This window comes from Xenopus laevis, chromosome 8L (genome assembly GCF_017654675.1).
Source record: "Xenopus laevis strain J_2021 chromosome 8L, Xenopus_laevis_v10.1, whole genome shotgun sequence".
NCBI lineage: Eukaryota > Metazoa > Chordata > Amphibia > Anura > Pipidae > Xenopus > Xenopus laevis.
Genome location: NC_054385.1, coordinates 27,877,115 through 28,021,293, shown reverse-complemented (window position 1 = coordinate 28,021,293; position 144,179 = coordinate 27,877,115). Strand labels below are relative to the sequence as shown.

At 40.9% G+C, this 144,179-nt stretch overlaps 4 protein-coding genes and 1 long non-coding RNA gene across 20 annotated transcripts; 1 reads left to right on the top strand and 4 right to left on the bottom strand.

Annotated features, from left to right (window-relative positions):
• Window positions 1–30,178: 30,178 nt before the first annotated feature.
• On the bottom strand, window positions 30,179–73,664 carry clcn5.L (chloride channel, voltage-sensitive 5 L homeolog). 8 transcript variants are annotated; one of them, XM_041571927.1, is made up of 15 exons: window positions 73,623–73,664; window positions 67,894–68,039; window positions 66,994–67,102; window positions 60,232–60,388; window positions 48,506–48,651; window positions 44,763–44,862; window positions 44,134–44,321; window positions 39,278–39,400; window positions 38,699–38,905; window positions 37,894–37,974; window positions 36,216–36,758; window positions 34,845–35,031; window positions 33,641–34,039; window positions 31,496–31,712; window positions 30,179–30,753 (listed from the first exon to the last, which is right to left on the bottom strand). In XM_041571927.1, exons 4-15 carry the CDS (start codon window positions 60,374–60,376, stop codon window positions 30,663–30,665), a joined length of 2,427 nt encoding a protein of 808 aa, XP_041427861.1. In that variant the 5' UTR covers window positions 60,377–60,388; window positions 66,994–67,102; window positions 67,894–68,039; window positions 73,623–73,664; the 3' UTR covers window positions 30,179–30,662.
• Window positions 73,665–78,499: 4,835 nt separating this feature from the next.
• LOC108698254 (zinc finger protein 239) lies at window positions 78,500–83,059 on the bottom strand. 7 transcript variants are annotated; one of them, XM_041572586.1, is made up of 4 exons: window positions 82,561–83,058; window positions 81,557–81,713; window positions 80,888–81,202; window positions 78,500–79,854 (listed from the first exon to the last, which is right to left on the bottom strand). In XM_041572586.1, the coding sequence occupies exon 4, from the start codon at window positions 79,694–79,696 to the stop codon at window positions 78,602–78,604; it is 1,095 nt and encodes a 364-aa protein (XP_041428520.1). In that variant the 5' UTR covers window positions 79,697–79,854; window positions 80,888–81,202; window positions 81,557–81,713; window positions 82,561–83,058; the 3' UTR covers window positions 78,500–78,601. The 7 variants fall into 7 exon arrangements, with proteins under 7 accessions (XP_041428520.1, XP_041428519.1, XP_041428522.1 ...); XM_041572585.1 differs by having other exon boundaries at window positions 82,568–83,058; XM_041572588.1 differs by having other exon boundaries at window positions 78,500–79,711; window positions 81,557–83,059.
• A 2,145-nt stretch (window positions 83,060–85,204) lies between these two features.
• On the bottom strand, window positions 85,205–94,488 carry LOC108698255 (serine/threonine-protein kinase Nek6). Its single transcript, XM_018229605.2, has 4 exons — window positions 94,233–94,488; window positions 90,000–91,142; window positions 88,372–88,572; window positions 85,205–86,190 (listed from the first exon to the last, which is right to left on the bottom strand). Exons 2-4 carry the CDS (start codon window positions 91,126–91,128, stop codon window positions 86,036–86,038), a joined length of 1,485 nt encoding a protein of 494 aa, XP_018085094.1. The 5' UTR covers window positions 91,129–91,142; window positions 94,233–94,488; the 3' UTR covers window positions 85,205–86,035.
• Window positions 94,489–127,970: 33,482 nt separating this feature from the next.
• On the bottom strand, window positions 127,971–130,516 carry LOC121396924 (retinal rod rhodopsin-sensitive cGMP 3',5'-cyclic phosphodiesterase subunit delta). Its single transcript, XM_041572583.1, has one exon. The coding sequence runs from the start codon at window positions 128,418–128,420 to the stop codon at window positions 127,971–127,973; it is 450 nt and encodes a 149-aa protein (XP_041428517.1). The 5' UTR covers window positions 128,421–130,516.
• A 5-nt stretch (window positions 130,517–130,521) lies between these two features.
• LOC121396925 lies at window positions 130,522–133,446 on the top strand. Of its 3 annotated transcripts, none has more exons than XR_005963265.1 (2): window positions 130,522–130,795; window positions 132,905–133,446. It is a non-coding gene; the product is annotated as an uncharacterized LOC121396925 (long non-coding RNA). The 3 variants fall into 3 exon arrangements; XR_005963266.1 differs by lacking the exon at window positions 132,905–133,446 and adding an exon at window positions 131,887–132,542; XR_005963264.1 differs by lacking the exon at window positions 132,905–133,446 and adding an exon at window positions 131,883–132,542.
• Window positions 133,447–144,179: the final 10,733 nt, after the last annotated feature.

The window sequence follows — 144,179 nt, the reverse complement described above, 5'->3', positions numbered from 1 at the left end:
ATTTTAGGGGGGGCAGCATGGAGCCCAACCACAACCACTTTCGTTCAAAAACACTGGGGATGCGCTGGTGATATAATTATTTTTTAAATTTTGCCGTGCGCCAATCCCCATTGCTCCTGTCCCACTGGAGGGGACAGGGGCGACGAACGGCAGTGGGCCTAGGGTGCCCACTATGTAAATCCAGCCCGGAAGGTGTGTGTTACTTTGGCCTTTATGTCCTTAATTTTACAGGTTGGGCCATGGATTGGGAAGATTGCAGAGGTGGGTATGCTTTAAAAAGTGATTGAGGATGCTGGTGCTCGTGGTAGGTGTGCTGGGGAAATGTATACATTGGGTTAGTTGTGCAGAAGAGTATGCTTCTTTAATGTGTTTTATTTTACAAGTTATGCCTTGACTCCTTGACTTGGGATCAGGGCCGTTTTACATAGCGGGCGTCCCTAGGGCCGATGTCATTCGGCGCCCCATTTCCTCCCTTTTATTTGCTGAAATTTTCATCATCAGGACCGGAGCAATGGGGATTGGTGCACGGGAAATTTTAAAAACTATCAAATCTCATGCACATTCCCAGTGTTTCTGAACCAATGTGGGTGTGGTTGGGCAGCATGCAGCCCCCTAAAATCCTGCCACCCTAGACCCAGGCCTTGGTGGCCTCTCCACAAATCCGGGCCTGCTTGGGATAAGTCTTGCCATGACAAAGCAACAGTCTTGGAAGGCAGCTTGGGTTATTTGTGCTTGTGGTAGGCATAAATGTATGGATTGCTTTAGATGTGTAGAACAGTTTGCTTTTTTAAACTTGATTTGTCTGTTTTACAGTTTAGTCCTTAAATTTGGGAACTTTTTGCCATGAAGGAACTTCAGTCTTGGCAGCCAACTTGAGTTACATGAGGGAGGGGGTATGGGTGAAGTACTAACCTGTGCTTTATTTTACAGGAAGCTCTTTCTTTCCTTGGCAGGTAAGTTTGGATACTAGAGCTGGATTAATGTATAGATCATTATAGAAGAGTGCTTCTTTAACATTGATGTTTTAACGGATTATGCCTTGGACAGTCTTCAATCTTGGCAGGAGATCTGGATTGCTTGAGGTAGTACAAGACAGACCTGCTTCAGCCTAGGGGGTATATTTATCAAAGAGTGAAGTTTATAGTAAAGTTCCGCCACTTGAGTGAAATTCTGCCACTCTCCATTTCTCATTTCTATGGGATTTTTATAGGCGTATTTATCAAAGAGTGAACTTTCACTTCACCCATTGATAAATACGCCTTTCAAAATCCCATAGAAATGAATTGAGAGCTGCGGAATTTCACTCTAGTGGCGGAACTTCACTCTTTGATAAATTTACCCCTAGGAGTCTGTCACAGTGTCACCCCTAGAAGGTTGTGGGGGAAAGATTAGCAATTTAGTGACTGATGGAAACATATGTTGGTAAAGTTGGTTGCATCATTAACCTGTTTTCTGATTTTTTTTTACAGGTTTTGGCATGTTGTGGAAAAATTCCAAGTCAACTTTGGCAGATAAGACACTGGTGCTGTGGTAGGCATGTGGCATGTTGTGCTGCTTCATCCTGGTCCTCAGGGTTTTGTTTTTTCAGATCTTGTAAACAGAGGGGCTTTAGGCTTGGAAGTGAAGTGTGCATACTGGTACTTGTGGTAAGAATGTTACATAAGGAACAATGTGTTCAGTTTGCTGCTTTATTGTGGGTAAGTCTGGCACTTGGATTGGATTGTGAAGAGTCTGACTGCAGTGGCGAATTAAAAGGATTCAGAATGCTGGTACTTGTGGTACTGTAGGTGTGTTGCTGTGTTTTTCTTTAACCTTTATGTGTTTATTTTACAGGTTTGGCATTGGTTTATCAAGCCTTTTTACCCTTACTCCTATCACAAGCAACTGCCAAGACTGAAGTTCCTCTGTTTTGTAGGTTTCATAGGCATGTGTGTGCTGCTTTAACATCTGTATCTTTAATAGGTCATGTGCAGGGTCGGACTGGGCTCCAGGTCCCTGTTTGAAGTCTTTGCAGCGACTTTTGACCTCCCTCCCTGGCCCCAGGCACAGCCGCAAGTTTGTGGTAGGAAAGTATACTATTTACTGTATTTAGGCATCTGTTTTATAGGTTGGCCCTTCATCCTTGACAAGTAAGTGGATATGTTGGTGCTGTAGTAGGGATAGTGGTTGTGGGTCACATAGATTTGTGTATGAGTGTGTGAGTCTGCTTCTTTAGACTTGCACATCTTTGTTTATTATGTTGGGCCTTGGTTTAAGCAGAACTGGCCCAGGTAATGCTTTTTGGTAGGTGCTTGGGTGGAAGTATTGATTGGTTTTGGTGTTTTGAGTCTTTATCCTGTGCCTCTTTGTTTTACAGAATTTGATTGCAATAAATCCAGGTGTGGAGGCACTCCATTCTTGCAAGGAAAGTGGAGGATGATGGTGCTTGCAGGAAAAATATTCATTGTGATTCTTGATTTTGTATTCCTATTTGTTTTTACACACTGGGCTCTTGTTTTGGAAAAAATTACCCACAACTGTGCTCTATTCCCTGAAGTTGAGTAGGGATGCTGGTGCTTCTATCAGGGGAGTGGAAAGAAAAGACAAGTTGCTTTCACTTTAGAAGAATGTAGCCTACATTAGTTTGGGTCTCTGTTTTATAATTTGGTCCCTGGTTTTGAAAGTCTGGATACCCAAGTGCTTCAGCCTTGGCAGGTGAGTAGATAGTAGACTTGTGGTTGGGGTGCATGTGGAGTAATTGGTTATATAATATGATGGTCTGCTATTTCTTTTTTTAACCTGCACGTCCTTTATTTTACACCTTGAGAATTTGTTTGGGAAACGTCTGGATGCAGTAGCCATTCAGCCTTTTCAGGTAAGTGAGGATACTTATGTTTGTGGTAGCTGTGCCGCTAAACATATAATTGGTTTAAATCTTGATTTGTTAGTTTTACAGGTTGGTCCTTGGTCCTCGTATGTAAACCTGTATCTATTTACATCTGGAAAATTGAATCATTTTTCTTTACTTTTTGAGTTCAGGAAAAGCGGAAGATGTGCCTCAAAACTTGTTCTTCCTTCTTAGTTCAAATAGTAAGAAGTGACTTACCTTATCTCCTGACCTTTTTATAGTGGGTTTGGAAGCTAGAAGTTGTCTCCAGACAATTGTTGGAAGAAGGGAAAATTCTGGATCCCATAGACCTTGCTGTGAATTTTGACCAAATGAGCAGCCCAATCAGTTTAGATTGCATCAGTGGTAATAACTTGAAAGGACTTTATTTCATGTGTGCTTTTGTCCGGCAAATGTCTTCTAATGCTGCTGTAAACAGACCCGGTGTTTACGTAATTTGTTTTAGAGTTGATTTCCTCCGTTTTAATTCTAATTTCTAATTTTTTTCTACTTTGAGTCTGGGCCCTACAAGCCTGGAATGAAGATGAGAAAAAGGGTGTTGGTTGACACTTGCATGTGCTCTTCCTCTAGCGAGCCTGTCTAATTCCTCCTATGATGAAAGATCTTTATAAGAATTATCAGGTTTTCACTGTTGGGGAAATCTGTAGGCTGAAGAGGAAGAAGCTTGTATTGTTTATTCGTAATTATGGAAGGTACATCTGCCATCAGCTGTCCAAGGTTTTAACCAAGCTGCTCTAAGCGCTATGGTGGCAAGGTTAGGAAATCTGCTGCTATAGAAGATAGGAAGATCCAATAAGAGCTGGTTTCTATTGGTTACTTTTCTCAAAGCTTTTTGAAGCTGCATAACCAGGACCTAGCTACTGAGGCTGCCTAGTGCTGCAAAGACTTCTTAGTACTGCAAAGTATTCCTCAATACTGCATCTGCTTTCCAGTGCAGGGGATCTTTTAATAGGGATGAGGGAAGTTTTTGCCTGGTCCAGTTTTGCAGTGACTCACTTTTTCATTAGTGATGAAAATATTTGTCACTACATTAGAATATTGCTGTGTATTTTCTGTTTCCAAAATGTTGGGTGTTTTTTTTTTTTGTGTTCGCATGAACCAGGTTTTTTCCTGCTGCGTCTTTCTCATTTTTTTTGCAGCAAAAAATGTCTGTGCAAACTTGCAGTGGTTGCATGAATAAAATTGCATATGATGAAATGCGGAATCCATGCCTTGTGAAAAATTTGCTCATCACTAACAACGTGCTTTTTTAGTCTGCTATAGCTAATGGAAAAGAAAGCTACTTCTTTCTATGTATGTCTTTCTATGTCTGCAAAGGGTTTTCTACACTTAGGATGTTCCCCACTTTATCTCTTACAGCAGTGATCCCCAACCAGTTTCTCATGAGCAACATGTCACTCACCAACTGCTTGGATGTTGTTCCCAGTGGCCTCAAATGTGTAAATTGGGAGAAGCCTCTATAGAGTAGACTGGCGAGTACCTCTAGTGAGCCCAGCACATTGGCCTCATCGTTGCAGTGTTGTCTAACTGGGGCACTGAGTGTGGATTTTTTTTAAATACGTATGTGTATATATATATGTAGGTTTTTTGAGTGTGCTACTACTTAGTTATACTTCAATACTTCAAATAAAAGACATTGTAAATTTTACAAAGTAAATTTTATTTAGAATTATTGTGGATCTGGTTTTTTTAGTGAAGATGTTGAAACCATTATCTATACCAGAAGGTCATACCCAATTGTGAGAACGCACGCTTGCGTCCTGTCCGGCGCAGGCGCGGACACGCTAATGCGCGTCGGCGTCTGACGCGGGACGCTGGCGAAGGTCGCGGGCGCGGAGGCGCCGGCGACGGTCGCGGGCGCAAGGACGTAAGTGGAAACGCCTGTGACGGACGTGCTGGCGTCAGTTCCGCGACGTCAGCGCAATGACGCCAGTTTGGCGCCAAAGCTTCTGTATTTAAACCCAAACCAGATTAACATGCATTGCCTGGTTATTAGGTTATTTTGACTGAAACCCTAGCAACTTTGAACTTTGGATTCCCGATTATTGACCCTTGCCTGAACCCGGACTTTGATTACCGCCGCCTGTCTCGACCTTCTTGCCTGTTTATCGTTTACGAATATTGCTGCCTGCCTTTTGACCTCGGATCTCCTGACTACGACTTTTGCCTAATCCCTTGTACTTCGCTGACCGTCTCACTGGCTACTCTCCACAACCCTGCTCCCTGTTCCACTCCAGGTGGGTTGCGGTTGTGTGAGGCGCTTGTGGGTTCATTAACTTCTGCTCCGGCTCCTTCTACGTCTGGATTATACTGGTAAGTCCTGACACCCAATACTTTACAACAAACATTTTTTGTAGGGTAAAGTTCTTTAATGACTCTACAGACATTTTAGCTAAATATGTTTCTATAAAGTATAAGAATTATTTATATACTATAAGTGACCAAAAATACAGTGTGCGCAAAGCTTTCCAGGGCACCTGCAATTAACCATTAAGCACTCCAGTATTGGTGTTATTTCGAAAAGTTGAGTAACTAGGTTTAATTTCTGTGTTTCCATCAGTGTTGGACTAAGAGCATCAGGGGCCCAGTGGGGCTGTCACACCAAGGGCCCTCCTGCAGCCACCAGGGGCTCCCTCCCCAGCATGCATGTGCGTACACCATTATGTCACATCAAATCATGCACCGATAATATCCTTTTCTTATTTTTCTGGGCTGGAACCCACCAGGTTTTTTCCCTGATGTCCCGCTTGCTCAGTCTGAACCTGGTTGCCATGTTTCCTAGGGAAAGTTGTCCTATCCCATTGTACCATTAAACCATTAATCACAGCAACCCTGCCACAATATTTCATGTGGCTCTGCACACCTGCTTGGCCATGTCCCCAACTACTCTAAATCCCACACATTTCTTGGGAACCCCTGCCCTTTTTACAAGTATTGAGCCCCCATCTTCTGTGACTGGGTCATAACAGGGCTTCTGCTTGTTTCCTTGATGACAGCCCTATATTGGGGTAGTGTAATACTTGTTTAATAGCTGGTAAATATGCTTTTTTTCACTGTCCATTACATCCAATTACATTCTAATCTCTATGGCGCAAGGTCTTGTACTAGAAGGACACTTTCAGGAACACATCCCATGAAAGTGTCATGTGAGAATATGAATTATACTGTATAAAACATTTTACAGGCTACCTCCAAAATAATCTAGATCTGATCTTTTATTTGACAAAACAAAGCTGTTCAGTATTGTTATTAGCATATTGGAGGACGAGTTTTTGAGAACCCTATGTACAAAGAAATGTATCTGTCTTGATGGACATAGTTAGAAATATGAAGACTGGGATCATTCCGCCATGTGTATTTTTAACATTTCATCAAACGCAAGAGCCCACATCATGGATTGGACTTTGGGCTATAACAAATGTGTAACTGCAGAAGTGTTCACTTCTAACTGACTGGAAAATGTGTCGGGGCTTTTACTGGCTCAAAATGCCTGTGAGACATTTCCCATTCAAGAAAGTAAAAGGTGGAGGCAGCTATTTGTGGTGTTTCCTTGCCTCTTTATTAAACACGTTCCACCTACTGTATTTATATAGATGTACCTAGATAGCAAATCTCTGGGAACAACCTTCAACACTTTAAAAATGAATATGGCCAAAATTCAATATTTTATATACTGAGCTTAGTGCACCAGCATAAAGGTTTAGCAAGTCTAACAGTAATGATCTAGGCCTTCAATGTTGTCTCAGGCACTCCCCACCTAGGATTTTGTTTGAGCATGTGCAGTTCTGTGATACACTGGGCAGCTATTGATAAGTTAAGCTTAGCAGTTGTGGCAAACCATTAACAAGTATATGAGGTTTGCCTGTAAGCTGATGCTACATGGTTGACTATTACTTTCTGATACTATTATGTGAAGGTTCGGGACACACTGGAGAAAGGGCCAATGTGCCAGAAACATGTCGTGTAGTAACACAATAAAAAACTGAATTGCAGTTAAGCTGCCGTTGTGAGTGATTCCCAACCTTCAAATTATATTGAACTTATACAGGATGTCAGAGACGGATCATCCAGGGAACCACCACAAGAACTAAGATTTAAAACAAACGCTAATCAGTGTAAACTTCCATATTGATACTTTCTGATACTAATTGTGCTGGTTTCAGAGGTGCCAGCATTGGTGGATTTTCATTAAGACTTGGGGAGGCTAAGCCTCTCCAAACTTGCCTGGAATCTCTGGTTCCAGATGTGACTGCTCTTATACAAACCTTCCTGACTTGCAAAAAAAAAAAATGCACAGATAATTTCACAAAAGAAGCTCTAAGCACCCCATTGGCTGATGTCTTGATGTCATATATACCTTGACATGATTGGCTCCAAGTACAGGGCCTGTACCATGATTAACTGGTGAAGCTATGACTTACCATACCCGGACCCTTCACTAAATACCAGCAATTTGAAGAAGGAACAGAGAGACCCAGCAGCTAATGAACACAGTCAATGCTTTTTGTATGGTATGTGAAATGTTTTCCAAACCTATCTCAATTATATAAAAATCTATCACATGAAGGCTCCATTTACGTTTCTAGGAATTGCGGTCTGTTATATGGTGACGTCTTCCTTTTTACAAAGCACTTGGTCGGCTGGTGTAACAGACAGTAAACTAGAGTCCTTGATCTCAAAGGTTTATAGGAAATACAAGGGGCACTGACTCTGAAAAATAAATTTCAGCCTATCTTTGTGCAGCCATTGCAATGAAGCTATGGACAGTGTTATTCAATACAGAGTTATGCATAGGCAGTGAAGGAGTTTAGGCTTATGCATGTGAAGAAAGTCTATAAATTTCAGCAAAATCCATTTTTCTTCAACAGCATATGTTGCTAGTTGCACAATATTCCATTTCAAGACTCGGGGTAATATATGAGCCTCTGTTCTGCATTACCAAGTTAATGAAGCAATTTATTTACACAGGAGCAGATTTACTAAAGGGTGACGTGGCCGTCATTAGCGAAAATTCACCAGAAATCCCATCCACAGGGACATCGCCAATTTACTTCCAGGTGTAGAGAAGTTTGTACACAAGTTTAAAAAAAAATGTTATGTTAACTAAAGTAGTTTGAAAAAAACCTTGAAATGTAAAGAATTACACAATAAAAAAAACAAATGTACATACACCAGAATTTAAATCACCTAGTGTACGGCTGCCTTTAGCTACCCAAACAAAAAGAAATCACCCTCCGCCTATGGGTGCCAGTAATGAGAATCTGAATTAATTACTAAATCTGCCTTGTATTGTGAATGATATTGAGTATATTTTGAGCCCAGGTCTCCGAGGAAGTATGTAAATACGAAATGCATCAGACCTTGAGCTGATGTTGTCCATTCTTTTATAGGGATGTAGCGAACGTCGGAAAAAAAGTTCGCGAACATATTCGCGAACTTGCGTCAAAAATGCGAACGGTTCGCGAACGTCGCGAACCCCATAGACTTCAATGGGAAGGCGAATTTTAAAAGCTAGAAAAGACATTTCTGGCCAGAAAAATGATTTTAAAGTTGTTTAAAGGGTGCAACGACCTGGACAGTGCCATGCCAGAGGGGGATCAAGGGCAAAAATGTTTCTAAAAAATCCATTGTTGACACAGCGCTGCGTTTTGTGCTGTAAAGGGCAGAAATCACACTACATTTCTAAACCTGTGTAATAAAATGCTTTAAAACGTCTGGCGTCTACATGCCAATCAAGTCGTGTAAAAGTTACAGCCTGTTCACACGCAAAGACGAAACGCGGTGCTTACTGCAACGCAAAAAGACGCAAAGAGCTTTAATGAATGATACCGTCAAGTGAGCAAATAATAGTTTTTAATTACTAGTTGCTTGTCACCTCCAGGATGTTCGTCCTGTTGGTGGCAATATTTCTGTAGTGGTGTGTTTAGCAGTCACCATGCTTGTGCGCACGTGCACGGTCAGGCAGAGGTAATTCAATGTACAGTGAAGCGAACCAAAAACACTGATTCTGCAGTGTGGGCCCAGTTTTGGTCTACTTTATTGATCACCTGCGGTGACCATAAAAGATGCGATTTTGCCACTGTTGCAGAACCCTGAAAAATTAGGCATGTGTACTTTCCTGAAAAATTATGTTTTTTTTGTCGGCAGCCACTGAACCAGAAGTCCAGAAACAATATGCCATATAAATGCTGAAAATATTATTTTTTTTTTGTGGCAGCCACTGCAGCACAGAGGCCAGAAAAAATATGCCATATAAATGCAAACAATATTAATTTTTTTTTTGTCGCAGCCACTGCAGCACAGAGGCCAGGAAAAATATGCCATATAAATGCTAACAATATAAATTTTTTTGGTCGCAGCCACTGAAGCACAGAGGCCAGGAAAAATATGCCATATAAATGCTGAAAATATTCTGTTTTTTTGGTCGCAGCCACTGAAGCACAGAGGCCAGGAAAATATGCCATATAAATGCTGAAAATATTCTGTTTTTTTTAGTCGCAGCCACTGAAGCACAGAGGCCAGAAAAATATGCCATATAAATGCTGAAAATATTAATTTTTTTGTCACAGCCACTGAAGCACAGAGGCCAGAAAAAATATGCCATATAAATGCTGAAAATATTCATTTATTTTTGTCGCAGCCACTGAAGCACAGAGGCCAGAAAAAATATGCCATATAAATGCTGAAAATATTCAATTTTTTTGGTCGCAGCCACTGAAGCACAGAGGCCAGGAAAAATATGCCATATAAATGCTGAAAATATTCTGTTTTTTTTAGTCGCAGCCACTGAAGCACAGAGGCCAGAAAAAATATGCCATATAAATGCTGAAAATATTCATTTTTTTGTCACAGCCACTGAAGCACAGAGGCCAGAAAAAATATGCCATATAAATGCTGAAAATATTCATTTATTTTTGTCGCAGCCACTGAAGCACAGAGGCCAGAAAAAATATGCCATATAAATGCTGAAAATATTAAATTTTTTTGGTCGCAGCCACTGAAGCACAGAGGCCAGGAAAAATATGCCATATAAATGCTGAAAATATTCTGTTTTTTTTAGTCGCAGCCACTGAAGAACAGAGGCCAGAAAAAATATGCCATTTAAATGCTGAAAATATTCAATTTTTTTGGTCGCAGCCACTGAAGCACAGAGGCCAGGAAAAATATGCCATATAAATGCTGAAAATATTAAATTTTTTTGGTCGCAGCCACTGAAGCACAGAGGCCAGGAAAAATATGCCATATAAATGCTGAAAATATTCTGTTTTTTTTAGTCGCAGCCACTGAAGCACAGAGGCCAGAAAAAATATGCCATATAAATGCTGAAAATATTCATTTTTTTGTCACAGCCACTGAAGCACAGAGGCCAGGAAAAATATGCCATATAAATGCTGAAAATATTCTGTTTTTTTTGGTCGCAGCCACTGAAGCACAGAGGCCAGAAAAAATATGCCATATAAATGCTGAAAATATTCTGTTTTTTTTGGTCGCAGCCACTGAAGCACAGAGGCCAGAAAAACTCAGGATTTACCTGGATTCAAATTAAACCAGTAGGGTTTGCACCCTAGTTTGTAACGGTGGTGGAGGGAGGAGGACGCTAAAGGACAGCTGTATGTGGAGTCATGAGGCGTGCAGAGAAGGACAGCTGCATGGGGAGTCAGAATCAGAAACTCAGAACAAGTCTTCCGGCGTGCAGTAACCCTCCGAGATCCACCCCTCATTCATTTTAATAAAGGTCAGGTAATCCACACTTTTGTGACCTAGGCGAGTTCTCTTCTCAGTTACAATCCTCCTGCTGCACTGAAGGTCCTTTCTGAGAGGACACTTGAGGCGGGGCAAGACAAGAGGTTCATGGCAAATTGTGACAGCTCTGGCCACAGATCAAGCCTGCGCACCCAGTAGTCCAGGGGTTCATCGCTCCTCAGAGTGTCGATATCTGCAGTTAATGCCAGGTAGTCCGCTACCTGCCGGTCGAGGCGTTCTTTGAGGGTGGATCCCGAAGGGTTTTGCCGCTGCCTTGGGCTGAAAAACATTTGCATGTCTGACGTTACAGAGTGGCCAAAGTGCTTTGTCCTTGCAGGTGCGCTCGTGGCAGGATTACTGGCACCTCTGCCCCTGGAATGTTGATGAGTTCCTGAAGTGACATCACCCTTAAAAGCATTGTACAACATGTTTTGCAGGCTGGTTTGTAAATGCAGCATCCTTTCAGACTTGTGGTATGTTGGTAACATTTCTGCCACTTTATGCTTGTACCGAGGGTCTAGTAGAGTCGCGACCCAGTACAGGTCCTTCTCCTTAAGCCTCTTGATACGGGGGTCCTTCAACAGGCATGACAGCATGAAAGACCCCATTCTCACAAGGTTGGATGCAGAGGTATCCATCTCCGCTTCCTCGTTATCAAGGACTGCATCATCCACGGTCTCCTCCCCCCAGCCACGTACAAGACCAGGGGTCCCCAAAAGGTCACCACCAGCCCCCTGGGAAGCCTGCTCCTGTTGGTCCTCCTCCTCCACAAAGCCACCTTCCTCCTCTGACTCCACTTCTGACACCTCTCCCTGCGTTGCAGCAGGTGCCTGGGTTCGTTCTGGTGATTCCGACCAGAAATCGTGCGCTTCCTGCTCCTCGTCACGCTGGTCTACAGCCTCATCTGTCACTCGTCGCACGGCACGCTCCAGGAAGAAAGCAAAGGGTATTAGGTCGCTGATGGTGCCTTCGGTGCGACTGACCATATTTGTAACCTCTTCAAAAGGGCGCATGAGCCTGCAGGCATCGCGCATAAGCACCCAGTAACGGGGGAAAAAATCCCCAGCTCTGCAGATCCAGTCCTACCACCCAGTTCAAACAGGTATTCGTTGACGGCTCTTTGTTGTTGCAGCAGACGTTCCAACATGAGGAGCGTTGAATTCCAGCGAGTCTGGCTGTCGCAAATCAAACGCCTGACTGGCATGTTGTACCGCTGCTGAATGTCAGCAAGGCGTGCCATGGCTGTATAGGAACGTCTGAAATGGGCCGACACCTTCCTGGACTGCCTGAGAACGTCCTGGAATCCTGGGTACTTTGAGACAAAACGTTGTACTATTAAATTCAGAACATGTGCCATGCAGGGCACATGTGTTAAATTGCCCAGTCTCAGTGCTGCCAACAGATTGCTTCCATTGTCACACACCACTTTTCCGATCTTCAGTTGGTGTGGGGTCAGCCACCGATCGGCCTGTGACTGCAGAGATGACAGGAGTACAGATCCGGTATGGTTTTTGCTTTCCAGGCACGTCATCCCCAAGACAGCATGACAACGGCGTACCTGGCACGTCGAATAGCCTAGTGGGAGCTGGGGGTGCACAGGTGTGGAGGAGGAGGAGGACCCAGCAGCAGAGGACGAAGAAGAGGAAGAAGACGAGGTAGAGAGCGAAGGAGGAGTAGAGGTGGTGGCAGAACCGCGTGCAATCCGTGGCGGTGACACCAACTCCACTGTCGTTGTTGAGCCACACATTTCCTGCTTCCCAGCCATGACCAAGTTCACCCAGTGGGCAGTGTAGGTGACATACCTGCCCTGACCATGCTTGGAGGACCATGCGTCAGTAGTCATATGGACCTTTGGCCCAACACTAAGTGACAGAGATGCGGTGACTTGGCTCTGCACATGGTGGTACAGGTGTGGTATTCCCTTCTTGGAGAAAAAATTGCGGCTGGGTACCTTCCACTGCGGTGTCCCAATTGCTACAAATTTGCGGAAGGCCTCAGAGTCCACCAGCTGGTATGGTAAAAGCTGGCGGGCTAAGAGTGCAGACAAGCCAGCTGTTAGACGCCGGGCAAGGGGGTGACTCGCAGACATTGGCTTCTTACGCTCAAACATGGCCCTCACAGAAACTTGGCTGGGGGCAGATGACTGGGAATGGGAACTGGTGGTCAAGGTGGAAGGCGGAGTGGAGGGTGGTTCAGACGGGTCAAGGACAGCAGAGGTAGAGCAGTAAGATGCTGGACCAGAAGGAGGGTGGCTTTTAGTTTGCCTGTTGCCTTTGAGGTGTTGCTCCCAAAGTGCTTTGTGCTTGCCGTTCATGTGCCTTCGCATAGAAGTTGTACCTATGTGGCTGTTGGGCTTCCCAAGACTCAGTTTCTGACTGCACTCATTGCAAATTACAACGCTTTTGTCAGAGGCACACACATTAAAAAAATCCCACACTGCTGACCTTTTTGAGGCTGGCAATCTGGGGGTAAAAGTAGAAGTCGGCGGCGTTGGCGGGTGCGTTGGCCGGCTGACCACAGGTGCCGATACATGTTGTTGCCCTACTGTTCCCTGCGAGCTGTCCTCCCTGCTTCTTCTAAGTCTTATTCTCCTCCTGCCTCTCTGACTCTCCGTCTCTCCATCTGAACTATCCTCCTCTTGCTCTCTTCTACTGGGCACCCACAAAACATCAATCTCCTCATCATCATTCTCCTCAGATGCATCAATTTCTTCTAACAGCTCACAGAAGGAAGCAGCAGCGGGGACCTCCTCGTCATCACTCATTATGTCCATCTCTGTTGTGTTCTCTGCCAGAATTAAATCTGGTGTAAACGTCCTCATCTCCTTCATCTTCTTCTGCCAATAATGGTTGCGCATCACTCAGTTCAAGAAACTCATGTGAAAATAACTCCTCTGACTCCAGTGAAGAAGGGGCGCCGGTGGTGGAGGAAGTGTTACGTGGGGTGCCCATAGCAGTGGAGGATGAGGATGTTGTGGTAAAGTTAGAAACGGTAGAGGATGGGGTGTGCTGTGTAAGCCAGTCAACTACCTCTTCAGCATTTTGGGAGTTCAGGGTCATTGCCTTTTTAAAACTGGGCAATTTCCTAGGGCCACAGGATAGCATAGCAGCACGGCCCCTAGTGCCTCTGCGTGGCGGCCTGCCTTGCCTGGCATTATTTTAAAACAAAAACAACAACAACTCAGGTGGTGTTTCTGGAGACGGTATTATTATTGATATTTAGACAGAATGTGAACAAGCTCACACAGCTAGATGGGAGTTGTTTGAAAATGAAGAAGAAGAAGAACACACTGGGCAAACAAGGCCTACAAGGTCAACGTATACACTACTACAGCAGTGGATACGGAATATATTATTGCTGCCTGAAAAACGTCACTCAGGTGGTGTTTCTGGAGACGGTATTATTATTGATATTTAGACAGAATGTGAAAAAGCTCACACAGCTAAGTGGCAGTGGTTTGAAAATGAAGAACACACTGGGCAAATAATGCCTACAAGGTCAACGTATACACTACAGCAGTGGTGGATACGGAATATATTATTGCTGCTTGAAAAACGTCACTCAGGTGGTGTTTCTGGAGACGGTATTATTATTGATATTTAGACAGAATGTGAACAAGCTCACACAGCTAAGTGGCAGTGGTTTGAAAATGAAGAACACACTGGGCAAATAATGCCTACAAGGTCAATGTATACACTACAGCAGTGGTGGATACGGAATATATTATTGCTGCTTGAAAAACGTCACTCAGGTGGTGTTTCTGGAGACGGTATTATTATTGATATTTAGACAGAATGTGAAAAAGCTCACACAGCTAAGTGGCAGTGGTTTGAAAATGAAGAACACACTGGGCAAATAATGCCTACAAGGTCAACGTATACACTACAGCAGTGGTGGATACGGAATATATTATTGCTGCTTGAAAAACGTCACTCAGGTGGTGTTTCTGGAGACGGTATTATTATTGATATTTAGACAGAATGTGAACAAGCTCACACAGCTAGATGGGAGTTGTTTGAAAATGAAGAAGAAGAAGAACACACTGGGCAAACAAGGCCTACAAGGTCAACGTATACACTACAGCAGTGGTGGATACGGAATATATTATTGCTGCTTGAAAAACGTCACTCGGGTGGTGTTTCTAGAGACGGTATTATTATTGATATTTAGACAGAATGTGAAAAAGCTCACACAGCTAAGTGGCAGTGGTTTGAAAATGAAGAACACACTGGGCAAATAATGCCTACAAGGTCAACGTATACACTACAGCAGTGGTGGATACGGAATATATTATTGCTGCTTGAAAAACGTCACTCAGGTGGTGTTTCTGGAGACGGTATTATTATTGATATTTAGACAGAATGTGAAAAAGCTCACACAGCTAAGTGGCAGTGGTTTGAAAATGAAGAACACACTGGGCAAATAATGCCTACAAGGTCAACGTATACACTACAGCAGTGGTGGATACGGAATATATTATTGCTGCTTGAAAAACGTCACTCAGGTGGTGTTTCTGGAGACGGTATTATTATTGATATTTAGACAGAATGTGAACAAGCTCACACAGCTAAGTGGCAGTGGTTTGAAAATGAAGAACACACTGGGCAAATAATGCCTACAAGGTCAACGTATACACTACAGCAGTGGTGGATACGGAATATATTATTGCTGCTTGAAAAACGTCACTCAGGTGGTGTTTCTGGAGACGGTATTATTATTGATATTTAGACAGAATGTGAACAAGCTCACACAGCTAAGTGGCAGTGGTTTGAAAATGAAGAACACACTGGGCAAATAATGCCTACAAGGTCAACGTATACACTACAGCAGTGGTGGATACGGAATATATTATTGCTGCTTGAAAAACGTCACTCAGGTGGTGTTTCTGGAGACGGTATTATTATTGATATTTAGACAGAATGTGAACAAGCTCACACAGCTAAGTGGCAGTGGTTTGAAAATGAAGAACACACTGGGCAAATAATGCCTACAAGGTCAACGTATACACTACAGCAGTGGTGGATACGGAATATATTATTGCTGCTTGAAAAACGTCACTCAGGTGGTGTTTCTGGAGACGGTATTATTATTGATATTTAGACAGAATGTGAAAAAGCTCACACAGCTAAGTGGCAGTGGTTTGAAAATGAAGAACACACTGGGCAAATAATGCCTACAAGGTCAACGTATACACTACAGCAGTGGTGGATACGGAATATATTATTGCTGCTTGAAAAACGTCACTCAGGTGGTGTTTCTGGAGACGGTATTATTATTGATATTTAGACAGAATGTGAACAAGCTCACACAGCTAAGTGGCAGTGGTTTGAAAAATGAAGAACACACTGGGCAAATAATGCCTACAAGGTCAACGTATACACTACAGCAGTGGTGGATACGGAATATATTATTGCTGCTTGAAAAACGTCACTCAGGTGGTGTTTCTGGAGACGGTATTATTATTGATATTTAGACAGAATGTGAACAAGCTCACACAGCTAAGTGGCAGTGGTTTGAAAATGAAGAACACACTGGGCAAATAATGCCTACAAGGTCAACGTATACACTACAGCAGTGGTGGATACGGAATATATTATTGCTGCTTGAAAAACGTCACTCAGGTGGTGTTTCTGGAGACGGTATTATTATTGATATTTAGACAGAATGTGAACAAGCTCACACAGCTAAGTGGCAGTGGTTTGAAAATGAAGAACACACTGGGCAAATAATGCCTACAAGGTCAACGTATACACTACAGCAGTGGTGGATACGGTATTTATTATTGCTGCTTGAAAAACGTCACTCAGGTGGTGTTTCTGGAGACGGTATTATTATTGATATTTAGACAGAATGTGAACAAGCTCACACAGCTAAGTGGCAGTGGTTTGAAAATGAAGAACACACTGGGCAAATAATGCCTACAAGGTCAACGTATACACTACAGCAGTGGTGGATACGGAATATATTATTGCTGCTTGAAAAACGTCACTCAGGTGGTGTTTCTGGAGACGGTATTATTATTGATATTTAGACAGAATGTGAAAAAGCTCACACAGCTAAGTGGCAGTGGTTTGAAAATGAAGAACACACTGGGCAAATAATGCCTACAAGGTCAACGTATACACTACAGCAGTGGTGGATACGGAATATATTATTGCTGCTTGAAAATGTCACTCAGGTGGTGTTTCTGGAGACGGTATTATTATTGATATTTAGACAGAATGTGAACAAGCTCACACAGCTAGATGGCCACTGGGCAAATAATGCCTGCAAGTGCACTACTATTGGTGCACTACTATGAAGAACAGCAAACAGCACTGGACACCTTAAAGAACAGTAAGATAAGTAAATAAAAAAAAAATTATATGTATATTAAAAAAAAAAAATATTCTCGGGTTGGTGCTGCTGAACTACTAGGAGCAGCACAGTAGCACACCAGTCCCACTCCCCAACACTGCTAGACTAATAGCACTTGGCTGTTAAAGTAGCAAAGTAAAACAACAAAAAAGAAAATAAAAGCAGTCCTTACAAGGACTATTGGGTTATTACAGCAGTCAGCAGATGAGATCAGAAGAGATCAGTGCCCACAGCAGGCAGCTTACATACAGAGCACTGCAGTAGAAGGTAGATTACTAGCCAGCAAAGCTACCCTAAAATGTCCCTCCAAATCCCTGCAGACTTCTGTCCCTCCAATACAGAGCAGTATCAAGTAGATTACTAGCCAGCAAACTTACTATCAACTGTCCCTCAAATCAGTGAAATCACTAGCAGCTCTCTCCCTACACTAGCTCTTCCAAGCACACACAGGCAGAATGAAAAAACGCTGCAGGGCTTCAGTTTATATATGGAAGGGGAGTGGTCCAGGGGGTGTGGGGGTGGTCCAGGAGGGAGAGCTTCCTGATTGGCTGCCATGTATCTGCTGGTCTGGGGTGAGAGGTCAAAAAAAAGCGCCAGGTAAGGCGAACCCAAAATGGCGAACGTCGCGCGACGTTCGCGAACTTGCGGCGGACGCGAACAGCCGATGTTTGCGCGAACAAGTTCGCCGGCGAACAGTCCGCGACATCCCTATTCTTTTATTGGTGTATCGAATAAAGGTGATTTTTTAACTGAAAAACGGTGTGCCACAACATTTTGATTTATATTTTGAGCCTGTCCCTAAGCTCAGGTAAGTGACAGCAGACCAGAACATGTGCAGTAAACCAGCAGAAAAGAAGATGGGGAGCTACAAGGGCATCTTTGGAGGTGCAGATCCAAGAATAATTTCTAATTTCAGAGTAAGGCAACTTAAATAAAGATATAAAACTTTGAATCGTTGCACAGATTAAAAATAGAATAGAAAGAAGTTACTGCATTTCAGAATATCTATGTAATGTTAGTGGAAAAGAACAGGAAAAAGGTATAAAAGCAGACGCTGGAAATACAAAGTAAATATGCAGCTATAAAGTGAAATCATCCAGAGAGGAAATATATCATGGTCCTACTACAATAAAAATAGGTTTTAAGTATGCAATTCATTTTCCCAAATCCCCCATAAAATGGTAAGAAAATAATAAAACCGAAATGCAACTATGCATTATTTAGTATGATGTATTAAATTGAAGTGCTTCGGTTGCTAGGGTAACACACCTAGCATTAAGATTAGCCATCAACATTAAAGGGATACTGTCATGGGAAAAAAAAATTTTTTCAAAATGAATCAGTTAATAGTGCTGCTCCAGCAGAATTCTGCACTGAAATCCATTTCTCAAAATAGCAAACTGATTTTTTTTTATATTCAATTTTGAAATTTGACATGGGGCTAGACATATTGTCAATTTCCCAGCTGCCCCAAGTCACCAATGCTATCGAATTTACACCAGAGCCCATTAGTAAATCAGCGAAGTCCTGAAATGACGTCACGCCAGCGTTAGTCACTTAGCCCTTTAGTAAATTTGCCCCCAGGATGGAAGCTGGAGGATTGTCCCCTTTAGTCAATTAGGAGATCATGAGATTGTTGCTACACTAGTAACCATATAGGTGTGCCTTTGGAGCAAGTTGCGGAGTAGAAAAGGTACATGATAGGGTTAAGATCCAATCCTGCCTCTGGGTGCAGGAGGGTAACGTGTGCCAGTAAAGGAAGTGGGTACAATATGGTTTCTGGTGGTGAGGAAAGGTGATAAGGGGTGAAGGTTTCTTAGACTTAGCAGAGGGTGTGCTTCTCCTTCTGGGTTAGCCAGTAGGGATCTAGATGGTGTAATGGTGTTAGATGGGAAGTAAGCCCAAAAGGCATTCACCAAGGGTTAAACTGTCTGTAAAAGTTGCAAGTCAGGAAATGGGTGGAATTTCTGCCCAAACACTGCTTACTGATGATAATTCTGTCGATGCTTTGTTGCCTCTGGCGTACCTTACCTCTGAAGTCTCCTGAAGATGTCCTCTAAGCGTATCTGTTACAAGCACTGATATGACAGGAGCTGCTGGCTGAGTTCATGGGGCTGATGCAAAATTGGGAGTGTTTGTGAGCCTGGTTTGGGTAATAGTTGGAGTTTTGGGTTTGTAGTCAATTTGATTAATGTTTATCCCTGCCTCTGCAGCAGGTTTTTTTTTTTTGTCGCTTCAAGTGGTATTTTGGGAGCTGTTCTTTCCCCTGTGTGATGGAGCTGTGGGCTAATGTGGCCTCTTCGAATCTCACTAATGGGTTTTTTGATGGATATGCAAAGCTGAAAGGGAAACTACCACGTTCAAGTAGTTTTTTCCACCAAATTTATAACAGATCCCACCCTGTGGGTGGTAAAAAAAAGTACTACTTTTCTATGAAAACCCCCCTATTGAGTGCTCTGGTCACAGCGCCACAACACCAAGAGGGAGCTCCTCATGTGGGTGGCTTTGTTAGGGCACATGCATGCACATAATGAGTCAGTAACCTCTCATTAATGCCTATGGTACATCTGATTATATGGCACAAACATGCACACATGGAGGCACTTGCTTATTATGCACAATATGTGCCTTAAAACATGTGCCCATTACCAGTACAGGGGACAGAGCCCACAATAGGGGCTTTTTATTCTCATGGGGGAAACAATTATTAGGCAATAGGACAGGTGCCCTTTAAATCCCACTGCCCATGGCAATTTCCAGGAAGATATAGGGCCAGCAGTGGTATTGAATATATTAATAGGACCATGGGCTTAAGGCTTTGGAGTTTTCTCCAGTCCTTTTGAGTCTGGACATATTCTATTATCTTTTCACAGTATGCCCCTACATTTTTGTGCTTACGATATATAGAAATGAAATATTCTTTTAGTCTTCAAATGCACTGACTGAAAATATGGAATTCATTCTGCCAAAAGAGAATGGTGCCTTTAGGAGCAAAGGGAACAGGCCATGGTATAAATGTTAATGAGTCTATGTGCTGCTGGATGCTGGGCAGTTGCTAATGAAGAAGAGAGCTAGGGATGAAGGAAGAGTTCCAAGTGACTGAGAATACATAGAGATAATATTGCACCAGGGGACAGAGACTACAATTATTATGCTGGGGGTTAAAGAAGGCCATTTCTGCAGAATTGCTGTGTATGTGCAAGCCTTTGATCTTTTAGCTAACACAATTAAAAGGGGAAGATTGCTAGAAAAAATTTTTTTTTATCATATTCATCAAAAAGTTGCTTCAATTACATAGAATTTTCCAGTGATTTTATTCATTGCATCTCTTAAAGTAATATTTAGTTTAAGTGGGAGCCCAATGGGTTAAGTCAGTCAACCCAGTATGTTCAGGACAATAGGCAAGTTTTTATGTGCCAATCACTGACCACAGGCCATAGAAAATGCATAAGGTATACTATTACTCCACGCTGCAGAACTATAAAGCAATGATACCTAGTGATTTTCATGAGTATCACTATTTATGAAAACATGCATGAGCAAACTATAATATAAGCTATAAAATGTCCTATACTGCCAACATTTTAGCCACATTTTTAACCATATACTCCACCACTAGATGCACCTTTCTTTTGTAAGCAACCAGAGCCGGATGAAGACCAGATGGGGCCCTGTGCAGGGTAATGCATTTGGGGTCCCCCGCCTTTACAAGTACTGTGCAGCATGGGGGACAGCAATCACCCACCTCCTGTTCCTGGCAGATTAAGGTTACCAGATTTTCAGAGTGAAATCTGGGGCTAGGGGCAAAAGGTGGTGTTCTGCTGCAAATTTTTGACCATGCCTACTTTTGGAGATGCATCTTGATAAACCACTCCCCACTGAACAGTGACGGACTGGCCCACTGGGATACCAGGAAAACTCCCGGTGGACCCAGATGTCAGGGGGCTCTTGTGCTGCTAAACATTTGGTCTATTTCATGGTCATTTCCTATTTCTTTGAGAACAAAGAGGCTAAATAGAAGGAATAATAGATTATAGTATGTAAAGAATAGAGACTAGGAGAATAGCGGTTGAGTGAGGGGAGGAAGAATAATAGTATAGAGTGGGCCCCTAGTCTATGGTTCTTTGGTGGGCCCCTGGTCTAAGGATTTTGGGTGGGCCCCTGGTGTCCCAGTCCAACACTGCCACTGAATATATAGATAGCTAAGCATCTGTCAGCTTTTCCTAAAGCACAAATCAGATCATTCTCAGACAAAGTGACTGATGCATGAATGGTTATTTTATTTGGAATACCCATAAAACACTTGTACATGGAATTGCCACTGCATTCATTCAGCTAATACCCCCAGATCTCATAGCAAGATGGCACAGTGACAATTTCATGTATCATACCCCAGAACTCACAGCAGAATGGCACAGAGATTATTTCATGTATAATAACCACCAGAACTAATAGCAGGATGACAAAGACTATTTCATGTATAATAACCACCAGAACTCATAGCAGGAAGGCACAGAGATTATTTCATGTATAAATACCCCAAAACTCACAGCAGGATGGCAGGTACAGTGCCAGATTCACAAATGATACCCACTGTGCACAGTTATTTTTATGTAAAACAACCTCAGCACATATATAAAAATAAATAAAGGTGGCCATAGACTTAAAGATCCGCTAAACTGCGTGGCTATATCGGGGGGTAATTCGAGCGTTCGGCTGTATGGCCGAACGATCGAATTACGATGCGCCAAGCGGCTCCGACAGGTCGGTCGGGTAAAAATCCAACCTTCCCGATCGATATCGTGGCCAGATATCGATCGGGATGACCCGTCGGAAGCCCCCATACATGGGCAGATAAGCTGTCAAATCAGTCCAAACGACCGATATCGGCAGCTTTATCTGCCCGTGTATGGCCACCTTAAATGTCACATTGTTAGATATAATGACAGATGACAAGGAAAGAGATATGGCTTATGGCTTCTTACCAGTATTCTTCTTGGGGCCCTGGGGTTTTTTTTGGCGGGGGGGGGGGAGAATATGGAAAGTAGCCAGCCACCAACTTGCCTTCAGCCAAGATGTCCAGAGCCAAACAGGAAAACTCTTTCCCCGCAGCTCAGGAGTCAGGATCCGATTTGTGGGCGGGAAATTCAAAAGAGCGAATCAGTAATATGACCTGCATTTGTTTAGCTGTTCTTTCTGCTGCCTACTTGCTCTCTTGCTGGATGCACACAGCCTGGAGACGAAGAGGATTTAATCTCAGGCAGCGGAGCTGGGCCTCAGATGTAAGTGATGAGATCAAATCACAAATCCGATTGCATTTCACCATTTTTAAACTTTAATGATTTCTGGGCTGCCGGACCCCTAACACTAGGCTGGCCCTAGGTAGGTGCCTAGGGCGGCTAGCAGGTAATCTGGCATTGCAAGCAACTGCTAAACATTCATGCATGCCAAATCCTATCCAACATTGATTGCAGGGTAGAGTCTGGAGCTTTGAAGACTGGTAATATTAAATATTAAAGTTGGCTGCAAGAATCTTTCTGTTTTCTCCTTTCTTCACTTGGTTTCCTATATGTCCCTGGATGCCTCTTTCGCTCCTCTCAGTCACTGTCTTTTCACACCATCCACAACCTCTGCCAACTCTTGTCTTAAAGGCAGGGTCGAACTGTGGGACCCGGAGCCCACCGGGACTGCTGTCCAGTCCGCTTTCAGGGCCCCCCTCCAGACCCCCTGGCCCCTCTACCACAACACCACACACGCGCCTGCGCGCATGGAGCCACAAAGCGATGTGCAGCACCAAAATTTTTTTTAGGACCAGATCATCGGAAGAGGGGGTCGGGCCTGGCGGGGGCCCATGAGGGCAGGGGCCCACCGGGTTTTTTCCTGTTGTCCCGCCGGGCCAGTCCGACCCTGCTTAAAGGGGTTGTTCACCTTTAAATAGAAGTATGATGTAGAGCAGTGCTGTCTAACTTCTGTGGTACAGAGGGCTGGAATTTTTCAAGCCTACATGGGGGAGGGCCAATAATGGAAGCCAGTGTTAGCCATGCCCTGTTTTAAACCACACCTATGTTACCACAAAACCATTGTCCACAGTAGCACACCAAAAAAAAATATGGTTGGTGCTCACTACAGGGATATAGCTCATCACTCATATGTGAAAATTGTTAAGTCATATTAAATCCATATTCCTTATCCTCCCATGTGAATAACACAGCACCCCCCCCCCCAGCCTGGGCCTTCCCATAAATCTGGGCCTGAATGGACTAATCCAGTGCAAATAAGACAAACATATAGAAGCTCATTTATCAACACTAGGCAAATTTGCCCTTGGGCAGTTACCTATAGCAACCAATCCGTGATTAGCTTTTTAAAGCCAGCTGCAAGTAGAACAATGAATGCAGCAATTTGATTGGTTGCTATTGGTTACAGCCCATGGGCAAATTTGCCCAGTGTTGATAAAAGACCCCCATAGTGTTTTTGCAATTATTTATGGTTCAGATTCACCTCGGTCAGGCTCTTGGATGCAGCCAAATTTGAATCCTGCTGAAAAATGCTTGGCTGAATCCTGACCTGAATCCCAGATTCAATGCAACCATGTTTACTATTGATTAAGATTGTAGTAGTGTCCAGCTCGCCTGTCAGGGATACTGAGATTTTTCCCAGTGGACCCTTTGCCCTTTCTGGAGCACCTTCATTTCCTTGCCCCATCACCGACTCCCTAACTGAGGCTGAATCCAGGGAGGCTTTTAATAAAATAGAGTCGACAGGGGATTTTCTCAGAAAGAATTTTCAGTATCATTGGAAGGGCATGGGGAGGGGATGAGGGATGTACGGCCTTGCACCCTGTCTGTCTGTATTGCCTTGTACTCTTACACTGCTTATACCAGCAATAATGCAACCAACAGAATACACAGGGGGCACAGCTGCCCACATAGAATTACAAAGCGCCATCAACATGGGCCCTTGATATTACGTTTTTTGGTGGGTGTTTTGGTGCCCTAGTCTTCAACCAGCTAGGTTTAATGAGTGACACCGTATACAGGAGATGCTGTTATCAGACGACTCCATCTGAATCCTTTATATTGCTGCAGCGCTGGGTAGAGCTGTAATATTATTTTGATTCTTCATGATTATAGAATTTAAAAACGTGTTTTTTTCTTTCAGTTCCTCATCAATATGACTAGCCTGCTGGTTTCCTTAGGGGGTCAGCTCTAGAAATAGTAAATTAGCGCAGGTAGCCTTTCTCTAGCAGTGTCCAGGCAATTCTACAGCCTGGCTGTAATTGTTTTGCCGGCTCTTTTATTCACACAATGTTCTGCCGAGACATAGAATTGGCCTGTGACTCACGGCACTCTCTGCCCATGTCACTGGGCACAGCTTTCAATTAATCTCAGTGATTCCTCTTGTGCATAAAGTAACCTTTTAGTCATTCTCCTTGGAGCCAAGGCTGGGTAAATGCAAATTTCTCTTGAGCTCTGCTACATTTTCAAATAATTGCAAGTTTAAGTGTTTAACTATTTTTGCGCCTGCTCACTTTCAGTGCCGTTTCCTTGCATTGGAGAGAGAAAAAAATGATTGTATTTATAGAGGAGGTTTATTTGCCCTTAATAATAAAATATGTTCTGTGCAGCAGCAAGCTTTACTGTCATTTCTCCCCCGCTAATTTGCAGGTATACATGTGAGTGGGAGCTGCTGCAATTTTTGACTCAAGGGAGAACGCTTCCTTAATACGAAGAGAAAAGCAGGATCAGATGGGCCTATCAGAGGATTTCTTAATGGGCCCTAGTGTGAGAGAATGTCTATGGGGGAGATGTATCAAGGGTCGAATATCGAGGGTTAATTAACCCTCGATATTCGACTGGCGAATTAAAATCCTTCGACTTCGATGTCGAAGGATTTTGCGCAATTCCTTCGATCAAACTGATTTGTTCGAATCTAACGACTCTAAGGATTTTAATCCATCGATCGAAGGATTATCCTTCGATCAAAAAAGTGTTAGCAAGCCTATGGGGACCTTCCCCATAGGCTAACATTGGCCTCGGTAGGTTTTAGGTGGTGAACTAGGGGGTCGAAGAAATTTTTAAAGAGACAGTACTTTGATTATCGAATAGTCGAACGATTTTTAGTTTGAATCATTCGATTCGAAGTCGAAGGTTGTAGTCGAAGGTCCAAGTAGCCATATTTGACCATTCGAAATTCAAACTTTTTTTCCTCTGTTCCTTCACTCGAACTTAGTGAATGGGCCCCTATGTGTCCATTCGTATTTCCACAGTGGGTCTATATAAGAATCTGTCTCTGTTGGCACTTTCTATATTTAATTGCCCAGGCATAAAGTTCTAGGATACCCAGTCCAACGCTGTAAAGAAGCATCACCCTGTGAACAAATATATGTGGGTCTGTTTTATTTGTAGCTCTGCAGAACCCATCGTTAGACTGGGGCATCAGGGGACCACCAGGGTTATGATTTTAAAGACCTGCCTCTTCCAACGTACACCCACACCCCACGAAAGTGCATTGATGGGGCAGATGGTCAGGGGGAGCAGGCCTGTGTCAGCTTGGCCTATAGGGTTTTCTCATGATGGCCCAGTAGCCCAGTATGACCCTGAATAGGGTCAGTCCAGACACAAACTTAATCTTCCAGATTGTTTTCCTAATCATACCAGACCCAAAAGCTCATGTGTAGGGAACTAATTGCAAGTGGCAAGATCACCATCTAGGGGGCACTGTTACAAGGGCTCCCAAGCTAGGGGCTTTTGAAAAGGGCTTGATGCATTGGGCAACCATCAATGACTGGTTACTATGGGTGGCAAAATGCTGCTCCTGGTAACTTTTTGCTTTTCAAACTTCTAGCGCATCTTGGACCACATCCAGGGTCAAAAAGGTGAGTGTGGGTGGGAGGGGGTGGCAAAGGAGCCAGAATTGCCTCATGCAATCATTTCATTTTATGGGACCACAGGGTCTTTAATGGCGGCACTGTTAAGTGATGATAGGAAGAGGTAGCTCCATCCCTAACAGATTTTAGACAAGATGCTGCAAATTCATGTTATTCTTTTTAAACATTATTTATCCAGTTTCTGCCAATCCCTAACAGATTTTAGACAAGATGCTGCAAATTCATGTTATTCTTTTTAAACATTATTTATCCAGTTTCTGCCATTACCTTGCTCAAAGTGTACCAAACAGGTGCAGTTCTGTTTCTTACGCTATTCTGAGCTGCACAATTAGATTTTTCTAGTATTTCTTTTCTCGTAAATTGAGCTTTAACGTAAAACAGTATATAAAAATAATGGGAATCCACTGGGCAAAAATATGTTTTTATCATAATTAAAACATCACTGCATCATCATCTTGTGGCTAGTTTTGGTACTGCGCCATTACAATAGCACTGTTTCACAAGCCCAGTCTACCCAAGTCAGTATTAAAACATTTAGTTTTTCAAGCGATATAATAGGTTTTAGCATAAAAATGACAATAACTAAAAAAGATGTGGGGGAGGGGCTGCAAAATAAAGTAAGACATTACATGGAGGTTTGTTCCTTCCCAAAGAGGAGTCCGTATTAATTTACCATTTTGTCACCCAGTCTGTGTATATGTGGCCCATATACATATTAGTAAATATTGCCTGCCCACAGTGGGCAATAAGATGAAGAGCGGCTGCCTGTAACAAACTACTTATAATGTGAGAGCAGGTGAGGGTAATGGCTTCCTATTTGTTTGCCCTACAAAAATCTTAATTGACCTCTGAGGAAATCAGAATATTCCGAGTGCACCCCCTCCTCCATTTTGTCTTTTACACATTTACATACCTACCTAAAGTTTGGATTTTGTCGGAGAAGAAAAAAATGTATTAATAGGTTATCAATAACAACATATCTAGGCCCCTTTAAGTACTTAGAAAAATACACTTTTTAATTTGAAGTACCAAAATGATTATATAAATAATATGTGTGTATATTATATATAAATAAAGACAGGCATACATAGGCCATAACCATATTTCCCCCCTTTGGAATTTTACATGGATTTATGTATTTTTCGCTCACCATGCAATTAAAATGGTTATTGGTAAGAATGGCAGAATATATCACACACAACTCTCTTTCCAACAATTTTCCCTTCTTGTGAAGATGCTTTAGTAGTATCGGATATTAGCAATTTTGCTTAGCTAGAGGAGGCCAATCTGTATCTGATGCATTTCTCTTCTTAGCTTTGGTTCTTTCAGTCAAGGATTGCATTTGATCGGGGTTCTGTCTGGAGTAAAGCTCCTCTAGGGTTCTAGACAATGACATTTTTTTTTTAATGGATGCAAATTGCCATTAAGTTAATGTAATGAATCCGTCGCACTCCTGCAATTAACTTGTACTGCACTGGTGGTGCAAGCCCTTCGTTGACCTGGCAACAGCAAAATATTCACGGATCTGCACACATTTCTGCAGTCGGGGAGCTTACCCCTTTTATTGTGTCACCAACAGTATCATTGTTGGTGATACAATAAAAGGGGTAAGCTCCCCAACTGCAGAAATTGAGTGTATGTGGATCCGTGATAATTTTGCTGTTGCAAATTGGCATTAGCCATGAACCCTAAAGTGCTGCATTTAATAATAATAAAAAAAATTACATATATATATAAATATATATACACACACCCTGACAACGGCTCGAGTCTAGGAGCCGAAACGTTGAAATAAAGCCAAGAATATTGCTTTTCACTAAAGCGTGTGTGTGTGTGTGTGTGTCTATCTATCTATCTATCTATCTATCTATATATACACATACATACATACATACATACATACATACACACACAACTGCTGCAAAAAGGTCCGCACTCACAGGATTTATAAAAAGTAAATATGTTTTATTTCATAGGACTAACGTTTCGGCCTCCCCAAGGCCTTTCTCAAAGTGAGAAAGGCCTTGGGGAGGCCGAAATGTTAGTCCTATGCAATAAAACATATTTACTTTTTATAAATCCTGTGAGTGCGGACCTTTTTGCAGCAGTTGTAGATAATTTATTTGCACTGCACCCAGGCATATTTAACAACTTTATCGAGAATGCTGGCATGCTTTGGATTTATATATATATATATATATATATATATATATATATATATATATATATATATATATATATATATATATATATATATCTCTGTACTCTCAGGTCTTAAATAAAAATCAAATATGGTTTATTATCTTAAGGACTTGGCCTCGGAGAGGCCGAAACATAGTCCTTAAGTTAATAAACCATATTTGATTTTTATTTAAGACCTGAGAATGCGGACCTTCTTTGTTGGATAGAACAAAGACACTGCACCCAGGCAAGTTTGCACCAAGTTACGCGAGGGCTGACTCCTCCACAGATCGCTATATATATATATTAGTATAAAGTATTGTCATAAGCCTACAGTCTGCATGTGATTTTTATGTAATTTTGTCTCAAAATCCACACAAGCACATTGTTTTGGCCCATGTTTTGAGTAAATAACAAAATGGTCCAAAAGCACCATATGACTTACAAACAGTGACCTACCTAATTAGCTTATGGGTACGCTGTTTGCAATATTGTTATACACACAAAATACCCCCTACTGGTGGCCATGGCAATAGCTTGAGACCACTGAAATGAAAATAATCTTTTGGTTGGTGTATTTGAATGGTAGTAACTTTCTTTAGGTTTCTTTCTTTATGTTATTCTGCATCCTTCATATCGGTATTGCTTATTAGTATTCTGTAAGTGTAAGGTCATTATGGGCTTTGCCCTGCACCCCCATGTACTGATGGCTAGTTTCTTTCTAATAAACTCTTCTTTCTAATGAGCAGCCCCATTACACAGTCTGTCAGCACTGCTACAAGCATAATAACCACTGTGCACCACATCAGTCCATCAAATGGGGGGTAAACCCTTCTCTACAGAACCAGGTTCCTTACATGGCTCCACAAATAGCCCTTGTCCTCTGCACTGGACACTCAGCATGCAGAATAAGTACCGTAGTCTAGGTCAGAATGATGTTTCGCTTCCAACCTGCCCACACTCAGGCCCCATCTCCAGTCACTGTCCTTAACTAGTTTTTCCATCTCTTAATATAAACAAGTGATCTTTCCTATCAGTGACTGTAGATGAAAAATTGACCCCAGTTTAGCTCGACTGTCTTAATAGGGATGTCAAGGCGAGGTTTCCTAAGCCTGGGCCTGATAAGGGGGTTACAATTGAATCCAGACAGACATATATGGTCATGGAACCCCTTGGTGACTAATAGCTTTATAAATTACAGTAGGGGGACATTATCCTCTATATAACCAATTATTAGGGTGCACCGAAAACACTACTTTGGATTCGGCCAAACCTCTGAACTGAACTTGACCGCTTAATTTGCATATGCAAAAAAGTGAGGGGGAGGGAAAGAGAGCCGTGCTCTCTTTTTTTGATGAAAAGTCACATGATTTTACGGATTCGGTTCGCCCAGGCACAAGGATTCCGCCGAATCCTTCTGAAAAGGGCGGATTCCTGGCCAAATACCGAACCAAATCTTGGATTCGGTGCATCCCTACCAATTACTATTACAGGTATGGGACCTACGTGGGGCCTGTTTCCAGAATGCGTGGTGCCTGTTATCCAGAATGTGTGGGGCCTGGGATCTTTTCATAACTTTGATCTTCATACCTTCAGTCTACTAGAAAATCATTTAAACATCAAATATTCCCAATATCTTAGTAAGGTACGGTTTTATTATTACAGAGAAAAAGGAAAATTAATTATTTCATGATAATAGTGGCTATGGGAGATGGCCTTCCGGTAATTCAGAGCTTTCTGGATAATGGGGCTCCAGATAATGGATCCCATACCTGTATGATTATTTTGTAAATAAGAACAATTATTGTATTGTATAGGTCAGTGGTAGGGATTCCTAAATGAATCTTTGTGGAAATAAATCATAAAAAATTGCCAAAGGGATATGTTCTATAGCCACGATATGTATACACACGCATGCACATACATAATCATGCATCTTAAATGCAATAAATATAATATTCACAATACAAGATAGGCACAATGTTTGATATTGGAGTCTGTGCCAGTTTTTCTGTACTTAGTAATCCCATCCCGTCTGCCTATATGCCGTAATGGAAAGTGTCAGATTTCATTCTGTTCTCACAATAACTGTTTTTTGCCAGTTAAAATGAATGCTTGTATTCTGAAACATGTGTTGTTTATTTCTCAGAACAAGATAATTTGTGTAAAGGCCTACGCTTATGCATATACCATACACCACCGATCTCTGACCTTTGACGACAGGACGTGTGTTTACTTAAATATATATATATATCATTTATTCTTCTCTTTAATTAAAGGTGCAATTTCTTCCAGAAATTCTGTTTGCGGCTATACGTATATTTCACTCCACAGGCGTGTCCACTAAACCACAGTTAAGAGGACATAGAAATGTGCCCAAATGGCTGCAGAAAAAAGGATCAATGGCCATCTTTGAAGTGACCTGCAAGGAGAGCTTTTTTTTTTTTTTAACTTCATTTTCGTGAATCAGCCACCAAAGCTTCAGTCACTCCACTTCATGATGCAAGGCACCTCTTCACAGTCTGGAGGTGCAAAACACACCCTACAATGATACTGAATATGGCTTCAGCAGAGTCCATAGCTCCTGTTATTTTAGGCATAGATTCAGTTAAATAATATAGAGTCCGGATCTTGATTGGCCATCTGTGCTATATGCTTTAGGACATCTTTCTTTGTTATTATGCCAAGCAATCTCCTGTGGGGAAGAGAAGGGAAAACTTTTAGTGCCCAGAACAGAGGAGTAAAAAAACCCACTGTATTATACAGTCTTATTGAAAAAACACGGATATAATCATCATTAAATACAGGAAAACTTCTCTTTCCTCCTTGCGTTTTTTTTTGTCCCTCTGTGATTAAAAAATCCTCTTTAATCACAGAGGACAAACAATACTGAAGGTTCAATTCATACTGATTTTCTGTAGAGGTGCCAGCTGTTTAATTTTTTACTTGTCACCTAATTAAAATGTTCTTACAAGGCTCGATTCCTGCTCTGTGATCTGCATCAGAATCTTCGCTCCGGTCTAATGATCATGCAGCTCATACTATGTATACAGCTCCTATGATGCAGGCTTTTCACCTATAGCCAGGGCTTGGCCGAAGTATAAAATATAGCACAGGTATGGGATCTGTTATACAGAAACCCATTATTCAGGAAGCTCTGAATTTCAGAAATGCCATCTCCCATAGAAATGATTTCCTTTATCACTGTAGTAATAAAACAGTAGCTTGTACTTGAACCCAACTAAGATATAATTAATCCTTATTGGAAGCAAAACCATCCTATTGGGATTATTTAATGTTTACATGAATTTGTAGTAGACCTAAGGTATGATCCAAATGACGTAAAAATCTGTTATCCAGAAAACTCAAGGTCCTGGGCATTCTGGGTAACAGGTCTCATACCTGTATTTCGAAAGTATCTTTTAGCTTTCTCTTACCCATTGTGTGTCACAAGGCACTGGCGCAGACCAAGCTTACGGAAGATATCCACCACAATCTCCATAGGTGTCTGGTCTGTTATTGTGAAGGGGCTTAAGTCCATAATTGCACGAAGCTTTAGGCTGGGTGGAGCAGTCGTGGGTTGTGTTGGCGTGTGCTCTGTAAAGTAAATCCGCGATGTGCTCACTATCCCTTCTTGCTTTTTTCGGGCGCTTTCTGAATAGGAACAAAACAAAGATTTGACTGGCTGAAGAATGATGACAAGTGGCAGGTTCTTCCTCTCTAAACATCTCTTAATCCAATAATATGCGTATTAAGCTTTCCAACTGATATAATGAAATCTTTTAAATATTCTAGAACAAAAGAAAAACTAAATCTGGTTAAATTCTTCTAAATACTATTTGCACCTGTGAGAAGGTCAATATACAAATATTGGATTAATCTTAATCCAAGCTTAATCCATTAACATGCTTATTGAGCCTTCCAACTGATATCATGAAATCTTTTTAAATATTCTAGAACAAAAGAAAAACAGAATCCGGTTAAATTCCTCCAAATACTCTTTGCAGCTGTGAGAAGGTCAATATACAAATATTGGATTATTCCTCTTCCACCCAAGAAATCAGACATTCTTATGTACCTTTATGAACTCTGTTCTTTTGAGAGTATCAAATTTAGATTAAGTAAAAAATAAAGCGATTGTATGAGAAAGTGGTTACCATACTTTGATTTAGTGAACAAAAGCGAATATCTTTCATTTTGAGATTTAACTACTACTAGCGTTTAGATTTATTTTGGAAGTCTTGTGATTTCTTTGTTTGGTTTTATTTGTTTTCTTTTTGGTTTATATACTTTGAAAGTGTATTCATGTGACCTGATCAAAGCTTCATTGACTATTATTATATTCATAATGTTCTGCCATTGACTTATACTACATGAATTTAAGTTACACCCACTAACACGTGTGACATGTGTATTAAGATCGTGTTTGTTAACATAGTCTGATGTTCATCTGGTGGTTTAGTCTTATAAATACCAATACAAAACTATTGAAAAACTAAACAAATGGCAGGTGGAAGTACTTGTGATTTAGAGGATATGTTTAAAGTTGTATAGGCAATACGGGACCAGCACTGGGAAGAACATTCATATAGCAGGCCCTTCTAGTTCTGCAACTCTGTGGAGTTTTCTCTGTAGCTGCTGCAGAATAATAACAACACCTGAGTTCTCATCTGTGGCCCAGATGGTCAGATTAACAGCAAAGCCTCCCTGTGTATTTTTCTCAATCCAACCTGAGATTGCTGTGGGTGATGGTAATTGTCTGACAGAGAGAGTTGGACATTTCTGCCCTAAGGATTCTTCACTGTAACAATAAATGATTAGCCCTTGTTTGTGAAGATTCTCATCCATCCAGGTCATGCAATGTACATTATTTATTTTGTTTTTATTCCAAGATATTCAGAGAAACATGTTCTGTTAACATGAATACATTTCGATACAACTGCACCACCTGCTGGTCAGTTTCCGACGAGTCTGACCACTAAGTAGTCAAGGAAGATGTCAGGATAAAGAAAGAGGCTGTTCTGATGTTCTTCTGCTTAGGAAAGATGAGAGAAAGGTTTCTAACTACTCAGAAGAACTTCAGAGCAGCCTCTTTCTCTCTCCTGACAACTTCCTTGACTACTTGGTGGTCAGAAAATGACCAGCAGGTGGTGCTGTTGTAACAAAATTCTTTATGTATCTTGGACTTAATAGAAAATTAATAATGAATGTAAATTACTAAAGTACTTAGAATAGCACCCTCATAAATTTTACGTTCACTTATTTTAAAGGTTTACTTATCCTTTAAATGGCAGAACAAAGAAAACCAATCAAACAAACCCTTCTGTATTCAGGCTATTCCAACCATTTGGCCCTCAGGCCAATGACTGGATCATAATGCAGAACTATGTAGACTTGTGGGAAATGGTGGTGTCCATAGGCCAATACAGTCCTTGTCTGATGGGATTATCTACCTCCCATTTCTTAGAATAGCATCTAGACTGCTATAAGTACTGTTCAGCCTGTAAAAATTCATTTTCATTTCCACACACTGCAGCAAAGAACAGAAAGTTTATTTACAGTGCTGAAGCCATGACACTTACCGATAGAGATAATTAAGTCTCTTCTCAGTACAAAGCCCATTAGTCTTTGGGATTCTCTAGAAACTACAATTGGGAAGCCACTGTAGGTCGTTTCACTTATAATGGCCTCAATGTCCTCCACCGTCATGCTGTCTTGAGTAATGGCCGTTAATATAGGGTCGTTGCGCCGGGGACGCATGACATCCATAGCCAGTGTTTTATGGCTGAACTCTTCCTTCGCCTCCAGGAAGGGGTAACCATTTAAATGGATGTGGGCATCATAAATACTCCCCCGTCCCAAAGCGTCTGCCACCCACTTGCTGGTCATGGCGGCGGCCATCAGAGGAACAATGTATTCCAATCCACCAGTTAACTCAAACATAATAACCACAAGTGAGACAGTCATACGTGTGGCGCCACCTAGAGAAAGAAATGCCATCAATATGGATCCCCAGACTCTTACAGAAAGAAAAGAAAAATCACATGCCACATTTAGTACTATAAAAGAACACTACATTTTAATTATGCAGGTTTGCTAGCCTGATGCAACCAATCAGAATGTTGCTTTGATTAGACAAGTATCATTACAATATTGAAAGCAAATAACCGATTGGCTGTTGAATGTTACTTGACTGCTATCATTGTCCTCATTGAACAAGGGGCATTTAAAGCAAGGTTCTCCCATTAGTTCAGTTCAAAAGAGAAGGATTAAAGAAGGGAAGGCTAAAATTAAGTAAGCTTTATGAGAAAGGTCTATATAAACACAGCAGTAAACTCTCAAAATAATGTGAGTCCTCTGTCACAGCATTTCTTTCCTTCTATTGTGTATACATGGGCTTCTGTATCAGACTTCCTGTTTTCAGCATAAACCTCCAGGGCTAGGGCTTGAGCCTGCTCAGTTTGCTCCCCTCCCTCCTCCCCTCCCTGCTGCAATCTGAGCCCAGAGCTATGAGTGAGCAGTTGCTATTCTAAACAAACAGAAAGAGCTTCTAGAGCTGTTTACTCAGGTATGGTAAAGCATTCTGCAGACTAAATATAGTCTTATGGCTTGCACTATTGCTACTAATCTATTGGCAATAAACTGCTTTGGTAGCTTTCCTTCTCCTATAAGAACCAAATTATAAAGACAGACTGATAAAGCAAAGTCTTTGATCTGGCTACACAAGTGTGCAAGGAATAGGCATGACCAAAAGCTGTTACAGTAACCTGAGCCATTCCACTTTACCTAGGCAGGCCGCTGCTCCAACCATGGCATACAGACCAGGCGTGATACAGTCTGCTCCTTGGTTGCACCATCCTCTGAAGATCAGCCAGTCGTGATGGTAGAAGGAAAGCTGTTCCATGGCAACCCCCAAAAGCCTTCCCATTATAGCACCCACAGCCATGCTTGGGATGAAAAGGCCTGATGGCACCTATATTTAAATAATAAATATTAAATATACGCCACCCTTCTATATTTAACCCCATTTCACCCAGCCCAACCAATGATGTCAAAAACGCGGCGTGGCGAGTGCGAGAGTATAAGAAAGAATGTCAGAAATTGGAAGCCAGCAGTGTATTGTCACAACCTGCAAAGGGTGTGCTGAGGTCGGCCCGAATCGCACACCACTAGTAAGATCCCTATTATGCATGAACACACATACATGGGCTGATAAAATCTTCAACAGACAATGTTGGCAGCTTTTTGGCCCATGCATGGCTCCCTTGCCCTTTAAGTGTATGGCCAGCTTAAAGGAACAGTTCAATGCAAAAATAAAAACTGGATAGGCAGTGCAAAATGAAAAAAAAAAGTTTCTAATATAGTTAGTTAGGCAAAAATGTAATCTACAAAATGCTGGAGTGCGCAGATGTCTGACATAATAGTCAGAACACTACTTCCTGATTTGCAGCTCTCGAACTCTGAGTTAGTCAGTGACTTTAAGGGGGGCCACATGGGACATAACTGTTCAGTGAGTTTGCAATTGATCCATAGCATGCAGCTCAGATTAAAAAGCAAAAAGTTATGGCCCATGTGCCAATTTATGTCTCTGATTGGTTACTGCCTGGTAACCAATCAATGGAAACCAAGAGAGCTGCAAAACAGGAAGTAGTGTTCTGGCTATTATGTTAGACATCCAGTCACTCCAGCCTTTATATTTTAAATTTTTGACTAACTATATTAGAAATATTTTTCATTTTGCACAGCCTATTTACCTAGTTTTTATTTTTATACTGAACAATTCAGTATAAAACATCATCAGGAGCCAATTAACCTGCCTATCTCAGAATCAACTCATGGACCCTAGTACTAAAATTTGCTCTCTGTATGCATACACGGGGCAACAGCTTTATCTACCTACTGTGGTCTTTAATAAAAATAGGTCTATGGTTAAAATAACAACTACCACAAAGGGGAAATTGGTTAATATGATGCACTAATTAAAAAAAGTTATAATGAACGTAAAGTTTTATAAACGTATGAATAGGATTTATAATTAGCTCTTCGAATGAATACATAATGCAAACTTGAGTTCTGTTCTCTTTAACACCCTAAAGTGTAGTTCTAATAGATTAATTGTAATGTAGTGAAAACAGCATTGCAATCAGATGCCCTTACCTTTATGCCAAATGTGAATATGGTAATCACAGCTTTGAAGATCAACGCCAGGGACAGTTGCCACATGGCTGTGTAGACTCCATTTCCTGCTGCACGGTCAGGGAGGTTGCCCCCCTTTGTGTTGTTGTAATCATTAACATAATCACATAGCTTGGACGAGTCAAGAAGGCCGCAGTCATTGAAAAGCTCAGATATCATTTCACTAGAGCTCATTCTGGTGTAATCATTGGGAAATGCCAGTATGGCTGTAATAGCCGTCACCATTAGGACTTCCGCCACAGGATAGCGACCGAGTTTGGTGGTTTTCCGTCTGTGACACCAGGCAATGTTGGCACGGATAAAAAAGGCACCCCACAATCCCCCAAATATTCCTAATAAAATGAATGGAATGAGCTCCAATAAGTGCCATGGCGCGTGGAACTCAACGTAGAAGAGGACCAGGCGGCTGTTTCCAAAAGGGTTTATGGAACGAAGAGTAAAGGCTGCTACCAATGCAGCAAAGAATGACCTCCATAAAGTCTTTAATGGAAAATAATAGCTGACCTACAAGAGAATCAGAGATTTTGAAGGACATTCATTATTTTGTTTTCCTATACCTTTGCCCAGTGGTTTACTTAAATCAAATTGCACGAAGGTCAGAAGTGTGACCAGATCTGACTCCAAATTGATCATTCCTAACGAAACGCAAAAATAATCAACCAGCTCCTCTGGGTCTCTTGTATAAATGAAGCCTAAAACTTAAACCGCTTTCTGTTCCTTTCTTCAAATTTTAATTTGCGCAACAGAAACACACAGCTAAACTTATGAACATGTGATATTTTATAATCTGAATCTTTACCTTTATGAAGTTACAAAGTACACATTCAGTAAATTCTGACCGTAAATTCCAAAAAAAACATTTGATTTTCATTACACAAACAAGTAATTAGAAATTATTTAACTTTTTTTTACTCTCTTTACTCCTTGTTTCCCTGATTTACATATGCAAATTAGGGTTCGGATTTGGTTCTGTATTTGGTTGAATCTTAAAATAGTGGATTCGGTGCTTTCCTACTTAATGGTACAGTAACACCAAAACCTGAAAGGGTTTTAAAGTAATGAAAATATAATGTACTGTTGCCCTGCACTGGTGTGTTTGCTTCAGAAACTTTACTATAGTTTATAATACAGGCTGCTGTGTAGTCATGGGGGCTGCCAGTCAAAGCTGAAAAAGGAGTAAAGGCAAAGGACACACAGCAGATAACAGATTAAGTCTGCAGTATGCAATAGGATTCTTCAGAACTTATGTTATTTACAGAGTATCCTGTGCTAGAATGGCTGCCCCCATGGCTACACAGCAGCTTGTTTATATAAACTATAATAGTTTTTCTGAAGCAAACACATCAGTTTTACTGGCAGCAGTACATTATATTGTCATTCCTTTAAATTACTTTAATTTTTTGGTGTTACTGTTCCTTTAAAATGGAAACTATAGTGAAAGCTCAACCCTTTGGTAAACCCAACAAGAACAGAACTAGACAAAATTGGGTCTGATTGAGGTGATCATGCAAGAAGGAGCTGCCCATAAATGTGGTTGGAAAACTGTAGAGATGAAAGTCAAGCTTTTTCAAGAAAGAAGCCACTTTGTCAACAAAGACGCTTTGAAGCAATGATGTAAAATGTGTAAAGATGATATTACCTCTTCCAGACTGAAGAGAACTCCACCAATGGGAGCACCAAAGGCTACGGACACCCCGGCAGCGGCTGCAGCTGACAACACCTGGTTTGGAAGAGAACAGGGATTACCACCTTGTCTGAAGCACATGAGGTTCCCCAACAGAATACACAGTACATTTTTAATCTAATATGTTGACAAGAATGACATTTTATTGTTCTTGTGTATTTACTGTAACATTTTTTTCTACCAAAACATATCTTACATACAAGTTAGAATCCACATGATTTTGAGTTTACCACTTCAATAAAAAAATCTTTGGCAGATTGCCATCAGTTGTAATTGTGTATTAGGAATACTCAAGTTGCATACAATACAGTGTGGAAGTTGCAAGAGTACGACCTCACCTTTCTGAGCACAGATAATTCAGATGCTGTTAATAATAGGACAGTTTTTCAAGGCTGCTACTTGCAGCAGTAATCAATCTACCCCTACCCTCTCTTCCTATTTATGCCATAGGTAAGTGGGATGCACCACTGGTTGCCTAACGATGACGATTATTGCCCAGAAACAAGTGCGGATGCATTTTGTAGTGATAGTTAACCCCAGCCATCTGGAACCTGTACTTTGGCTGCTATTTAAAGTAACATGTGAAAACCACACCATGGATAAACAATAAGCTTTTTTCTTCAAAGCAAACATGTAATATGTAAAATGAATAATCAAGAAGCTAGGGCAGACTGCATTTGGTTAAAGTATGGTCAATGGCAACCATACAAACTATGGTATGATATCTTATACACCAATGATAGGCCCAAAAATGTCTCACCTCTCTCCTCTTGGCCTCATTCTTGCGGTACTTAGTGAAGAGATGGCACAAGATGTTACCACAACAACAGGCAACATGAATGAGGGGACCTTCCTTGCCCAAGCTGAGGCCAGAAGACACAGCCAGCACCAGTGTCATAGTCTTAATAATCAGCGTCCACTTGCCCAAATAGCCACGAATAATGAAACCACTCAATATGGTCTTTATCTGAAGAAAGAGATTCACAAAAACTGTAAGAATATGGAAACATTTGAAAGTTTTAAAAAAAGAAGAATAACGGGAAGATACTCATGGAAAAGGAATACTTTTCATTCCATGAACACACATGAACCTATGGAGACGGCACTATCCACTTGTTCAGATGCATTACAGGCTGGCAGAGATGGGAGATGTATTCAGAAAGAGAGGAAAGATTTGTCTCTGATTAGAGAGCAATGATTTTCTAGTTCTCCTTTTTGGAGCACAAAGCAAATAACCCCAAATCAGGACACAGTTGTACAAGCTAAAAGCCAACCGTTGGTACAGTTTATGCCATGATTGTGTTAATAAAACATAACATACTGATAAATTGTTACTCACCTCAGGAATCCCTGAACCACAGGCATATGGGGCAAAGTTACGGACCAGCAAAACAGCAAGCAGCGAGAAAAGGAGTGCCCACATCACATACATAAAGTAATTTAGAATGTATGGAAACGCTCCCTGTCAAAAAATAAAATAAAAAGGGATATGAAAACATGGCAGACTGAGAGCAAGGGCTATAGGGTTGTTTCACTCATAAGGTCAGGACTTAGGACTATACAAAGTATTTCAGATCAACACACTGTTCATATACAAAATCCATATACTTTATGAGTGAAGTTAAAAGGTAACTGATCTTGAGGCAAATTCAGTAAACATCCAGCTTTGCACTTAGAGATATATTCATTTCCAGATGCTGTTAATACAATACTGCGGTTAGTCTGCTCTGCAATAAAGGAAGCGTTCCAGAGAGATCCAGCATTAGCATGATTTGCCTTCAGTGCAATATGAATGTGGCAATGTACACAAAGTAGTGAGATGAACTTCCTCACAGGTTTCCATACTTATATGATTATATTTTTATGAAACGTTAGAGTCACCTTGTGCTGCCTTAAAGGGGTGGTTCGCCTTTAAGTTAACTTTTATTATGTTATAGAATGACCAATACTAAGCAACATTTCAACTGGTCTTCATTATTTATAGTTTTTGAATTATTTGCCTTTTTCTCCGGACTCTTTCCAGCTTTCAAATGAGGTCACTAACTACATTTAGAAAAAAAATGCTCTGTAAGGCTACAAATGTATTGATATTAGGGATGCACCGAATCCACTATTTTGGATTTCGGCCGAACCCCCGAATCCTTAGTGAAAGATTCAGCCGAATCCCGAACGGGAAATTTTTTTTACTTCCTTGTTTTGTGACAAAAATTCACATGATTTCCCTCCCCATCCCTAATTTGCATATGCAAATTAGGATTTGGATTCGGTTCGGCCAGGCAGAAGGATTCGGCTGAATCCGAATCCTGCTGAAAAAGGCCGAATCCTGGCCGAATCCCGAACCGAATCCTGGATTCGTGCATCCCTAATTGTTATTGCTACTTTTTATTACTTATCTTTCTACTCCGGTTATGTCCTATTTGTATTCCAGTCTCTTATTCAAATCAATGCATGGTTGCTTTAATATCTCTTTAATGTTCCAAATGGGGAGAGCCTCCTTCTCCAGACCAATAGTGTGGCTCACGGCACTGCAGTTTCCTAGGGTACAGACTCCTTGATGCTACAGGAGATCACACTAAAGTGGGGGACCCCAACCTTTTTTTTACTAATTTTTTAAACACATTCAAATGGAAAGAGATGGGGGGCAACAGAAACATGAAAAATGTTCCTGGGGGCTGCCAAATAAGGCCTCCGATTGGCTATTTGGTAGCCTCTATGTTGATTGGCAAACTACAGGAGGCTCTGTTTTGCAGAAAACCTGGTTTTATGCAACTAAAACTTGCCTTCAAGCCAGGAATTCAAAAATAAGCACCTGCTTTGAGGCCACTGGGAGCAACATTCAAAGGGCCACATTCAGACATTGGTTGGGGAATACTGCACTGGAGTAAGATGTTGACGGTGGTGGATGTGGTGTGTGTGTAGTAATATCCAATTATGCACATATAGCTTGTTACTTCCTCTGAAGCAATGGAACCACTTGTCTGAGCTTTTATTTCCTGCATGTTCCGGCATCCATTATAGTTACATAGTTACATAGTTAAATTGGGTTGAAAAAAGACAAAGTCCATATAGTTCAACCCCTCCAAATGAAAACCCAGCATCCATACACACACCCCTCCCTACTTTTAATTAAATTCTATATACCCATACCTATACTAACTATAGAGCTTAGTATCACAATAGCTTTTGATATTATGTCTGTCCAAAAAATCATCCAAGCCATTGTGTTATGTTATCCTTTAATATATTATAGGGGTTGCTTCTCCAGAATAGCCCAGACCCATGTGCCCACAGCATGGTGGAGGCAGTGAGACTCACCACACTCAGAAGTCTGCCTTCTGTTACCCCCTGGCTCAGACCAGAGCAGCACTTGCCTTCTACTTAAAAACAGCAGACTGATATAATGCAAAAAAAACATTCAAATATAAAATATATACACTTTTAGTATCAGTATGGGCCTTTAAGGTTCTAATGTGCCTTATTTCCAGAGGCAACCTTTCTGAGTGCTTATAGAAGGCTGGCTATGGGAAAAAAACATTTTACAATGTTTTTTTTAAGTCATGTATAATGATAATAGAAATAAAAGACTCAAAACCAAACTGATTGCTGGAACACCCGAGATATGTATTTTACAGTGTGTTATCCATATTAAAATCACAAAAAACAGCTATCTTTGCAATGTAAGATTTTCTGCAGAAAGACCAAACGGAAATGGAAGGCAGATTGCAGTATAATTTACTGGTAATGATGCAGCTTCCAGAGCAGCTTGTAAATGCCTGACAATATTACTCAGGTTTGGCTGCCAGATAAATAAGTCCTGCCATGAAACACAGAGTAAAAGGTTACTAAAAGCATTTTCCCTCACTCAACACGGAGCTACTCTGATTCAAATGTTTCAGCTACGACACTTCCACAGCTGGGAGGCAAAGCTCACAAGATAGAACTCGGCACTAGACTTACTGGAAGTTATAAGGACAGGTCTGAAAGGCTTAAAGAAGAACACTTAAAGGGGTTGTTCACCTTTGAGTTAACTTTTTAGTATAATGTAGAGAGTGATATTCTGAAACAATTTGCAATTGGTTTTCATGTTTCTATTATTTGCATTTTTGGGTTACTTAGCTTTTAATTCAGCAGCTCTTCAGTTTGGCATTTTAGCAATCTAATTGCTAGGGTTCAAATTAACCTAACAACCATGCATTCATTTAAATAAGAGACTGGAATATGAATAGGAGGGGCCTGAATAGAAAGATGAGTAATAAAAAGTAGACCTAAAAATAAATTTAGTAGTCTTACAGAGCATTTTTTTTAGATGGGGTCAGTGACCCCCATTTGAAAGCTGGAAAGAGTCAAAAGAAGAAGACAAATGAAAAAAAAGGAAAAAGGAAGGCCAATTGAAAAGTAAGAAATATTTTTTAATTTGCTGAGTACAGCTCTCATTCACTTTTACATCACCTAAGCAGCTTTTAGATTTTCGTTATAGTGATCATACCAATATCCATTAGCAAGCTGTTTGAGAAAGGGAACACTGTCAACAATGTTTGTCCATGTGGATATTTTACAGTATATCTTGTTGCAAAAGATTTATAGCACCTAGTTAAAAGCGGCTGCTTATAATGTGTGTCTGTGTGTAACTTCTGCACAGTGTTTCCTACACCTAAATAATGCCTTACTAGAGTCCATGAACAGATGGTTATGTTACAATGAAGCTTTTGTAGAAAGTCAAGAAAATAATATGGCAACTGACAGTCTCATGTATAAATGCACAAAAGGAATGTTCTCATATGTATGGTGTATTTAAAGGAGAGAAAAAAAGACTCGGTAAGTTCGGCTGAAAAAAGACTCACATTCATCAAGTCCATATATATATATATATATATATATATATATATATATATATATATATATATATATATATATATATATATATATATATATATATATATATATATATATATATATATATATATACATACACACATACACACACACATATATATATACACACAGAAGATCAGCACTCTCTGTAGTTTAGTGAAACTGTGTTGATTTATTAATCAAAAATCAAATCTTATGCGACGTTTCGGTCCCACATGGGGACATCCTTGAGAAAGGTCCCCATGTGGGACCGAAACGTCGGATAAGATGTGATTTTTGATTAATAAATCAACACAGTTTCACTAAATTACAGAGAGTGCTGATCTTCTGTTCATATATTATTCCTATTTGGATCGTGCACCTCTGCCTTCATCCTTTGGATTGAGTGCAGGCAATATATATATATATATATACATACATACATACATACATATACATACATACATATAACCTGCCTAACTGCTAGTTGATCCAAAGGAAGGCAAAAAAAACCCTCCTGAAGCCTCTCCCATTTGCCTCAAAGGGGGTCAAAAATAATTTTTCAGATAAGATTCCATTTCCCACAATGCCTTGCTTGCTTATCCAGTCTTTTAAACATGGGACATTCAAGGAATTGTATTATTGTATTATGCACTGTTCATCAATCGTTCCCCTAATGTCCTACATGAAGGCTATGATGATTTCCTTCTAAAACTATACCCACAACACAAGTTCCATCTTGGATCATTTCCCTCAACAAAAGAGTAAAACCAATATTCTATACTTTGGAAACATTCTGACTCCTAGGATGAGGTAAACTGAGCAGGCTCACAACCCTGGGGCCAGCAAAAACAAATACAGAAAAAGTTGTTAATGTCAACCATGTGTTTAAATATTGGAGTGTATATTTTGTAGATAAGGTATGTTCAATCTGCATTACTTATATTGGCATTTCACTAAAGAATTAGTTTTATGTTGTCTTGTCCTTTAAGGGATGTAAGGGAGCTGAGTCTCTCTAGATGTATAGTCTCTCTACTGTAATACAACTTCAACACACATGAGAGCAAAAGAAATTTTGTGAGTTGTAGTTGAGCAACAATCTGTAGGTGCAACAAATACTAACCCTTGGTCCATTTAGAAGTAAAAAAAATAAAATAAAAGAGCAGTAACATACATTAATTTTGAATGTAGCAGAAGGTATACTAGAGTAGGGGATTTAAAAAAATGATTTGTGTTCATAACAGTGCAATGCCTGCTTCTGTTTAGAGGGTCACAGAATCTTGACATTCATATAAAATACCTGTAGGTAATAAAAATCTACCTTTAGCACTTTATTGATCTTACCTCGGACCTGCCGAGAACAAGCTGGGACCAGCTTCGCCATTCTGGACAGTTATTTCGATCTTCAAAAGTCACATTATTAGACTGCCAACAGCACTGTTCATGGTTAAACCAGAACCAAGGCAGACAGATGCCCTCCTTTAGATCTGTCATCCAGTGTGATGAGATGTCAATCAAACCAGCTAATGAACCTACAGCAGAAGGAAGATTTCCAGTGATTAACAGGAATCAAAAAAGAGTTCAGATTTGTACAAATTTCTGGGTAGAGGAATTATGTCCACTAGATAAAATATGAGGTAATATGATAATCAACAGTCACTTCTGTGGTCTCTAAGGCTATGATGTCACATTTACAGTAGATGAGCAGTGTTTGGAGGGCATGCTCCTTCCCAGGGTCATAACTACAAAGGAAGCAGACCCTGCAGCTGCAGGGGGGCCCAGGAGGTATAGGGGCCCCATGAGGCCCTAATTTGTATAAAATTTCAATAATTATTGGTAAAACGGGTCAACTTCTAGACATTTTGAAAAATTATTTGTGGTGAGGCCCAGTAATATGTAGTTATGCCACTACTCCTTCCTCCTGTGCATCACTTTATTTGCTAAAGAGGCTGATATCATCAGAAATCCTTTACCTGCTGTTAGGCCGATGAGCAGCATAAGCATCCATCCAGAAAAGGCATCACTTACACTGTGCAGAAGGGCCCACGTGGACTCTTTACTCCTGCTGAGAATCTTACAAAGAAATGATTAGTCAGTAGGAGTCACAGTTTTAGGAAATATGTAAATAACAGTAGGGATCTATAACTTATCTATGACCCTTTTAGCTGTTGCTGTACTACAACTTTTTTACAGTCAGTCAGCATCAACTGGAACACTTCTAGGCAGCATGCCGGTCAATTTTAATCATGTGCCATTAAGGTGGTGGTTATATGTGCAAGTGCCTTTGCAAGGGTGCATGCTCTATGCCGAATGCATAGGGGGTAAAGGCAAGGCCAGATGGATTTTTTCCATTTTAATAATGTAAAATGGATTGCTGTATGGGGTTGCCAAAAAGAAAGGACAGTCTTGAATCTATGTGTGGTGTCATTTTCTACTACTGATAATCAGAATATTTATATGTGGATGCACAAAACTCCTGGGTTTGACAGTAAGCTTCAATTGTAATCTGTAATGCATAGGGCCCTGATTTTAAGTTGAAGAATCCTCTCCATAACAGGCAGATGGGCTCAGTAACCTAACTTCAAAGAACAGTATCATCAAAAAATGAAAGTGTTTTAAAGTAATAGAAATATAATGCAGTGTTGCCCTGCACTGGTAAAACTGCTGTGTTTGCTTCAGAAACTCTACTATTGTTTATATAAATAAGCTGCTGTGTAGCAATGGGGGCAGTTATTCAAATGATAAAAGGCTCAAGTTACACAGCAGATAGCAGTTAAGTTCTGTTATCCACTATTTAACCTGTGCCATGTAGCCTTTTTTCAATTTCCCCCATTGCTACACAACAGCTTGTTTATATGAACTATAGTAGTGTTTCTGAAGCAAACCGATCCGTTTTAGCAGTGCAGGGCAACACTACATGATGTTTTCATTTTTTGGTGTAAGTGTTCTTTTAAGAGAACAAACCCCTATATGCATAAAATCTTTGGGGCAGGGCAAACTAAACGTGGCCATACACATAACAATTATGATCTTTCCTGCAACCATTGGTCACAGGAAAGATGATTCATTTTCACTACCTGCAACCAAAGTTGATTAATTTTCACTACAAGTGTAAAGAGCTGAATCATCAGATATCTTAGCAAGCCAGTAACCCTGGCTGATGTTCGGGTTCTATCAAAGGCGACCAATAAAACTTTTCTACCTCGAACAACCGACTAGACAACTGATATCCAAGTCTTTTGCCGATATTGGTTGCCTCGTCTCCTACCATACGTGCGTCAAATATTATTTTGTACAATTGTGTTTATGGTAGTTAAGTCACAGGGAAGGCTCATTTCTCCTTAGCAAAATGGTCAGCAGGCAGAGCTCTACTGTCAGGCAAGAGGCACACTTTAGCTGCGCAGAATGGCTGTCCCTAAGTTTTTGTGGGTATCCTGAGACTACTCCTTCCACACTCCAAAAGCATAAGCTCCTGACAAATCTGACCATAATGTATTTATGATATGGACCTTAGACAGTAAGCTCCACTGAGCCAGTGACTAATGTGATATATAATTTTTGTAAAGGGCAGCAAAATATGCCAGTCCTGTATGAATAATGGGTATTCATAATAATGAACTAAAGAACACTGCAGTCTGACAATACACTTCCGTGTCCCATAGGGTAATGCAGAAAGAGGTGGTCTGGTCCCTTCTACTGAACAGCAGCAATCAGAACACAAGTGACTGCTTCTCATTAATAGTAATGGGAAGTGCCTGTAAATCTGCTAGAAAAAAGGAACTGAAACCTCACAGGGTTTGCTGTATTGGATAAAATGATATCGACTTTACTTCACCTTTATTTTGTCATTTTACGAGCATTACTACTTAATATTGTGACATAGAAAGTTAGGTTGAAAAAAGACACACATCCATCAAGTTCAGCCTTTTAACTGTCACTGCTCTTTCACTTGGATTACAATGTTAAAGATACAGTTGATGTGAACATCTATTTGCTGCCCTGACCCATCGGAGTGGGGGCTGTAATCATCTCATTTTATTGTAGGAACATTACTGGGTACAACAAATCTGAACATTTCATATACTAATTACACTAATATCAATTTCAGTGAAATTTATATTAGTGTCCCTGCAACAAACTCTCCTGTTCCTCTCTGCTAAGCCATAAGTGCTCAACATTCAACAGCAGAGAACCAGGAACATTATTATTTGCTCTCTGCTATATAAACACCATGATTTTAATGCGTAACGCAAAGGAATGCATGACTGATTGAGATTTTCAAATATACAGAGAAATACACTGTTTGCCACTGTTTGTTCTGGAACCCAACACCACCAGGATTTCAGTTAACAATGCACTTTGCAGCTGAATAACCAATTGTCCAAAACTGTACACAATTCAAATGGGAAATTGAAGTATTAGAATGTAACCTGCATGCACAGAGCAAGCCTTCTGGGTGTAATTGTATTAAAAGGTACATATGAACGGGGGCTGCCACACTGCACTCCTTGGCAAAGGCCCCCCATGTATTGGCAATTGCAAGCGGCAGGACATGTATAAATTTATGTGAGGTAAGAGATTTTTCTTTGTACACTTTATGTTATTATCTGTTATGAGTAAAAGGAATATAGGAGCGTATTATAAAACTTAAAGAACCGTAACACCAAAAAATGAAAGTGTTTCAAAGTAATTAAAATACTGTACTGTTCCCTGCATTGGTAAAACTGGTTAGTTTGCTTCAGAAAGACGGCTATAGTTTATATAAACAAGGTGCTGTGTAGCCATGGGGGCGGCCATTCAAGACTCAGGTTGCATAGCAGATAACAGATGCACACTGCAGAATACCTTGTATTCCATTACAGAATTTATCGGTTATCTGTAAAGTATCCTGTGCCTTTTCTCCTTTTTCAGCTTAAATGGCTGCCCCCATGGCTACACGTCAGCTTGTTATTATATAAATTATATTATATTATAAAACTATAGTAGTCTTTCTGAAACAAACACAGAACTTTTAGCAATGCAAGAGAACTGTACATTATATTCTATATATATTAAAATGCTTTAATTTTTTGGTGTTACTGTTCCTTTAAAGCAGCAAGCATGGACATAATAGGTATTTGTGTCTCGAGGAGTTTTAGTAACTTGCTCAGAGAGAAAGAGTTGCCACTGGGTATTGAAATCCAGTGTCACTTAATGTCTAGGCCAGTGATCCCCAAATAGTAGCTCATGAGCAACATGTTGCTCCCCAACCCCTTGGATGTTGCTCTCAGTGGCCTCAAAGCAGGTGCTTATTTTTCAATTCCTGGCTTGGAAGCAAGATTTGGTTGCATAAAAACAGATGTACTGCCAAACAGAGCCTCCTGTAGGCTGCCAGTCCACATAGGGGCTTCCAATAGCCAATCACATCCCTTATTTGGCACCACCCAGGAACATTTTTCATGCTTCTGTTGCTCCCCAACTCTTTTTACATCTGAATGTTGCTCACAGGTGAAAAAGGTTTGGGACCCCTGGTCCAACTCCCCCTTCACTAAACAATATCTCAATAAAAATTCATCAGCACAGACCAGAATGCTTAAACCAGTCTGTCAAAATGTGACTCTCGAGATTTGGACAAATCCTTGAACTGAATCCTGGATTTGGGGAGTCATGAACTTCCGTCTTTACAGCACATGGTCGATACACTGTATACAAAGAATGGGAAAAGATAATTTGATACCTCTCTGTGCCTGTCTCGATCTCTCGACTTCTCCCTCACCCAGTCGATGGTATTAAAGTCTTCATACGTCCCCACTCCCGGCACATCGAGGAAATCCATCACCTTAGCGCCGCCGTTCAAACCATTGCCGTTGTATGAAACGAAGCCTGCAAACAAGGTAGAGAAAGGAGTCAGCTATTTATCTGACAAGACAGTTTAGCAGGGTGAGTCTTACAATCAGATTTTACAGCTTCAGCACATCTTTCACACATCATTGAATGCATTCAGTTTACATTGTTTGCTCCAGCAGGGAAAAGTTGTTGGCTTTGAATACTGTTTACATTGCTTCCTATTAGCAGGCTGGTAATACTACATTCGGCTCTAGCTGCCTCCCCCCTTTCAGTAATGACCACAAATGTCTTTTACATCCCACCAGCATCAACACATAAGCAGAGTAAGCCAATAAACATCTAGTATTATGCCCACAGTGCAACACCAAAGCAATATGGACATGACTTTACTATATTATCAAATGATTTGCAGATCATCAAGCTAGAACTTCTTCAAAATGTCAAAAATCTCCACCCCATCCCCTTAGAAATTAAAAATATAACTGGTACCAAAAAAAATGAAACCCATCCTATAATGCATTTCACTTTGGTTTTAATATGTACCTTCTATTTTTCTAAAAGAAGTAATGTTAGTGTAGTATGTAGCCGCAGATATAGTATGTATTCAGTATTTGTTTGAGGGTGGGGAGGGCCTTATGCTCCAGTAAAACTTTAGCTTGTCAGCTCTTGTGCATAACTCCAGTAACAGCAAATAAACTTTACATACTCTGTCCATGTAACCACCAAAACATCTCATCTTTCCCTGGGCTGCATATTCATTACCTGCTTCTACACCCACCTTTACTTCCCGCAGTCATTTTCTTATCTCCAGATTACGTACTTCATTGTCTACTTTCTGTCTCGGAATGGAAGTCAGCTGATTCCTTTCATGACCAAAGGTCTCCTTCAGTCTCTCCTCCTCCTCCTCCTTTCTCACCTTACACAATCATTCCATTTAACCCACTCGCATAACAAGGACACTATCTTACTCCACTTACATCAACTCCTTCATGATGTAAGGCAGTGATCCCCAACCAGTAGCTCGTGAGCAACATGTTGCTCTCCAACCCCTTGGATGTTGCTCTCAGGGTCTTCAAAGCAGGTGCTTATTTTCGGATTCCAGGCTTGAAAGCAAGTTTTATTTGCATAAAAACTAAGTATAGTGCCAGGTAGAGCCTCTTCTAGGCTGTCAGTCCACATCAGGGCTACCAAATGGCCAATCACAGCCCTTATTTGGCACGCCAAGGGACTTTTTCATGCTTGTGTTGCTCCCCAACTGTTTTTACATTTGAATGTGGCTCACGGGTAAAAAAGGTTGGGGACCCCTGATGTAAGGCATCAGTTTACTAAAGCACATGGAATTGTCTATAAACTGTCTATACATTAAAACAGTCTGTTGTGGGATCTACTACTAAAGACTTATGGAACACTAAATAAATATCAAGCATAAATCATTGATTTTACACTGATTGTATTATTCTCACTTCATTAGAATCACCCACTGTTCCCGGCAATGTCATGACAATATGATATTGCATCCCATCCATTTTTTTTTTCTCTTTTTTTTTACAACTTAGCTCTACAGGTTGACATAAAATGTGGCAACTGTAAGTAGCATGGAGAGATGATCATTTTGGTGTTTCAGACTTTCATAATAATATACAGGTATGGGTGCAGTTATCCAGAATTCTCTGGACCTGGCTTTCCGGATATATTTTCCCATGCCTGTATATGAATTTATTGATTATTAATAATTTGCCTTGTTGCCCCAAAGCAGTGCACATTTTCAGACAAGAATCACCTAACAAACACTGGTGATACTGCTTTTCAGGTGATAACCTTAGGGGCCAATGGAGAGCAGTATTAGTTAATAAGGGGCCTGTTTGTTGGCTATAGGGTTGGAATGGGCCGGTGGGACACCAGGAAAAAAAACAGTGGCTACCTGAGACGCCGCTCACTTTCTGAACACCCCCCCCCCCGCATACATCCCAATCACAGCTGCATGACAAGAAAGTACCTCTGGTTGGGGGGGGGGATGTGGCTGGGGAATTATGGGGTAGTGGAGGGGTGTATACCCCCAGTCTGACACTGGCTGGCTAATAAAGGGCATGGCATACAAAATGCCCCAATGCTTTTTATCACTTTCCTACTGAGTTTATAATATAATGCCATAAGCCAGGGGGCATGGTACCACAAGATTGAGATGGGATCAGGTGAGCACTACAATTTTTTGGGGAATTTGGGGGTTATAGTGGTCCTTCAATAAATGAACAGCTTGTTCCTAAAATCCTGTATTTTTTCCCCATATAACTACTACTGTATGTTAACCTACTTGCTCCTCTCCTAATCCAGGCGCACATTAAAAGAATAAAGTTTATGAAAGCTAAAAGCAATATAATTAATGTTACGGCTGATAATTACTAGTCTTTTCCATAACTCTTATAGCTTGGTACAGTAGGACGTTGAAGACTTTTATATAATAATTGAGGTTGAAAAAAATGACATTCATCCATCAACCTTCAACCTCAAAGACTGCAACAGGACCAGTTCCTATATCATCTTTGCACCAAGAATTGTTACCCTGTATTTTCAAAGGTTGATAAGTTATTTACAGTGAAACCTCAATTTTACATCCCCTGATTTTAAGTTGTCCCTCCTTTTACATTTTGTATCCCACCTACATATTGTGCATAATACAGTTCCCTGATTTTAAATTTTCCTGGATTTTACAACATTTTTTTTCTGGTCCCTTGAAAATGTAAAATGGGGGTTCTATTGTATTTAAATTCCCATTGCACAGCAGCAGAGAAACTAGTGCATTCTGAGTGAAAATTGCTTAATAATCCATCAGCTCAGAAGTCCTTGCTTTGCTCTTACACATACTGAATCACCATCTGAATCACCATCTGAAATGGACAAAGTCCACACAAGTAACGAATAAGTAATAGATAATAATTTAATAGAGAATAAAGCTGGCCATAGATGCAAAGATCCGATCATTCGAATCCTCGAACAATCAGACTTCCCCATCTCCCGACCTGCCACTAACAATTCAGATCAAATAAAGTAGTTAAAGAACAGATCAGCCGATGTTCTGCCCCTGACACCAATCGTATGAAAGTTATGTTTGACAAAGCTAGTGACAGTCTCCCACTGAAAACCGTACGATTGGCAATACACGCAGAGTTATTATCGGCAGCCAACAGAAATCTTTTAACCTGTCCGATCCACCAAACGACCGATCTCCGCGGGATGAAAAATGTCAGGTCTCTCCACACACGGTCCGAAAATCGTACGAATCCCAGTGTTTTCCAGATAATGGATCTTTCTGTAATTTGGATAGTCATACCAAAAGTCTACTAGAAAATCATGTAAACATTAAGGGGCACATTTACTTAGCTCGAGTGAAGGAATAGAATAAAAAATACTAGTTGACCATCGACTACGACTTCGAATCGAACGATTCGAAGTAAAAATCGTTCGACTATTCGACCATTCGATAGTCGAAGTACTGTCTCTTTAAAAAAAACTTTGACGACCTACTTCGCCACCTAAAACCTACTGAGCACCAATGTTAGCCTATGGGGAAGGTCCCCATAGGCTTTCCTAGCTTTTTTCGAAAGATTTTTCCTTCGATCGTACAAACGAAGGAAATGTGGTAAATCCTTCAACTTCGATATTCGAAGTCGAAGGATTTTACTTCGACGGTCGAATATCGAGGGTTAATTAACCCTCGATATTCGACCCTAAGCACATGTGCCCCTAAATAAACCCAATAGGCTGGTTTTGCCTCCAATAAGCATTAATTATATATTTTTTGGGACATGGTTTTATTATTACAGAGAAAAAGGAAATCATTTTTAAAAGTGTGGATAAAATGGGGTCAATGGGAGACAGCCTTTCCATAATTCAGAGCTTTCTGGATAATGGTTAAGGATAGCGGATCCCATATCTGTATTCTTATTTTTCAACGTTACCCTTTTTTTCACATATGCATTTTCATGATCTTTACTAACTTTACATATAACCATATTTCCCATACTGGTACTTATATATTTGTCTCTAGGAAGACAAATGGTCTGGAAGTGAGAACTGGAGGTAATATTTTATTTGTACTCCACCCACATAAAGACCTATTTTTTTTAATAAAGATACAGTGTGTGTGTGTGTGTGTGTGTGTGTGTGTGTGTGTGTTACCCTCTCTCTGATCTATAAAATCTATCCTCCAGTATGTCTGCCTTTATACACATACATACAGGGTAAGCACAGCATATATTTTGTATATAGACTGGCCCTTTACTATGTTCCTGCTAAGGCACACAGTGTTCTGGGCACCTGGCTGACATATTATTAATTAACAAGTGATTGCTACCAGCAGATAGACAGAACAAAGAACAAGAATAGAGGAGATTGGGATTCTAGATTAATAATTTACTTACATGACTAATGGAAAATGACAGGGAAAATACCAACTGATTCTGAATGGGTGAAATACAGTATTTTTTAACAACTAGATATATTAGGGAGGGAGCATGTTTTTGACTCAGGACCTGAGGTTTTCCGTAATTTGGATCTTCATACTTTAAGTCTACTAAAGATTTAAACCTCCAATTTTGCTTCCTATAAAGATGAATTAGATCTTAGTTTGGATCAAGTACAAGGTGCCGTTTTATTATTACAGAGAAAAAGGAAATCATTTTTTAAAACTTGGATTATATGGATAAAATTCTATGGGAAACGACCTTTTTGTAATTTGGATAACGGGATTCCGGATAATAGATCCTATACCTGTCTTACCACAGACCATTTAGTAAACCTTTTTAATCATATAGATTCCCTTCTAGTTTTCCTGTACTCCTCATGGGTGGATCTCGGCGGGGGGGGTATACATCAGCCTTAAAGGAGAAGTCAACCCCTCGTGCAAAAATCCCTCCCCTGTGTAGGCTCCCCTGCCTCCAGCCCCTCGGCCTACCTGCCCCCCCCCCGGGCAAATACCCCTCCGAGTTCACAGCAGCCATCTTCTCCCGAGCGCTCTTCCTGGATACAGCAGCGTTTTCTGGCGCCTGCCCAGTAGAAGGCATTTGCCGGTGCGGATCTACTGTGCATGCATCGAAAATCATGAAGTTTCCGAAAAAAGAAATCAGAAACTTTGTGACTTTCGGGCACATGCGCAGTGCTGGCAAATGCCTCCTACTGCGCATGCGAAAATGCCGAAAATGCCGCTGAATCCAGGAAGAAGAGCTGCTGTGGCTGCTGTGAACTCAGCAGGAGAGGACCTGCACGGAGGGGTAAATAACAAGTTAGGGGCATTTGCCTGGGAGGGGGGCAGGTAGGCCAGGGGGAGGAGGGGGGGATTTTTGCACATAGGGGTTGACTTCTCCTTTAAGATGGTCACTGATATAAATGATGCTTCTTTCTGAGGGCACACGTGTGGCTGTGTTCAGGGGCGTAACTATAGAGGAAGCAGAGCCTGCAGTTGTTGGGGGGGGAACAGTAGGGCCCTAATTAATGAGCAATTTCAATTCATTTCGGTAGACTAGTTTAACATACAAAGGTTTTAGGTCCCTGGATTGAAGTTATGCCACTGGGTGTGTTACACATTATGGGGCCTGCACATCTGGATTCACATACTGAACTCTCTGCTGGGTGCATTTAACTTGACCGTATGTGGCTCCATTACATTTGTAGCATATACTAAAGTGCACCATTCTCGCAGCTTCAATCTTCCTTTCCTATGTAACACATCAGTAAACTCAATGCACCTTCCCCAGACAACAGAACTGTAGACTAAGTTACTTTGTATACCCTCTCACTGCAAGAGATTTCCCGTAAGGTATTGCCCTCTAGTGCCCACACCATTCCTACAAAGCCAAAGATTACTGCAGGCAAGTACTAAGGGGGTTATTTATCAAAGGTCTAATTTTAGAGTTATGTGAGCTTTTTAAAACCTCAAATTAACTCACAAATCCAATGGTTTCTTATTTAAGAAAAAACTCGAATGGAAAAAAACTCTATTCAGTAAGTTCGGGGTTAACAAGCCAGAAACTCAAATTTTTCAGCAGGAAAAAACTTGAATTGCTTTAATTAATAGATTTTTCAAATGAAACCCATCGAAAACAACTTGAACATCATGGAGGCGATTAACATCTTCAGATAGTTTGAAGGAGAACTAAACCCTAAAAATGAATATGGCTAAAAATGCCACATTTTATATTCTGAACTCATTGCACCAGCCTAAAGTTTCAGCTTGTCAATAGCAGCAATGATCCAGGACTTCAAACTTGTCACAGGAGGTCACCATCTTGGAAAGGGTCTGCGACACTCATGTGCTCAGTGGGCTCTGAGCAGCTGTTGAGAAGCTAAGCTTAGGGTTCGTCACTAATTATTCAGCAGAAAATGAGGTTTTTCTGTAATATAAGCTGATGCTACAGGGCTGATTATTAAATTCTGAAGCTAATTGCACTGGTTTCTGTACTACCATGTAGTAATTATCTGTATGAATTACTAATCAGCCTTATATTGTGACATTTCTATTCTAAGTGTACTGTATATTGTGAGTGGGTCCCTAAGCTCAGCAAGTGACAGCAGCACAGAGCATGTGCAGTGAATCAGCAGAAAGAAGATGGGGAGCTACTGGGGCATCTTTGGAGACACAGATCTTTACTGTTAAAGGGCTGAGGTTGTCTTGGGCTGGTACAGATCACAAAACAATGTACAACATCTGTACCTACTTCTTTCGCTAATCTTAAGTTCTCCTTTAAGGGACCTCTGCAGTTGACTCGACCTCGACAGGTTTTACATATGTGTGTATTTTCAGATTCAAGCTATTTCCAGAGTTGGGGTATAATAAATCTTAAAAAAAAATTCCTGAAACTTAAATTTTTGACCTTGAAAACTCAAATTTTTGTGGAAAACCAACTCGATCTTTAATAAATCTGCCCATAAGTGATAACAATGTTGCAGAAGAAATCTATCCTCCCTTATGGAAGACACAAGACTAATTGACGTCAGATTTTCACTCTCCCAAAATGTGCTGTCAGTGTATATTGTGCAAAAATGTTTTAAAAAAATTGTTGGTGAGGCTTGGTTCCCCATTAATTATCATTATCGCCATCTCTCAGTTTTGAAAGCCTCTGACCCAGCCCCTTGTGCACGGAATCCATCTCGTGCAGATTGTTATACCATATAATTCCATGCATTTTTATAATTCTTTCTAGTTAGTGTTTTGAGAAACCAAGGTACACAGGTACAAAGGGCATTAGTCTAACTTGCACTTGATTGGCTGCTGTGAGTCACTGTAGATGCAACATTCATATTAGTAAATACACCTATTATACTTGGATGCAGTAAAAGTATTAGCCACTAGATGTCACAATGGCATACAATGGCCAGAGGAGAATACATCAACAAGGAACTCAGTATGATTCACAGCACTCAAGTTTCCTCTCTGCACTGGAATAAAGATTACTAAATTTAAATCCTGATTCACTTGAAAGAAATTTGCTAATAGGGCAAATATCTTAAAAGCTAAGAGAACATAGCCACAGGCATTTACAGAACTTCTGAGTCTCTCTCTCCAAGATGGAAAATGTTATCCCACCAACAAAGGCATAAAAAAAGCAAAGGTAGATTATTTATATATAGTGAAATACAGGTACGGTTAACCAACATAGAATAGGATGGAGCACTCAGTAGGCAGACTGTGCTGTAATATTAACCTACTGCCTACTGAGTGCTCCATCCTATTCTATGTTGGTTAATTATATGCTGGTCTGCTGGTGTGGCCTGACTGGAAAGAGAGCAGGTGGAAGCGTTGAACTAAACCTTTGCATTATTCAGATACAGGTATGGGACCTGTTATCCAGAATGCTCGGGACCTGGGGTTTTCTGGATAAGGGATCTATCCGTAATTTTGATCTCCATACCTGGTCTACTTAAAAATAATTTAAATATTAAATAATAAATAAATAAAACCCAATAAGGATTAATATTACCTTAGTTGGGATAAAATATAAGGTACTGTTTCATTATTACAGAGAAAAGGAACTTTTAAAAAGTAGAATGATTTAGTTATAAGGGAGTCTATGGAAGACAGCCTTCCCATAATACTGAGCTTTCTGCATAATGGATTTCCAGATAACGGATCCCATACCTATCCAGAATGCTTGGGACCTGGAGTTATCTGGATAAGGGGTCTTTTTGTGATGTGAATCCCTATTCCCGGCTAAGCCTATTAAAAATCTTTTAAACATTAGATAATCCTTATTGGAGGCGAAACCTTCCTATTGGGTTTAATTATACCTTAGTTGGGATCAAGTACAATGTATTATATTATTACAGAAAAAAAGGGAATCATTTTTAAAAATTTGAGTTATTTTATTATTATAATGGGAGTCTATGGGATATGGCCTTCTTGTAATTCTGAGCTTTCTGGATAACGGGTCTCTGGACAACGGACCTCAGTGTCTGTATCTCTCCAAAACAAGACGGGCAACACTGTGAATATGCACAGGACAAACACTATATATTTTATTATTATTATATATATATATATATATATATATATATATATATATATATATATATATATATATATATATATATATATATATATATATATATATATATATATATATATATAATATATATATATATAGTATATGAACTCTGAGCATATATATATATATATATATATAAATATATATACATATATATATATATATACATATATATATATATATATATACACATATATACATATATACACATATATACATATATATATATATATATATATATATATATATATATATATATATATATATATATATATATATACACATACATATATATATATATATATATATACACATATACATATATATATATATATATATATATATATATATACACACATATACATATACATATATACATATATACACACACAGTATATTAATATAGTATGAACTCTGTGAGCCTTGATTACGGGCAGGTTCCTCCATTCACTGGCTAAAGTGCTTATATAGCACTAGAGTGGTGGTTTAACTTTAAATTAACGTTTAGTAAGTTATAGAATGGCTCATTCTCAGCAACTTTTCAACTTTTTATAGTTTTTGAATTATTTGCCTTCTTCTTCTGACCTTTTTTAGCTTTCAAATTGGGGTCACTGACTTACTATTGCCAATTTTTATTACACATCTTTCTCTTCATATTCTAGTCTCTTATTCAAATCAGTGCACGGTTGCTATGGTTATTTGGACCAAATAAACTGCAAACTGGAAAGCTGCGGAATAAAAAACTCAAAAATCACAAAAAAGAAAGAAAATCACTTGCAAAATGTCTCAGATAATTGCACTCTCTTCATCATACTAAAAGTTTATGTAAAGGTGAACTACCCCTTTAGAAAGGCAGCATTGTACAGCAGAAATGTTTAGTAAAACACAACAAGCAACGTCAAGCCAGATTCCTAGGCCCATGCAGGAATGGGTTGTCCGCTGGCAACATAAATGCATTGGGGCTCACTGGTTAGACAAGATTAATACTTTCACCTGTAGCACTAGGGTTTGGTATGCAAAACTACTTGTTAGGTGGGTAAGTAACAAGTGAACTTGTGATTATACAGTTGGAAATGAAAAAACTGCATGAAGCTTTGTCTTTGATGGTTTTTATGAGGATATACAGTAGAGAGTCTACAGCACGGATCCCCAACCTTTTGAACCCGTGAGCAACATTCAGAAGTAAAAGGAGTTGGGGAGCAGCACTAGCATGAAAAATGTTCTTGGGGTGCCAAATAAGTGCTGTGATTGGCCATTTGGTAGCCTGTATGTGGATTGTCAACCTACATTGAGGCTCTGTTTGGCAGTACACCTGGTTTTTATACAACCAAAACTTGCCTCCAAGCCTGGAATTCAAAAATAAGCTTCTGATTTGAGGCCACTGGGAGCAACATCCAAAAGGTTGGAGAGCAAACATTTTGCTCATGAGCTACTGGTTGGGGATCACTGGTCTACAGGAACCAGACTGAGTTTTCTTAAAAATGTTTAATTCCTAGCCACTACTCTTAAAGGGATTGTTCAGTATAAAAATAAAAACTAGGTAAATAGATAGGCTGTGTACAATAAAAAATGTTTTCAATATAGTTAGTAATTTTTGTTAAAGGCTGGAGTGACTGGATGTCTAACATAATAGCCAGAACACTACTTTCTGCTTTGCAGGCAGCTCTCTTGGTTTCCACTGACTAACTCAGAGTTAGAGAGCTGAAAAGCAGGAAGTTGTGTTCTGTTCTATAATGTTAGACATCCGCTCACTCCAGCCTTTATAGCCTTTACATTTTTGGCTGACTCACTATATTAGAAATTTTTTTATTTTTTTACCCAGTTTTTATTTTTACACTGAACTGTTCCTTTAAACAGAAAACCTGCTTGCCTTTGTTGAGGTACAATACATTTGCCTGTTTGAAAGCTGCAAAGAATCAGAAGAAAAGACTATAATAACTATAAAACAAAAAAATAATGAAAACCAATGAAAAAGTTGCTTAGAATTGGTCGTTCTATAACATACTAAAAGTTAATTTAAAGGTGAACCACCCCTGTGGTTCACCTTTAAATTAATGTCCCTGTCTCTGGTGTTTCAGTCTGGCAGCTCAGTATTTCAGGTGCAGACTCTAAACTGTTACAATTTTGCCACATTTAGTCGATACATTTGTCAGTAGCATCCCTAAAGTATTAGCAACTATTGTATCAATTCTAACAGCTTCCTTAAATGAAACCCAAGGACCCCCCCCCTTCCCAGAGCTGCTTTAGAAGGTAAAATATGACACTTTACACTCCAACATTAGAAAAATAGTCACAAATAAAAAATGGAAAGTAATTGGAAAAAAGTTTTTATCTTTGGTAAACTATCTGAAACCAAGTGAACTGAAAAAAGTGTCTCCTTTAATACAGATTTCACAACGGTGTTAGTATGTCACACCTTTATGGGTTCAGTTTAAAACAAGTAAACAAAACATCAGATACCCACACACTGGAAAACATAGAAAATGTTTTTTTTTGATTACATGTACAGGATGTACTATGGTGCACTATGGGCACAGATCTGCCAGTCCTGCAGTAAATAGGTGTGCATGGCTTTACTCTGTACTTGTGCCTCTTTTTTTTTTTAACCTTTCTCTATTCATAAAAAATAAAGGAGATAGAGCTGGTGGAAACGTGGGTGGGAAATGATATAGCAGCTTACGCAGGTGTTATGGTATTAGCAAGCCATTTGGCCTATAGGCCGCACAGCCCACAGTTGTAACAAAGCAGGAAACCACACCACTCCCTTTAGTTGCCTAACTGCCTGTTGCAATTACTGGATTAGGCAGATATAAACTGTAAATGAAAGCAGCAGAGGGAACTAGAAACAGGAATTTACTGTTTAGCTGTAGGAGGGAGAACTCATTTTAATATGAAAATATCAGGGGAAAATCAGTACTGTACTCTAGTTCATGGGTAGGCTGTAAGCAAGCACTGAGCCCTATATTCAGATGGATAGTACAGTGGTCAAGATGTCATCTTTTGAACCCTTACTTTAGAAGATTACCAACTATTTAAACAACACAGGGAGTTTCCAATCAACAAAACAAACGTATTTTACCTGCAGCCATGTCTCTGTCGATGGGGGGCACGTCATCTGTCATGGTAAAATCCAGGGTAGCCTCTGTGATCTCAACCATGTCCTCATCACTAGTGTTGCTGTGAAAACTCGCGAGGCTGGAACGGCGAAATCCTTTGTTGTCCATCCCGCAACTATGCTAAAAAGAGAAAAACAAAAATGAAGTATGGCATAGCCACAAACAACCACACAACGTGCCAGAGGCATAATTCAATAGATGGAATGAAATACAGGTATGGGACTGTTATTCAGAATGCTGGGACCAGGGGTTTTCTGGATAAGGGATCTTTCCATAATTTGGATCTTCATACCTTAAGTATACTAGAAAATCATGTAAACACCTAGGGGCCCATTTACTTAGTTCGAGTGAAGGAATAGAGGAAAAAAAGTTTGACTTTCGAATGGTCGAATATGGCTACTTCGACCATCGAATGGGCTACTTCGACCTTCGACTTCGAATCTAACGTTTCAAACTAAAAATCGTTTGACTATTCGATAGTCGAAGTACTGTCTCTTTAAAAAAAACTTCGACCCCCTAGTTCGCCATCTAAAACCTACCAAGGCCAATGTTAGTCCCCATAGGCTTTCCAAGGTTTTTCTGATCGAAGGATAATCCTTCGATCGATGGATTAAAATCCTTCGAATCGTTCGATTAGAAGGATTTAATCGTTCGATCGAACGATTATTACTTCGATCTAACCAATTGCGCTAAATCCTTCGACTTCGATATTCGAAGTCGAAGGATTTCAATTCGGCAGTCGAATATCGAGGGTCAATTAACCTTCGATATTCGACCCTAGGTAAATTTGCCCCCTAATAAACCCAATAACCTGGTTTTGCTTCCAATAAGGATTAATCATATCTCAGTTTAGATCAAGTACAAGATACTGTTTTATTATTACAGAGAAAGTTTTCAGAACTTTGTATTATTCGGATACAATGGAGTCAGCCTTTCCCTAATTCTGAGCTTTCTGGGTATGGGTTTCCAGATAACGGAACATGTCATATAACCTTTTTTCAGTTTCCGCAGTTGCTACTGAAGCAGCTTGTTTATATGAACTATAGAAGTGTTTCTGAAGCAAACAGATCAGATTTACCAGTTTAACATTACAAGATACAGGTATGGGACCTGTTATCCAGAATGCTCAGGACTTGGTTTTTTTTCTGGATAACGGATGTTTCCGTAATTTGGATGTTCATACCTTAAGTCTACTAGAAAATCATGTAAACATTAAATAAACCCAAGAGAAAAACAAAAATGACGCATGGCATAGCCACAAACAACCACACAACGTGCCAGGAATGAAATACAGGTATGGGACTGTTATTCAGAATGCTGGGGACCAGGGGTTTTCTGGATAAGGGATCTTTCCATAATTTGGATGTTCATACCTTAAGTCTACTAGAAAATCATGTAAACATTAAATAAACCCAACAGGCTGGTTTTGCTTCCAATAAGGATTAATTATATCTTAGTTGGGATCAAGTTAAAGCTACTGTTTTATTATTACAGAGAAAAAAAAGGAAATCATTTTTAAAGATTTGAATTATTTGATTATAATGGAGTCTATGGGAGACAGCCTTTCCGTAATTCGGAACTTTCTGGATCACGGGTTTATGGGTAACTGATCCCATACCTGTATTTTCATTACTTTAAAACACTTTAATTTTCAGAGTTACTGTTCCTTTAACACCAACTGCTTGTTTCCAAGTCTAGTCTAGTCATCCACAGCTTAGAAGAGGCCAATCTAATTCTTCCACTGTAGGCAATTATGCATGCGAGCCTGAAACCAAAATGTGTAATTAAATCACTATGTTCAGCTGATCTACAGACAGGATTTTACTGGCTGCTTCATTGTTGTGGGCTAAGTTTCCAAATGTATTCCTACCCCCTTTCCCTGGCATAAAACGTGTGGGACAATTCTTTGGAGAATCTCATCATGAACTAAAGCCAAGCCTTTGAACCTGAAAACAGTTATCCAGAAAGCTCCGAATTACGGAAAGGCCGTCTCCCAAAGACTTCATTTTATCCAAATATTCCACATTTTTAAAAATTATTTGTTTTTCTCTGTAATAATAAACCAGTACTTGATCCAAACTATAATTAATTCTTACTAGAAGCAAACCTGCCTATTTGGTTTATTTATTATTTACATGATTTTCTAGAAGACTTAAGGTATGAAGAAAATTACAGAAAATCCCAGGTCGCGAGTATTCTGGATAACAGGTCCCATACCTGTACTTTATGTTTCCAACAGGAGACTCTTTCTGTGCCTTAATTGATGTCTGTGACTCTATCGTTGGTCACACTGATCAGCTTGAATGGACAAGCATTGTTCAATATTACTGGTTAAACCTGCTGATGGTAGTAGTACAGAGACTGACACTTTCAGGTTTTCGAAAACCCCCAAAAACTTCAATAAAATGCTTTGACGGCTGAGGTCTTTTTTTTTTTTTATCCAAACAGACAATCTGATCACAGAACAGTTATTAGCTGGCTGCACATCTAACAATTGGTAGGGTAAAATGGCAGAATAAGAACCAACTGGCCCACTAAATCATTGATATGCACACAGTAATCTCACTCATTCTCTACCTGTCAGTTTATAGCTTTCACATTATCCTTGGAGGTAATTTACAAACTTAAAGGCCATTTGCACTTTGTACCCTGCCTTCCATCCTAAATGAATTGCCACAGATTTATAGCATTACAGGTATTTGTTTATTAGATGAGGTCAGTGACCCCCATTTGAAAGCTGGAAAGAGTAAAAAAAAGGCAAATAATTAAAAAACTACAAAAAAAAGAAAAAAATGAAGGCCAATTGAAAAGTTGCTTAGAATTAGCCATTCTATAACATACAAAACATTACATTTTTCAGTCTCTGTGCTATTCATTTTCCATTTTAAAAAAGGTTTCCTGGTTGCTAGGGCAAGTATCCCCTAAAAACTGATCCTTTAAAATTCCATGGTTGAGAGCTGCAGGAAACAAAAATGTCGAAACACCACAAACAAAAAATAAAAACCAGCTGCAAAATAAATATGCAAAGCCAATGTTCTAATAGATGTGCCAATGGGTTAAAGCACTTTCCTGACAGTCAGGAAAGGGTTAATAAATTTCTCCCTTGGTGCTTTCTAAGAAGACTAGCCAGTTTTGCCAGAAACTGCCCTCCAGCTATAAAGGAAGACAGAAGAACAACTTTGTACTACAGGTATGGGATCCATTATTCGGAAACCCGTTATCCAGGAAGCTCTGAATTACGGAAAGGCTGTCTCCCATAAACACCATTATAATCAAATAATCTAAATTTTTAAAACCGATTTCCTTTTTCTCTTTAATAATAAAACAGTACCTTGTACTTGATCCAAACTAAGATATAATATATCCTTATTGGAGGCAACCCCAGGTTATTGGGTTTATTTAATGTTTACATGATTTTCTAGTAGACTTAAGGTATAAAAATCCAAATTATGGAAAGATGCCTTATCTGGAAAACCTCAGATCCCAAGCATTCTAGATAACAGTCCCCATACCTGTACTACAGACACAGGTTTAGATCTTCCTTAAATAACAGAAAAAATACTGGAAAGAGGGTGATACCAGACTTCATATGCTATTATAAATACTAAGGAGTTTTTATGTTACTGTATGGCACCAATCTTTGCATTTTTTATTTTTGCAGGTTTCTGCTTTCATGAAACGCATTATTTTAGACTTTGGTTTCTCCATAGCAGCTTTGTCTTTCCCCACAGAGACCCATTGTCCCTCACTGTGAATAGATCTTTTATAAGGAAGGCAGGTTGAAAAGAGTCTAGTAAGGAGAAGTGTCTTATTGGATAGGATGCTGGCCTGTAACAGTAGAGCCAAACTTGGCAGACATTGCAAACATTGCAGTCTTCATTTCCATGGACTTCTAATAGTTAAAGGGAAGTGCCCATTCCCAGCATTCTCAAGACACTTTTTTTTTTTTTTTCCGGAATGTGCTCATTATGGGCCATAAGCTGGCCTTCAATGGTTGATCCAAAGAGCTTACATTAGAAGAAAAGTTACAATCACTGGGGGTTGACAAATGTTAGGCACCCCCAATGATCATAATAGCTTAAGGTGGCCATACACATTTATCAAGGGTCGAATTGAAAATTCTAATTCGAAATTCAGGTCAAAACTGTCAAATTCGACTAGTGAACTATTCAAATTGATTCGAGTTTTTTTTTAAAAATTTGAATTTATTTTTCGAGATTTATCATACTCTGGCCCTTTAAGAACTCGAATTCAACTATTTGCCACCTAAAACCTGCTGCTCAATGGGAGGCGTCCAGGGATCAATTGTGAGTTGTTTGCAGCCTTCCTGAAATTCAAGTGTTTTTCAGAGAAAAAATCTCGGATCAAGTTTTTTAAATTAGTTTCGAATTCAACGAGTTTTCGGGTCATCCACGTTTGAAAAATTCGATTTCCTTAATAAATTGGTCGAATTTCAAATTCATGGGAGTTTAGAGGAGTTTTTAAAGCTGACATTAATTCGAAATTCGACCTTTGATAAATGTGCCTCATAGAGATCCGCTCGTTTGGTGATTTTGCCAAACGAGCGGATCTGTCCCCAAAGGTGGGCAATATCGGGCTGATCGTATCGTAATTAAAGCAATATGTGCGGTCGGATCAGCGGACCGCATCAACCAACAGATGTGGTCCAGGATCTGATGGGATTTTTACCCCTTCCTGATCAACATCTGGCCGACTCTTCGGCAGATATTAATCAGGGAAACCCGTCGGAGAGTCCCACACACAGGCCAATAAGCTGCCGACTCGTTCTGACGGCAGCTTTTATCGGCCCGTGTATGGACACCTTTACTTTGTTAATGTTTCCCCACGCCAGTTCAGCATGTGTACCCGGCGAGAAGGAAAGGGCAAAGATTATTGTGACATGGTGCTTGCACAGAAGTACCCCAGTCTGGTGCAGTTTTCTGGTAAGAGGAGCACCGGCTTAGGGTATCGGATAAGCTAATGTAATCACTGGTGATTTCAACTTTCCTTCTCCTTTTAATAACACGGGAATAGCAGAAATGCAGCGATTCAATTAATCTCAGAAGAAACTAAAGAACAGGATTGAGCTGGTAAGAGTGGAACTACCTGTCAATCATGTTCCGCCAGTTAATTACTAGTCCTTTATCTACAATGAAGTGAGAGAACTTGGCACACAAAACATCTCCTTCCAGGTCATTACTTGCAGATATATGTATGACAGGGATCTTTCTAGGCTACAGTAAATCAAACAAAAACAATAGTAATGCCATCGATAAAAGGCCTCTGGAGGTCATGTTGCTAAACATGGATTAAATCAGATTTTGTCACTTTTATCCATGTTATATATAAGATAGCTACCTGCCTTGTTTTGCTTTTAATGGGTCATTAGCAGGTGGTTGGCACAAGGATGATATTTACTCTAGCATAGTCTATTAGGTATAGTTAGAAATAATCCTTATTGGAGGCAAAGCCAGCCTATTGGGTTGGTTTAGGGGGCTATTTATCAAAGGTTTTCTGATTTATGAAAAAAACTTGAATGGAAAAAACTAGAATCAGTGAATTCAGAGTGAAAAACCTGAATACTCGAATTTATAGAGTTTTCTATGGAGAAAAAACTCGAAATCGCTCAAATTAATCGAGTTTTCGAGTGAAACCCACAGAAAAATATCGAACATCATGAAGCCTACAAACATCTTCATATGATTGAAGGGACCTCTGCCATTGACTTCTACATGGCCTCAACAGGGTTTAGCTGGAGCATTTTCGGATTCAAGCTAATTCCAGCTTCAGGGTATAATGAATCTTGAAAAATGTTTTTTTTAAACCCGAAAAATTTGAGTTTTGACTGAAAAATACAGTGGAAAACACAAATTTTTCAGGTAAAAAAAAAAACTTGACCTTTAATAAATAACCCCTTAATGTTTACATGATTTTTTTAGTAGACTTAAAGTATACAAATCCAAATTACAGAAACATCCCTTATCTACAAAATACCTGGTCTGGAGCAATCTGGATAACAGGTCCCATACCTGTATACACTAGCGCAACAAACCACTTAGGACCTGTCAGGCATTGAGGAGGCCTGCAATTTAGAGCACTCCTTAAACAACAGGAGTAGTTAAATGTTCCATGCATACAATGTGCACTTTGTGTGTATTAAAGAGAAAATAAACCATAACTTTAAAAAACAAAATCCAGGTTGGCTTGTGCCTCCAAAACACTGAGTGACAGGTCTTTTGAAATCAATATCTGTCCAAAAACCAGGCAGATATTTATCGGCCAGGTTTAAAAATTCCATTGGGCCTCCATTCAGTGTGTTGATGTGACCATCTCCCGATGGGACTGCTAAGCTTTCATTTTTCCAATTTGACCCATTAGGTTGTTCACATTTTGTAAAGATCTGACAGTGTGTTCTTAAGGTGGCCATAGACGTACAGATAATATCGTATGAAACTAATTTCCGTACAATATTAAGTGCGTGTATGGTGGGAGACGAGCGAGCGATATCAGCAGAAGGCTCGTGATCAGGCTGGCCAGAAAATTTAAATTGTGTGCCTTTGCTGCAAGACAATCACTAGTTTCAGAGGCACTGCCTGCAGAGATTACAGCACTTATGTACATTGTGTCCTAAAAACCTAATAATTATTATTATCCCAAAGGCAGGTTAGTGCATGAGGAAATGAGAAATAAGGTCCAAGAGTAGAATCATTTAGTTCACAATGTACCTTTGCGACTGAGGGGGCTCCTGGTCAAATGCTGGATTACTCCTCTGCAATTACTCAATGTCAGACATTAGCTCTTATAAGAGTGGGCTCTTGCTGCACAAACTGGTGACTAAGCATATAGACAAAAAAAAACTGATTATTAGCCATCCAAAAACTAGGAAGAGATCAGAGGAAGGAAAACGTACTTCCTGTTTTTTCTAAAAACGTCAAATGAACAGAGATAAAACAACGACATTAAATCAGTATTATGTGATGATTTGGCTGAAATTTTCAATTAAGGACTTGACACTTTAAGCAATTTACATTTGAAGAGACACAAAGTAGTCAGAGACAGAGAGAGAGAGTAGAGTGTGTAACAGAAAATGTTTACAATTAGTCTGAGTAGTTTGCTGGAACAAAAGGTTTCCTTGGTACAGTAAATATTTAACAGTTTCTTATAAGAATTCTATTTAGGTTTAAATAGTCTCCTGTGAATTATAATATGTAAATATACGATCAGTATCTTCAAAAGTTTCTAGCAATAGACAAGATTATTGCAACAAAGTTCACTAGCAGTGTAGTGCAATGTTTGAAGGCTAGAGCTACACAACACAGATATCAGCATGCGGATAAACACAGGCAGAGATTTCGCTGCCCCTCTTCAGCTGCGCTGCCTGCTCCTCGGGTGCAGGCAGAAGTGGTGGATCTCAGAGCTGAAACGCAAGGTTTTGCATTTCACGCTGTAATCCGCTGTGCCTGCAGCGCAGCATAGATAAGCAGAGGAGCAGTGGGGCAGCAGATTCTCCAGGTGGAAAATCTGTGTCGTGAGGTCCTAGCCAAATAGTTTTCAGCTGTACAAGACAAAGCAGTCTGCCTAAACATTATAGTAAATGGGGCCACTAAAATGCAAGTAATGCTTACCCCATTGACAGGCCATAATTCTGTGGTCACCTCCTGAGTGGTATTATTGTGCCCTCCAGAAGAGAGAAAATCAGCTAAAAAATCATGAAGGAACCTGAAGCAGAGGACAGACTTTTCAAATGGAATCACAGCATTGTGACAGTCACCTAAAAGAAAACTAAAAGCATTAATTGGCATAAGAGCTTAATCTGTAAAATAGCAAGCAGGATCCATAAGGGAAATAAGGGCAAAAAAATATAGATAGAATTAAGAAAAATAAAGAGAGGGGTAGAAGAGGAGAGGTTAAAACCTGTAAAATGGGCATGGTTGTAAATGATGGTGAAGCAATGTTCCCTATCATTAACAATGTAGTAATGTATAGTTTCACTGAAAAGATATTATGAATGTGAAGAAGTGAGCTGGGACATGCCCTGTTGAAAGCCCAATGGTAATTATTGACTTAAGTTGGGGTTCACAATAAAATCTTTAATTGTGTAATATTTTTGCAACAAGGCATATTTTTTTGTTGTTGTGCTCTGGCCACGGCAAAACAGAGTTCCCTGTGTCATCAGTGTGATGTGCAGACAACAGAAAAACAGGAGAATAAATAAGTGAGCACTAACAGACATGCTCTTGCACTTTTTACCCTGATCACACTAAATAACTCCTAATCCTATAGGCACCACATATCCCTAGTATACCTGCTATCCCTCAATATCTTCCCAAAGACCATTATCACAATGCTATTATAGGCACCATCTCTCCCTACTATAGCTGCTATCCCACAGCAAGAGTCCCTTGCCAGAGACTAATATCCCACTGTTACTTTAGGCACTGTCTCTCCCTACTATACCTGCTATCCCACAGCCTCTTCTCAGAGATGATTTTCACCATCTCCCCCTACTATAACTGCTATACCACATTCACAGTCGCTTTCCAGAGACTATTATCCCTACTGCTACTATAGGCACCATCTCTCCCAACTATAACTGCTATACCACATTCACAGTCCCTTCCCAGAGTCTATTATCCCCACTGCTACTATAGGCATCATCTTTCACTACTATACTTGCTATACCACATTCACAGTCCCTTTCCAGAGACTATTATCCCTACTGTAACTATAGGCACCATCTCTCCTGACTATAACTGCTATACCACATTCACAGCCCCTTCCCAGGGACTATTATCCCCACTGCTACTATAGGCACAATCTCTTCTTACTTTACCTGCTATACCACAGTCACACTCCCTTCCCAGAGACTATTATCCCTACTGCTACTATAGACACCATCTCTCCCTACTATAACTGCTATCCCACAGTCACACTCCCTTCCCAGAGACTATTATCCCACTGTTACTATAGGCACCATCTCTCCCTACTATACCTGCTGCTATACCACATTCACAGTCCCTTCCCAGAGACTATTATCCCACTGTTACTATAGGCACAATCTCTCCCTACTATACCTGCTGCTATACCACATTCACAGTCTCTTCCCAGAGACTATTATCCCACTGCTACTATAGGCACCATCTCCCCCTACTAAACCTGCTATCCCACAGTCACAGTCCCTTCTCAGAAGCTATTGCACCCTCTGTCATTATAAGCACCATCTCTTCTTGTTATCCCACAGCCTGAGCCCCATCCCAGTGCCCCCACTCCTTTTACTCTACAGCGGCCAAAAAAAAAAAGGTTTACATAACATTTTACCTCTTTAAAATGTAATTATATCAGAGTCGCAGACAGATCCTCACAGATCAGTGACTAGGCTGGTATGAGGGCTGGGCGGGTCCTTTCATTATTCCACAGGAAGTTGTCATAAATGTGAGTGACAGGCAGAGCTCTGCAATAGCAGCACAAGCCCTGCCCCCTGTCTCTCTACTCCCAGCCAGGCTGTCTCTGAATATTCCTGCTCATAGTGAAGCTGCATTTTCTCCCCTAAATGCAAAAGTTCATTGCTCCTATTCTTAATAAGCTCTTTTACACAGGGCCCTATTCACTTCTTGTATCAGTTGCTTTGTATGTAATTCTGTATGTTCAATGTATAAACACATTTATTGTACTGTGTGGCAGAATATGTTGGTGCTTTATGAATACCTCTTGATAATTTCACAGCACTTTTATTGGCAAATTCTACTGTGTGAAACAGCATTCCTATCAGAAGTTGGCCTTCATGCTGACCGGAACAAGAAAACGTTCCTTTATGCGAGTAGATGGCCTTCCAGCTCTGAAGCAGTTCTGATTGTGTGACAGCTGGAGGGCAGTAAGCTTACCAGCTGCAGTGGTGCAGCGCCTACTTCTGACCTACGGCTGAACTACAAATTCCCTGACAGTAGTGTTGTTAGAGGGTTATGGGAGTCGTTATTCAAATCAGCTGGATCACAGAAACACCTGCCAACACTTGTTTCAGTTCAGTTGATTTCAGACAGTTCACCAGAAATAAAGACTTTTTCAATCACTTTCTATTTTCTATGTGTGACTTTTTTTCTAATATTGAAGTGTAAAGTGTCATTTTTCATCTCCTAAAGCAGCTCTGGGAAGGAGGGGTCACTAACCCTGTAAACTGTTCCAAATTGATACATTTAGTTGATAAATCTCTTATCTTTGTCCCTGCTTAATCCCTGCTTAATCCCTGGGTTTCATTATGGGTTAGTTCACACGAGGAGAATCGGGGAGATTTTGTCGCCTGGCAACTAATCGCCACTTCTTCTGGGCGACAATTTCCCCGAACTGCCTCCTTGTGTCTTCCCATCCGATATAGGGATGGCGCAGCATTTTCCGAAGTTGCCCAAAGTTCCGCAACTTCTGAAAAAGCTGCTTTAGCACAGGCGACTTGTCATTATAGCGGATGGGAAGACACGAGGAAGGCAGTTCGGGGAGATTGTCGCCCAGAAGAAGCGGCGATTAGTCGCCAGACAACAAAATCTCCCTGAATCTCCTCGTGTGAACTAACCCTTAAGGCAGCTGTTAGAATTGATACAATAGTTGCTAATACTTCAGAGATGCTACTGAGAAATTTATCAACTAAATGTAACAAATTGTAACAGTTCAGAATCTGCACCTGAATTACTGAGCTGCCAGACTCAACCAGCGACAGGGCCATTCAACTTTAAACTTAGATTTTGGAAAAACAGTAAAAAATAAGAACTGGAAAGTGATTGAAAAAAGTCTTTATTTCTGGGAAATAATCTTTGAACAACTGAACTGAAAAAAGTATTTGGAAGGTGAACAACCCCTTCAACAATTTTCCATGGTGCAGGTCAGAAACAGCTCTTGCAAATTGGTGATAAATAAATGAAAAAAATAATTTAAACATTAAATAAATCCAAAAGTGGCAGCAACTTTTAACATCTGCCAGACTGGATAGAGCTGCCTGATTTGGACAATATGTCTGTCAAGGTTTCCAGGGCCTCGTTTGCCAGGCATGGACTGACCATAATTCTAACATAATTGTGAGTGCAGAACAGTATTTATCATATAAGCACTTGAGGGCCCATGCCTAGGTCAACAGCTTTAAGCCACTTCTGATCGCCTCCGCCCCCCGTTGCCACAGGGTCCTAGCACCGGCCGCACGCTCTAAAGCACAGAAGCACAGGGGAGCTTTGCGTCCCCAGTGCGCCCAGGGATGCGGCTGGGCGGCATGCCACCCCTAAAATTTTGTCACCCTAGGCCTGGGCCTTGCCACAAATCCGGGCCTGCTCACTGCAGGATATTTAACTAAAATGAAGATATTAGGTGGGGGAGAAACTATATCCTCCGTGATCACTGATATAATTGATGCTAATATAAAGGAGGATGTCATGTTAGAAAAAGAGGGAACTGAAGCCTTGTGGGTGGAGCTCTTCACTGATTGCAAATAGTCCAGTAAAATTAATTATAGGAGTATGCTATAGACTCCATAATGTACGTGGAGAGGAGGAGGAGGAGTAATAATAATGGGGGGTTTTAATTACCCAGATATTTTCTGGAGCAACAGTACTGCCAGTACAGTTAGTGGGAACAGGTGTTGCACGACAAATTTATGGCACAGGTTATTGAGGAACCAACCAGAAAAAATGCTATACTGGATATAGTGATCTCTAATGACCTAGAACATATAGCAAATGTGCAAGTAATTGAACCAGTGTCGGACTGGAATGCCAGGGGCTCACCAGAAAGCCTTAGACCTTGGGCCCACCAGAAAACCTAAAACCACAAGCCCACCAGAAAACCTTAGACAGTGAACCTTTCCAAACTATTATCCATCCTCTACTCACTCAACCTCTTTATTCTCCTAGTCTTTTATATATACTTACAATATTCTCCCATTATTAAGCATGTTTCCCCATAAAGAAATAGGGAATGAAATAGGCCAGATGTTTAGAAACAAGAGTTTTCCTTATATCCCGGTGGGCCAGTCCGACACTGAATTGAACCCCTGGATAATAGTGACGATGAGTAAATCTGTGCCTGGTTATTAAGGTGTATTCCTGAAGCCTAGCCTTTATATTCTTCTGTCATTCCTGTTGCCGTTCCTGCTTGTTATTGACCACAAATCTCTGCCGCCTTTCTTGACCTTCTGTCTGTAACCCTACTCTGAATCTGTGCTGCCTGCCCTTGACCCAGACCTGTTGACCAAGCCTTATCCATTACCTTATCCTTATCCATGGTCCCTCGCTTTTACATTACTTTAGCCTCACTGGCTTCTCAGCACAGGCTGACCTTCTGTCTCACCTTCCGGTAGGATTTGGCTAGGATATCAAAGACTGGAAATGAGCAGAGCATTGCAGCAGAGGCTAAGACTAACTCCAAAAAGTTTTTTAAGTATATTAATAGTAAAAGGATGTGGGTTGAAAGTGTGGCTCCTAAATAATGGTACCAGTATGGTTGTAACAGATAAAGAAAAGGCAAATATGCTAAATCAGTTCTATACTTCAATTTTGGTTTGTTCACAGTGGGGAAGAGGCACTGAAGGTAGGATATGATAACTATGTATCACTATATATGGGTATTGTACAATAACCGCTCTTTATTTACCAGTAGGTCCTTCTAGCTGACAAGAGGACACCCATTCCAATTAGAAGAAAATTCTACCTAGAAATTCAGAAGGGATTTTTACAGTGAGAGCTGTGAAAATGTCGAATTTTCTCCCTGAATCAATTGTACTAGCTGATACATTATACAGCTTTAAGAAGGGGTTGATAGTTCATACTACAAGTTGATTCAGGGACAATTGCCATTTTGGGAGTCAGAAGAAATTTTTTCCCCCTCTGAGGAAAATTGGAGAGGCTTCAGATGGGGTGTTTTGCCTACCTCTGGATCAACTAGCAGTTAGGCAGGTTATATACAGACTTAAAAACTTGAATTCAGGGCCAGAATTAGAGGTAGGCAGAAAAGGCACCTGCCTAGGGTGCAACAATGAGGGGGTGCTGGGAAGGTGCCTGTTGAAGGGCCCTCTGCTTACCCCTAGTCCTGGTTTCAGCGCTGCTTGGTACCCAGGTTTGCCACTTGAGCCTCTATCTTGGTGCCCCCTCCAAGCGCGACGTCACTGTGCACGCGCACACATTTGGAAGTGAGATGGCTGGCCAGGTTGCCTAGGGTGCCTGGTCGGTTTGGCCTGCCCTGGTTGAACTTAATGGATGTGTGTCTTTTTTCAACATAGCTTACGGTTACTATATTATTATGTACAGTACAGCAGGCCTGTCTTCCTTAATACAACCCTGTAATTTTCAGACTGCAATTTTATTATATTAATAGTGCCCCTTACCTCTAGTTGAGCAAATCTAGCTTCAGAATGCTTGCATCAGCGGCCCCCTGCGAAAAAAATCTTTGGCTAAGTGCACTGCACTTCCCAACCCGCCCACCCTTCTGCACTGCCCACTTCCACCTCATGCCCGCACATTCCCCGCCCCCCCTCTCAGCTCTGGAGCTGCCTTCATCCAACCTTCCCTGGCCAAAGGTAAGATAATGGCTAGGGAGTGGGGTCTTTAAAGTAACCGTAGAGCAAGAGTGCTCATACTTTACTAATGTGAGGTCTAGATTTAGTGATGTTATCCCATTATGATGTACATCCATAAAAACATTGTTGGCATTCTGTATTTGTAACATAATAAATATCTGAATGTAAAGCATGAAACGGGAGGGTGCTTTAGACAAGCTGTTTGGTGACTGTGTCTTGAGATTTACTGAACACCAGCTAAAGGTTTACTGGTAGATCCAATCTACCTTTTGGGTACCCCTACTGTTGAGGAAGCAGACCCTGTGGTCCGGGCCCCTCTGCAACTGCTTCCTCTATAGTTACGCCACTGGCTTTCATAAATATAAAATAAAGAGCCACATTCACTTTTGCACTTACCTGTAAATGTGGCACAATGTTTATGCACTGAAGACACCTACTGGATACTTTATCAAACTGCAGCTATCTGTGAATAGATACATTATATCAGGGGTGCCCAAAAGGAAGATCGGGATCTACCGGTAGACCTGTTAGGTTAAAAGGATGAAGGGCTGCGCTTTTGAATAACGGGGGGTTTTCGCTGCAGAATCAGTGGATCCAAAGGCCCACTGGTATATGGATAAATAGTATGCAGGGGACGGTGCGCTGCTGGATATTTTGCCTAAAACACCTAAAAGAAAAAGGAAATATCCCGATAGTGTATTAACCTTATAATAGGTGAACTGCCCCTGAGGAAGTATTTTTAGATACGAAAAGCGTTGGGCTATAAGTCCGTTCTTAAATAATAAATTGTTTTGACACATATAACCGAACCTTTGTAAGAGTGCTTAAATCACCTAGTGGCGGAACTACCGGGGGAGCAGGGGGTGCGAGCGGCCAGGGCCCGCACCCCCTCAGGGCCCCCCGGCAGTGCCGCACGCCACTGAAATCCCCCTGGCAGTACAGCGCGCCACTAAAATTCGGCCGCGCGGAGGGGGGCGGGGCCCGGCTGCGCGTCACGCACCAGGGCCCACCCCCCTCTAGGAACGCTACTGCCTGCAGCCACTACAACCGCTGTCTGGACTCGTGCCTTCGCCCTCTGAATCAAACAACTAAGACCGGGGAATATCCAACTGCCAGACCGACATACTGCTAAAGGAGGACTGCAAAACCGAACCGCATTGTTACGAAAACTTACCCTGGTGGTCTAGTGGGGGGACAGCAGGGGCGTCTGCCGCCCCCTCGGCAGGGACCCGACAAGGAACATGTGTGAGTAGTTCCTTGAAGTGGAAATTACCCTTATTTTAAGGTTAATACACTTTTGGGATATTTCCTTTTTTCTTTAAGGGGTTTTAGGCAAAATATCCAGCAGCGCACCGTCCCCTGCACATTATTTACTGGTAGACCTTTAGCTGGTGATCAGTAGATCTCAAAACACTGTCAACAAACAGCTTTTTTCACCCTCCTAGGTTACATAAGAAATAGTTGTTTGCCAAATATAGCAATATAAATTCTCTCGTATATCAATATTTTCCATGGAAGAGAATGCTAACAATGCTTTTATGGATATCGATCATAATGGAACAACATAACTAAAAGTAGACCTCACATTAGTAAAGTATGGGCACTCCTGCATTATATAAGTAAGTATGTATCATCGTATTGCTGCTCTGCCTGTTGTAGGTGCTTCAATTCATTTGCTGGACCCAGCACAATCAGTTTGCAGTATCAAAACCTTCCATAGAATCACATGTCCACTGTGTACCTAATGCAGAAGGCTTTCCCAAATCCCAGCCTTCATTTCATGATTTGCTGAGTGCCACACCTAGTTACATTAAAAAATTGTATAGCAAGTTTGGTAACTATATGTCTTATGCAAACACAAAATAACAATTGACAGGTTGTATGTTTTCTTGTACTCCCCTTTGCAGGATAATATAAAATGCCATTGCCTTGTGTAGTCGTATAATATGTATTGTATATCATTCGAAGATGTCATAGAAAGGCACAATATAGTAGTCTGGTGGGGGGCTGTTTGGGCCTCTGTTTACTTGAAATGCCAGGGCCTATTTTGAATCCCAGTCCAATGTATGCCCATGATGTCGCCATGAAAATGGCCAACTATACTAATATTCGAAACTGCCCCGGTCTCTTGGCAGAGCTTTATGTGTTTAAATGTACACCGAAAAAGCAGCAGCACCATTGGGCCGTGGCAGGGGACTGTGTCTACAGGATTGCAGGCATAGTATAGTGGGAATTTTTTTTTTTTATAATAAATTAAATAATGGTTTCCCAAACCTTTTTGTTCTGTGGTTTCTTCCCCCAGTCCTTTTGTGGGTGGCCAGATTGCACTCATCCATGAGACACTGAATCATAGGACATAAGACTGAATCATGTATAGATATACTTTGCAGCTGTGATTTTTTTTGCTTTGAAGAACAAGTCTTCTTTTCTTTTGGGTGTTTCTATTATTTTAACTTGCACCAGTCCAGTGTGTGCAACATCTGCTGTTTGAAACAGACTTGAAAAAGGCACTGAAACAAACAGAAACTGGCACAATTTCCTTTGAAAAGACAGTCTGTTTACACATACTTCAGTCTCTGTTCTGTAGTTATTTGCAGGTCTGCAGAGGATAAGACAATAGGCTGGCAATGATAAACTGACATTCATGGCCCTCAAGATGCCTATGATGGGAATAAGAATGTGCTAAGGGTCAAGGCCCACAGGAAAATGTTCTAGTATTACACCCACAAGTCACAGGATTCTGGCTACAGTTCATTTGAATACATTTTCTGGTTGTTGTTTATTAAGCAAGCTAAAAGATATATAATTCTGTAGGCAGAAAAAAAACAAAGAAGAGTATCCATGAGGTGTTCAAAGATACAATGAACAATGACTGTTTAAAATAACAAAGTAAAGCAATCTGGATACACAGAAAGCTTCACAGGTTACACAAAAACAAAGGACACTTCAAGGTCAGATGCTATGAGCTATGGCATACTGGATGTTTTGTCGTCTGCATTTTGGGGCATATTTATTATGCTGTGTAAAAAACAGCAGACTTCACCTTGTAATAAATACAAGATATACATGGTAATTAGTGATGTATGTAGGGTTGCCACCTGGCCGGTATTTTACCGGCCTGGACGGTAAAAATTATGGTTGATGTCAATGTTATTAATAGGGAAAACAGATAAATATATAGGAAGGCCGGTATTTTTTTCCAGAAAAGGTGGCAACCCTAGATGTATGGGTCAAGAAAATTTGAACCTGCACCCGACCCAACCCGCGTCCGTCCTACTCGATCCAGCCTGCACCTGGGTTCCCTCCTCCTTTTATAGAACCACACGACCTGCCCCACCGATGACATCACAAACGCTTGTGCCTATGAAACCGGAAGTTGTAAGCAGGCAGAAGGGCCCAACCCGAACCTGCCCACAAACAGCACAGTAAGGTTAGCCCCAACCCGCACGACCCAAGGGTAAACCTGCACATCCCTACCGATAATGTTTCACTCCACTTTTTTACACAGCATGATAAATAAACCCCTTTATGTTTTAAACAACAACATAACAGTTTAAATTATTCATAGCTATTCCAAAAAAATTGGAAGAGCCATTTACAAACATTATGCATTGTGCAAGTTTTGGATGCACATTCTCATGATTTGATCCTAATTGTAAGTTCTGGCCATCATAACTTGCACACAAGGGTTTTTTTCAGACCTTTTTTTGTCATTTATTCAGTCAGGCCCAGTAGCTCACATATAGACACAATTTCGGGGAACAGGTACTTTATTTTGGAATTATTCAAGACAACTTCAAGCTCAGCACCACATTACAATACTTTGCCACCCACCAAATGAGGCAAGACCCATGGTTTGGGAACCTGCAGTATGGTTTGGGAAGAGGAAGGCAAAATGAGTTTTTTCATTACATAAAGGAAAACAAACTGAGGTTATCAGAAACGTTTTTTGAAGTAACGCCAATTCTGTAGGATCCTTGTAACAAACTCAAAACTTGCTTTTACGTGATTTTACATAATTTTATTGTACTACAAGTTGTCAGTAAAGTAACTTGAATCATTCCAACAAATACCCTTTTACATGAAAATAGCCTGCCTTTTTGACCAGAGCACACTGAGTTGGGCTTATGAAGAAAAGGTGCATAAACACTGTCTGAACCTCCAGAAATAAATACAAAAGTTTTTTTTTTTTACACCGACATACCTGATTAATATTTTCCCTATAAAGTATATAATCTTATATTTAAACACTTGGGCACAGCTCTTTAAAAGGGATCATCAAAATGAAAGTATTTTTTGCTTGAAGATACATGAGATAAAATGTGATGTATGTTATATTTGAAATCATTTATAGCCACTTTTTGGGGTGCTAATTTCCTGACACACCAGGGCCTTTCTACTTCCAGTAATGTGATTATAGACAGATTTTTTTCGATTAGCAGTGTTCCTTTAATGGGGCTGTTCACCTTTAAATTAGCTTTTAGTATGATGTAGAGAGTGATATTCTGAGACAGTTTGCAGTTGGTTTTCATTATTTATTTGCGGATTTTGAGCCTGGAAGAGACTGGAATATGAATAGGAGAGGGCCCGAATAGAAAGCTGGAAAGAGTCAGAAGAAGAAGAAGGCAAATAATTAAAAAAATGAAAACAGAAAAAATTAAAGTCAGTTGAAAAATTGCTTAGAATAAGCCATTCTGTAGCATACTAAGTTAATTTAAAGGTGAACCACCACTTTAAAAGCTGTAGTATACATTCACTAGGGGTCATTTATTTGAGAACTACCACAATCACTGCTGTGATACCAAGCTTTTGTCTTCTCTGCTGTCAAATATGGGTCCCTCGTCCTTTTGGCATTTCCGGTGTGAGTTGAGACTAGAGTGTTCATGAAAGCTCTCGCCACCCTCACTGCAGGCATACAGCATCTCCGCAGTGTGGATCTTCTGATGTATGATAAGATACGACTTGCGAGTGTACCTTTTCCCACAGTCTTTGCATGCAAAGGGTCTCTCACCCGTGTGGATTCTCTTGTGCAACACCAGCTGCAGCTTACGTGTAAAGCCTTTGCCGCACTCCACACATACAAATGGTTTTTCTGCCAGGTGAGTCTTTTGATGGCTAGCAAATGTTAGTCTGTTACTTAGACTCTTCCCACACTGATTACAGATGTAAATGGTATTTTCGGTGTGGAGTTTATGGTGGGCTACAAGATTGGAATTGCTGGTAAAGCTTTTTCCACACTGAGTGCACATATAAGGTTTTTCCCCAGTGTGAGTCCTTTGATGTATGACATAATGTGACCTGTCGCTGAAACGTTTCCCACAATCCGCACAGCAATATGGTTTGTGGCCTGTGTGTATCCTCTGATGCAACACAAGGTGCGAGCTCTGAATGAAAGTCTTTCCACACTCCATACATACGTACGGTCTCTCTCCAGTGTGGATCCTTTGGTGAGTGGCGAGCGTGGAGCTGCGAGTGAAACACTTGCCACAGTCAGAACAGCCATAGGGTTTCTCCCCTGTATGGGTACGTTGATGGGTTGAAAGAGTAGAGCTGTGAGTGAAGCATTTCCCACAGTCCATGCATACATACTGTCTGTGTCCTGTCCAACCTCTGTACTTCATCTTCTGCTCTTTCCTAGAAGTGCCACCAAATGGATCACTGTACTGATATCTGGAAGATAGGTCCTTTATCAGAAATGTATCATTTTCTAGATCACTTCTGCTAGTCTTGACTGGTGCTTGGAAACTTTCTTTGGTTTCTTGCAACGAGGGTCCATTTTCCATCTCATTTTGGCTCAGTGTATCTGGCAAATTAACTGGACATGGATTTCCTCTCAGTAAACTGGCTTCGTCTGGATGACATTGTAAAGGTTTATCTTCCATAATCCAGACAAAATGCTAGTTTTGACGTAAGAGAGAGACAAATTCATCCGATAACCTAATAAACAGAGAAAATGTGGTGCCAAAGTATTTGACTAGTCATCAATTAAATTAATAATAAGCAAGAAAACAGGTTCAGTTGGATGTGTAGAAGTCAGATTCTGAAAAATAACAAATAAAAAATAGAAGATATTCAGATATTTATCTGTTTAAGTTCAGCAAAAAGCTGTACATATATTTGTTCTGAAGGAAGTTTTAGGCCAGGATTTTGGGAAAAAATAGGCATTTTCACTCTTCTACCTTTACAGTGGTTTAATACAGACAAATTGGAAAACGGTAAGGAGCAGAGAATGTAGAAAAACAGAGGGGCAGGTTATACCCACAGTTTTGGTAACTGGTTTTTACTAATTTCAGGAGCATTATAGATTAGATTAGAAATGTGGATACCATATGGGAGGCAAATAGGATATATGGGGTTAATGCTTGGCTCAGGCATGATGAGCAATTTTAGGAATTAGTATTTAGGATTTAGGAGGTCAGTCATCACCAAAGTGGAATAAAAATGCATAAATCTCTGCATTAGACTTACAATGGCACAAAGAGTACACTACTTAATCACACAGGCATTGGAATGCCAGAAAACACAGATGGGATCAAATAAAAATTGAGATCCTTGTGTAGATACTGCCGTAAATATTCTTTGGTGCAAACTGGCAGAACACACTGTGCTCCGATGTTTTAAACAACAAAAATGAGGTGGGGACAAGATAAATAATAACCTTGGAAAAGAAGGGGTATGAAAATAGGTGATTTGCACTTTTGGCAAATAGGTATAAGGGCAAATAAAAAGTCAAACTATTAAGGCGTTACTTTAAGTTTGCTTTTTAAATACCTTTAAGAAGAGCTTGCATTTCACATGGTAGGTCCATTTGTGGTTGCACCTATATCACGTTCCCTATTTATTCTTGTCCCCAGTAGCAGGGGTGCCAATTCATCAATATTGTGTGGGTTATTATGAAATGTTTCTATTCAAATTATTATTTTCATGGGTTTTAGGTTAGTTAAGTAGTTGGTGGATATACAAGAGCACTTGAGGTGTTGTCCAACAGCCAACAGACTGTCGGTTACAAAGGAGATATACTGAAAATTACAGTATACAATAAAAGAAACAGCAAGGGTTAAAAAGATACTGACCTTTACAAAGTCCAAGGTTGTCCTTTCTGTGTTGTAAAATTCCTGAACTTTGGGTAATCAGGCTTATTCTCTCTCTTGAGGCATAAGGATGGGTCAGCATTAGCATAACTGCAATATTTAAAAGGCGTCTTCAGAAACTGTGCCTCTTGGAAAAGGAATATGGTCCCCATTTGTTCTGCATTGGGGATGACCACTAAGGTTGCCACCTGGCCAGTATTTTACTGGCCGGACTGGTAAAAATTATGCTTGATATTTTTTTCAAAAAAAAGTGGCAACCCTAGCTGCCACTGAAGCAGCTACATGGGGCCTTGAAATCTGTGAAGAAGATAGGAAAAAAGTTATCAGGCAGATCTAGATTATACACAAGACCCAATTTGAATCTCTATAGATATCCATTAAATTTGATGTTATCTCTATTCCAGGTTACAATCTTTGCATGTTATTGGGCAGAATGTAGGTATTTGGATTTATCAAGGCATAAGGTGGAAGCCCTTGGTATTAGTGACGTACAGAAAGCAGGTATAAGGGTATGCCATATTTGTGCTTTGAACAAAGCCAGGATAAAAGTTAAAAAATCTTGAAGATTGTGTGTGAGAAGGAAGGATTCAGTTACTGGAGAAGGGGAGTTGCCAAATGTTAGGCACAACTCACTTGATTATTATAACTTACCTTATGCCGTGGGCTGGTGCTCCGGGGTACTTCTCAGTGAGCACCATGAAGTGATCTTCTTTTTACTCTTCTTCATTCATCAGTGGCTCCTGGCCGACACACGCACAGCAGAGTAAAAAAGCCTGTGTTTTTTGTTCAAGTTTGGTTTTTCACTCTACTGCATATAAGCACCCAAATGAAAAGAGCAAGAAGCAAGATGATGATCACTCTGTGGTGCTTGCTGAGAAGAGTCAGGCATATGGGGTCCTTAACTCACCAAGGCACAGTGTGTAAAGTACAATGTTGTGTGCAATTGCCATGCTTTAAATCACAATGTAATGTGTGTTCCAACAATTCCAGTCTAACTTCTCGAGGTAACAATGCAACCTCATTCTGTAGGCGCAAGTTTACTTCGTTTATTGACACAGGCTGTCTTAGGAACCCTGGAGTTACCACCACCATTAAGTGTAGTTACAGGGTCCCCCTGTGTCAGAAATTATATTTGCACACAATTTTTTCTTGCAAAAACATGACTTCTTTTTTCTCTTTATATACAGTGCTCCATCTTGATACCACCACCCTATTACTGCACTAAAAAGACAAAGGCTAAACCAGTGAACAGCCCTGCATGCACTGATTGCTCTTGGCTTGATTATTTATCTCTTTAAATGCAATTGGTGCAACCTAGCTAACAGTCTAACAGAATCCTTATTATTTAATAGATAATAGTGTATAGTGGTACACAGAAATACCACATATGTATTTATGATTACAACAGCTCATGAATTAACAAAAGGCATACAATTGCAGTATTCAGTATATATAAACTCACATGTATCTTATGGGGATACAAATATTTAGGTTTAATTTAATAGCAGAATTTAATGTAAGCACTCACATATATAGGCACCCAGGCTGATTCTGTTTGTGCTAATAATATCCTCTAACACATTAGTTTTACAGCCCTTCTGTCCCCATATTAATAAACAATACCCACACAGAATACAGCCACATCCCTGGCTCACCTCCTACCTGCCGCAGATGGCCCTTTGTGTGAGCTGGGCTCTGACTGGAGGATTTCACCAGCCATTTGGAGAGAGAAGCCCCAGAGTATGTCGGAAAGTGTAGTTCTCTCTCCCTCTTCGTATCCTAGCAGATCAGGTTTAAACTACAATTCCCAGGATACCCAGCATGGAACTGTATAGGCTGCATCCGATGATCACTAACAATCACGTGAAACAGAAAGTGGATTTATATAGGTGGAGTATAGCTACTGCTGGCAAAGCAGAAGAAGGATCTTTTGTTTGCGAAGCCGGCTAACACAGTTGAGGGGCTGGGGAGGGCTGGGGGAGGTACTAGGATGGAACAGAACAATGAATTAAGAAGTAGAGTGTTAAAAATGAGGGGTGGGAGCAAAGCAGTCCCAGATCTGTAGAATCTAGTAAATTATTATTCTATTTATTTATAAAATGCCAGCAGTACATTGCTGTACAAAGGGTACACAATTTACAGACAAATACCTTAGCTAATGAGAACCCTACCCACAAACTATAGGGCAGAGATAGTTGATAGACAAGGTATAAAATGCTGTGGCTGTGTGAGGGAGTGTGTCTGTTGGGAAAATTGACAGTGTTATGGTGTGTCAGTTGATATACTATGGGATATCCAATTTCTGTTATTAGGTAAGAGGTGAGTTTTAGGGAATATTTAAAACTCTATAGGGTAGGGGAGTGTCTGATGTAGTGGTTTCATGAATCCCATGGGTTTGAAGCTGCTCTGGGCTGGTAGGTGAGCATGTGAGGAGGTTACTAAGGCAGAAGAACATTTAAGATCATTAAGTGGTGTTGCCAGTGCAGGGATTTTCAGATAGGTGCAGCAGAGGTGGTTTTTTTGGGTGAGGAGTCCTGCAGCTGTATTCTGGGTGGATTGTAGAGGATAAGCGAGTGTTAGTCCATTAACGAGAAGGTTGCAACAGTAAGGGGGAAATGATTAATGAATGTACTAGTATTTTTGTTGCAATTTTTTTTATGTTCCCAGAGGGGCTGCTCTAAGATGCAGTAGAATCAGAGACCAGCACACGCATGCTCATAGACATCACGTGGGGGGGGGGAGTGTAGCGACAAGTAGGGAGAGTAGCAGTGGGAGCAAGAAATCCTGGACTAGTGGTATGCAGAAGATTCTTAAAAGGGCACCGGCCCAGCGCCAATAATGCGCACTAGGCAGGTCGCTCCTCTGCCTGCCCATAGTTCCAGCCATGCATAGAATAGATCAGGGCCGGAACTAGGGGTAGGCAGAAGAGGCACCTGCCTAGGGTGCAATGCTGTGGAGTCGCTGGGTACGTGCCTGTTCAAGATTCTTCTGCCTACCCCTAGTTCGGATTCGCTCCACTCTGCAGCTCTCGATTTTCCACGATTTTTTAACTAAGACCATCAACTAAAAAGACAAATTTGCCAGGAAAACAAAGGGGAGCTGCCTGCTTGGCCCTGCAAACATAGATAGATATATTGCACTGGGACCGACAAAGATTTTTTAACCTGGCCGATCAATTTCCTGACAAATCGGCCGAAAAATCGTAAGATGTACGATCGTTTGAATCCCACTAACCGCATGATAATTTCTAAGGATTGGTCGGACTTCGCTAAAATCGGTCGTTCGGCTTCAAGTCTATGGGGAGCTTTATGGGAGATTCAGCGACAAATCTCCTCTTCTTCAGGGCAACTAATCTTCCCGAACTGCCTCCCGTTGGCTAGAATCTAAATTGCCGGCGGGATGGCACTAGGATCACTTCATTTTCTGAAGTTTCCTTGTGAGGCAACTTTGGTAAACGAATGGTATATTGTCCTTTTAATGTTAACATAAAAATAAACTTTTAGTATGTTGCAGTCATCAAAATTCTTCTAATTCTTCCATATATTTAAAGGGCTTTTTATGCTTCTTGAACTCTTTTTACTCTGTCTTTAAACTATAGAGAAGCCATTGTCATTAGCAACCAGGCAGTATTAGAAATGACTGGAAGTTAAATAGAAAGAGGCATAAAAAGAAAGGTAATTGGTACACTTTTGTTATAGAAATCTTGCCCCATATTCAAGAAAAATTGTGATTGCTGATGAGAAAGTCATAGTAACCAAAGAGCAGTCACCTTTATTTTAGAAAAAATTGAAAGTACTCGTTTTTTAGCCTTTTCATTTAAAAATAACTGTAGCTCTTCCATAGGTTATGGCATTGTCTACCTGCATTCACCAAATGATGAAACTCAGTGATCTCTGGCTTTCCTTTTTTCAGCTGGTCAACTGTGAAGTGATCAAATTGTAGTTTGCAACTGATTAAGGGGTTGGCCCCCCTCTTGGAGTAATTCTGGACTAATTATCAGAAATTGTCAACTCAGGACACCTTTAGGATAGACAGGACAAGTTAAATAAAAAAAAAAATACTCAAGTTCCTTAAAGGGATCCTGACTTGGGGCAGCTGGGAAATTGACAATATGTCTAGCCCCATGTCAGATTTCAAAATTGAATATAAAAAAATATGTTTGCTCTTTTGAGAAATGGATTTCAGAGTAGAATTCTGCTGGAGCAGCACTATTAACTGATTCATTTTGAATTTTTTTTTTTTTCCCCATGACAGTATCCCTTTAAATATGTCACATAATCATATGTACAATGTTAAGAGTTATGATGTAAAAAAACAACTTTATTTAAACTATATTCTTAACAGAAATGGAAAATACCATGTCAAACTGTATTGTACTGTAGGTGTAGGTATTGGCAGCAACATAGCTTTAGCAGCAAAGATAATTCTGCTATATGGAAGGAGTGATGAATTTTAAAGGAGAACTAAAGCCTAACTAAAGAAGTAGGCTAGAAATGTTGTACATTACGTTTTGGGCTTCTGTACCAGCCCAAGGCAACCACAGTCCTTTTGCAGGGAAGATCTGCATCTCTGTAGATGCAACAGTAGCTACCCGTCTTATTTTCTGCTGATTCACTGCACATGCTCTGTGCTGCTGTCAGTTACCTGAGTTTAGGCAGCGACTCAAAATATACAGTTCACTTAGAATATGCATGTCACAATATAAGGCTGATTAGTAATTAATACAGGTAATTGCTACATGGCAGCACAGAAACCAGTGCAACTAGCATCAGAATTTAATAATCAGCCCTGTAGCATCAGTTTATATTATAGACAAACCTTATTTTCTGCTTGATAATTTGTGACGACCCCTAAGCGTAGCTTCTCAACAGCAGCTAAGAGCCCACTGATATTGCATACATTTTCCAAGATAGTGACCACCTGTGACAAGTTTGAAGTCCTGGATCATTGCTGCTATTGAGAATATGAAACTTTAGGCTGGTCAGTATATAAAATATTTTTAGGGTTTTGTTCTCCTTTAAATATCAGTTTGTTCAGAGTTGCCGCTGCCAAGGTTAAGCTATGTTGTGTTCATGGCAGAATATTTCCTAAGGTTATACATAATGACAATGTTAAGCATCAGAAAAAAATTCAAGATGGCTCCTGGTCCATATTGAACAGAAGGTAGCAGGTCTCAAGTCTGTCTGGTCCCATTCTGTGTTCAAATTGTGGCTCGAGGTCTACGGGGGTTAAACCTTTCAGAAAATGGTGGGAGATTTCATCATATAATGACTGTCCAACATCTCCTGTGAAGAGGACGAGATCTCATTAGATGTTATAGGTATAATTAGAAACCTTAACTCTTCATATGCCATAGAATCTATGGTGTTGACACAGATGTACCAACATGGCAGCCCTATGTTTCCCAAATTACATGTAACCCTGTGGAGCAGAACAGGATTAAAAAAAAAAAAACAATATTCATTTGTTTTATATTTTCCCTCTGCGTTTACCTAATGGAAATATTAAGAGCTGAATGCTTATTTAATTTCCATTGGGTTTATTTTTCCCAAGCTTCTTTAAAGTTATTACTGGCTTAGCTTGCAGTTATTGTGACTACTGTCAGGCTGTCCACAAGATCCATATTACCTCCCACAGTGCTCCTATTGTGTTCATAATCCCATAATCTCATTACAAGAAGTGTGATCTGGCAGTGAATGGAGTGAGCTGTGACATTATTTGGACTTAATCATCAGAACAAGGCTGAAGGTGTAGTGTTCATTTTAAGGCTAGGGGCACACGGCGCGATTTCGCCGCGATTCTGCGCTGGGCGAGTTGTCGCTGCGTTTTTTAAGCCGAAATAGCTTTGCTAACTTTGGCGCTGGCGTCAATGCAAATCGCGGCGAAATCGCTGCGCTAATTCACACGCGGCGATTCTTTTTCTACTGTCGCCCGGAAACGCCCAGCGAGGCAACTTCGGACGACAATAGAAAACGAATCGCCGCGTGTGAATTAGCGCAGCGATTTCGCCGCGATTTGCATTGACGCCAGCGCCAAAGTTAGCAAAGCTATTTCGGCTTAAAAAACGCAGCAACAACTCGCTTAGCGCAGAATCGCGGCGAAATCGCGCCGTGTGCCCCTACCCTAAAGGACACATTTCTATTTCTAAACATTTTTTCTGTTCTGTAAAACATATTAGCATACTAAAGCTTATGGGGCAAATTCACTAAAGTGCAAGCACAAATTCGCCAGCGTGACGTGATTTTGTTACTTTGCCGATTTACTAACGGGTGCTGGCGTAAATTCGCTAGCGTGGACCTACTCTAGTGCTACTTCGCACCCTTACGCCAGACGAAGTTGCACTATGACGAAGGGACGTAACTACGTTAATTTACTAACTTGCGCATTTTACTGAACATTACCTCTTGCGCCAGACTTGCCATCGCCACCTCAGACCACGTGAAATGCAATAGAGTAGATAGGGATTGCTTCAAAAAAAGTTGAAAGTCCCAAAAAACGCTGGCGTCTTTCCCTTTTTTTAAGGGTGATAGGCTGAAAAAGATCGTATATTTTTTTTGGGTACCCTCCTTCCCCCCTACATTTCCTAACATATGGCACCTAAACTATACAGTGGGCACATGTGTAGGGCAATATAACACCTCTATTTTATTTTATGAAGCTTTCGCAGGCTTGTGTAGTGTAATGTATTTGCTGCTACATACAGTATACCACCATTGTACTTTAACTTGGTGCCGTATGCAAATTAGCCATCGCTAGCGTAACTGTGGTTTCCTTGACGAATTAACGCTAGCGCAACTTCGCTACCTTTCGCCTCCCTGAGTGCAACTTCGGATTTTAGTGAATTAGCGCGCCCTGGTGAAACTTCGCCTGGCGAAGTGTGGCGAAGCCTGCGCTAGCGCAACACCACAGGTTAGTGAATTTGCCCCATATATGTGCTAGGCATGACAATATCTCTTCAGACGCAGCATCCCCAGGGCAGTTATCCATAACAACCATCAGCAGTTAGTTGTTGAAAAAAGACAAAGTCCATCAAGTTCAACCCCTCCAAATGAAAACCCAGCATCCATACACATACCCCTCCCTTCTTTTAATTAAATTCTATACAGTCCTGCACAAATCACTTATGGCTTTAGGTTGTGCATGTGACAGAGAGGTCTTGCCCCCCCCACCCCCCATAGTGTACTATTAATGCTGTAATGCTTTACCCGTAACACATTAAATATTGTATTTCAAAGAAAAACTGACTTTAATGCTTATATCCTTTGAGTAAGTTAATTTAACACTTTTCCTGGGTTTTACATTTTCCCGGATTTTACACTATTTAGTCCGGGTCCCCTGTTTGTAGCACTTGCTCTTTAATTCCAAATCAATTATTTAAATATCAAGATAATATCATAAACATACAACCTATTGCATTATTATTCTGCATCTGCCTGAACCTGCTGATATCTAAAATACTCCCTTACCAATACACTGCTGGCGTATAGTCTTCAGTGTTGTTGATAGAGAATGCATGTCTTTCTCTCCATTATCATCCTGAAAAGTCTCATTGTCTGCCTCAACTTCCATTGCTGACCGAGCATGACTGACCACCAACTCCAGCGTATTTCCCTCAAGCTCCTCAAAGTCATCTGGGTATTCTGGCTCACCTTCATCATTAACAGGATCTGGGCAAGTGCAAAAAATTATATCATGACATATTATATATGTATACATACAGAATTAAAAAAACTGTCCCAGTTGCGTGTATTAAAGAATATTGCCATCAGAGTAAGAAAGCAAACTAGCAGCAATCTAGTTTGATGCAAACAGAACAAAGTTGGGTCTAGAGGTTTAGTTACACTTAAAATAAAATTCTGATTTCCATTTAATGAGTGAATCTCCAGATCCATTCTGAAATTACCCTATAGTTTGTGTCATTATTTGCAAAATAGATATGATGAAAAACTATCAATCAGAATTTCTTACATACATACTGTAGTAGTAAGTGTGACAACCTGCAGCTGCTAAAAGACCTGGAACACTCTGCAAGGATGCAGATGCAATTGTGAAAAAAATCGTAAAAAGCGAACTGTTAAAACCTTGTAAATAGTATTTTCTTAGTAAAGGTATGGGATCTGTTATCCAGAAACCAATTATCCAAAAATCTCCAAATTAGGGAAATACCATCTCCCATAGGGGCAGATTCCCTAAAGGGCGAAGTAGCTAACGCTAGCATTAATTCGCCAGCGTGACGTCATTTCGGTACTTCGCTAATTCCCTAATGGGCGCAGGCCTAACTTCGCTAGCGAAAGAGACACACACTAGCGATCATTCGTACTCCAGGCAAATTTTTGTTCTGGTGAAGGGACTCCACAAATTCAGTAAGATGCGGATTTTACTGAACGTTTCCTCTTACGCCGGACTTGCCTTCGCCACCTCAGACCAGGTGAAGTGCAATAGAGTGGATAAGACTTCCTCAAAATTTTGTTGAAAATTTTCCCAAAAAATGCGTGATAGACTGCAAAACAGCGTAAATTTTTCTTGGGGTAACCGGCTTCCCCCCTACATTTCCTAACATATGGCACATAAACTATACACTGGGCTCATGTGTAGGGCAATATAACAACTCTATTTTCTTTTATTAAGGTTCCCTGGGCTTGTGTAATGTAATGTATTTGATGAAACATAAACGTCCATTCAACTTTAACTTACCGCCGTATGCAAATTACCGAATTAACGCTAGTGCATCTTCGCCAGCATTCAGCACTCTGGACGCAACTTCACATTTTAGGGAATTAGGGTTGTCTGGGCGAAATTACGCCTGGCGAAGTGTTGCAATGCGGGCGAAGCGGATGCTAGCGAATTAGCGCCACTTAGGGAATTTGCCCCATAGACTCCATTTTATAAAAATTTTTACAAATGATTTCCTTTTCCTCTTTAATAATGAAACATTACCTTAATCCCAACTAAAATATAATTCATCAAATTACAGAAAGATCTGTTATTCAGAAAACCCCAGGTCCTGAGCATTCTGGATAACAGGTCCCATACCTGTAGTAATATCAGTAAGCATCATAACACTCCATGCTCCATGAAGAATCTTAAAACAAACCTATTTCTTCTGGAATATCCTCATTCTCACAAGGGGTAGAAGTTTCCCCTTCTAGATTTTCCTCTACAGACGATATACTCTCATTGTCATCAAAGTCTTCTGAATATTCAGATCTATCTCCTGTGCTTGATAGCTCTTCCTGGTCCCACAGTTCACACTTGGTGACATCAGGCTTGTAAGGACCAGGTGGGGCAGATTTTGGCCTAAAGTTATCTTTTGCCTCATCGTGATGGCCCACGGATGTTTTGCTTCTGTTTTCTTGTGGAGATGTGCTCTCTTTTTTACTGGCAGTCTGTTTATACAGCTGGGACTCATGTTTCTGTATAAAGAGTTTCAGTTGTTCCTGAACAAAGGATAGGTTCAAAATGCAGCTTGCACTGGGTCTAGACTCGGGGCACTTATCCAGAATAGTTTTGACCAAGTTATGCAAGTCTGTAGAGTAACAGTCAGAGAGAGGTGGATACTCCCCTTTTACAATTTTGAAGAAAAGACTTATTAAGTTTGTGGCGTTGAAAGCTGGCTTTAAAGCACACATCTCATAAAGAAGGCAACCAAGCGCCCAAATATCTGTTTTGGAACTGTAGGGAATATCCTGGCAGAGTTCTGGACTCAGGTAATATGGAGTTCCCACGCATGTGCTTGCCATATCCATGGTACTACTCATGACTTTGGAGATGCCAAAATCTCCAAGCCGAACCATTCCCTTTTTGGTGAGAAACACATTAGAAGTCTTGATGTCTCTGTGGAGGATCTTCATTGAATGGATATACTGAACAGCCATTGTCAGCTGGATAAACCAGTCCATGACGGTGTCTTCAGGGAACAAGGAACCATTTCTTTGTTTGATGCGGTCATCTAATGTCCCACCATCACAATAGTCCTGCACAATGAATATGTGCTCGTCCTCTTCATCACAGATACATTCATGACATGCCACTACATGGGGATGCACAAGCTTGCCTAAAATGGTTGCTTCTTGAAGAATGGACTCTTTGGTTCTCAGTTGTTTGGATTCATCTATCTTTATTTTTTTCACTGCATAATTTTTTTTGGTCTCTCTATTCCTCATAAGGAAGACTTCAGCCGTTGCCCCTCTCCCTATCTTCAGTATTTTTTCATAGTTCTCCATAATGGTTCCATAAGCTGCAGCACCAAATAGATAATAATAGATTAAAAAAAAGACGTTATTACAAAAACTGCTATCTATAAGCTAAAACACTCATGATTTCTTTGTTTATAAAGAAAAGAAGCCAGGTAAAGCTGCTAGTTATATATATATATATATATATATATATATATATATATATATATATATATAATATAGTTCTCCTTTTTCCACAAGGAAGAAAGTATCACATCTCGGTTGTCATGAAATATAGGGGATTTTACTAATACCTTAGGCCAGCATTTCCTATTCTTTCCTAAGACATTGCTAGACTAGAATATCCAGCATATTTTAAATCATAATTAAATATCTATTATAGGATTCTCAGAACTGTTGTCCAGCAAAAGCAGGAAAAATGCTTTATGCTAATGTCACTATGGGAGTCTCCCCTGCAGAGAGTATTTACTAGCTCAATGTTCAGCTACTTGGAATAGCTCTGCTTAACATATGAAATTAAATGAAGAGGTTAACAGAAAAAAAGGTTTTGCTGTTTTCTATGGGACTCTTTACATCTATCACTGTGACTGGCACAGTACCAAGGAAGCCAAATACAGTGTTCATCAGAAATAATTGGAACACAATGCATTTTTCAAAAGCCAAGACAGACCAAAAAAACTCATGTGTGCATATTATTACCAAAATCCACCCCATGTGCAAAGTGCCAGACTCATGCCAAATATATCACTGCTTACTTATAGTTTCAGCATGTATACATATTATTGCCCCCTTCCAATGTAGCACAGGTTGCAACAATTTTTGGCTACCCTACATATTCTTGTGGCTATGGCTGAATGATTGTTACAATGAAACTTTGTATTACCGCACACCTCCTTCCACTTTTTCTGCGTAGTAGTGCTGGTCCACCGTTGACCTTGCCAGGTCACCTTATTGCTTTGTAGTTTCGAAAAACGGTCCGCACACACCAATGTTGCAGTCGGGGATAGTACCCCTTTTATTAATGCCACCAACTAATAAAAGGGGTACTATCCCCGACTGCAACATTGGTGAATGATTGTTACAGCCACCTCCCCATAGATCTGTAATTTTGTTATGAGCTAAGACGAGCCTAAGGGGAAAAGGGAAGCTGGAAAGGAAAAAGGTCAGAAAAAATTCTGCCCTAGTTTATGAAGGTGCCCAAAAAGGCGATTCAACCCAGGACCTGTAGTTTTGTGGACATGTATTTCTCAGTGAGGTATTTGTATGCATGTGATGTACGTATGTTTCTTTCTATCTCCAGGATGGTAGGAACAATATGATGCCGAATGGTGGTCATGTACCTGTAAGGCCCACATTTTAAATATATTTAATGCTTTATTACTGTATAGCCCTCTTCTGCATGATCTAACACACATTTAATTGTGTGTGGCGCTACAGGAGTCCTGTGCCTCCGCTAAATGGGAGAGCAGGTGCACTATAAAATGGCGTGTCACTGTAAAAGTGTAATACCCCTTCCCTTGGAACACCAATGATCCACAATACACATTGGAAAGGCTGATGGATTTATTGGCAGAACACTATACATTTAAATTACAGTGATATAGGCAGCCTGCCAGCCAGGAGCAACTTCACTCAAATAAAACAGCTGGTAATATCTGAGCTGCTGATGAGAGTCCCCACTTATGTGGCAGTTGCTTCAAAGTCCTGAGCAGAAAGCCCTAAGATGAGCATGCTTTGCTCTTCAGACCCCTGAGAAGGAACCCCTTTCCTTCAGCACCCTAAAGAGAGTGTGCTGCACTTAGGGATCCCTAATGATTTTCCCAAACAGAAAACTCTGGGAGTTTGCAGCACCTTACTTGTACAGGTATAGGATCCCTTATCTGGAAACCCAATATCCAGAAAGCTCCGAATTACAGAATGGCTGTCTCCCATAGACTCCATTTTATTCAAATAATCCAAATTTTTTAAAATGATTTGCTTTTTCTCTGTAATAATAAAACAGTAGCTTGTACTTGATCCCAACTGAGATATAATTAATCCTTATTGGAAGCAAAACCAGCCTATTGGGTTTATTTAATGCTTAAATGAATTTCTAGTCGACTTAAGGCATGGAGACCCAAATTGCGGAAAGATCCGTTATCCGGAAAACCCCAGGTCCCAAGCATTCTGGATAACAGGGTCCCATACCAGTACTGTAGTCATGTGCGGGTCAGGGTTTTCCTGAGCCGCACTGGACCCTAACCCGTCCTGCTCCAGCCCGTGCCTGTCCTTTTATAGACCCGCCCGCCAATGACATCACAAAAGGGGCGGGGCGAGCAGACGCGAGGCTATAAAACTGGAACCCGGCATTTGAAGGTGGCGGGCGGGGAGAGCAAGAGAAGAGCTCCACCCGCGAGAAGCAGTGCAAGGTCGACCAGAACCCGTGGGTATCGGGACGACCCGCACATCACTACTGTACTGCTTCTCTCTCCCAGCACTTCCTGGGTGGGGCTGCTGCTCCTCCTCCTCCTTGCGCAGAAACAATACAGAGAAAAGAAAAGTGTACACAGCTCCCCTACCACTGCATGGGAGATAACACTGTTCAATAGTGAGAAAGTATCTCTTCACCAGCCACCTGCACCTTCCACTGAGCAGCTACATGTTACTGGGCCCACAGCTACCTCATTTTAGGGCCCCTAAATAAATCAGCTTCTGTACCAGCTGCCCCCAGCAGTCATGATCTGCTTTCTCTACATTGAGGTCAATAGTGCGTGACAGGGCTCAAAAGAGCCAGTGTGTATTCAGAGTGTGTATTCAGAGGCAGTCTAGTATACGGCTTTATAGGGAGGAAGGGAAGAGGATACAGCTGCACCTAAAGCCTCACTGTGTCATGCCAAGAAGAGATGCTTCCCGGCCGCCCCACCCCCATAACAAACAGCAGCGACGACGTAAACAAGTTACAGAGCTGTGTGCCGAGAACGACACGATCTGAAAGCAAATATGCTTTATTACACACATACGCTGCCCAAAGTTACACACACACACAGCACAACTTCTGATTATAGTTCCCTCCAATCCCATCGCACAAGGCCCTTTGAAATAAAGTCCATTGCGCCAGTAATCAAATTAGAGCAAAACCCCCCAATCAGTACCTGCTCCCCGCGATTCAGTGTTGCTGCTGTGTGATTATAGGGATGGTGCCTCGCTGTGTATTCCCCTCAGTCTGGAATATAGTCCCCGCCGCCTCTAACTGCTGTTCATTCCCCGGATCAGGTTACGGCAGGCGTCCCGGGGCTGTGTTCTATCTCCAGGGAAACCGAGGATTCTCATGCTCCGAAAGGCTGCGCTGCCAAAGAGGCCTGTGTACTGGAAAGTGTCAGACATTACACACAGACACGCTCACCAACTGGCCCCAGACTGGTTTTATACACACATTATGTATTATCTACATCAGAGGTGTTTTGATTTCACATATAAATAATAATAGGAGGAAAAGTCATTTTCATGAGGAAAAGCCATGTTCAACTTCAAGGTGTTCATGGGTCCAGAGTATAGTCATTAGATTCCCCATACTGTCCAATATCTTGAAGCAGCTGAACTGTTTTTTTTTTTTACAGGTCTTTAAAAAAAAAAGCCAAAACTTTTGAACTATATAAGAACAGGGCTGGGGATCCTCTTCTTTAATAAATACATTCTCTTGTGATCTAAATATGATTTTATTTAGTACTGTATTGCATTATTATATTGCTTTTATTTTCTTATTTACTTTATTTGCTTACTTTACTATTTTCAATTTGACTTATGTAACATACACAGTGTCGGACTGGGACAACAGGGGCCCACCCAAAAACCATAGACATGGGGCCCCCCAAAAACCTTAGACCAGGGTCCCACCCAAAAACCTTAGACCAGGGGCCCACCCAAAAACCTTAGACCAGGGGCCCACTCAAAAACCATAGACCAGGGGCCCACTCAAAAATCATAGACCAGGGGCCCACCCAAAAACCTTAGACAAGGGGCCCACCCAAAAACCGTAGACCAGGGGCCCACTCTCAGTACTATTATTCTTCCTCACTCAACCTCTATTCTCCTAGTGTCTTTTCTTTACATATTATAATCTATTATTTAATCTATTTCACCTTTTGAAATAGGCCAAATGTTTAGAAGAATGAGGGCCCACTGACACCTAGGGTTGCCACCTGGCCGATATTTTACCGGCCTGGCTGGTAAAAATGATGGTTGATCCCAATGTTATTAATAGGGAAAAAAGATAAATATATAGAAAGGCCTGTATTTTTTTCCAGAAAAGGTGGCAACCCTACTGACACCTAGGCCCACCGGAAGTTTTCCTGGTATCCCGGTGGGTCAGTCCGACATTGAACATACAACTGTTATAAATAAAGAGTTATAAGAAAAAAATACATTCTCTGTTCTGCATAGTTAGATGTGCTGCCAGGCCCAGAGCAGGAGATAGGCCACTGAGGGGTGCCTAACAAATTGGCAGTGCCAGAGATAGTTGGTTTTGTTCGCCTACATCACCTGCAGTTAGGGTTGCCACCTTTTCTGGAAAAAAATACTGGCCTTCCTATATATTTACCTTTTTTCCCCTATTAATAACATATGGTACAACCATAATTTTTAACGGCCAGGCCGGTAAAATACCGGTCAGGTGGCAACCGTACCTGCAGTGAGAATCCCAGGGGGTGACTATGGTTTCCATAATTACTGGAAAAAAACACTTTCTCCCTATTATGCAATGAAAGTCACCATTTAAAATAAAAATACATAAAAGAATTAGAAATATACTGTCCAGGTGGCAATGCTAAGGGTGACTGAAAAATATTTAATTTAAACAGTGTCCTTTGTATTAATATGCTGAATAAAGAAAAGAATATATGTCAATGAGGTAACCTTCTGTACAGCTGGAAGGGGCACCCCTACAAAAAAGCTAGCATAATGTAAGGTAGTAAAGTCTGGGCATCAGGCATGGTGTAACCCCAGTTCTAGTTGGTACCAGCAACTCAGATGACCCAGTGTTAAACAGAGCTTTGATACAAATGTTTTCTAAAAGGAATTACAACAAAGTGTGTCTAGCTCAGTGGGTGAAAAGCATAAAGCACTAGAAGATTATCACTATTCCACATTGTCGTTATTTTCCGTTCAGTGTTTCTTTCCCTGGAAGGGTTAACATGAGAACTGTCTAGAGACTTGTATCAATTTTGGGTCATTTGTGGGGCAGCAGAGGGTAGGCCACAATCACTCTGCTGCTCAGGAGAGACTGTTGAATTCCATGGAGAGGTTTTATCAGGCTTGTAAGAAATATGGGTGAGTGCTTTCTTATAGACTGTGCTTAATATCACACTTACCTGCACTGTATGAGTGTTTGTTGCATTTGTATGCTTATTTGACCCCACTTTTCAGCTCTGGTTGACCTACATCTTCCATAGTCTTTGCCATTCAGCAGCTAGAGAGCGAAATGATGAAACTTTATAGTTTTTTACAGGTTTAAGGCCCCTGCCTTCCTGTGTTGCCCCAGGGCCCTTCTTCTGGAATTACATCCCTAATCCACATCCACAACACTGTTTATTATGAATATAAATGCACTTTCTAAAAAGTTATAGTTATGTGTAAATTGGTGTACTACTTAGCTGTTATTTCTCCAGGCTTAACCAGAAAGACTAAGACCAGGGCCAGTTTTAAAGATTTACCGGCAAAGTAAGTGAGGAAAAAATATAGAATTACTGAAATTAGCTCTTAGTACAAATTGATCAGTCAGAAATTATTTTTTTCTGACTTTTTTTTATTAGATGGGAGTGTTCACTTTCCCCAGGTATATACATGAACATCCCCTGATCCAAACCAGTCCGTACGCCCCTCACAGCCACCTACTGAAGGGACACCCTTGACAACCCGGCCCTATCCTCAACAATCACTACCACTTTAACTCCAGCGATGAATCTCTGCTTCTGCAGGCAACTAATCTCCTGTAAAAGCATTCCCACCGGCAATAACGTGAATCGCTGGTGGTAAAAAATATGTGTTGCTTCAGTCTCCCAAAAACTGCTTGAAATTGCCTCAAGAGGAAACTTCAAGCGATTGTGAAAGACTGAAGCCAAATGTGAGTTCTACCACCAGTGATTCACATTATTGCCGATGAGAAATGATTAGTAGCCTGCAGAAGCAGAGATTTATCACTGGTGATAAATCTCCTGGTGTGCCATTGCCCTAAGGCCTCAAGCACATGGGCAGATTTGGGGAGATTTAGTCGCCTTTGCGACTAATGGCGTATTCTGCGGGGAGACAATCTCCCTGAACTGCCTTCGCCGTGCCTGCCGCCTGCTTTAATGACAAAATGCTAGTGCCAATGCACTTGCGGTGCTTCGATTTTTGAAGTCGCCCGAAGTTTCGAGGCAACTTCAGGCGACTTCGGAAATCAAAGGGCCGCGAGCGCATTGACGATAGTGTTTTGTCATTATAGCAGGCGGCAGGCAATGCAAAGGCAGTTCGGGGAGATTGTCACCCCGCAGAAGAGGCGATTAGTCGCCAGGCAACTAAATCTCCCCGAATCTGCCCGTGTGCTAGCTCCCTAAGGGTGCAGACACATAGAGCTACTAGACAATAGTGATAAAGGGGCCTATTTATCATACTTGCCAAAAAACTTTGTAAAAAAGCTGTGTAAAATAAATTTTTCGTGTGTTTATTTTACGCCATGCGAACACCAGATTTTCCACCATTATTTTGCACTGCTTCATATATATACATAGACAGTGTGATACAATCTACTGCAGTCAGTATAGTAGCACCAAATGACTGACTGGTTGCTACGGGTTATTGCAGTAGGGCATATCAATATCATGGTGCTGCAAACGCCCATCTGCATATATGATATTTCAGGGTTCCCCAGTGGGTCTCCACAGAACTGGAAGTGGCATCCAGGATGAAAGATGATAAGCAACGACGCAGAAAGGCTTACAGGCTGGTGCGCAGGCAGTTGGTAAGTCACTTGTGAACTATGAGAATATAGAAAATTGCTTTGAAAGGGGGAGTTTTCCTTTAAGTTATGATATACAATGGCAAATTATTAGCAACATTTCAATTGTTCTTTTTTTCTAATAGTTTTTGAATTATTTGCCTTCATCTTAGGCATATTCACAGCATTCAGCTATGGTTCACTGACCCTGGCAGCTACAAGACTATTTCTTTGTGAGGCTATAACTTCATTATTTTTCTTATTTTTTTATTCTTATCTTACTTTTTGGACCCTCTCCTATTTATAGTGCTAGGGTCATTTGGACCCTAGCAAACCAATATCTCCTGAAATTGCAAACTGTTGTCTTACAATATCACAACATCATACCAGAAGTTAATTTACTTTACAACCCTTTAAAAAGAGACTCACCTACAGTGTGCTGAAGATTAATATAATATACGTTTCTGTGCAACGATGTTATTGCTATGTGAATTACTGACTTCTTCTATTCCCTGCAACCAGAAAGCAGAATGAGTGTCCTATGGCATAGCTAAAGGAACAGTAACATCAAGAAATTAAAGTGTATTTTATTAATTCAAATATAATGTGCTGTTGCCCTGCACTGATAAAAGTTATTTGTTTGCCTTAAAAAGACAACTATAGTTTATATAAACAAGCTGCTGTGTAGCTATGGGGCAGCCATTCAAGCTGAAAAAGGAAAAAAGGAAAAAAGGCACCTGTTCAATCAGATAAAAGATAAGAGCTGGAATGGAATTCAATGGTATTCTGCAGTGTGCATCTGTTATCTGCTATGTAACATGTGCCTTGAATGACTGCCAATATGGTTACAGAACAGCTTGTTTATATAAACCAGTGCTATCCAACTTCTGTGGTACCAAGGGCCAGAATTCTTCTGACCTACGTGGTGGAGGGCCTATAATGGAACCAGTGTCGACCATTTCCTGTTTTAAAAACACCCCCATACTACAACAAGAATATTTAAGACCATGTCCCCATTTATGGTGGTAGCACATCAAAAAACCTAATGGTTGGTGCTCACTGCAGGGAAATCCATATGCCTCATCCTCCTCTGTGGATAGGAGCACACGATTAAACACATTGGGGACCCCTAAGAATTTCCAAATGCTAACAAACCCCACCAGGTTCCACAGACAGAGCATGGCGCACACACAATGAACATAGCACAGGTAGAGTATGACACATACAGGGAGCATAAAACAGGTCGATTATGACATACACAGGGAGCATAGGACAGGCAGAGTATTACACACACAGGGAGCATAGGGCAGGCAGTGTATGGGACAGCATATGGTAGTCAGAGTATGGCACACACAAGGAGCATAAGGCAGGCAGAGTATGGCACACAAGGAGCATAGGGTAGGCAGAGTATGGCACACACAAGGAGCATTAGGCAGGCAGAATACAGCAGGAGGCAAGGAAACAGTTCATACTGTGCTACATACAGTGACATAATGCTGGTGCCCCTCCAGCAGATTCTATGAGGTTTGAACAGGTGAACAATGTGGGCACTTTCAGTCTGGGTCTGAGGTGTGCACAATACAGGGCTTTAGGGGTGTGAACAATAGAGGTGTTACATGTGTGAACAATGCAGGACCTTTCAAAGCTTACGCAAGGTAAGCAGTCAAAGCAACCAGACTTCCATGTGGGGGCGCCACACGAGGGGTGTCACAGGCCGCCAGTTGGACAGCACTGACAATTTTAGTAGTCCTTCTAAATCAAACTTATCAGTTCTGTGCAGACAAGAGTACATTATATCTTAATTACTTTCATACCCCCCTAAAATAATCCTTTAGAAAATAAAGCCTCTTGAGCACTACTGCAATAGGATCTCTGGGGCTCGTCACCACCTCAAAGGCCACCCCAGACCCATCCTCGGGGCAGGCAGCTGGCCTGATGGTTGCAGGGCACACAAGTGCCGGGTTATCTCCAGGAACACCATCAACCCAGTCTGACGATGATTTTGTGTCTGGTCTTAGGAGAAATTTGGATCATGACCTGTCCCAGTTTTATGCATTTGGCTCCATTTATCGTAAAGTAGTAATATAATATACTATAAACATGGAGGGATAGAACTTCACTGCTCTTGTCTGTGCATCAAAATAATTGCTGGGTCCTCTTCCCACGATACTTTTGAGACCTACCCACAATTATTTTTGCAGTCCTGCTTATTGCCCTAAATCTACCATTTCACAAACAGATATTTGCTTTCAGTTTGGCTTTTCTTGATCAGTATGTGATCAATATGTGATTGGGGCCTGGATTAGGGTTGCCACCTTTTTGGTTTTGAACCAGATGGCCCAGTTTTTGTAAGGGCTGTCCAGTCAAATCTGCTTGCATAGACTCTTCTTGCCGGATGTGCCGATCAGCCGATTGATGCGTCATAGTTTTGCCTCCTAATGTCACAGTCCTGTTACAGACATCACCCATTCTGCCCCATGATGTCATCATCCCTCCCCATGACATCATCACCCACCCACTGCCTGGAGTGCAGTGAAAGGTGACAACCTTAGCCTGGTTGTAAAATTTACAATGCTCCATACCTGATTCCACAGACTGAAAAGAAAACCATGATATAGTATGGGATTTGTTATCCAGAATGCTCGGGACATGGGGTTTTCTGGATAAGGGATCTTTCCATTATTTGGATCACCATACATTATGTCTTCTAAAAAAAACATTTAAACATTAATTTAACCGAATGAGATTGTTTTGCCTTCAATGAGGATTAATTATATGTTAGTTGGGATCTGTACTTGTAACAACCATTACCCAACCCTGGAATTCTGGGACTTTAAGTCCCTCTGCTTTCCATACTAGGTGGTACACAGACTCTCTAGAAAACCAAGGGACTTTAAATCTGAGAATCCGAGGTAGGGGTTGCATGACACTATGCAAATGAGTGGGTGACCGGGTAGTAAGGGGAATTAGTTCAACTGGCTGGTGTGGAGAGTGAAGAAGCAGACTAGGTTTGGTTGTGAGAAAATGAGTGTCTGACTGGGAAGGTGTGCTACTGGGAAGAAAGGTGGTGCAAGTGGGCAAGTTGACAGGCTGGTGGGGTGCTGGTGCCTTTGGCACCAATAATGCTTGGCAGATCCGGACTGAGAATTAAAATAGGCCCTGGCATTTCAGTTACACAGAGGCCCAAACAGCCCTACCAGCCCACTAAATACTGACTTTCTATGGCAACTTATAGCAGCCCCTCTGGCATTTGCCAGAACCCACAGATTGCCAGTCTGGGCCTGATGCATGGTCTGGTTTTGTATTTTCCATTTAAACTGAGAATGAAAATGTCACTTACGGCAATTGAACAGATTTCAACTTGTTTATGGGTATATATATCCTGTGCCTGGAATGTTCCTCTCTGGTTTAGCAGAACATTTGTTTCCTTTACTGAGACCTGTAATAACTATTTATTTCTTCTTAACCTTCTTGTTTACAGTGGGACGCTGGTGTTGGATTGAACTGTGCCTCATTCCCCACTTATGTGTACCCTCAAAATCTCAAGGCTCTGATCAGATCACTGTTTCCAGAAGGAGTGTGTGATTATCCTGATCCAGTTCATGAAAAGGTGATACCATATAGCTTAGCCATGTGTAGGAATTAGGTGCTAAAGTGGAAATGGCAATTGAAACTGATTCAGAATGCCAGTTGCAAAGAAAGATCTTGGTCATAATTTAAACAGAATTCTCAAACCTGCAAGGCTGCTGCTGCGGTTGGTTCATAGATAAATATACATTTAGTTGTAGTCATTACATTATTTACATACAGAAATATCCAATACATACAGATATAAATATTGTAGACAAACATGAACTAGGATAATTGTGTTTTTATTATAATTATTTTTTTCCATTCCTAGGTTGTGACAGTGACAATAGAAGACCTTTTTCTAGTGGAAGCAGGAAAGCCTTAAATAAACAGGACCTGTCTGTTTGGAAAGAATTTTGTTTTTGTTCAGTTGTAGAATGTGGCCAAAGGTTGAAATGCTGTGTTATTAAGAAGTTGAATTAAACATATGAATCCAAGTTGGTAATAAAGAACCAGCACTTAAAATGGTGTTGATCTTTATCTTTAGATATACTATACTATACTTTCAGCCATGTTTCTAAAAAAAATTTCTCAATCATAAAGTGGCTTTCTCCCTTTGCATTTTTGTAGCTGTTGAGCTATAACATGGACATAAAAATCAGAATATTTGGGATATTGGGTTTCTGGTTAAGGAACCTTTCCGTAATTTGGATCTCCATACCTGTAGTCTGCTAAAAACCCCAATGGACCCATGCAGTTAGGATCAAGTACATGGTACTGTAATAAAAACAACCATTCGGGAGTTTTAACCTTAAAAATCAACACTGCAAGCTGCCTGTGAAAAATGTTTAATGAAGCAGTAGAATTATTGATGAAAATAAGTGTAAGAACTGGTAAAACTAGGGAGGACTTTGACGTAGTTAGCTGTCTTGAAAATATTACAATATATGGACAAACAGTCCCTCTTTTGTTTAAAGGGGAGAGCATTTTTGATAGCTTAATACACAAAGTGGGACATTCACTAAGATTCGTAGTTGCGCGAGGCATAACTTCGCCGCACTTCGCCAGGCGTAGTTTCGCCAGCGCTCCGCAAATTCACTAAAATCCGAAGTTGCGCTCAGGGGTAGCATAAGGTTGCAAAGTTGTGCTAGCGTTGATTCGCTAATCGAATCGAAGTTACGCTAGCGATGGTTAATATGCATACGGCGCTAAATTCAAATTTCAATGGAGGAATATGTAGCAGCACTACAAATGCCTGGGAAACCTTCAAAACATCAAATACAATTTTTATTTTGCCCTACACATGTGCCCACTGTATAGTTAAGTTGCCATGAGTTAGGAAATGTAGGGGAGAAAGAGGGGAGCCCCAAAAAGTGTTTCGATCTTTTTCAGCCTATTACCCATAATATAGAAAAAACGCCAGCGTTCAGAACAATGCGCGCGTTAGTGAATTTGCGTAGTTACGTCCATTGCGCAAATTCGCCAGGCGTAAGGGTGTGAAGTTACGCCAGCGTTCGTTAGTGAATTTGCGAAGTAACGAAAATGCCCAACGCTAGCGAATTGACGCTAGCGTTAGGCGCTTCGGCGCATAGTGAATTTGCCAAATTTCTCAATGTTCTTAATTTATAGATAATGGGTTGAGTGCAGAGGACCTATTATCTATGTTAGTATATAGGGAGAAATTTACTTACCTCCGAAAATCCGCCAGCGCTGGTTTCGTGAACATCGCAACACTTCGCCAGGCGTAATTTCGCCTGGACAACGCTAATTCACGAAGATCCAAAGTTGCGCACAGGGTACCAAACGCTTGCGAAGTTGCGCTAGCGATAATACAATCAGCAGTTCGAAGTTACGCTAGCGTTGGCTAATTTACATACCGCAAGTACAATGGACGTATATGATGCAGCAAATACATTACACTACACAAGGCCAGGGAACCTTAATAAAATAAAATATTGGTGTTATATTGCCCTACACATGTGCCCACTGTATAGTTTAGGTGCCATATGTTAGCAAATGTAGGGGGAAGGAGGGTTCCCCAAAATAAATTTACGATCTTTTTCAGCCTTTCACCCTGTAAAAAGGAAAATACTCCAGCGGTTTTTGGGACATTGAAAAATGTTCAAATTTTTTTGGACCAAGTCCTATCTACTCTATTGCACTTCGCCTGGTCTGAGCTGGCGAAGTAAACTCTGGCGCAAGAGGTAACGTTCAGGAAAATCTGCATCTTTGTGAATTAGCATAGTTACGTCCATTCGCCAGTGAGAAAATTCACCTGGTGTTAGAGTGCGAAGTAACGCTACAGTCTATCTCCGAATTAACGCCAGGGACACTTATTAAATTGGCGAGGGGCAAAATGACGTCACTCTTTTCGCCAGCATTAGACACTTTGCCCTTTAGTAAATTTGCCCCATAGAATCATCAAAAGTGAAGTAGCAGTATTCATGAACCACCAGCAGGTGTCAGGATAGACACACATAATATTTCTTTAAAGGTTGTAAAACATACAGTAAATATATTTGTAATGGGGCTATTGCCATGAAATTTACAACATATGTCCATAACAACCCACGTAATCCACACATACAAAGAAATTAAAACAAATAAGTCCATAAAAATTTTGGCCCATTCTTCCACACAAACTGTCTTAAAATCTTGAAGGTTCCAGAGGCCTCTTCTATAAACTCTGATATTCTGTTCTTTCCATAGATTTTCAATTGAATTTAAGTTGGTTGATTGACTGGGCCATTCTAGCAGCTTTATTTTCTTTCTCTGAAACCAACTGAGAGTTTTGTTGGCTGTGTGTTTGGGATCATTGTCTTGCTGAAATGTCCACCCTCGTTTCAACTTAGGCATCCTGGTAGATGGCAGCAGATTCTTTAAAGAATGTCCTGGTACATTTTACCATGCATCCTTCCTTAATAATACTGTATGAAGGCTGCCAGTACCATATGATGAAAAACAGCCCCACACCATGATGTTCCCACCTCAAACATGGTGTGTGCAATGACATCTAAAGAGTTCAATTTTGGTCTCATCTGACCAGACTATATTCTCCCAGAATTTCATTGGCTTGTCTGTTGTGCAGAAAAGCTGAGCTGCTTATAACTACCACATAGAAGTGCAAGTAACAACAATGCTGCAGTGTAAGGTTCATTGTAAACTGCATGGACTCTTCCTGGTGCAGTTTTAGGCTGATAACTGCCTGAACTTACAGTTTAAGATTGTTTTCATTAAAGTAAATGGGACGTGGCATGGGCAGGTTTGTGAATTTGGGTTCCAGTTTAAATTACTGCCATGTGTGCCATTAGCCTAAGACAGGACTTTTTGCAGGGAGAGGTGGATTAAATGTTGGCTTAAGGCCCACACCTGAGAATTATAAAGAACATGTCACCACCATTCAAGGAGAATGAGGAGTCATTTCCAGGCAGCCATGGTGGCAATGCTACCGAGACAGAGTAGATAGAGTTGTCCAGGACTCCATAGGCCAGGTGAAGCTATCTGGCCACCTTCAGAGAGGAAAAGTGCAACTCTGTAGCTAGGGAACACCTGATGGCTTTTGACACTGGGCAATGAACCAAAAATTGGCTTTAAGTCTCCTCAACGGCACACCCCCAGAGGCACGTCCTGTCTAGGAAGTTACCTCTCACCTTGAGCTTCCCATGCAGAGAGAACCACTGAATGTCATACAGTTTGGCAGGTATCCCGCTCTTCACGGCTGGCAATTGCTCTTCAGAGGTGTACAGCATTGATAGGGGACATTTTAAGGCTGGAAGATTTTTTTTATATTTAATTTTGAAATCTGACATGGGGCTAGACATATTGTCAGTTTCCCAGGTGCCCCCAGTCATGTGGCTTGTGCTCTGATATCACTGCAAGTTGTAGTGATATCACCCTCCTCCCAAACAGCAGCCCATCATCAGAACAATGGGAAGGTAACCAGATAACAATTCCCTAACACAAGATAACAACTCTGTGGTACATATAAGAACAGCACTCAATAGTAAAAATCCATGTCCCACAGTGACTCCTTCAGTTAAATTGAGTAGGAGAAACAATTACCTGTCAGAAAGCAGTTCCATAGTGCAGCACTGGCTCTTTTTGAAAGCACATGACCAGGCAAAATGACCTGAGATGGCTGCCTACACACTAATATTACAACTTAAAAAATGTATGCTTGTTGGGAAGGGGCTGTGGCTGTGGGATAGCAGGTATAGTAGGGAGAGATGGTGCCTATGGTTGCAATGGGATAATAGTCTCTGGGAAGAGGCTGGGGGATAGCAGGTATAGTAGGGAGAGATGCCGCCTAGAGCAGCAGTGGGATAATAGTCTTTGGGAAGGGACTGTGGCTGTGGGATAGCAGGTATAGTAGGGAGAGATGTGTCTATAGTAACAGTGGGATAATAGTCTCTGGGAAGGGACTGTGGGATCGTAGGAAGAGATGGTGCCTATAGTAGCAGTGGGATAATAGTCTCTGGGAAGGGACTGTGGCAATGGAATAGTAGGGAGAGATTATGCCTGTAGTAACAGTGGGAAAAATTAAAAATTTCAGCACCCACAGACAGGTGAAGGCATGTATGATAAAACCAGGGTCTGCTGCCTGCACAGGCCCCGATCGAGAGAACAGGTACGTGTGGGAGGCCCAGAGGGGGGTTCGGATGGGAGAATCCAACACAGCAAAGTAATGTTGGGCAGCAAGAAGGGGAAGGTGCAAAACTAGGTGGAGTTTAAAAGGCTAATGGCACCATAGGAATGCAATTGCATGTATTAGTAAAATGTACAAGCAATGTTTCAAAATGTTCAATAAAAGCAACAACAATAATAATACTGACAGTTACTTTGGCAGATTATTATAACACATTTGCTATGATGTCACCCCCTTCTGTTCCATTTCACACTTCTTTCTTGCTCTGTAAGTATATGGGATGTCCCAGGCATGAGAGCACATTATGTTCTTTGCTTTGAGACTGAAAACAAAGCTGAGTTTCCTGCCCTGGGGAGGAGGGAACTACCAGACAATATGTACCAGGGAGCTGTGCCAAACCTCAAGCAAGCCTCAATACTGTGTATTTGCATATATATTTGGTCCATTCAATTTTTTTTTTTTGTAACTTATTTTTTATTGATTTTTAGAAGAAAAAACAAAATAAAAATAAAATACAGACATAACCAAACGGGCTATTTACCCACATTGACGTAAGATTGCACAATACTAGCCATAGCTTTTTACACATAAGCAAGTCTGTCAAAAGGACAATCATACAAAGTAAGGTCCATTCAATTTTTAAAATATGTTTCATAGACCTTGGACGAAGCATCATGCCACATAAAACATAACCCTTTCTGCAGCTTTCATTGCAGGCATGACTGGGACACAGAAAGCGGCATGACTGGGACACAGAAAGTGGTACTCATTTAGTAACCCTGGGCAAATTTGCTCTTGGGCAGTAACCTATGGCAACCAATCAGATATTTGCTTTTATTGTTGTATCTGCAGCTGACTGAAAGCTAATCAGTGATTGGAGTTACTGCCCAAGTTCAAATCTGCCCAGTGTTTATAAATGAGCCCCATTAATGTGTGATGTGTCCCGCTCAGAGTGTAGGATACTTGTAATCTTTGTTCCCCGAGGCAGTGCATTTAAAACACTAATTGATTGTAAGGTGTGGGGCAGCCTGTTTTTTTTATGAAGTGGAGGAAAGACTGGATTGTGCATAATGATGTTGTGGCAGCAGTCTGCACCCTGTAGCACTGGAAAGCCCCCAGTGTAATTGGTTCTGATTAAATTATCATTCAGGGATTACATTTAAGTCACTTGGCTTTGCACTGGATCGTAATGTAATTGTTCAGAAGTTGCCCTTTGTTTTCGCTCCTTAAGTCCTCGCCACAATTTTGGATGTGTTTTCCAGTCCTTATATAACTGATTGGCACAATATTCAGGGCTTTTCTGCCAATGACTCAAAGTGAGAAGCTTACCTCAGATGGCCCTTACCAGGGGTGGCAAAAAGATGCCCACAGGTCACTGTTTATTAACATGTTATTTGCCTCTTCTAGTGTAGGAGAGAGATCAGTGATGCTGTCTACATTAGCAAACTCCCAACATCCATGTCCAAGACTGAGGACTGGCAACAGAGGAAGACAGCATGGCTCTGCCACCACATGCAAAAGGTGGTTCTTCACAGGGAGGACAGTGAGTTTGTGGAATGCACTGCCGACTGATGTGCCCTCAGCCAACGCTCCATGTGCCCTCAGCCTATGGTATGGGTATCCAATTTACAGAAAGATCCCTTATCTGAAAAACCCCAGGTCCAAAGCATTCTGGATTACATGTCCCAAACCTAATTGTAGATTATAGTATTACAATAGCCTTTGATATCATGCTTGCGCAAGAAATCATCCAAGCCCCTCTTTAGCATTTAGGGCATTAATAAATTCTGCCATCACAAATGATGTTGTGATTAGCGACGGATCCAGCCATGGATTCGCAAAACTGCTGCAAGAATTCTCAGCAGAAAAAAGTCCCCCAGACAATAATGTCACAGAGACAAAAGGAGTCGCCATAAGAAAAAGAAAAACATTGACTTTAATGCATTTGGAGCGCGCATAAAAAATTGTTGCATGAATAGGAAAATAGAAAAAATGTAATGCTCATTGACTTCAATGCATTTTACATGCAACAATTTTTTATTTGTGCAACAGTTTTGCAAATCCATAGCTGGATCCATCGCTAATCACAACATCATTTGTGATGGCAGAATCTATTAATGCCCTAAATGCTAAAGAGGGGCTTGGATGATTTGTTGTGCAAGCATGATATCAAAGGCTATTGTAATCCATAATCCATACCATAGGCTGAGGGCATATGGAGCGTTGGCTCCACTGCTTTCAGATGGCTGAGAGAAGATATCTGCTCCCTTCCCCAGCTCTGTGTAACTTCACTAAAAAATATATGTTCTGCTTCAGTGCAGGTACCAGCGCTGCCCCCCTTCCTCTCTGTGCTTAAACCTTAAACCACCTTCCTAAACAGAGTCCAGATACTGGGTTCCAGATACTGCGTCTCAATTATAAAACTGCGCATCCCCAAGTCTAATGCCTGAATTCACTGGGAGGGATGCCTAATTGATTGCAGAAAATGTGTGATAAAGTGGCAGCATTTAAAATTGTGTTTCATCCTAAAAATATCACTCAAACATGCTCATACGCACGCACAAATTCTAATCACCCACAGACCTTATGGCCTCTGAAAGACAGCCAGCTGGATGGAACAAACCATGTCATCAAAAGCTTTAATCTCTGATTATTATGTGTCTTCCGGGTCCAGCAGAACTTTGCCTCTCCTTCAGAAATTCATTCCTCTCTTAATCTGGATTACTGGCTGCATAACCTTAAAATCCTTGAGCCATTTTTAGCAACAACATAATTATTTTAACTTCCAGTTGCCTTGCCGATATTTTAAATTTCACTTACAATTCATATAAACTAATACTTTTAAAATTAACATTAAATATTATTTTTGTTCATTTATTTAAAGGGATACTGTCATTGGAAAACATGTTTTTTTCAAAACGTATCAGTTAATAGAGCTACTCCGGCAGATTTCTTTACTGAAATCCATTTCTCAAAAGAGCAAACAGATTTTTTTATATTCAATTTTGAAATCTGACATGGGGCTAGACATTTTGTCAATTTCCCAGCTGCCCCTGGTCATGTGACTTGTGCCTGCACTTTAGGAGGGAAATGCTTTCTGGCAGGCTGCTGTTTTTCCTTCTCAATGTAACTGAATGTGTCTCAGTGAGACATGGGTTTTTACTATTGAGTGTTGTTCTTAGATCTACCACGCAGCTGTTATCTTGTGTTAGGGAGCTGGTTACCTTCCCATTGTTCTTTTGTTTGGCTGCTGGGGGGAAAAGGGAGGGGGGTGATATCACTCCAACTTGCAGTACAGCAATAAAGAGTGATTGAAGTTTATCAAAACACAAGTCACATGACTTGGGGCAGCTGGGAAATTGACAATATGTCTAGCCCCATGTCAGATTTCAAATTTGAATATAAAAAAATCTGTTTGCTCTTTTGAGAAATGGGTTTCCGTGCATAATTGTGTTGTAGCATCACTATTAACTGATTCATTTTGAAAATGACAGTATCCCTTTAAGGAGAATACAGGAGTTGTAAACATAAAAATGTGGTCTAATGAAAAGAAATATTATGGTAAGATTGGATTATCATGGGATTTGCAGTACAGGTATGAGACCTGTTATCCAGAATGTACGGGACCTGGGGTTTTCCGGATAATGGATTTATCTGTAATTTGGATCCTCATACCTTAAATCTACTAGAATATCATGCAAACATGAAATAAACCCAATAGGCTGGATTTGCTTTCAATAAGGATTAATTATACCATGAATCAAGTACAAGGTACTGTTTTATTATTACATAGAAAAAGGAAATTGATTACTTGGATAAAATGAAGTCTTTGGGAGACAGCCTTCCTGTAGTTTGGAGCTTTCTGGATAACGGGTTTCTTGATAATGGATTCCATACCTTTATTGGATTGGGGGAAGCTGGCTTCTGCTACATTGTTCCTATAGTCATGGTGCAGTTGCAGGACAGTCTGTGCAATTGCAGAAGATAAGGAGAACCTCACAACTCTGCTGCCATATTAGGCCCAACCTCTCTAGCACAAGGCTCCTGTGAAGCTGCTGTGCTAGACATGGGCCTTTGGGTGCCTATATACAAATATGGCCCAGGCTCTTAGCCTTAGTGCTCAAGCTGTTGCTGCTAAACTGTAACCACCAGGGGTGTAACTACAGAGGAAGCAGACCATGTGACTGTAGGGGGCTCAGGAGGTATAGGGGCACCACTTGGCCCTAATTCATATACCATTTCAATGAATATTGGTAAAATAGGTCAACCTCAAGGCATTTTGGGGCCTGAAAGATTATTTACTGCGGGGCCAAGTAATATCTACTTATGCAACTAGCATAATGGGATAATTCTGCAGTATCTAAAGTGCTTATTGCTGTCAATCCTTGTCCAAAGTGTCATTGTTTGTTTTTAGCCCTACTGTCCTGCTGTATTAAGCAGATGCTATTCCAGGGGAAGCCAAAAAAACATTCTGATGACCAATTATGCATTTTGAAAACTGCAAAGGTATTGTATGACTGATCATGCTCAATAATGGCCCCTCAGTGACACTTTCATTAGAGTTCTTTATTTACAATACAATACATTTTTTAGGAATACAACATCTTTTGCATCTGCATGGCTCATTCCCAATATGAGTGAGATTCAGCTGTTTTTATAAAAGAGCACCAAGTAACAATTTCAATATCACAAAGTTCCACGTTTATTTCTGGTTTAAATCAATCAATCCAGGTTGGAGATCTGTCAAAGTGAATGACATAATGAAACTAAGCAGATGAAGAGGAACTAGATCTGTGCTCTTTGTAGTCAATATTTTCAAGAACAGAAAGCAGCACCCCATATTTTCAAGAGTTGTGTATAAAAAGATGGAAATATTATAAAAGAGGAACATTGGAGATGTCTGTTTCTCTTTTTCACAGAGATAGAGGTATTGTATAATCAAAGTCAGTGATGTGTAGGTAAACAATGTATTATTTTATGTCTATGCGTTCAATAGAACATGCTGGACAGATGGAAACTACAGGATTAAATTACTATGAAAAGAAAAGCATTCGATTTGTGTAAAACATTGTTCTGAGATCAAGCAGTTTCACATTCAGTGAGAATAGATATAGTGACACATGGAAAAGGTTTTAATAAATGAATGGCAGTGAAGTCTAATTTAACTAACAGCTCTTCATTTATCTGTGGCACGTGTTGCCAGTAAATAAGTAGCGCTACATCGATCAAATGGAATGCCAGAAACACAGAACATACTGCATGTTGGTGCCATAACTTCATTTGACATTTGAACTTAATTGGATAGCTGTGCAACAAGCAGGGATTATGCAGTTTAGTCGGCCTCTGATACAATGTACTGCCTGGGAAAAAAGCAAATCTTTTTTGGTCAGTATTGATGTAATGAGTTGACTTTTCTCTAAAATCTGGTTGGACAGTAAGTGTCCTTGATAACATGTAATTTGCCTACATTCTTGTCATACCCGGATCCTTGTGTTGGCCTGGGTGCAGGCACATGTGGCAGATTTTGGCACTGAAAACCACCAAGTGTTGCACCTGGCTGATGGCAGGCAAGGAAGTGCCTAATAAATGAATATGTAGAACAAGGAGCACCAGCAGTAGTTAAAATACATATTTTAAATCTCTTTTATTTTCAGAAAAAGAAATATGCAATAACAATTGACAAGCTTTGGTTATGTCAGCATTATCTTCAGTATAGGGGAGGGGATGTTAGTAAAGGAGAATAACAACCTTAGAATGTTCTTTCCAGTGCATTTCAATTCCCAACATTCTCAGTACTACAATTGTCTTGACTGCTGTTTGGTACTCGTGACTGCATGAAAGCATTCCATGGGGACCATATATGTGTATGTTTCTCTACAGCATCTTCCAATAAAGCCGTTAAGTACAACAGATGCTGTGTGTGGTTTATTCTTTCTACAATGCTGCGCGTATCGATAGTCTTTTGGAGCCAATTTTTTGCCAAGTGAATTCTTGCTACTGCTAGAATTTGTCCCAATAGAGTGTTTTGAGTTTTAGTAAAATCTTTGGTTGGACGAGCTAGAAGGGCCATAGTAGCATCAAGACCAATAGTTTTGTCAAATATAGTTCCAATCATCTGAAACATTTCTTTCCAGTACTCAACTGCTACAGGACACGTCCACCATATGTGAATGAAGTCTCCTTTTACTGTACAACCCCGGAAACAGAGGTCCGACGCAGAAGGGTCGAACCTATGCTTCCGGGCCGGAGTGATATACCAGCGCATCATCACCTTGTATGTTGACTCTTTTATGGCAGTATTGGGAGAAATTTTTGAAGTAGTATTCCAGATTAGGTTCCATTCTTGCTGGGAAATCGTACGTCCCAGGTCAGTTTCCCAGTCCGACATATATTTCAAGGGTTCCTCAGTGTCTACCGACCCTAAGTGTCTATATATCAACGAAATAGAACCTTTTATTCTACCCGCTTGCTGAGAGCATGTTTCTAATAGTGTGGGTGGTCGTTTTTTGAAAGAGGCATCCATAGATTTAAGAAAATGGACCAATTGGGAATATCTATATGTTTCCCTGTCAGGTAAATTATTAGTAAATTGCAAATATCCCAAGGTCTTAATCCCTGTAGATAGTAACATATCCTTCACTCTAAAGACACCATTTTCTTTCCACCATTGGAATGCTGGAGTGGCTAAGCTCGGAAGAAAAAGTGGGTTATTATGTAGTGGGATAAGGATGTTATGTGCATCCTCCGATTGAAATTTTAATAGTGAGTCATGCCATAATTTAATAGTATGTTTCACCACTGGACTAGATGTAGGAAAATCTTTGACCTACTTATCCATCCATAAGTAGAAGGTTAAGTCTATAGGATGAGTTAATAGTGCTTCTAACTGTACCCATCGACTTTCTTCACATGATAGGTGCCATTGTGTGGCCTGGGAGAGTCCAGCTCCTTTGTAATACAGTAGCAGATTAGGTAATCCCAGCCCTAAGGAAAAAAGGCAATGGCACACTGGACACGATCAAGCAGGGAAAACCCTTGCAAAGATTTATTTGCACACGATGCAATGTTTCGGGGTGGTCCCCTTTGTCAAGCATATCAAAGTGAGGCAGTGAACAGCAATTTAACACCAAACATTCAAAGAGATTGGTCAATTACAAAGAATTTACATAATTGATTACTCATGTGACATCACACTTAGAAACAAGCAACAAAGCAGGGATTAACAAACCGCCAGTTTCACTAATCCACTCCTAGTACCTAATGTGGTAAAATTTACTATAAAAGGTTTAAAAAGTCATATTATATAAAACTTTAAAAAGGTTTTAACATTGGTTTAAATAGAATTCACAGTGAATATTAATCCATAAAAGTGTAACGAAAACAAGTGTAACGAAAAAAAGAGTTTGCTCTAAAACAGCAGATTTTATTTGCTGTTGGAGACAGATTGTTACCAAAATTCGCAACATAGTAAACTACAATGTGATATATTAACGTAAATCACAATGTTGCTTATTTCTCTCTTACCCTACAGGAGGGAATTGCAAAAGGAAAGTCTGACCCTACAGGAAGGTCCTGGGAACTGCAAGTCTTGATTATCTGCAACAATAAAACACACATATAGGATCAAAGGTAACAGGACATACTAAACTCCTCATTTAACCCTTTGGGGTATTTTGTCTGCAATAGCCATATCCAATAGCATTCGCGTTGTAATAAACATTTTTTCATATCATAGCCTTGCTTGTGTATGACTTTTTCCAATATCTGCCATCGCACCTGCGAGATCTTATGGCCGTGAGCATAAAAATGTTTGGCTAGTAAGGATTCTTTCTTAAATTTATCAACTGATCGATTTTTTGATAACACATCTGTTTTAACGTCAGGAGGAGGAGGTTGGTAAGTGCGTATATTGGATTTGTGTTCATTTAAACGTACCCTAACTGCTCTACTCGTTTGGCCGATATACAGCAACCCACACGGGCATTTGATGGAATACACAACTTCCTTTGTATTACATGAAAATGTGCCCTTAATAGGGTGCTTAGTTCCGTGTAATGGGTGTAACACAGATGGACCTGGGATTATCCCATTGCAGTGGCCACAATTTATACAGGGATAAGTCCCTGTATTAAGAGTGGCCAGTGCACCCACCCCTGTAGGAATCGCTTTCGGCTTGATCAAGGCCTGAATAGTTTTCCCTTTTCTGTAGGAAAAAATAGGGGTTTGTTTAAATAAATGTCCAATCTTGGGATCAGATTGTAATATCCCCCAATACTTCAGAATAGTGCGCCTGATAACTTTATTATTGGTGTCAAAAGAGGATACAAATGGGATGCGTTGGCTATTAGTTGTATTCCTCGGTTTCTTCGCCAAGGTATCTTCCCTCTGATAGGTATTAACCTCATCCTTCAAAGCAATAAGTTCATTTTCCTTGTATCCTTTATCAACAAACTTTTGCACCATCTTAGTGGCTTCTTGCTCATAGATGGCATCAGTAGATGCGATCCGCTTGGCCCGCAACAATTGGCTCTTAGGCAAACCCTTTAACAAGCCCTGTGGGTGGAAGCTTGATGCCAAAAGCAGATTGTTGCGGTCAGTTGGCTTATTGTATATTGAAGTAACCATAGAAGACCCATCCACACACAAATTTACATCAAGAAAGTGCAAATCCGTCTTGCTTTTATCCAGGGTAAATTTAATGGTGGGATGTACACTATTCAAATAAAGGAGGAAGGCCTGTAGCTCGTCTTCACTTCCATCCCAAATAAAAAAGGTGTCATCCACATACCTCATATAAGAGTGTATGTGTGAGCAATATGCGGTATTGGAAAAAATATGGCTCTTTTCAAAATGGTCCATGAAAATGTTTGCGTATGCAGGAGCCATGTTGGCCCCCATCGCGCAGCCTTGGAGCTGAAGATAAAATTCACCATCAAAAGAAAATTAATTTCTACTAAGGACCATATCCAACAACTCACAAAGAAAATTGATCTTATATGTAGGCAAATTGGTGGTACTCAAATATAACCGCATACACTCAATACCCTCTTCATGAGGAATGGAAGTGAACAGGTCCTTGACGTCCAAAGAACACAAGTGGAATTCGCCCATTGGGAGTTGGACAGTTTTAAGGCGATTTAAAAAATCTGTGGTGTCCAAAAGACATGGTTTCAATAACTGACCAATCTCTTTGAATGTTTGGTGTTAAATTGCTGTTCACTGCCTCACTTTGATATGCTTGACAAAGGGGACCACCCCGAAACGTTGCATCGTGTGCAAATAAATCTTTGCAAGGGTTTTCCCTGCTTGATCGTGTCCAGTGTGCCATTGCCTTTTTTCCTTATTACTGGTTGAGGAGGGTGCCGATCCCTCCTGGTATTTGAGCACCTGGCAGAGCTGCTGAAGGCCAGGGTGTGCGAGGTGACTCTTCTTTTTCGGTAATCCCAGCCCCCCATTCCCCAGGTGTCTGTACATAGTACGTTTGTTTATACGCGGTGGCTTCTGTGCCCAAATAAATTTATTAATTTTGCTTTGAAGGTAATTAATATCTTTGACTTTAATTGGGATAGATAATGTACTAAATCTGTATAATATCCTGGGAACTAGGGTCATTTTAACGGCGTGGATTCTCCCAAACCATGATATAGCATACCGAGACCACTCTTCAAGATCCTTAACCAGTTTTTTGATTAATTTGGGATAGTTATGTTTGTATAGTGTTATATAGGTAGGTGTGATGTTAACTCCTAGGTATTCCATATAAGAGTGTTTCCAAATAAATGGAAAGTTGAGTTCCAAGAGTTTGATGACATGTTTCGGGGTGTTCACAGGCATTGCTTGGGATTTGGGAATATTTACGGTTAAGCCGGATATGTGAGAGAATTTATCTAGTAATGCAAACAAATTGGGGAGGGAGGTCTGGGGTTTGGTAATAGTTAAGCAGATATCGTCTGCATAAAGGCTAACTTTAAATTCTACGTCCCGTATTAGAACTCCACTGATGTTTTGATCTTGTCTAATTAGTTGAGCTAAGGGTTCTACTGCCAGAGCGAAAATCAGTGGAGACAGAGGACAGCCTTGGCGTGTTCCTCGTAAGATCGGAAAACTGGGAGAAAGGAGACCCATACACTTAATTTTAGCTGTTGGATTAGAATAAAGTACTCGTATTAAATTGATAAAATTCCCCTTGATTCCAAACAATCGGAACGCATGAAATATATGTGACCATTTAACAGAATCGAAGGCTTTTTTTAAATCCAATAATAAAATTATACTTTGTAAGGTCTTGGAGTTGGCATAATCAATAGTGTTTATGAGTCTCCTTATATTATCTGAGGTTCGTCTGTGTAGGATGAATCCCATTTGATCTGGGTGGACAAGCATGGGCATGTATTTATTTAGTCTATTAGCCATTACTTTAGCCAGTAACCTCATATCCACATTGATTATTGAAATTGGTCTAAAGTTTTGTGGGTCTGTGTGGTCTTTATTAGGTTTAGGTATCAGACAGATCGTTGCTTCAAGCATCTCTGATGGTACAGAATGACCCCCCAATATTTCGTTAAAAACTGCAGTCAGATGTGGTACAAGTAGTGCTGCATATTTTTTATAATAAGCCAGGGGAAACCCATCAGGGCCTGGGCTGGATTTTGTTTTCATTTGTTTGAGGGCCCATTCTACCTCATCTGTTGTAATATCTGCATTAAGTGTGTCTAAATTCTGTTGTTCTAATTTTGGGAGATGTAACGAATCTAGGAAAGTTTCTGGGTCTATCCTTTGAGTTCTGTTATCCTGGACATTTCCATATAAGTCACTGTAAAAATCATGAAAGATATTTAGAATGTCCTGAGGAATGGAGGTTAAGTGGCCTTGGCTGTTTCTCAATGCAGTTATCATTGGAAGTTGTGAGTAATTCTTTAATTTCCTGGCTAGCATAGTGTCCGGTTTATCTCTATATATAAAAAGTTTCTGTTTAGTCCACCGTATGGTCTTTTCAGCTTCCTCCATCAAGTGTTTAGTTAATTCTGATTGAGTGGCCTTTAGCTTTTTGACGAGATAGGGGTTAGGGTTCTTTTTAGTTAGGGTTTCCAGTCGGGTCACCTCTGAAGTAAGGGTTTTCGTGGTTTGTTGACGAAGTCTTTTTTGTCTAGATCCAAGTTTTATAAAGGAGCCTCTAATGGTTGCTTTATGCGCAGCCCATATGACGCCCATAGACAAGGCTGGGTCCAGATTATTAAGAAAATATTGTTCCAAATCATTGGCTATATTTTCGCTAACAGTTGGGTTAGTCAGTAGAGATTCATTTAATCTCCAGTTGGTTCTAGGACATAGGGCTGGGTGGAATATCATGGTTATACCAATAGGCGCGTGATCGGACCATGTGATAGGGTGTATAACCGCCTCTGTAATCTGTGAAAGCATCTGAACTGGGGTAAAAAAATAGTCTATGCGGGAATAGACCTGGTGTGGGTGAGAAAAGAAGGTATAATTTTTGTCCCCAGGATGTAAGGAACGCCAAGCATCTACTAATGCTAGGGCTTTAAGGGATTTAATGAGTGTACCTGGGGGTTTATGTGTGTACATTCGAGCTGATGGAGTTTTATCCAGAGCCATAGACATTACCATATTAAAGTCACCCATCAATATAACAATATCTTGAGTGAGTTTGCCCATCTGAGTGAATAAAGTTTGGAAAAAAACCTTTTGCCCTTCAGAGGGAGCATATATGTTGACCAATGTATAAAGTTTACCCAGTAATGTCCCTTGTAGTATTATATATTGGCTATTTGTGTCTTTAACCACTTTAGTCACCTGAAACCTTAAAGTATTTTTTATATAGAAAGCAACTCCCCTTCGTTTAGACCGGAAGGTAGTATAATAGGCTTGAGAGTATTGTTTATGCAAATATGGGAATGGGGAACCGTCAGCAAGATGTGTTTCCTGTAAAGCAACGATATCTGCTTTGAGATCTCGATAGTATTTAGCTGCAACAGATCTCTTTGTAGGAGAGTTTAGACCTCGAACATTGTGAGAAATTATAGTTAGTGCTGCCATTGGAATTTTAAAGAGTTAACGAGTACGGTGTAGGAGAGACATCTTGCATCGGGTCTATACAAATTAAACATGCACACCTGGAACAACATAGTCATTCGTCGGATTTCGAGAGTTGGCAGTAAAACGCCTAGGATCTGTGAGATATACCAAATAACATTCTGAAGTTTACTAACTGATAAGTTAACCATAACCTGCAAACATTGAAACCATATTACCTGGCTGGTACATTGTTTAAGATATACTGGCTGGGCTACAAACTGAATGAGAACTTTCTGTATTCGATAAACATTTCTGGAATGAACAAAGGTTAGTAACATGTAACTAATACTTAAAAGAACGATTAAGATTATAAGAAAAAATAGTCCGTCCGTATTCGGACTAGCGGCCCCAATCTGGTGGGGCATGGGAATGCAGTCGTGGGGCCCGGGCCTCCAAGGGCATTTTGCCCTGTGAAAAAATAGAATGAAAACAGGTATAAATCGGTCAGTCAGCGTTTAGGTGATCCAGAAGGTTTGGCAGTAGTAGACCATTGGGGTTTCAAAGGTGCAGATGGTCTATTTGAGGATTTTGGAATGTCATCGTTATTCTGTAGCCCCAATTTCGCCAATAACAGGGATCCTTCAGATGGCTTGGAGATGGAGTAGGTTTGGCCTTTGTATTGAGCTGATAGGCGGAATGGGAAACCCCATCTGTACCTTCTATTATTATTTCCCCATGGTCTCTCGCGGAGCGGAGTAGGTCCTCTTTGGTCTCAAAATAGTGTAAACAAGCTAGGATATCCCTTGGCGGTTCTTCTGCAGGAGGTTTGGGACGGAGTGCTCGATGTGCTCGGTCTAGGAGAAGGAGGTCGGGGTTGTATTGTGGTAACAGTTTGGAGAATACGATGGAAAAAACTTCTGGCACATCTAAACAGGATTCTGGAACATTGCGTAATCTAACGTTGTTACGTCTAGATCGATTTTCCAGGTCCTCAATGTGTGATTCCATAGATTCTATGGTATGTTGTAAGGCAGACATTTCAGATTTTAAGGAGCTTTGTTCCATTATGAGCGCATCATGATCAGCCTCCAAATCATTAACCCTTGTGCCAATAGAAGTAATTTCTTTTGTTAGGTCTGAGACTGTTTTTTGTAATTCCGCTTGAAGAAAGGACTGCATTTTAAGGAAGAGAGTGTCAAGTCCTTCTGTTAAGTCCATTTTTGTTAGGCATAGGGAATGTGATTGTGCTGCTAGTTGCGATGCCTCTCCCGGTTGAGAAGTCTCCATAGCTTGGGCGTTAATGTCGCCTTGTTGTTTTGTTTCTTTCTTCACATAAGATGTTAGGTCTTTCTGGGTGTGTGTAGTGCGTTTCCCAGTCATTGTGGTATATCCAGAAGAAGAAAGGACACCTATTTTTTTTTTTTTCCCCTTCCTTATTTAACCCTTTGTGGAGTAGTTATACCTGTCTATAGAAATGTTGCAGGGCTCAGCCCCTGAGGTCACATGCGCCACACACTACATCCCATTACCGATTAACGTGCCACAGCCTTTCCATTTGGTGGTGCGACACAAGTTATAGTGGTGTAGGCTTTTTTACATATTCGTTGTAGCCAAGTGAGTGTCCACAGCACAATATATAGCAGAGTTTAGAACAGCTATGTAGTATGTAATTTCGTGCAGGCACTGAGGCTAGTTTGTTATTCAAGTGTGGCAATTGGAAATATGCAAGGATGTTTGACCTTAATCCGTGTGGCACCAATGCTGTAGTGTTGCAATGAAGGAACTCGGCCCTTGTGGAGTATTAAGGTTGATGTGTTGTGTTAGGAGTGAAGCAGCTTGGCGCTTCTCTCCCCACAATCTGCGTAACTCACAGTAAGGGACCACAATCTTTAATGTACATGAAAGCTGTGCACGGGGGGGATGCGTGCAAAAGCGTTGGTGGAGCTTCCTGGCAAACTCCGGAGGGAATCGCACCAGTGGTTAAGCGCAGGCCGGGGACCACAATCAGGCAAGGCCGCGGCCTGCCACGCGCCTCTAGGCCTCAACCGGAGCTTTAGTTGGTGCAGGCAGGCAGAGAGATTTATTGTGGTGAGGTATAGGCAGGGTCTACAGGGAGTCGTGGCTGCTCAGGCCGCGAGGCGGCAGGTAGGGAGGGCACCCCCCGGGGTCTGAGCGAACTTGTACCCACCTCTGTAACTGTTGGAGTAAAATTTTGCTTCACTCCGCGCCGATTCGCTCCGAATTTCGGCAGGCGCGGCAAAATTTAGGCCGCGGCTTGCCGTCACATGTAGGCCGCAGCGGGATCCCCTGCTGTGCGGCTCCTAGGAAGGAGCTTTGTGCTGCTAACAAGAGCGGGGGTGTATGAAGACTCCTCCGGTGTTAGGGTATGTGGCTGGACAGTCCTGCAAGCAGCCGTAGAGGATCCTTTATCCGCTGGACTCCAGGAGCACTCAGAAAGCACCAGTTAAAATACATATTTTATTGAATCTTCATTAAAAAGTTAAGCAGGTTCTATGTCCCAACAGCACGCTTGACGTGTTTCGTGGACTGAGCCACTTTCTCAAAAGCTAAGGAAGTGGCTAATTCCCGCCATAGGAGCAGGTTCTCAGACTGCACTTATAACACACAACCTTTAGAGCAGGGGTCACATTCAAATGTTGAATGATTTGGGGAGCAACACAAGCATTTAAAAAGTTCCTGGGGGTGTTAATTTTGGGCTGTGATTGACTGCTGCAGGCCCTATGGGTACTGACAGGCTACAGGAGGCTCTGTTTGGCAGTACATCTGGTTTTTATACAACCAAAATTTAAGCCAGGAATTTAAAAATAAGAACCTGCCTTGAGACCGCCTTGAGACTGCTGGGAGCAACATGTTGCTCAAGAGCCACTGTTTGTGGATCACTGCTTTAGAGTTTTGATTACAAAATTGAAATCATGGACACTGGCATAACTATTGAGAAAGCAGACCCTGTTGCAATGGGGGGGCCTGTTGGACCCCGGGCTCAGCTTTGGGGTCCTTTATAGTTGTTAGAAATCTCTTCCATGGCAGGAGCAGGGAGAGGGGGACACGAGTTGGCAGGAAAGTTTTTGTAGGGCATGCCATGTGTGATTTTTTTAAGAGGAGACGCTGCATTGTAGTTACCACTGATCATTGAGCTTGAGTAAGTTGGAATTGTTACACCATGAGTGCATCAGGTATCCAAAAACCATACTGGGAATTTATTTGGGAAATTGCTTAGATCCCACCAGGAAAGAGACACCTGTCAAGCTCTGGCCTTACGTAATTTTGTGTCTACTGAAAGCATTAAAGTTTATTAAAATCTATAATGGCAAGTTTTATACTTTGGTAAATGGGTTTTATGTAGCATGTGCTGATCTAAAATTATTCTACTCCATAAACGCATACTTTACTTCATACTATTCTGTATTCAAAGATATCTACCCAGTGAGTAACTAGGAAGTGTATTGTGTTTTCCCCAAATAAATGTAGCAAACAAAACTGCACCTGACAAAACTGATTACCACATAATAATAGGAGGGACCCGTTGTTGTTTGGAAGCAGATCAAACTTCTATTCCTCTTCACGCAGAACAAGTGCTTGCTGGCTAGGGGATCATATGAACAAGCACAGCCAAGGAATAGCAAAAATGTGATCTGGGAATCTCTGCACAGTGAAAACAATACCCTGCCTCTGTAAATCATACTGTCTGCGTATTTCTCCTACGCTGTTCTTTCCTTGCTTCACCCCACTTACACTTTAAAGGTCTTCAAGGGAAACAAACTCAAAACAACTCATTCATGTAGCTATTGACATTATGTAATTTAGTCTTGTCATTGACTGGCTAAAGATTATGGGGTGCACAGATATGGAACTTGTTATCCAGAATGCATGGGACCTGGGGTTTTCCAGATAACGGATCTTTCCATAATTTGGATCTTCATATCTTAAACTCGCTAGAAATTCACGTAAACATTAAATAAACCCAATAGGCTTATTTTGCTTCCAATAAGGTCTATCTTAGTTTGGATCAAGTACAACACACTGTTTTATTATTACAGAGAAAAAATAAATAATTTTAAAAAATGTGGATTATTTGGATTAAATAGAATCTATGGGAGATGGCCTTTCTGTAATTCTGACCTTTCTAGATAATGGGTTTCCGGATAATGATTCCCATACCTGTATTGCCTAATGGTAAGAAACAACTCATATGGTAGCAACTAAAGTTTGAATCTCTTGGCTCATCAATGTCAGTATGCCTATACAAGGTATTAAATCCAAGTTAATTAAAGACAATGTCATGCGGAAATACCTGTCAGGTCTGTTTTGGAGATTATACTTCACATTTTTTCTGTATATTTTTTCTGTATATTTTGGTTATCGTACGATCGTTCTGAGATAATCGTGGTCTCACGATGACGATCAGATCTTTTAAAAATCACAACATCTATGGCCAGCTTTAGATTCAATCCTTCATTACTGCCATAGAAAGCGGTGGCGTAACTGTAGAGAAAGCAGAGTCCGTGGTCATAGGGTGGCTCAGATTACGGGCCAGCTTCTTCTCCAAATTTTTTTTTTGGAAGTCTCCACCAGACTCCAGGTTATTTTATAACAAATATGCATATTCATCAAAATACGCAATTACTGTACGTTTCGTCAGCGATGGTTCGTTGACCATCGCTTACAAATTTTCTTCAGAGCAAAACTTCTTTAACTTACTTATGCTTACATCTATTTTAATTGAGTGGGCATATACGTAAAGGTCATATTTATGTATTTATTAGTGATGTTAGTGTAGCGCACCCGTAGGTGTAGCTGTGTTAGATGGGTCCTGCTCTCGTCCACCTCTGGTGACACTCACAACCCCCAGTGATACACATAAACCAGCAGTGTAATAGCAAGCACTTTTATCAGATCCGAAGACCCAGTAATAAGGATAAATTGAACAATCTCTCTTTTAGCAATATGTTTCAACAAATAAGTCAAAGCATCTGAACACACAGTTATAGCACTAATGCAATATCAAACGTTAGAAAATGACAATGAATAATAAACAGACTGATCTAGTCAACTCAGATAATGTTTAAGTCAAATTCCCTGAACACTGGCCAGTGTTAATAATAGCAGTAAGGCCGGCAGTTGGAGCTCATATATAAACCAGTATTTGTAATCCACAAGGCAAATAAACAGTAGTTGTGATCCACCAGGCTGTAGTGGGAGGCTTCACTCAGGAGAGCACACGCAGAAAATGACACAAGCTGAATTATTGGTGATATATGAATATTGGTGATATATGAATAATCCTCTCCAAATAGGCCTTTACCCTTCAGAATGGATTGCAGGCAGGCAGATATAAAAGTCCTGTCTCTAGTCCTAACTGTTATTGGCTTGTCTAAAGCCCTGCAATGCCTGATTAAGTGAGAGTCAAAATCAACAGGTAGCACTCACTGAAAACTGCTTACAGTTTCTCCAGATATTGAGCAGACTAAGCAGTCACCATGTGGTGTGATCTGTAACACTCCTCTTCAGATAGCAGACAGTCACTGGTCTCTGTGAAGAAAGGATTCCATCTCACATGCAGCACAGCTCTGGGTATAACTCTATCTCCCCCAGATCTCCTCTGCCTTCCTGGAAGTTCTCCCTCTTCCTTTTTCCTTCTTTCAGAAGTCAGTCTTTCCCTCATTGGCTGCAACTCCTCAGTCTGAAAGCTGCTCTCCTATTGGTGGCAGGAATCTTTCTTCTTCCTGTAGGAGGGAAACTGCAAGCCCAGCAAGGTCTTCAGCAATTAACTGTTTCAGTGCTGAAGATTAATAGAACTACAAGTCCCAGCAATATGATTTTACACAGAATATACTTTGCACAATTTAAATAATAGCCATGTTAGCAGGATGGCTACACTCTCCCCCCACTGAAATTACTTGGGTCCTCCCAAGTCAAAAAGTAATTTAACATCAAATACAATTATAACATTAATGTACCATTAACTCAACTGCTGTTTTATAATATGGTATCACAACTGTAGAAATCAGCTGAGGTGTAGTGTCACCAACTGAGTAGAAAGTGGAGGGAACATGGGCGTAGATTCTACGATGAGCAGTGACCACAGGCTCTTGAGTATTATTCCCCAAAGTATCATATGTGAGTCTCTGTGGGGGTTTCACCAATCTCTGAGGCCTTGGTTCAAAGGTATTGACAGGAGAACTTAGTTCTGGGGGTTGATCAATGTATAAGCTTTCAGCTGTTCTGTTGTCTTCTTCTTCTAAAATTTCTTCTTGAACATCCTCACTCTGTTTCTCCAACACTGTACAGCTGCCATCAGGATTACTGTCAAGACTTCCAGTGACATTGAGTCCTGCCTGAGGCATAGAAACATTTGTCAGTCTATTGCTAGAAACTGGTTGTTCAGTTTGACATGGGATGAATTCTGATGCATCTGCATTGAGATTACTGTTAATGGAATCTTGAATGTTACCATCAAAAAGTCCATCCAAGCCCCATTCATCCTCACTGTCTTCTTCCTCTTCTGGGGAAGTACCTGAGTGTTGAATAGCAGGAAGAGTATCTTGTCTCCGTCTTAATCTTCTAGATCGTCTCAAGTTAGGTTTGCGCTGAGGCATTGTAGGTTCAGAATTTATAAATCTCACTGACTCTGCCAAAGGCATTAAATTATTGCGGTGCCAGGTTTTTATAGGCCCTTCTTTACCTTCGGGGCGGACTTGATAGACTGGAATGTTAGGTAGCTGAGAGCAAATAATGTAGATCTGAGAGCCCCACCGATTAGCTAGTTTGTGCTTACCAGGCAAGCCCAAATTTCTCAACAGAACTCTATCACCAGGCTGCAAATCATGACATTTCACCTTCTTGTCATAGTGAGCTTTGTTCCGCTGATGTCTCTGTCCACTTGCATGTTCAGCTAGATCATAAGCTTCTTTAAGGTTCTTCTTGAGTCTTTCTACATAACTGGCATGAGATCGTAAAGGAGTATCATCAGCTGTAACTCCAAAAGTCAAATCAACAGGAAGACGAGCTTCCCTTCCAAACATTAGGAAGTAGGGTGAAAATCCCGTAGCATCATTCTTAGTGCTATTATAAGCATGCACTACTGTAGCCACATGTCTACTCCATTGGCTCTTCTTCTCAGCAGACAATGTTCCTAACATATCTAGCAAAGTTCTATTGAAACGCTCTGGCTGAGGATCACCTTGAGGGTGATAAGGAGATGTACGACTCTTTTGAACTCCCAGAAGCGTAAGTAGTTCGTAAATGAGTTTGCTTTCAAAGTCACGCCCTTGATCAGAGTGTATTCTTTTTGGCAGGCCATAATGAACAAAGAACTTTTCAACCAGTAGCTTGGCCACTGTAACAGCTTTTTGGTCACGAGCTGGGAATGCCTGAGCATATCTGGTATAGTGATCCGTCACTACCAGCACATTGCTGATTCCACCTTCATCGGGTTCAATGCACAGAAAGTCTATACAGACAAGTTCCATAGGTCCACTACTCTCCATTTTACCTAATGGGGCAGCTCTAGTGGGCAGAGTCTTTCTCTGGATGCAGTGAAGACATGAACGACAATAATCCTCAACATCCTGTTTCATACATGGCCAGTAGAATCTGTCTCTTACAAGTCCCAGAGTTTTGTCATAGCCAAGATGGCCATGTTCATCATGTAATGACTGAAGTACCACTTCTTGATACTTTCGAGGAAGCAGCAATTGCCACTTTTCATTGTCAAGAACACTAGGGGACCTTCTATACACTAGTCCATTTCGTATCTGTAGTCTGTGCCATTCTTTTGCTAGGAGTCTTGCTAGTGGATGAGAATCTGTATGAAATATCTCAACCCTTTTATTCTCCAAAGCAGCAACAACTAACTGTCCGAGGGGGTCTTCTCTCTGGTCTCTCCTGAGATTACTGTTGCTCAAAGCTGGTAAAGAGTAACATTGCAATGTAACAAGATTACAGTAGGCTTGGGGTATGCTTGGACCTGGCAGACCCAGCTTCTGGGCCCAACATTCAGTTTGCTGACAGTAAGCTACCATCTGGCACATAGCTCTCACTCCTGGTGCTGGAATTTCCACCCATTCATCCTCAGGGTGTGAGTCTGCATGTGGCCTTCTTGACAAACCATCAGCATCCCCATTCTGATGTCCTGGACGATATTTTAAACTGTAGTTGTAGTTGGATAAAGCAGCCATCCATCTATGTCCAGTAGCATCTAACTTTGCAGTGGTCTGGATATATGTTAAAGGGTTGTTATCAGTCTGAACTTCGAAATCAGCTCCATAAAGGTAGTCATGTAGCTTGTCAACCACAGCCCACTTCAGAGCTAGGAATTCCAATTTGTGTGCAGGGTAGTTTCTCTCTGTTGGAGATAAACTTCTGCTTCTGCTTGCTGATAAAGGCTACAGGTCTCAGTTTCTTGTCATGCTCCTGGTAAAGGACTCCTCCCAAACCTTCTCGGCTAGCATCAACATGTAAAGTATATGGCTTTCTTGAATCAGCATAAGCCAGTACTGGGGCATGTGTGAGACAATACTTAAGCTGTTCAAATGCCTCTTCACACTCAGGAGTCCAACGGTTCTCTATGAACTCTTTAGAATTCCTTGGTCCCTTTGGCTTCTTCAACAGAAAGTCTTCATCAGTTTCATCAACTATATCATTTTGCAGCAGTTGGTTGAGTGGTCTAGCTGCTTTTGAGAACCCTTCCACAAACCTCCTATAATAACCACAAAACCCAAGAAAAGACCGCAGTTCTGTGATGGTTCTGGGTCTGGGCCAAGATGTCACAGCTTCAATTTTGCTGGGATCAGTTGATATTCCCTCTGCAGATACCACATGTCCCACATAGGTCACTGAAGATTGGAAAAACTTACATTTATCCAGGGACAACTTCAGCCCTTCCTTCTCAAGTCTGTCTAGTACTTTCATCAGCCTCTGTTCATGCTCCTCTAGTGTCTTCCCAAAGACAATAAGGTCATCGAGGTAGACTAGGACTTCCAGGAGGTGCATATCCCCAACTGTTTTTTCCATGATCCTCTGGAAAGTTGCAGGAGCACCTGAGACACCTTGAGGCAAGCGATCAAATTTGAAAAATCCCAAAGGAGTAATGAATGCAGTTTTTTTCCTTATCTTCAGGGTGCATAGGAATTTGGTAGTATCCACTCCTCAAGTCTAACACACTAAAATGCAGAATTGGTTAACATATGACATCTACAGACTCCACAAGACAAAAGTGAAATACTACAACTTTCCGTGGTTTCCGAAATGTCTATAAATGTAGGAACTGCCTGTAAACATAAGCAAGCCAAGAGTACCAGCATATTGCAAGCGTACAGGGCAGATAGAGTGAAGTGCTGCCCCTTTCTGTTTAGAGTGCTGAAGAGGTGCCATGTAGTAAGCACAGTCCAAACACAAGCCTTGATAAGCTGTGGTCACTCCAAGGCTGGGCTAGATATAGAGCAAAGTGTAAAACAGAGTACAAGAACTGGTCAGCAATAATGCATGACCTGCACTCTTCAATATGTCTGTAATGACAAAGTGTATGTTCTGATGTCACATAAGTCTGTATCACCCAATGCAGTGTCTTAAAAGATGAGCAGTATACATGTGTAAAATTAGCACAAAAAAAATAAAAAGCTGAACATTTGGGAAAAAAATGCAAATCCACCTTCAAACGTAGAAAAGTCTAACTCTGGAAGTACTAACAAGGAGGTCATCATCGAAGAAAGTTGTTTCTATGACGACATTACCAGTTAAAACATTAGCTGGCATCATCTGGGATTCTGGGGCAGCCTCTATTAGGGACTGCCAAGTGTTCATAGAATTGGGGATCACAAAACCAAACTCAAAGAACCACTCTTCTAGACATTGCCCTTTGAAGTATACTTTCTGCTCCAGTCTGAACTTCTCCATCTGTTCTGCAGAAGAGAAATTTAGCTCCCTAGAAACAGCTTTGCACTTTAAAATTTTCTTTGGTACACGAGCTTCGTGTTCAACCCCTGGAATGGAAAGGTCCTCTGTACCCTGCCACAGAATTTTCCCAGTTTCTGCGTCTCGGAGATTCATCCAGTTTAATTTGAATCCCTTCAGGATTTGCTTGGCTCTTTCATCCTGAGACATGTTGGATGCTGTCCTTGATTTCCTTGATCAGTTATTCTTGATGAGCGATGTACAGTTCAGGTTTTGCAGTCCTAGTTATGCAGTGCTACAAAAGCCAGTGCTGTGTTTTTTTAAGTGATTTCAATACACTTTTGGCCTCTGTAGATGATCCAGATTTGTGGAGCCTACACACGACTCATACTTGCACACATGAGAGGGGCAATTCCAATTCAGAAAAATTTAATATGATGATCTGGCTGAAATTAGTTTTCAAAAAGCGGATGCATGATGGTGTCTTGCTGACCAGTTAAATGGTAATAACATAGAGGTGACCTAATACTGACTGTGACTGTCAGTATCACTTTGGCAGGTGATTTGGGGCCCTTGTGGCAAAGTCAGGAATAAAGACGAATCTGTCACAAAGACTGTAAGTACAATGGTAGTTCGTGTGGGCCAGACAGGTGCAGGTAAGCGATAAGGACCAGTCAGAATACAGGAAGGCTACACAGGCCAAGCACAGTGAGGGTAGGTCGGTGCTGGGGTACTATAACAGCTCCTCTGCAATAACTAGTAGTTCCCCACCCGTATCACACAGGGTAATAACCCAATAACACACCTTGCAGGTTTGCATGCGCCTGGAGAGAAGCAGCGTGGATTCAGACTGACAGACTTGTTAGCTTTCCGGTTTGAGCGCCGCGGCCCTGGGAAGAACTATAATTCTCTACTGGGTTTTCGGAATTGTACATTAATTTCTCGTTATTTCTACATTAACAATGGATCCTCGTCAAAGGCTCTGGCTAAGAGGATTTACTAAGCTACACCAGTTCCTCCTATCTGCCCTCTGACGTTTAGCACAATTCAACAAAAAATGCTAGCACAGCCAATCACAGGCCGAACACCCCCAAATGTAGCGCACCCGTAGGTGTAGCTGTGTTAGATGGGTCCTGCTCTCGTCCACCTCTGGTGACACTCACAACCCCCAGTGATACACATAAACCAGCAGTGTAATAGCAAGCACTTTTATCAGATCCGAAGACCCAGTAATAAGGATAAATTGAACAATCTCTCTTTTAGCAATATGTTTCAACAAATAAGTCAAAGCATCTGAACACACAGTTATAGCACTAATGCAATATCAAACGTTAGAAAATGACAATGAATAATAAACAGACTGATCTAGTCAACTCAGATAATGTTTAAGTCAAATTCCCTGAACACTGGCCAGTGTTAATAATAGCAGTAAGGCCGGCAGTTGGAGCTCATATATAAACCAGTATTTGTAATCCACAAGGCAAATAAACAGTAGTTGTGATCCACCAGGCTGTAGTGGGAGGCTTCACTCAGGAGAGCACACGCAGAAAATGACACAAGCTGAATTATTGGTGATATATGAATATTGGTGATATATGAATAATCCTCTCCAAATAGGCCTTTACCCTTCAGAATGGATTGCAGGCAGGCAGATATAAAAGTCCTGTCTCTAGTCCTAACTGTTATTGGCTTGTCTAAAGCCCTGCAATGCCTGATTAAGTGAGAGTCAAAATCAACAGGTAGCACTCACTGAAAACTGCTTACAGTTTCTCCAGATATTGAGCAGACTAAGCAGTCACCATGTGGTGTGATCTGTAACACTCCTCTTCAGATAGCAGACAGTCACTGGTCTCTGTGAAGAAAGGATTCCATCTCACATGCAGCACAGCTCTGGGTATAACTCTATCTCCCCCAGATCTCCTCTGCCTTCCTGGAAGTTCTCCCTCTTCCTTTTTCCTTCTTTCAGAAGTCAGTCTTTCCCTCATTGGCTGCAACTCCTCAGTCTGAAAGCTGCTCTCCTATTGGTGGCAGGAATCTTTCTTCTTCCTGTAGGAGGGAAACTGCAAGCCCAGCAAGGTCTTCAGCAATTAACTGTTTCAGTGCTGAAGATTAATAGAACTACAAGTCCCAGCAATATGATTTTACACAGAATATACTTTGCACAATTTAAATAATAGCCATGTTAGCAGGATGGCTACATTAGTTAAATTGCTTGAAGTGGCAAATCATTATTAAAAATGTCCAAGGAAGCAAAATGAAGACAGAGATCCTCTATTGTCCTAGGCATGAGCCCATGGGCGTCCACAGAGGGGGCAAGAGGGGGCAGTGCCCCCCCCTGGGACCAGGCCCGGACTGACCATCTGTTTATTTGCCCTAGGGGCCGCTCTGTATTTTTGTAAAGTCAGCCGCTCCTGATCTATAATGTTTATTTCAAACTGTGGGCTCTAGGACTGCTCCTCCGTCCCAGCTCCCACTGTGGCTCCGCCCCTTCCACTCGTCTCCGTTCTCATGCTGTGCTGTGTGCAGGCCTGCCTGCCTGCCATCAGGGGGGAACAAGGAAGAAAGGAAGTACAGGAACTGATGTGGTAAGAAGGGGACTACATCGCCAGCAGTCACTGTGCTTCTCAGGAATCTCTTTAGCCTGCACTCTGTCTCTCTCTACCCCTCTCTCTCTCTCTGAGTCTTTGTTTCTCTCTCTGCCTCTCTCTCTCTCTCTCTCTGTCCCTCTGTCTCTCTCTCGCTGCACTCTTTCTTTCTCTCACTGCACTCTGTCTCTCTCTGTGAGTTTCTGTCTCTCTCTGCACTCTGCCTCTCTCACTACACTCTCTCTTTCACTGCACTCTGTCTCTCTCTGCACTCTGTCTCTCTCTGCACTCTGTCTCTCTCTGTGAGTCTCTGTCTCTCTCTCCACTCTGCCTCTCTCACTACACTCTCTCTTTCACTGCACTCTGTCTCTCTCTGTGAGTCTCTGTCTCTCTCTGCACTCTGCCTCTCTCACTACACTCTCTCTTTCACTGCACTCTGTCTCTCTCTGTGAGTCTCTGTCTCTCTCTGCACTCTGCCTCTCTCACTACACTCTCTCTTTCACTGCACTCTGTCTCTCTCTGCACTCTGTCTCTCTCTGCACTCTGTCTCTCTCTCTCTCTACTCTGTCTTTTTCTCTCTCTGCACTCTGTTGTTCTCTGCACTCTGTCTCACTGCACTCTGCTTCTCTCTGCACTCTGACTCTCTCTGTGAGTCCCTCTCTTTCTACAGTCTCTATCTGTCCACCAATGAAGTTTTTTCTAACTTTTATGGGGGGCCCCTATCCTAACCACCAATTGTTTTTTTTAACTTGTATGGGGGTCCCTGGTAACCAGTGGGTTTTTAGTGTTTGTTTTATCTCCCATGTTTGGAGGGAACGAAACCTGTATAGGGGAGAGTGGGACTTAGGCAAGGGACCCCTTCCCCCAGGGCTTTAGGTAGTTTGTCCCTTAGCTGGGGCTGTCTGCCACCCCAGCCCCCCTTCCCTCCCCCTGGACACATACAAAGGGAACAAAGGGAGAGATACATGGTGGGGGGAAAAAAGGGGGCGGGCTGGGGGAGGTAAAGGGGGCTGGTGCAGAGAAGGGACAGATGCTTAAGGAGGAAACCAAGCCAGGAGCAGCAGACTAATTTTTGTTTTTGTTTCAGGTAGATCTCTAAGAGCTGTGCAGCAAGAACTCATCAGGATATCTGCTGGAAGAGATCCGGTCATCGCTGAGATGGAGGTGAATGCGGCCCAAGGGGTGAAAATCGGAGCGACGAAGAGGAGAGCCATGATGCCCAGGAGGTTCCGGGAAGAGACAGAAGGCTCGGCAGGGGACATCGCTAGGCCCAAGAAGAGGGTAAGTTGTTCCATGCAGGTCAGGAGTCAGTCAGCGAGAGGTGGATGCGGCAGAAGAGACGTCGTCGTCGGCGAAGAGGAGGAAGCACAAATGGTACCCCTCCCCCCTTTTCCATTGGGTGGCGGCAGTGCGGCTCCAGGAGAAAAGACGGTTACAGTGCAGGCCTACCCTTTGGAGAGTCACTAGTGTGGAGCAGACTTTGACTGCACGGTCTTGTCTGAGTCATGCAAGGGGCTGGGGTTAGCGCCAGTTATGCACACGGTTGGGAGCAGGAGGATGGGCGACTGATTGGTCACAGAGGGCGCTTGGCCCCATGATCCCTGCTCCCTGTGGTTGTCTATTACGGTGTGGGCACAATGCCCAGGTTGGTGATAGGAGCCGCAGCTGGGGGTCAGGGGGTACCTAGTCCTTTTTTAGCAAAAAGTAATAAATAAAGAAAGTGACTTCCACACATATTTTGCACCAATTAAGTCTCTGTGTCATTCTTGAGGGGGATGAGAGATGCCCCAGGGGATAGGGGGATCCTTGGCCTAGAGGGAACGAAACCTGTATAGGGGAGAGTGGGACTTAGGCAAGGGACCCCTTCCCCCAGGGCTTTAGGTAGTTTGTCACGTAGCTGGGGCTGTCTGCCACCCCAGCCCCCCTTCCCTCCCCCTGGACACATACAAAGGGAACAAAGGGAGAGATACATGGTGGGGGGAAAAAAGGGGGCGGGCTGGGGGAGGTAAAGGGGGCTGGTGCAGAGAAGGGACAGATGCTTAAGGAGGAAACCAAGCCAGGAGCAGCAGACTAATTTTTGTTTTTGTTTCCCACCCTCCCACCCTGTAGATGGATGGAGGCTAAGAAGGTGCTCCAGGGTCTTCGGACCGATCGCCTAGATGGGGTCAGGAAGGAATTTTCCCCTGCGGTGCTAATTGGAAAAACACACCGAAGGGTTTTTTTTTCGCCTTCCTCTGGGGCATTATTATATGTGAAGTCAAAGGTACTCCCTGAAATCAGCTGCGGCTACAAATGTGTGGGGGTCAGCGGCAGTGCGGCTCCAGGAGAAAAGACGGTTACAGTGCAGGCCTACCCTTTGGAGAGTCACTAGTGTGGAGCAGACTTTGACTGCACGGTCTTGTCTGAGTCATGCAAGGGGCTGGGGTTAGCGCCAGTTATGCACACGGTTGGGAGCAGGAGGATGGGCGACTGATTGGTCACAGAGGGCGCTTGGCCCCATGATCCCTGCTCCCTGTGGTTGTCTATTACGGTGTGGGCACAATGCCCAGGTTGGTGATAGGAGCCGCAGCTGGGGGTCAGGGGGTACCTAGTCCTTTTTTAGCAAAAAGTAATAAATAAAGAAAGTGACTTCCACACATATTTTGCACCAATTAAGTCTCTGTGTCATTCTTGAGGGGGATGAGAGATGCCCCAGGGGATAGGGGGATCCTTGGCCTATGTGGCTTTTATTATTGTGGTGTTGGGTCTGGGACTGTCATCTAGATTATGTAGGTACCCAGCAGAATGAATTGTAAAAAAAGAACATGTGGCTACATGGGGGATTTTTTTATGAATAAACAGTAGCAAGTGAGAAACGTTTTCACTTGAAATCCATTAATTCATTCAGGAATACCTTTACAGCACACCTTATCACCAGGGTTATCTTACTTAGTGTTACCAATAAAAATATATTTCTATAATATTTTTTTACATCCTGCAGAAAGCAGGGATTTGTTTATACATACATTTTTGCCGTTTTACCCCTATATATGAGTGGATGTGTACAAGTCAGACCATTGTGTGTTTACATGTGGGCTGCTTTGATTTTTTTTTTTGCCAGGGCTGCTTTTTACCCCCAGTCCGGCCCTGCCTGGGACTGTGCACATAAGTTTCCACCTGTTCGTGCATTGGCCCCAGCTTACTGTGGTTTCTGTCGCGATCCCTCGAAGATTTTTCTTCTGTGCAGCAGAGTTTTCTTTTAGCTCCTTCCCTAGGTGCTCGCTCCCCCCTCCCTTGTCACGGTGCTGCCAGATCGTATTACTTCAGCTGTGACAGAGAGAGGGAGCAGCCAGGGAGTATCTGATTGGCCAGTAGCACAGATTGCAGCGCGGGAGAAAACGAAGGAAGGAAAGCCCTATCTATTGCAGTATGCAGCCTTGTACTTGTGAGTTCTGGGGGTATTTATACAATTACTTGCCCCTGTGCCATCTGTTTGTGAGTTCTGGGGGTATTTATACATGTACGTGCCCCTGTGCCATCTGTTTGTGAGTTCTGGGGGTATTTATACATGTACTTGCCACTTTGCCATCTTTGTGTGAACTAGGGTTGCCACTTGTCAGACAACCGGTATTTTGAAGGGTTGCCCGGGTCAAATTAGGGAAACTGTGCAGGATTCCCTTGATTGACCCGGCGATCGGCTGATCGCCGTGGCATAGCTCCACCCCTTGATGGCAGTGACACACCCACCTATCTCACAGGCCCGCCCACAGATGCCTCCTTGCCCCACCCTGGAAAATTTTCTGCGGACACCCATGAGCCCACCCAAAACCAAATTTGGCATGAGCTTCAAATGTCAAAAACATGTAAATACACAGTTACAACTTGTAAACATAATACATATGAAGTTAGATTGAAAAAAAGACACACATCTATCAAGTCCAACTTTTTATATCTATATATAACCTGCCTAACTGCTAGTTTATCCAGAGGAAGAAAAAAAACCCTTTAGAAGTCTCTTCAGCTGAGGGGGAAAAATTCTTTCCTGACTCCAAGGTGTAGATTCATCAAAGAGTGAAGCCAGAGACCCCCACAACCTGCAGAGCGAAACACGCCCCTCCCCATCCACTTCCACGGGACTTCCAAAGGCTCATCCACCAAAGGGTGATAGTGAAAGTTCACCGCTTGACAAACAAGCCTCCAAAAATCCCACAGAAACCAATGGAGAGAGGCGGCACATCACCCCGTGGACCACGGAGCTCCACACCCACCCCCGACAAATCCACTCTTAAGATGCCAATCAGACAAGTCCCTGGGTCAACTTGTACAATGAGCTATTTTCCATAACCCTGTATTCCCTCACTTGCTAAAAAGCCATCCAACCCCTTCTCAAAATACACTGTAAACTGCTGCAATAACAGCTCTATTTTGCATAAAGTTTATTATATTTAATGTTCTATCCAATGCCATTATAAATTTCTATAAGTAATCCTACTTTTAATATGAAAAAAACGACTTATATCTTTTTGGAATACAGCATATGATGTCACTGACATAATAATGTTGAGAATGCAGCTTCATTGTATTAATTCACCAGTCAGAACCTGGTGAAATAGATTTTGGTGCAAAGGTTAACAAATCGACATTTTCACACTTTGATAAATCAGCAGATTTACGATCGTTCACCAAGCCGAAAGTTCACCAGCGACAAGGTAATTCACTAGTAAAGTGGATTCCTCGTCTTTTAGTAAATGTCGCTGCGACTTGCTGTGACTTAAACTTTAGTAATGTGCCCCACCATCTCTGCATTGACTAACAGAGATGAACGCACACCCAGAGAAACACACATACACTCAATTGCTACACAATCCTCAACCAATCTCAACTTGGAACTCTGGGGCACCAGTGCTTACATAAATCATCAAAACAATACCAAAAAATGCCTTTATGGCCTTTGCTCAACCATTTTTATTCCATTTACTAATCCATGGGGCTGAATCAGACTTGTTATAATGAATTCAGTGAGAATGACATTGTGCTCTACTTTACAAATCAGTAAATGCAAATGATCAGGGAACTGAGACAGAGAAATTGTAAAAAAAAAAAAACTGGTTTTAATGGAATTAACATCTGAACAGATGATTTAGTTCCTTCATTTAATGGAGCTCTTTCCTTTGATATGGGATAGAAGGATCTCATGAATATGCTGATACAAAGAGCAAGTGCCAGGAAAGACACAATTAATTGACAAGTTAACTTAATAAACGTTTAAGGCTAAATCTTACCCTGCATTAGTCTAATTTTACAGTTTCATAGTAACAATCACGCATGAAACATTTATTATTGTTATCTATTGTAAAACATTATATCAATATTATGATACCAAACAGCAAATATATTATAAGAAACACTTATATTTACTATAACTTTCATTTTATGTAAAAACATGCATGCATGAACAAATACACACATATGGAAATATACTAGCACATAAACATACCTATATACATAGTCAATAACATTCCATTTACTCCATGGACTTTTTTTCAGACAACATTTTACAGCTTGGACAGAGATGTTTGGAAAGATAATGCGGGTTTCTGATGCCTTTTCCCAGTGTGCATACAAGGGGGTGTCAGCAGATCTGGGAGCCCTAGATGTTCTATATGTCCATCTCTATGGATTGCCAAATGTGATAGTTTACAAATGTTTGACCTGTGTATGACCACCCTTAGGCTTGATAACATCTAGAACAGAAGAGCTAATACAGAGCTTCTTTGTGTTACTGAGACTTGAAAGTTTTGATAGTCCAGACATAAAAAATGGGAAATAGGAAATGGCAAGGCACACTGATTATGCTGGGACACCACAAGATTATGGGGGTTATTTACTAAAATCTGTTAACTTTAGTATTTTATAGAAATTCTAAGCAACTTTTCAATTGTTCATATACTTCATAATATATATTTTTTTTATAGTTTTGTAATTATTTGCTGCCTGTTTCTGACCCTTTCCAGCTTTCAAATAGGGGTCACTGACCCCATCTAATAACAAATACTCTGTAAGGCTATGCATTTATTGTTATTGCTACTTTTTATTACTCAAATCAATGCATGGATGCTAGCACATGCAAATAAGCATGTGCTTGAAACAAGAAACTTTGAAATTAAATAGGTAATATGTGTAGATAAAACTTTGTGGAGAGATTCAGAGTGAGGTGTAGGAGGGCCCTGGGAGTGCTGGAAGGCCCTGGTATACGGTGACTCAAGCATCTCCCCATTAAAATTTCATCTGAGTCCACACCCCTGCCACTTTCTTATATGCACCTCAGGCAGGGAACAGAGATGCAGGAAGAAAGGGAGTTGGGTTCTTACTGACAGAAATGCAAACCCAGATCTGAAGTGATCCGGGGCATTTTGGCCTTGTCTATCATGCCTCTGGCTCCACTCATGTAACACCCTACCACACCCCCATTCTGCTTCTGTCCCACCCCCTGCCATGCTTCCTGATTAATAGTTTTTGACAACATTGGAGGACTTTGCATTTTAATAGGGCAGGTGTGTTTCAGGTACAAATTACTGACAGCAGGTGACAGATCTGTTACTACAGAAGACTGGGGACTGAATCAGAGACAAATATGAGGCAGTTTCTGTACTGGTCCGGGCCTCCTCTCTCTGGGTCCCAGGGAGTTTATGCCACTTTGCTTGATTCTTACAGATTCAGACTGGGTTCCTTAGCCTGAAAAACAATCTTAGTGATAGTAAAAATGACATGTTATTAAAGGAATTTTATAACATTTTGTAGTTAATAGTGCTGCTCCAGCAGACTTCTGCACTGAAAACAGTTTTTCAGAAGAGCAAACAGATTTTTTAAATTTAATTTTGAAATCTGACATGGAGCTAGATGTGTTGTTCATTTCCCAGGTGCCCTTGGTCATGTATCATGTTCTCTGATAAACTTGAGTTAATCTTTAATGCTACACTGCATGTTGGAGTGATATCACCTCTCCAGCCTTTCAACAGAACAATGGGAATGTATCAAGATAGCAGCGCCCTGATAGATATGAGAATAGCACTGAATAGTAAAAAGTCCCACTGCGACTCCTTCAGTTACATTGAGTTGGAGAAACAAAAGCTTATCTGAACGCAGTTCCATCGTGAATTGCTGGCTCTTTCTGAAAGCACAGACAGAGCCAGGCACAATGACCTTAGATGATTGCCTGCACACCAATATTACACCAAAAAAACACACTTGTCAGGAATAAGATTTTATATGGTAGAGTGAATAATTTGCATGTAAAAAGTGTAATTTAGGGATGAAATCTACCAAAAAATCATGACAGAATCCCTTTAAACTGTATAATAATATTGATTAGATCTGATTATTAGTATTCATACTAGGGTTAGCCATTATTTGAATAGTTAAATAATGTTAGGAATGCAACTGGATGCCCTTTCCTGCATTAAGCAATATGAATAAAAGGTAGGCATTTCTCATGCTCAAGACCCCATTTTTTGGACAAACAGGAAGAGAAAGTTGCTAAAAACAGGATCAAACTAAATCACAGCTGTGTACCTTTCACTGAAGGACTGCAAAGCAGAAAGGAACAGAAACAATAAACACAAGGCTAAATTTAAAATATCAAAGAAGTTTCATGTTTAAAATGAACAGAGCAGCCTGTTCCAGACCCAGATCACCCCAGCGATTTCCTGTGAATAGGCAGTTGCAGAAACCTCTAGTATTCAGTTTAGAATCCAGCTCTTAAGCTCTGTAGGGGATACTGTGTATTTGTTTACTCACTGCTACATACTGCTCGTCAGCCACTAACAACAAAATATAGCATTGGGTTTAAAGGAGAACTAAAGATTAACAAAGATGTAGGGTAGAAGTGAAACACATTGTTTTGGATATTCTGTAGCTGCCCAAGTCAACCACAGCCCTCTGTGCGTGGACCCTCCCCGCACGAAGCCTCCAAGCACTGGGGAGCTTTGAGTCCCCAGTGCTCCTTAGGGAAGCGGCTGGGTGGCATGCAGCCCCTAAAGTTTTGCCACCCTAGGCCCGGGTCTTTGTGGCCTCGCCACAAATCGGGGCCTGTGTGCCTCTGAATATTAATGCAGTAGTTCACCATCTTTATCTGCTGATTCACTGAATGTGCCCTGGGCTGCTGTCAGTTACCTGAGTGTAGGGATCCACTCACGATATGTAATATATATAGAATAAAAAAATCACAACACAATGTAAGTAAGTAAGTAATTCAGATTCACATTACATGGCAGCTCAGAAAGCAGTGTCAGTAGCATTATAATTGAATGCAGGCTTGAATTGAATGGCTGGGGGGGTTGCCACTGCAAGCCTCTCTGGATCTTTGTCTGCCACCACAACTTCCGGAAGAGGGAAGGAAATTGGTGCCATTTATAAATGAATTATCAGCCCTGTAGCATCACCTTATATGACAGGCAAACCTAATTTTATGCTTGATAATATGCAAAAATTTATGATGTGCTTGTTGGAAATATTCTGACCGCTACCACTCTAACCTGTCATTTTCAACCCAGGCTCAACTCAACCTGAGATTGAAAAGGGAATTGAACCTGCCCCAGGCCTGCCCCCCTTAGCTGACATCACAGATTACACCATGAGGGTGGGCTCCAGGAAGTTCCACTGTTTCAACAAAGAAGAAGACAAGCTGCAGTTACGTGTGTTGTTGCAGGGCAAGGTAAACTTCTAAGCTTAGCATATCAACATCTTTACAAAGCACACTGAGCATGTGCAGTGCCACTGACACTCCTAATAAAATCCAAGATGGGGAGCTCCTGTGACACCTTTGAAGACTTTGATCATTGCTGTTATAGAAATGCTAAACCTTGAAATATGGAATTTATAGCTTTATTAAAATTATAGTTTCCCCTTTAAAGGAGAAATAAACCCTAAAAATTAAGCAACATTCCAATATGCGCTGTTTAATGGAATTAAACATTTGTAATGGTTTTATATCTGTAGAGACCCTGAGAGTCAGACATTTCTCAGGAAGTTTCCCTCTTTGTATTCTTGGATGCCTAAATTGATCAGTTAGATTCACCCAGGCAGAGCTATATCTTCCTTCCTTGGTCCAGGTGATTTGGTTTAGTTATGGTTTGCACACTAGGTGGCAGCAGTTGAAAGTATAAAGTGGTTTAGCCCCATGTGCACTAGGTGGCAGCATTTGAAAGTATAAAGTGGTATAGCCCTATGTGCTCAAGGTCTTTCTCACCGCTCTGAGAGGTTGTTACAGGCCCATTGTTACCATGGTCAATATTTGGAAAGGTTATTTAGTTATAGTAAGTTTTGCTCTAGGAGCAAGAGGAAGGCCCAGGGAAGATAGTTATCAGTTTCCACTCTAAAGAGGATAATTTAGTGGGGTTAGGACCCCATGGTGTGTGAACCACTAGTGTAGGGATTTCAGTTCAGAGTTGGGTGCCATGATACAAGACCCCAGGCTGAGGCGTTGCCTCAGGAGTTTGGTAACTTATACTTTGCCTACTTTACCTTTGGGAGGGATTTATGACTACTGTATTTGAATGTTTCTTAAACGAGTGACTGCTCATTTGAGTTATTGAACTGTTCTACTGTTAATAAACCAGTTATTGCGACAAATAAACCTCTCTGTGATTTGGGTCCTCTGATGCAACGAGGTCTACAAGGTACCAGAAGTTGCTGGGAGCTGCCCGGGTACAAGTGGGTCCGAGGCACACTACAAGCAAAAATAGTCCTGGTCACACACTATAATCACAGCTAAAGCGCACTCAAGGGTGTGCTACATAACTATTTGTAAATGTCATTGCTATTGAAATCTGTAGTTTTGGTTGGAGGAGAGCTGTTTCTACTACATAGTTTCAATCGTCAAAACAGCAGTGAGAGCATGACAAGCAATAGACATTGCTTGCAATAGCAATTACATTTGAAAATTATTTTAAAATTACTACTACTACCCCAAACATCCAGGGTTCTTTATACTCACCCATAGACATTCTGTGCATAAAGCTATGAAATAAAATGCCGCTTTAAAGAAGACAGGGATTGTATATCCATATATTGCAATGTATCCAAGTTGCCCAACTACTTCAAAGCCACTTTCATCTGATTGATCATCAAGAATTCAAGTATTTGGCACTAAGCTGCACTTGCAACTTGCTTTTCTTGGTTAAGACTGCCCATTTTTTTTTGACACCACAGGGATCACCTGACAGAAGTTGGCGTGATGGAGCTGCTACAACATGGAGCTGGCAAGGACCACCAAAAGCTGACTGTCTTACCCATGTGCGGGGAAGTCTTTCTGAATTTCAAGGAAAATATCTCTTCAGAATAAAATTTGCTTCAGCAAGGGTTTTCATAAGAGCCAACTGGTAAACAAATCCTACTTCATGGCAATAGATGATAGGGTAAAATAGGTAACAGGTCAGACTGGGATGCCAGGGCCTACCAGGAGACCTTGGACCATGGCCCACTGTCCAAACTTTTCTTCTTTCTATGTTTACTCACCTACTTATACATCTATTCTTCTGTCCATGAGACAATTTGCAATTGTTTTTTATATTTTATTATTTATGGGTTTAGAGTTGTTTAGCTTTTTATTCTGCAACTCTCTAGTTTGTAGTTTTAGCAGTCTGGTTGCTAGGATCCAAATTACTTTAGCAACCATGCATTGATTTGAATAAGAGGCTGGAATATGAATAGGAGAGGTCTGAATAGAAATCTGATTAATAAAAAAATAGCAATTACAATATATTTAAAGCCTTACAACACGTTTGAAAGCTGAAAACAGGAATGAGTAGAAGGCAAATGATTAAAAAAACTATAAAAAAATAAATAATGAAGACCAAATCAAAAGTATTATTTTGTTTTTGTATTTTTTTTTGTGCCGCTTGTAAATACCTTTTCTTGTTATTAGATGGGTAAGTGGTTGCTAAGCAGCAACTGGGTGTTTTCTTTACACATAATGAGATATTCATCAAGTAAGAACCAATTTTTAATTTTTTTAAAAGTTCAGTGTTCTCATGCTTGAAAAGGGAAGTTGCGGTAAGCACGAATGCATAGAAAGATTGAGCTGCTTGCGTATGAATTTGATTCACATGAGGAGACAAGGACTCCTTGTTTTGCCACACTGGGCCGGATGATGTTGCTCTTCCTTCCTGTTGCAGCAGGCTTAGTATATAAGGAAGGTGAGCTATAATTAATCTGCTCAGAGGTACAGTACACCACCCTCATTCTCTATCTTCTCTGTGTGCTTCTGTTACCTGCTCCCATGCCTTACTGCTTATTTGTCTGTGATATTCCATTTTTGTGCTTAACATCCCACATCTCAGCGACCATCGTTCTCTGCACATTCATTATCTTCCTTCACAGTGTTTGTTAGTCAGGATAACGTCATGTCACAGTTTATTATATCTAGAGCTGCAAAAAACGAGCAGAAGTTCTTGGAAGAATGACTGGGGAATAACAGGTATAGTAGAGCAAGATGGCAGCAGTAAAGCTTTTTATTAAGGTCGTCCCAGTTTTGTTACACTTTGCTGAGTTATATATTTATGCATTGCAAGCCTTGCTTTATTTATATAGCACAATATGCGTGCCTCTCTATGTATCAGTTTCTCAGCAGCTTCTCTCCTTAATTTCACAGAAAACCAAACCACACTCATCTCGTCTTCAGTTGACAATGAATAAGTAATATCAGTAATGAGATTCTTACAATACAAAATGATGTGCTGCTGCATCACAGTGTTTCACTGTCGCTGTGAAGCTCTTTCATTTTCATAACACAATGAATAAACTCTTAACTACACAAGTGAAGAAAAAGAAGCTGTCCCTGTGTATCTGTGCATTCAAAGGTGGTATAATAAACCCCACAGCTCCCTTACAATAATTTCTATTGTGGCTCAGATTCTCTCGGTTGGCAGTGCCTACTATCTCTTTAGCTGTGACTGCTAGATCAATTGAAAATTCCTGTCGCCCACACAGGCCATCGTTGACTGACACATCTATAACAAGCCCCCAGATTTACTCCCCCAATAATTTATATTTAGGCACCCATGCTATATTGGTTCATATACACCCACACTTGTGCTCTAATTACAGCATATGAAAAACACACCACTGGGTAAGCAGCAAAGAGGAAAACAAATTCTGATTAATAAAACTGCATCCTTTTCAATTAGAACAATTGATCTAAAATGTTATGAAAATTATATGCCCAAAGTTTGCCAGTCCTAACCAAACTACAGAGAAAAATGTATATAAAATACAGTATATGGTACTGACAGTGCCAAACATATTAAAGGTATTCTGTTATCCAGAATGTTTTGAACCTGGGGTTTTCCAAATAACAGATCTTTCCGTAATTTGCATCTTCATACCTTATGTCAACTAGAAAAATAAACCCGGCTGATTTTGCTTCCAATAATGATTAATTATATCTTAGTTTGGATCAAGTACATCAAGTTATGCACATATGAATAACACTGAGGGGCAAATTTATTATGTGGTGTAAAAAATGGCAGAATAATTCGCCAGGCATCAGCATGTAAAAAAAGGTGTAAAAATTGCGTAATTTTTTAAATGTGCTTTTTCTTTGAACAACTTCTACCTGAGCTTACTTGAATGTAAAAATAATGGCGGCAAATCTGGTGTTCGCATGGTGAAAAATAAAACACACCTTGATAAATTCTCCATTTATTTTGCACAGCTTTTGATGCAAATATCATTTTACACAGCATAATAAATAGGCTTCTGTTGAATTATTTGAAAGAAGGAATATGATCTATTACACAGAATGCTTGGTATCTGGGGTTTTCCAGATAAGGAAAAAATATGAAACATGAAATAAACTCAATAGGATTGTTTTGCCACCAATATGTATTTATGCAGCTTAGTTACCATCAAGTACAAGCTACTGATGGTTTATTATTACAGAGGAAGATGGAAATCATTTTTAAAAATGGAAACTATTCGCTTAAAAAGGAGTCTATGGGAGATAAGCTTCCCATAATTCAGAGCTTTCTGGCTCATGGATTTCTGGATAAAGGATGCCATAACTGTAAAGCTTCCATCATCATATGACCAGTTAATCTGGGGTAGCGTACAACCAAAGTATTACCCACTCCTGTATGGAGTACGACCAGTTCAGTACTCTCCAAGATCTAGGCATTTTAAAAACCACAAAGAAGAAATAGAGTAATATTTTCCTAAATTGTTACTAATTGTGTAGTGGTGGTCAAGACCGCTTGGGTGAACAGGTGGCATTTTGAGGTCATGGACATGAAATCTGTAAAGTCTTAAATTGATCCATTCTGCTTAAAATTTACAACTACCTGGTTGAAGCTGATTCGGTTTATATCAAAAATGATTAATTTGCATCTAATAGGCCATGGGGTATATT

What these genes read in the sequence shown, in the direction of transcription:
- LOC121396924 (XM_041572583.1), bottom strand. Translation starts at nt 128,420, where the DNA reads ATGTCTCAGGATGAAAGAGCCAAGCAAATCCTGAAGGGATTCAAATTA.
- LOC108698254 (XM_041572588.1), bottom strand. Translation starts at nt 79,696, where the DNA reads ATGGAAGATAAACCTTTACAATGTCATCCAGACGAAGCCAGTTTACTG.
- LOC108698255 (XM_018229605.2), bottom strand. Translation starts at nt 91,128, where the DNA reads ATGGAGAACTATGAAAAAATACTGAAGATAGGGAGAGGGGCAACGGCT. An exon ending in GGATATTCCAGAAGAAATAG is followed by an intron (nt 88,573 to 89,999) that starts GTTTGTTTTAAG and finishes GCACTTGCCCAG; the next exon opens with ATCCTGTTAATGATGAAGGT. An exon ending in TATACGCCAGCAGTGTATTG is followed by an intron (nt 86,191 to 88,371) that starts GTAAGGGAGTAT and finishes TCCTCTTCACAG; the next exon opens with GAGATGTTGGACAGTCATTA.
- clcn5.L (XM_041571927.1), bottom strand. Translation starts at nt 60,376, where the DNA reads ATGGACAACAAAGGATTTCGCCGTTCCAGCCTCGCGAGTTTTCACAGC. An exon ending in ATGAGGCCAAGAGGAGAGAG is followed by an intron (nt 37,975 to 38,698) that starts GTGAGACATTTT and finishes CTTCCAAACCAG; the next exon opens with GTGTTGTCAGCTGCAGCCGC. An exon ending in AGACTTAATTATCTCTATCG is followed by an intron (nt 31,713 to 33,640) that starts GTAAGTGTCATG and finishes GTTCCTATTCAG; the next exon opens with AAAGCGCCCGAAAAAAGCAA.